The sequence below is a fragment of the Triturus cristatus genome, chromosome 12 (genome assembly GCF_964204655.1).
Source record: "Triturus cristatus chromosome 12, aTriCri1.1, whole genome shotgun sequence".
NCBI lineage: Eukaryota > Metazoa > Chordata > Amphibia > Caudata > Salamandridae > Triturus > Triturus cristatus.
The window spans coordinates 175,270,802-175,414,980 of record NC_140595.1 but is presented as its reverse complement, the minus strand read 5'-3'; the positions used below and the strand labels follow the sequence as shown (position 1 = coordinate 175,414,980).

Genomic DNA, 144,179 nt, shown 5'->3' with positions numbered 1-144,179 from the left:
TTTGCGTCTCAAGAAAAGGATGGGTCGGTGGAGGGAGTGATTCTCTCCCCATCTCTAACTCCTGAACAGCAGGAGGACTGTCGCCAGGCCCTGGGGCAGTACTCTTCGTTGTTCTCCCTTGTCCCGGGTAGGACTCACCTGTGCGTCCATGACGTGGACACAGGAGACAGCCCACCTGTGAAGTCCAAGATCTACCGGATGTCAGACAAGGTGAAGGCCAGCATTCATAGTGAAGTCACTAAGATGCTGGAGCTAGGAGTGATTGAACCTTCTAGCAGCCCCTGGTCCAGTCCGGTGGTGTTAGTACCGAAAGCTGCACCACCGGGTGCCCAACCAGAACTGAGGTTCTGTGTGGACTACCGGGGACTGAATTCAGTGACAAAGACTGATGCACATCCGATCCCTAGGGCGGATGAATTAATTGACCGGCTGGGAGCTGCCCAATATCTAAGTACCTTTGACCTTACTTCAGGGTACTGGCAGATCTCTTTGACTGATGGAGCAAGGGAAAGGTCAGCCTTCTCCACGCCCAATGGCCACTACCAGTTCTGTGTGATGCCCTTTGGGCTCAAGAATGCACCTGCCACGTTTCAGCGCCTGGTAAACCAGATCCTCACCGGAATGGAGAGTTTCTCTGCTGCTTATCTGGATGACATAGCCGTCTTCAGTAACAGCTGGGAGGATCACTTGCGTCACCTGCAAGCTGTTCTCCAGGCCCTGAGACAAGCTGGATTGACGATCAAGGCCAGCAAGTGCCAGATCGGGCAGGGGTCGGTAGTGTACCTTGGACACTTGGTGGGTAGGGGAACGGTGCAGCCCCTCCAGGCGAAGATCGAGGCCATCATGGCCTGGGAACCCCCCAAGACACAGACTGAGGTCCGAGCATTTTTGGGCCTCACGGGATACTATCGCCGCTTCGTGAAGGGGTACGGTACCATCGTAGCCCCTCTCACGGAGCTCACGTCCAAGAAACAACCTCGACGGGTAGTCTGGACGGAGGCTTGTCAGCAAGCCTTTGAGAAATTGAAGAAAGCCATGTGCGAGGCCCCGGTCTTAAGGGCCCCAGACTTTTCCAAGAAGTTCATTGTCCAGACAGATGCATCAGAACATGGCATTGGGGCAGTGTTATCGCAACTCAACGAAGAGGGTCTGGATCAACCCGTGGTCTTCCTATCCAGGAGACTACTTCCCAGGGAACAGAAGTGGAGTGCAATAGAGCGTGAAGCCTTTGCAGTGGTATGGGCTCTGAAGAAGTTGCGGCCATACCTGTTTGGCTCGCACTTCCTAGTTCAGACCGACCACCGACCCCTTCGTTGGCTGATGCAAATGAAGGGGGAGAATCCCAAGTTGTTGAGGTGGTCTATTTCCCTACAGGGGATGGACTTTCAGGTGGAACATCGGCCTGGAGTGGACCACGCCAATGCAGACGGTCTCTCAAGGTATTTCCGCCTTAGTGATGAGAACTCCCAAGGGGTTGGGTAGCTCTCCCCACTTTCAGCTGGGGGGGACGCGTGTTAGACCTGTCAGCCCTTTGGGTGGTCCCTCCTCATCATTATTTATTTTGTCCCACTTTTGCCTCAAACCCTGTTTGAATTTTTCCTTTTTGGGAACCACCAGACTTTTTCGTGTTGCTGCAGATTCAGGGAGCCATTTTAGCTACCCCTGAAACTTCTGTCTGAGGGCCTGAAGCACAAAATGGTGGCCACCTGTGACATCACCAGCATCCACTGGAACCTACCAGCACCTTCCAGAACATTCCAGGAGCTTCCAGAACCCTGTGACAGTTGGAAACCGTTTAGAATGTTGGGAGGATAAGAGAGGCAGTTGGCAGTTGGAGCTGGCAGTTGGCACCTGACTGGTGAAGAGAGAGGAGCACAGCAGAGAAGGAGGAAGGAGTGAAGCAGCAGGGGTGGAAACTTGTGCCTGGAGTGGGGTCCATAAACCCACCCTTGATACTTGTCCCTACTGATGGATCCCAGCCTATAGCCCTGTGTGGGAAAAAGACAGAAAAACTCAACCTAAGGACCTGGACAGCAGGAACAGGCCTTAGAAGCAGAAAGCAGCAAGATCCTGACCTGGAAACTGGTTTCCCTGGAGTCTGGCGTCGAGTAGCCGAAGACCTGGAGCCCGAGGTGGAGAAGCGGCGCTGACTGAAGTAGCAGACGTCGTACCCGGAGCCGCCTGAGGTCGTAATAGGGCGCCGACGGAGGTCGAGAGGAATACCAGAGGTCGAGGAGGAAGTGAACCGAGGTCGAGTGAGCGGCGTCATCGGAAGGGTGAAGTCCGCCCTCCGGAGTCGTCGGAGACCGAGGTCGAGGAGCACCGGAGGTCGGGAGTGAGGATCGCACTCCGGAGTCGCCCGGAACCTGTAAGGAGGAACGCCGGAGGTCGGGGGTGAGGATCGCACCCCGGAGTCGCCGGAAGTCGACAGCGAGGCCAGGCCGGCCGACGTCATCGGAGCCGAGAGCGCCATCGGACCGGAGCCGCCCGAAGTCGACATCGTGTGAAGAGACTGCCCGACGCCGTCGAATCGGAGGTCGAGTTCGAACCGAGGCCACCGACATCGGACCGGAACCGCCTACCGGCGTCGTCAAAGAACTGACACTGTGCCGAGGCCGCCGAGACCGAACCGGAACCGCCTCACGGCGTCGACACGACTCCAGCGGCGTCGGAACATCAGAAAAGGGCAGTAAGTGGAGTAGAGGGCGCCTAAGGCCCTGTGGAGACCTGAGAGACTACTCTAAGGGGCTAGGGAGGTGCTGAAACCCACCTGACTGTGCCTGGGGTGAACTGGGACTAACCTAGAGAGGTTGTGTGAAGAGGGAAGCCAGGGCATTGGAATTTCCCCCCTTTTGATCTACCTCAGTTTAGGCCTCAGCCTTTGCCTCAGCCAGGGAGTAGAACCCCCCAAGCCTTCCACACCCTACAAGCTGTGCCTGGGCCAAATCAGCCCTTAAGTATTGGAGTGTCATCTGATTCATGAGTGTTACTGTATACTTCCAATTATTTATTGAGGAAACTGTATTTATTAAGTTCTTATCTATTTAATGCTGCACTGTATTTATAGGTCCACAGGACTTGTTGGTGTACAGTATTTATTGGGACAGTATTTATTGGTACAGTATTTATTACCTCAAAGTATTTAATTGTCTGTATATATTGCACTTGTATTTATGCCCTGTTATTTATGATCACCCCTATTTATTTCATCAAACAGCAAATATTTATTTGACCTGCTCTATTTAAAATGTATATACTGTGATTGTTATTTATTTTCCCAATCAGCAACTAAGAGAAGAAAGATAAAGAGGAATATTTTCATAATTTTTACGGTGTAGAGTCGTTTTTGGAACGGATGCACGCATGGTTATTGTCTGGGTATATTGTATGCTTAGCACTGCGCCTGTTTCCTGACCACTCGAGCCAAGCTACCCCGTTGTGTCGGGAAGGTCCACCACCACCCTGCGGAGTGGGAGTGGGCTGTTTCCAACAGTGGCCATCTGGCACATCATCGAGGAGAGAACACGAGGGGCCGTGGGCCCTCATTGTCAGAAATCAGAGCTAATGAAGGAGCACCCTGGTCCTCCCAGGATTGCCAGCTGCCATCAGTCAGGTAAGGTGTCCAGGCAACCAGGCCTTCTCGGGAATTGCATGAACTTAACACATAAACACTGCTAGCATTAACTCTTAGGGTGAGAAATAGACTTTGTTGCTTGGGGACTAGTGTGGACCGTTTCTGAGAGTCATCTTCCGTATAGAATGGGGAATAACGAACTCAACTAGACAGGACAAAGAGACTAGGGTACTTCGCCCTGATCAGTGGTAGCACTCTGACCCTAGAAGCCTGTGGGAAGTTTGTGTGTCCATTCTATCCTTTGTGTGGTCACATTAAAATACTCCCTTTTTCATAAAAGCAAATATTTTGCTGGACAATCACCTTATTGCAGTTACTGTGTGTACTTTACGTCTTAAGCCTGTGTATTTTCTCACACATATCTCCCCCTTGAACAGCCATGGACTGTTCAACCCGTGCTACCATTGACAGTCAACTGATAAAAGGGGCACTACTTGACCGAGTTACTCAGGACCAATAATAGGTTGGGTTCCAGGACATCAGAGTTAAAGGCTCCAACCACCATAGTTGGGCCCAGTTACCTCCTGCTTGCCCTGTGTCCCTCTGAATGGGGTTTGACACACCAAAATTGAACAGGCAAATGCTGAACATCTTCAACTGTTTTGAAAAATGGTAGAATTTGTAAAAAGAAACAGTGGCCCTCTGAAAACTTTTGTTAATTTGTTTAATAGAGTGGAAGAAGAAACAAATTTAAAGGAACAGTCTGAATGGGTAAAAAGATATGGCGAGGTATTGATTATACCTGATGAATGCAGTGTAAATATGATCTACACTTCCAAAGTGAAAGAAGAATATTGCCAAAATATGCAGAGTGAGCAGTAAGATCCAACATTTAAAAAACAAGAGATATGAAAATACAGGCGGAAGGTTTCCTGATTCAGTGTCTACCTTTACGTCTGCAGCAAATATAAAATATGTGACAGTTAATGATGCAAGAAAGAGAGTCCCAATGCTGAATGCTCTATCTTTTCAACCATTAGCCAGGGTTACATTAGTATAAACATGTCAATTGTTGATTGTTAAAAAAGATGGCATAAACATGGAAGGCAGCTTGAGATATTCAAATGATTATTCATATTTTTGTAATTCCATTCTGATTGTGAATTTTTTATTTGTCACCTTAAGGAAAAACCATGTTACAAGGTGATCGAAAATCAATGTTGTTTCAGTCTTCAATACATATCCATGAAGTTTGGAAGGCATCTTTATGTTGCAGTAAAGCAGTTGCCAATAGGTGAAACACGGGTCTGACGTCCTCATTTGCATGCTGTGGTTGATTTTTTACATAATTCTGCACTTCATCAGTATCCCCTCGCAGAATGTCTATATCTGGTGGTAGAAGAACTTAACGTTTACTTGTGACATTAAGTAGCATGCAATCTAAAAGTATTATGCGGCACACTTTTGCAGGGGAGGAGAATAAATCTCCGCCTGAACACATGTAGTCATCAAATCTACTTTTAGTAAGTCAAAGGCTCTTTCTGTGTTATTTTGTGCATGAATATGTGCTGTCTTGTAATGTTTATCTGATGGCCCTTTAGGATGCAGTATGGGTTTGAGTACATTTTAAAGGGTAAGCACAGTCACCTAAAAAGTTTTAAAAAGGTAGGCATTCATAAAAAAATGTTTGCTACTCTGAACATTCCTATAAAATACAATTACATTTTTTAAGTAAATGTAGATCTGTCTATGACTATGTACCTATATATTTATGTATGCATGTATAAGTATATAAATATGTTTGCATATTTATACATTTATATAATATCAATAATATATATTTTACATTTTTCTTAAAATAGGTATAGATATAAATAAATGTATAAATGTATATATTCAGTGTGTGAATATCGCATTTTTAGGAACAATGAAAATAATTGTGGACCTAAACAATGTTTATCATAAACATATACATGCAACCTCTGTTCAGTAGTATCAAAAATATTTGTATTGTCATTATTTCTATCAATAAATTAGATTGAATACGTAAACAAGGAATAAAACATAGAGTCCTCTATGTATGTGTTCACATTGGGGTCAAGGAGTCAAATTACAAAGATACATTTCTTATATTGACCAAATATCAAATGCAGTATATACAGTGTCAATCATTGATATATGAAATCCTATTTAGCATGATACAATTAATATCAAAAACATACACACAAAATAATCATATCAATGTATACAGAGGACAATCATTTCTGGCATGGCTCTTGAAAATCTGTGTCCTACGCACGTTTCGGCTATGTGCCTTCATCAGGAAGCCATGTACAAAATAACTGAAACCTAGAGAGAGGGTGCATGTACAAACAAAACATGAATCAATATTGAGAAAACAATTTTGTGTGTATGTTTTTGGCCTCCAATACATTTCCGTGGTGGACCAGGTGATCCTGCCTGGTGGAACTAAAGACAGCAATATCATCTAGATAAGCTGAGCAATAAGTTTCCATACCAGTCAGAACTTTATTCACCAACCTCTGAAAAGTGGCAGGTGCATTTTTCAAACCAAAGGGCATTACCACAAAGTGATAGTGCCCACCAGGGGTTGAAAATGCTGTTTTGGCCTTGGCATCATCAGCTAACTTGATTTGCCAGTAGCCAGCTGTTAGGTCAAATGTACTGAGGTACTTGGCTGAGGCCAAAGTATCTATTAGTTCATCTGCCCTGGGAATTTGATAGGCATCAGTCCTGGTGACTGCATTGAGGCCTCTGTAGTCAACACAAAACCTAATTTCTTTCTTACCACCCTGGGTATGAGGTTTAGGCACAAGGACTACTGGACTAGCCCAAGGGCTATCTGAAGGCTCAATAACACCTAGTTCCAACATTTTCTGGACTTCATTCCTGATACAGTCCCTGACATGGTCAGGTTGCCTGTAGATTTTATTCTTGACAAGCAGACTGTCTCCAGTGTCCACCTCATGGGTGCACCAGGAAGTCTGACTAGTGGTCAGGCTAAACATATGTCTGAACTGTTGCAGAACTTGTCTGCATTCAGTTTGCTGATGATCAGTGAGGCTGCTTGCCAAAGCAACACCATCAACTGACCCATCATCAGGGTTCTGTGAGAGCAGGTCAGGGAGAGGGTCACTCTCCCCCTCCTGGTCATCATCAGTTGCCATGAGCAAGCCAATGTCAGCCCTGTCCACATATGGCTTTAATCTGTTGACATGGAGCACCCTAAGGGGGCTCCTGGGAATTCCAAGATCCACCAAGTAGGTGACTTCTCCCTTTTTCTCAAAAATTGTATGGGGGCCACTCCATTTGTCCTGGAGAGTTGATGGGGCCACAGGCTCCAACACCCACACTTTCTGGCCTGACTGATAAACAGTCAGGACAGCCTTTTGGTCATACCAAGCTTTTTGTAATTCTTGGCTAGCCTCAAGGTTTTTAGTTGCCTTCTTCATGTACTCTGCCATCCGGGAGCGGAGACCAAGTACATAGTCCATCACATCCTGTTTGGGAGGTTTGTGGGGTAACCCCCAGCCCTCCTTCACCAAACATAATGGGCCTCTGACAGGATGTCCAAACAGAAGTTCAAAAGGGCTGTAGCCAACCCCCTTCTGTGGGACCTCCCTGTATGCAAACAGAATGCAGGGAAGTAAAAGGTCTCATTTTCGCCTAAGCTTTTCTGGGAGGCCTTTAATCATTCCCTTTAGGGTTTTGTTGAACCTTTCAACTAACCCATTGCATTGTGGGTGATAGGGAGTAGTGAACTTGTAGTTGACACCACACTCCTTCCACAGTGCCTTTAGATACCCTGACATAAAGTTTGTATCTCTGTCAGAAATAACCTCCTTAGGGAAACCCACTCTGGAGAAGACTCCAATGAGGGCTCTTGCCACAACAGGGGCTGTAGTGGTCCTGAGGGGAATTGCTTCTGGGTACCTGGTGGCATGATCCACTACCACCAGGATAGACCTGTGCCCAGATGCTGTTGGAGGGTCAAGGGGACCAACAATGTCAATCCCTGCCCTTTCAAAGGGAACCCCCACCACAGGTAGTGGTATCAGGGGGGCCTTTGTTGTGCCACCTGACTTGCCACTGGCTTGGCAAGTGACACAGGAGCGACAAAACTCCTTGGTGTCCTCTGACATGTGTGGCCAATGAAAATGAGGGGCAAGCCTGTCCCAGGTTTTGTTTTGGCCCAAGTGTCCTGCTAATGGGATGTCATGTGCTGGGGTCAAGAGGAACCCCCTAAACTTCTGAGGTATTACCAACCTCCTGGTGGCTACAGGGGTAGTATCTCTAGCCCCAGAATATAGGAGTCCCTCATCCCAATAACCTTTATGGGACACACTAGCACTCCCAGCAGTCAGCAGCAGCTTGCTGTCTGAGGGGTTCAAGAGAGGGGCAGCACTGTTGCTCCTTGCTCAGATCTTCCCTGGAAGGTCCCCTGCCCCAAGAACTCAACCTGACCAGGCTCAAGTTCCTCTAGGGCAGTTCCTTCTTCAGGCTCTGCTTCTCCTCCCTCAGGAGGGAAATCTGAGATCTGTGACAGATCGGAAGGCACTGCCTTAACCCTACTGCTCCTCCTCTTGGGTAGCATCTGGTCCATAGTTTCAGGATCCAGAGCTGGTTCAGCTTTATGCATTTTGGCCTGTGACCTGGTCACAGCAAATACCTCTGCAGGTATGCCCAACATCTCAGCATGAGTCCATAATTCCACTTCACTTCAGACCAGGCTGAAGTCTCCGGATCATTGCCCAACAAACATTCGACAGGGAGGTCTGCACTGACTACTGCCTTTTTGAGGCCAGTTACCCCTCCCCAGGAGAAATTCACAACTGCCAGACTATGGTTGGTCCTGACATTGCTTGCATTGGTTACCTGGTACATTTCACCCAGGATGATTTGTGCAGGGTCCACTAGATCCTCTGCCACCATGGTGACACTAGCACCTGGGTCCCTGAATGCCAAAGCCTGTTTGCCATTTATTATAGGCTGCTGTTTGTACTTGCCCAGATTACTGGGGCTCACTAGGAAGGACATAGCAAGGTCTCCCTCACAAACTAGCGATGCCTGTGTTGGTACTCTGACTAGGCCAGAGTCCACATCAGAACCCAGGGTCAACCCTACTACACCCTTATTCTGGTTACCACCTCCACCAATAACTGCACTAGGGGGAACAGGTGCCTTAGGGGCTGGAGTGGTGGTGGTTTGGTCTTTGGACTTCGTACAATCAGAAGTCCAGTGCCCTTTCTGTTTACAGAACTTGCACCAGGGCTTCTTTGGGCCTTTTCCCTTTGTAGACTGTGAATCCTCACCAGATGCAGATTTTTGGGGCCCTTGTGAAGACTTCTGGTCTTTTGCCTTATCCCCACCTTTATCTGAGCCTTTAGGATCCTGCTTCTTAGTGTCACCCCCTTGGTTCTGGGTTTTCTGCCTCACCCTGGTTCTGACCCATTTGTCTGCCTTCTTTCCCAATTCTTGGGGAGAGGTCAGATCAGAGTCCACCAGGTACTGATGCAACAACTGGTTTTTGCAATTATTAAGGATCTGTTCTCTAATGATAAGATTATACAATCCCTTAAAATCAGTAACTCTACTACCAACCAGCCAACCTTCTAGAGCCTTGGTTGCACAATCAACAAAGTCAGTCCAATCCTGAGTCTGTGCTTTCTGGGTATCTCTGAACTTCAACCTGTACTGTTCAGTGGTTAAGCCAAACTCATCTATTAATGCACTCTTCAGGGCTTCATAATCATTAGCATCCTCTTCTCTAACAGTGAGGAGCTTGTCTCTACCTTTATCAGAAAAGGAGAGCCACAAGATTGCTGCCCACTGTTTCTGGGGGACATGTTGAACTTTACAGGCCCTCTCCATAGCAGTTATCCATTTGTGGATATCATCCCCACTCTGGTAGGGAGGAACAACCTTGGACAGGTTCCTATGGTCTGGAATGTAATCGCTGCCTCTAGGGACACTGTTGCTGCCACCAGGGGTCTCTAACCCCTCTTTTCTAGAAGCTGTCTGGAGCTCAAAGGCTTCTCTATCTAAGGCCAATTGCTTGGTTTTGAGGGCAAGCTTAGCTTCCTCATAATGGAGCATCTTGTACCTTCTTTCAGAGGAGGTCTCTCTATGGACGTATGAGTTCCTCTGATGGACGGAATCCTTCTCCGAGTGATATGAGTGGTTAGATTCCCTTGAAGGGGACCTAGGCCTCTCTCCCACTCTGTCAACTCTCTTAGGGAGAATTCCTCTGTTCTTTTCAGGCCCTTCTGGGCCTGGCCCTTCAATCACAGACTCCAGGTCATCTTGATTTTTATCATCAGACCCAGAGACTATGGCTGACCCACCCCCTGATCCATATCCACCAGCTTCTAGAGCCAGTCTAAGATCATCTGCTACTAGTAGATTTATCAGGTGTTGTGTGGAGGAACTCTGTCCTAATCCCAGGTGTCTTGCAACACACATGGCCTTCAAGTCAAAGAAGGCCATGTCCTTATACTGGGGTTGGGTGGATCCACTGGGTCCATCCCTTGAGGACATTCTAGTGTTGTGCAGTGTTGTACTACCTACACTAGTTTGTGGCCTACTGATCCTAGCTTGAGCTGTAGCAAGGGTGTGCTATCCCTTCACAAACAACTCTAAGTTCAGTAGAACTTATTGATACTAAGCTTGACTTTATATGTACCTTGAGTACCTTAAGTGGTTTTCAGTTAGTAATTCAAATAGAGATTTTCTGGTAAAACAATGGCAAGCTGGAATCCCTCACGCTGCCCCCCAATGTGAGAAGTTGGCCTGGCATATGCTGGTCACTAGTTATAGTGGCCACCTTGCACCAGTTAAAATCGACTCTTATGGTAGATAGGTTTAAGACAACCTTTTAAAGAAAGCTATCCTAGTGGTAGCTGTGGAGAGCAGCCTTCAGGCTAAGTCTCAGAGGAATGTAAAGCAGCTTGTTTTACCTTATAGTCTCTTGAATTACCAAATGAAAGGACACCACACAGGTATATATATCAAATATATATGTATTTATTTCTAGACACACTCTACTAATCTCTTTATGAGATCAGAAGCCAGGAACACATTCAAATATCAACGTTTCACAGTAAGTTAAGCATAAATATGGCTGGGGCCCTAGGGGTGTACCAGACCATATACTAAAAGAATGGGTTAGGAAAGTCGACTTGCAGAATGACAAGGCCTAGGGCCTGTAGAATCGCTGGGGCTTCACTACTGCAGTGAAAGCAGGTAAGTAACAGACCCACGGGAGACGCATGCAGTGTGTCAACACAGCCGCGGGTTCCCTATTGATTACAATGGCGCAAGTCGCGGTTTGATTTTTAAAGTTTTAGGGTACTTCGAGGAAGTCTACAAGCAAGCCACTTACAAGGTAAGTAATTTGAGGGCCAACACACACTAGGGCACCGGAGTGCACGAGTTACCTCACCCAGGGAAGCTGGGTGCATAGGTGTCTTTTGGTGTCGTGTCGCGTCGCTGTTTTCTATGGAGACCAAAGAAGACTTGCTGCTTGCGGTGACTGAAGAAGTGTCCAGTGGAATCCAAGGGGTGATTCGAGATGCTGAAGACCTGAAAATTGAAGGGACAGTGTTCACCGTCACTTGCCAGTGACCCGGGGCCAGGAAGATGGATGCCCACGTATGTCGGGTGATTTTAGGTGATCAAGGGTGTTTTGACTCTTCGCTCACGAGGTCCAGGAGAGATCGACGATGACCAGCAGCTGGATTTGGAGTGTCCCACGACGTCTGCAGCTGATGGCGGTGTCAGCAACCAGATTGGAGCCAACAAGCCTTGGCAACAGCAAGTCTTGTGTAGAGTGAAGAAAGTCGAAGGTGCAGACCAGCAAGGTCTGAGGGACTCACCCCGTGAGGCTGAGTGAGGGCAGGACTGGAGCAACCAGGGGAACCCTTTTAGTCGATAAGAAAGTCTTCGGAGGTCCCGCAAGCCAATGGGCAAGGGATCGCAAAGACGCCTCTTGAGAAAATGCTTCACAGGAGCCCACAATCACTCGGGACGGGGTAGACCTCTGATTTTCACTGCACAACCTGCTGGAGGCTTGGGCCACAAGTGGTCCAAAGCACAAGTTCGTTGAACGTCGTGCACGGTATCCGGGTGTTGCTGTTCCCTGTTACTCGTGGGGTCCACTCGCCTCAGCTCTGCTAGGGACTCACAATGGCTGTCGAAAAGTCAGGAAATCCACTTCCGGGGGCTGCAGTGACTTCGGACTCCGGCGGGAGCAGGAAAGTTTGTGACCGTTGATTACAGGGCTGCTTTTAAACTGACCTCAGGCTTCAGCAGTGCACACATTCAAGTGCAGAAAAAGCTGCTGGCCTCTAAACTGCCATGCCCTATTGTGGGCTAAGGACTCCTAGGTACTTTTAATCTCCCTGCCCTATAATTTGATGGGGTCTGATAGGGTAGGTCATGCCAATAACAGGGGTACCCCATACCATAGTGTACCCTTGTAGGTGTTTTCACTCTATTCTAAATGTGTCTCTTTCAGCATAGCACTGGCCCTGGGACTGGTTAGTCAGAGTCAGTTACCACTAGTACCATTCAGCAAAAAAGTTGGGGGGTGCCCAGGGCACAGGATAACTTTGCAAAACAGCCCCCCCCCCAAACAAAAGATGATGGGTTACTAACCTACACCCTGGTAGTCCTCATCAGCTAAGTGGAAAAACCTGAAAAGTCAATCCACATTTGCATAGGCAACCCCAGGTCTGTGTTCCACTGTAAGGTCCATTCCCTGTAGGGAAATGGACCACCTTAACAGCTTAGGATTCTCCCCTCTCATCTGCATGAGCCATCTGAGAGACCTGTGGACAGTTTGAACACGAAAGTGAGCCCCAAACAAATATGGTCTCAACTTTTTCAGGGACCAAGCCACAGCAAAAGCCTCTCTCTCAATGGCACTCCGCCTCTGCTTTCTGGGAAGAAGCCTCCTGCTAATAAAGGTAAAAGGCTGATCAAAGCCCTCTTCATTTAGCTGTGACAACACTGCCCCAATCCCTTGTTCTGAAACATCTGTCTGAACCACAAATTCTTTTGTGTAGTCAGGGGCCAGCGGCACTGGTGCTGAACACTTAGCAGCTTTCAGAGTGTCAAAAGCTTTCTGGCACTCTGGGGTCCAATCCACCTTCTTTGGCCTCTTCCTAGAAGTGAGTTCTGTTAGGGGCCCCACAATGCTCCCATCATTTTGAAAAAACCTTCTATAATACCCTGTCAGTCCAAGGAATGCCCTGACCTGAGTCTGGATAACAGGAGCTGTCCAATCCAAAATAGTTTGGATTTTAGCTTGGAGAGGCTGTACATGGCCCCCACCTACCAGGTGGCCCAGGTACACCGCAGGACTCTGCCCTATTTGACACTTACTTGCCTTAATAGTCAGGCCTGCCTGCCGCATGGCCTGAAGCACTTCCCTTAGGGGGCTTAAGTGATCCCCCTGGTAGAACTTTATACAGCTATATCATCCAGGTAAGCTGCACTGAACTGTTCCAACCCAGACAAGACCCTGTTCATCAACCTTTGGAAGGTGGCAGGTGCATTCTTTAAGTCATAGGGCATTACCTTGAACTGATAATGGGTGAAAGAGGTGTGGTGCCGTTTCCAGGGCGACTGACTCTGGAATCTGGGGATCACGGTTCGATCCCCGGCGGCAGATTAGCCCAGCACCATGTGACTCTGGGCAATAGCTTGCTTAATCTTCCCGACGGCCCCCAGCACCTAGAGACCCTTACGGGTGATTGTTCGCGCTTTACAAATGTAGATTATTATTATTATAATGACCCTCTGGTGTGGAGAATGCTGACCTCTCCTTTGCTCCATCAGTGAGGGCAATTTGCCAGTAACCTGAAGTCAAATCAAAAGTACTCAGGTACTTAGCAGCCCCTAACCTGTCAATGAGCTCATCAGCGCTGGGTGTAGGGTAAGCGTCAGTCTTTGTGACTGCATTCAATCCTCTGTAGCCCACACAGAACCTTAACTCCTTGGGTCCCCCCTGAGTATTAGGTTTGGGTACCAGCACCACTGGACTGTCCCTTGGACTCTCAGATGGTTCAATTACCCCCAATTCCAGCATCTTAGCAACGCCAGCTTTAATGCTGGCTCTGGCATGGTCAGACAATACCTGTACAGTTTATTTCTGACAGGTAGGCTGTCACCAGTGTCAATGTGGTGCACACACCACTCAGTGATGCCTGGGGTCAAAGAGAACAGGCCAGCAAACTGCTCCAGCATTAGCTTACAGTCTCTGTGCTGCTGATCTGTCAACTTTGTTCGATCCAGCTGAATCTACTGTACAGACTGGAATCTTAATGCTCATGTAAAGCGCTCTGCTACCCCCGGGTCTTGAAGTGCTATATAAAACTTTTCAAATAAATAAATAAACTTGGGAGACAGCACATTTCCCTCCACTGACCCATCTTCCTCATTAGTGGAGAGGAGGTCGGGCACAGGCTCCGTTTCCTCATCCATACCCTCATCAGTGACCAGTAACATGGTCATGTCTGCCCTTTCATGGTGGGGTTTCAATCTATTCCCATGCAGGACCCTATGAGGGTTCCTGGGGGTGCCAAGGTCAACCAAATAGGTAACCTCACGCTTCTTTTCTAAGATTGGATAGTGCCCACTCCACTTGTCATGGAGGGCCCCGGGAGCCACAGGCTCCAACACCCACACCAATTGTCCTGAAGTATACTCAGACATAGTAGCATTTTGATCATACCAGTGCTTCATAAGCTCCTGGCTGGCCTCCAGTTTCCTGTTTGCCTTGTACATGTACTCTGCCATTCTAGATCTCAGGCCTAGCACATAGTCAAGCACATTGTCCTTTGCTTCTTTAAGAGGCTTCTCCAAAGACTCTCTCAGCAGGCTTAATGGCCCCCTCACAGGGTTTCCATACAACAACTCAAAGGGACTGAAACCAACCCCTTTCTGTGGCACCTCCCTGTAGGCAAACAATAAGCATGGGAGGGGAACATCCCATCTCCTCCTGAGTTTCTCTGACAACCCATTTATCATGCCCTTCAGGTTTTTGCTGAATCTCTCAACAAGACCATTTGCTTGTGGGTGATAGGGGGTGGTGAACTTGTAGTTGACACCACACTCATCCCACATAGCAGTCAGATAGCTGGACAGGAAGTTGTTACCCCTATCTGATAACACCTCTTTCAGAAACCCCACTCTGGTGAACACACCAAGCAGTGCTCTATCCACTGCAGGGGCATCAATGGTTCTAAGAGGGATTGCTTCAGGGTACCTAGTGGCATGGTCCACTACCACTAAGATATACCTATTCCCTGATGCAGTAGGTGGGTCCAGGGGCCCAACAATGTCCATCCCCACCCTTTCAAAAGGAACCCCAACCATTGGCAGGGGTATTAATGGAGCCTTTGTCTTGCCCCCTGCCTTGCCACTGGCCTGACAGGTGACACAGGAGCTGCAAAACTCCTTTACCTTTTCAGACATTTGGGGCCCGTAGAAATGGTTCACCAACCGGTTCCATGTATTTGTTTGTCCCAAATGTCCTGCCAAGGGAATATCATGACCCAAAGTCAGGATGAACTCTCTGTACTTCTGGGGCACCACCAACCTCATGGTGGCCCCCTCCTTGACGTTTCTGGCCTCAGTATAAAGCTGTCCATCTTCCCAGTAGAGTTTGGGAAACCCACTGTCATCCCCCACCTCTTGCTTAGAAGCAATCCGCCTCAAGCTCTCAAGGGTGGGACATTCACGCTGTCCCTTACTGAACTCCTCTCTGGAGGGTCCACCTGCTCCTGTCAGTTCTGCCAAATCTGACAGCTCTGGCAGGGATGGAGTCCCTCTCTCAGAGGCCAGATCCTCCCCATCAGGGTTAGATTCTTCCTGTACCCCTGGAGTTCCCTGGGCTGGCTCACCAGGCCCAGTACCCTTGTCCTTGGATGCTTGGCCCTTTGTTCCAGGGTCCAAGTGTCCAGCCCCTCCCTTCTGGCTAGTCTGTGACCAAGTCACAGACATACCCACTCAGGGAGCTCCAATATTTTCATATGTAGTCCTGTCTCCACCTCTGACCACACAGAGGCTTCAAGATCATTGCCCAGTAAACACTGGACTGGGAGCACCTTTGACACAGATATCTTCATAGGGCCTGTCACACCTCCCCATTCCAAATGCACCACAGCCACAGGTTGGAGTTTGGTAGTGCTGTCTGCATAAGTCACCTGGTGAAACTCACTAGGTAGCAACCTTTCTGTAGGCACCAGCTCATCCAGGACCATAGTTACACTAGCCAGTGTCTCTGATAGCCTCAGAATCAGTCCCATTCACTTTAGGCCTCTGCCTATACTTGTCCATGTTTGGAGGTAAGGCAGCAAGGGCTGCAATATTCACCCCACCCAGGGACACTAAGGTTGCTTCCACCATCTGAATATCCCTCTCTGGGGCACCTCTCTCCAACCCCACACTTACACTGGCAATCCCAGGGGATGGCCCCTTAGGGGGAGCTTCCCGGTGCAGACAGCAACTCCCTGCTTATGCCCTGGCTGGTTCGAGTCAAAGCACTTACCCACCTTTGAGGGATCAAAGAACCTACCATTCCTTCCCTGATATCCCCTCCCTTTGAATTTGGGTTGGCTCAGCCCCCCCTTGTGCTGGTTTGTGTGGGTCTTTGGAGGACTCCTTAGGTTTTTTACCTTCTAGTCCCTGGGCTTTTCCTTGGGAAGGGGCCTGTCCCCCTTTCTTCTGGTCCCCCCTGGTGCTGAATGGAAACCCGGGTTCTTACCCACTCATTAGCTGCTTCCCCCAGCTCGCTGGGGTCTGTCAGCTTAGAGTCCACTAAATACTGGTGTAACTTCTCTTCTGCACAATGAGTCAAAATATGTTCTTTCAAAAACAGATTATACAATCCCACATATGGGTCAACTTTGTTACCAAAAATCCAGCCTTCCAGTGCCTTCACTGAAATGTCCACAAAGTCTACCCAAGACTTTGAACTCAATTTCTGGGTGCCTCTAAACTTCACCCTGTACTGCTCTGGAGTCAGACCAAATCTCTTGACTAAGCATGCCTTAATCTGCTGGTATGATTCTGCATCCTCTCCCTTCAGGGTCATAAGCCTATCCCTCCCAGCTACTGGAACCAAGTCCCACAGGAGTGTACCCCAATATCTAGAGTGGACCCTACTCATTCTAAGGGGCCCTCTCAAAAGCTGCTAGCCACCTGTCAATGTCACCCCCCTCTGTGCACTATACCCTTGGGAAGTTTGGGATCAAATCTACCACCCCTGGACATTTCACAATCTTCATAATTTTCACTGCCACCATTTATTTTGAACGCCTCTTCCCTGTCCCATTTCTTCTTAGCCAATTCCATTTTTTCCTTCTCCAAGGCAATCAAAGCCTCAAGCTGTCTCTCTGCAAGGGACAGCGGTGGTTCCTGAGTAAGGTACCCTTCCCCACCATCTGGAATCATAGGGCTAACAATAGAGATAATGGAAGAGGCACCATCCTCACCCTGCTCTTGGGTGAGGTTGGGGGGAACACCCTCCATCCCCCCTTGAATCTCCTCAGCTACCCCAGCACAGGCCTGTAAGGACTTAAGCAACCCTGCCTTCCTAATCTTGTTGGAAGCAGGCAGCCCCCTAAGCCTACACTGTACCCTAAGATCAGCCATCCTGAACTGGGACAGTTTAGCCAGGTCCAGCTCCATGGTTCCCTAGTTTTGGGTCACAACAACTAGTCACAAAAGACTTAGAACAAATTGGAAAAATCAAAACAATGGATTAAAAACAGTTTAGTCTAAATTCCAAAAATCAAGCTAAAAAGTTTTGTCTAAGGCAATTTAGAGGATTTGTATAATCTCAAATCACTTTACTGAGAGGTGTACTTTTTAAACACAAGTCCTCATCAACACGGCTGAGCACCAAATGTTGGAAAGTGGCTTACTGGTAGGGGCAAATGTAGTTCTGCCACTGGCAATAAGGCCACTAATACAGTATAGGGCTCAGAATAGGTTTTAGAAAATGATTCCCATGCTCAACCCTTGGTAGCTTGGCTGCGAGCAGGCAGGCTTAACTTCAAAGACAGGTATGTAAAGCATTTTAAAAAAACAATTCAGTAAATAATTAAGACACAATGCATAATAAAAATTCAACACCAATTTATAAACATAGGAGATGTTTTTATCTTTAAAATGACACTAAAACGACAAAAATCCAATGTAGGGAACCGGTGAAATGAATTTTCAAAGAATTAGCATTATATAGCACTTAGAAACTATAGCACCATATTGGGATATCTGGTCGCGATAGACCGGCTCAAAGTCAAAGTTTAGGCCGAACGCGATGGAGCCCTGAGCGGCTACCACTCGCGGTAGGTCCCAGTCACAGTTTTTACCTTCGGAGGTAAAAACTTTTCTGGAGCTTTTTCTCGCGGGGTCCCTCGATGCGCTTCACCAGGCCGGATTCGGTGAGGGTTCGCCAGCCTTGGAATTCTTCTACTCCCGGTCAAACTCTGGAAGTCGGAACTACGGAGCTTTTAGCGGGAGGAACCTGGATGGCTTGGCCAGCTCGCGGTTGAAGGTAGGCGGCTTGGCTGGCCAGTTTGAGTCAGTCCCCCATGGATCTTTTTTCCAAAGTTGCTCCACAGTTCTCCAAACTTCTGGAACTTCTTCCTGAAGTTCCCCAAGGGGTCCCAAAGTGTCTCAAACTCACTCCAAGGATCCGGAAGCTCCAAGATGGTCCTTGAAAGTTGAGGACTTCAGTTCCCACAATCCACTTGGACAAAACCCTTACAAATCCACTGGTGATTCTCTAGGTTGAGGATTCTTCATGGTGATGATCAAGGTGAGCTCTGTTAACTTGTAGCTTGCAGGAAGTCCACTCTTTAGTTCTTTTACAGCAAGGTAGTCCACGTAGTTTCAGCTGGTGCAGTCTTCAGAGGGCAGGCCTTAGAATTTGCACCCCAACTTCTCAGCATGGCAATGTCTTGCATTCTTAAGTTTCAAGCAGCAGATCTGAGAGACTTTACCCCTCTCAGGTACTTATTCCAAGTTTTCTGGGTCAAGCAGGAGGTCACTCCTGACCAATGGGAGCAGTGTAACCTTCCCAATGGTATGACCACATCCAGTAGAGTGTGACATTATTTTGTTCCAGAGTGCACCAAATCCTCTGAATTCATAATGGATGATTTTCCAGCAGGGAGGTAAGAGCTGGATAAACACACCCCTAGGATGGCTACTTTCCATAGACTCTCCCACCTGCATCTGCTCATTCCTTACATAAGCCTAGCTCTGGCTTGGGGTCAAAAGAGTAGAGTTGTAAATGACACTGAGGCCTCCCCTTTCCTTTGGAGACCATGGTGTGTGACTCCTCCCCCTGCTCTGACATTCCTGTGTAGCAGCACACTGCCCTCCCAACAGAGCTGGTTAACCCCAAGGCCTCTTTGTCACCTCTTCAAAGCAGCCTGGCTAATCCACTTAGCTCTGACCAATCAGGACAGACCACTGGATGGCTGAATCTGGACCTATAAACGAGAAAGTCTTATAACTTCTTGTCTGTACATTTTGAGAGAAATTCAACAATATCATATTGTTGGATTTATCACTACCATTCTGGGAAGTCTTTGAATGGAAGTTCTATCATTCTCCTATTAGTTAATAACCTCTTGCCATGTTAACCTATGTGGCATGGGATTTGCAATGGGAAAAATGACTTGGGCCATTTTTCCAGCACTAGGGCTTATACAAACATATTTTATAAGTACTCCGCTTACATCTACAGGACCCTCATCCCATGGGACAACTAGGGGAGACTTTAGGGGTTCTGAATCTGTAGAAATATTGCAGATCCTCCCTCCAGAGTGCTCCTAGCATTAACATCGAATTTGAACAGCACTTTATAACAATGTGGGGTGTGAAATGTGAAATTTCACTTAACCCAGGGCATATAAAACTCATTTAATAAGGGTCCACCTTATAAATACCTGACCCCCACCCTTGGGACACCCAGGGGAGACCCTGGGGGTTCCTAATATGCCACAACATTGTAGGTTATCCATTTGCAAGTGCCCCAAACACCAAAGTCAAGTTTGGGCACAATTTACTTTTTAAAAGCAGTCCTGCCACCCAGGGCTGCTTTTAAACTGACCTCAGGCTTCAGCAGTGCACACATGCAAGTGCAGGAAAAGCTGCTGGCCTCTAAATGACCATGCCCTATTGTGGGCTAAGGACTTCTAGGTAGTTTTAATCCCCCAGCCCTATTATTTAATGGGGTCTGATAGGGTAGGTCATGCCAATCACAGAGGTACCCCAACCATAGTGTACCCTTGTGTATGTAGGTGTTTTCACTATATTCTAAATGTGTCTCTTTTGGCACAGCACTGGCCCTGGGCCTGGTTAGGCAGAGCCCAGGGTCAGTAAGAGTCAGTTGCCACCAGTACCATTCAGCAAAACGTTGGGGAGTGCCCAGGGCACAGGATGACTTTGCAACACCCACACAGCTACTCAAACACCCAGTTATACATCTATGCAGCCACTCACACACCCATACATACAAGGGTACATACACTCACACAGCCACTCACATAATATATGTTAGAAGTAGTATCACTCAGTAGTAGTGCACCTAGTATACTAATTTAACTTTTGTAGTAGGTTAGTATATATCTTTAACACCCATAAACTCTTAAAAAACACCTACTCTCTCTGGATGATGTCATCAGTGATATAATTTGAAGTGATGTCACTGACCATGTCATGAGTGAAGTAATAGGTGAGGTCAGCGGGTCTGGTGGCTTAGTAGGCTAATATGTCCACTGCAGGGGCCTGTGTTCGACCTCATGGGCAGAGGTTCAAATCCCGGCGGGTCCACTCAGAATTTCATCCATCTGAGGCTGATAAAATGACAACCATTGAGTTGGGTAACAATAAACATCTGTTATTCAGTGCCAAGATACATATGGGTGAACATGTGCTTTAAAAATGCACATATTATGTAATAGGCAGTGCATTGCGGGGGCGTAAGTTATAGTTAGCTCTGGCAACTATAACTGCTGAATTTCACTGGGTTTGTACGAGTAAAATCTGAGCCTAACTATAATGTCCCTGCTACCTTTGTCTTTTTCAGTGAATATATATGTATATATTACCTACTGGCATTCACCAGTAGGTAATTATAGTTAGAATCTAGTTTACATAGGAAGAGTGTTTTTTGTTTTGCTAATATCTTTGGCGCTCATTGACGAATCTTCAAGAAATTTTCAAAACTATTACGATGCTCACTTCAGCTACCGTCTTGAAAGTTTCAGGGTGATCCGTCAAGCGGGAGCCAGAATAAGGGGTGGTCAAAAAATTGATTTTCCCCATGTTCATTTCCATAGGAAAATTAAACAGCGATCACACAAAAGCTGCTGACCGTATTTACACCAAATTTGGTAGAAAGCTAGCTCTTGGCCCAGAAAGAGGTCTTTTTGTAATTTGGTGTAAATTTGCTCAGTAGTTTTAGGAACATTAACCGAAATCCAAATTTGGATATCTAGGGGGCACCGATCCTCGGCGGTTCCGACTGTCCTCGTGGTGAAATCTGATTGGCTGCTAACACTTCAACCAGGAAGTGTTGGCAGTCATTTTGGGACTCGGGTTCAGCCGAGTCCCAACAGCAAGTTTTAAAAAAACAGGATAGGGGGAAGGGCAGGAATACCCTGACCCTGTAGCCCAGGTTCTGGGGTTCAGGTGGAACCCCACCACGGCAAAAAACAATCTTATTTTAAAATGTTTTGGTGGGAATCATAGCCAGATCCGCGAATCAAGCAAAAAAAAAAGAAAACAAGTGCTTGCACTCGTGCTTGTTTTCATAAGAGCCTCTGGGAGGGCCGGAACCAGGGGACATTTTTTTTTTAAAAAAAGAGGGGGCGCACGTAGCCCTTCTCCTAAGGCTCTTTGATCCCTGGGGACCACCACCTCCCAGGGGCTTTATTTTTGTAGAAGGGGGGTGCACATTTCCCCTCCTGGGCTGTGTAGACGCCGTGGGGACCACCACCACCTACCTGGGCAGTTAAATAACATATTAAAGGGGGCTGCGTGGGCTCCGAGACCACCACCTCCCCAGGGCTTATCAAATATCTTAAACTGGGATGGGCTGCCCGGCCCCCCTCTCTGGCCTTATATGGCCCTGGGTACCTCCAACTCCCCGGGACAGCCCCATGAAAGTACTCTGACTTGGCTGGAGCTGTGACAGCTCCCTCTAAGTAAGAGCAAACACTAACTTTGTTCCCGCTTGCTGGGAGTGGCATTTTTGTCTGTTTCACAGCGGGCAGAGAAACAGACAAAACGATTGCTCTCACACAGTGGGAGCTGCATGTTTAGCGCCTCCCTGTGTGTGAGAGCAATGCCGGCTCCCACTGGAGATGGTGAGCTGGCACGGACTACGGGGGCATTCAGGCTCCCCCCATGGTCCCCAATGGTGCTTAATGGGTACCGTTAGTGGGTTTCAGGGCACCCAGCATTTGAAGGCCAAACTCCAGGGGATGGGCCCCCGGAAGATGGTGGCCACGCGGCCCCTCTCCCCCACTGTATTGTGGTCAGGCACCGGGGGATGGGATCCCTGGGGCTAAAATTGGCCCAGGAAGTAGGGAAACATGGCCCCCCTCCCCTTCTGATGATTGGGCAGGCCTTCCTGCCCACCTTTATAGTATGCAAAGGTCTTCCCACTTTTTGCCAGCATTATGGACAGCTTACCAAAAGACCCCCAGTTTCCCACGATTTTGGTGAAGCGTTCTTCATGACGAGGAATATGAAGACATCTCCACCAAATAAAGAAGTACTTCATATAGCTAAGAAGAAGTACCCTTGTTTGGTGGAGATTTACCACTTTGTGGTCTCTTTGTCCTGTGCATAGAAGGATACATATTATCATATTTCTGGCGAAAGACGCAGAAGAAACAATCGCACTGCCCGAAATGCACACAAGATCACTGGAGACATTTTCTTGTGGTCCATTACACAGATGTAGTGTAGAATACGTACTGGACATTTACCCAACGAGATAACAGTTACTAATTAACCAAAAGAAAGTACCCAAATTGAGTAGATAATTTGTGCAAAACTGTGTGCACTTGTTGGTTAAAGGGGCATGTGAGTTTCTGTTGTGGCCTGGTCACTGACACAGCTACTGACAACCCACACAGACACTTAGACACCCACTTTCATACTCAGGCACTCACACACCCACTGACAGACCCGCTCAGACACTGATACACCCATTCACCGTCCCACTTAAACACTCACAGACCCACTCACACACCCACTTACAGACCTATTCAGACACTCATACACACACATAGGTCTACAGAACCACTCATACTCTCTCATAGCCATGCACAGACGTACTCAGAGACTCATGCACTGTGTCAGAGGTCCACTCAGAGACTCACAGACCAACTCAGAGGCTCACATACCCACTCTTTCTGGGCCAAGAGCTAGCTTTCTACCAAATTTGGTGTAAATACAGTCAGCAGTTTTTGTGTGATCCCTGTTTAATTTTCCTATGGAAATGAACATGGGGAAAATCAATTTTTTGACCACCCCTTTTTCTGGCTCCCGCTTGATGGATCACCCTGAAGCTTTCAAGTCAGTAGTTGAAGTGTGCGTTGTAATAGTTTTAAAAATGTCATGAAGATTCGTCAATCAGCACCAAAGATATTAGCAAAACAAAAAACACTCTTCCTATGGAAACTAGATTCTAACTATAACTACCTGCTGGCAAATGCCTGTAGGTAATATATACATATATATTCACTGAAGAAGACAAAGGTTGCAGGGACATGATAGGTAGACTCAGATTTTACTCATACAAACCCAGTGAAATTCAGCAGTTATAGTTACCAGAGCTAACTATAACTTATGCCCTCGCAATGCACTGCTTATAACATAATATGTGTATTTGTAAAGCACACGTTCACCCATAGGTATCTTGGCGCTGAATAACAGATGTTTATTGATCCCCAACTCAATGGTTCTCCTTTTACCAACCTCAGATGGATGAAGTTCTCAAATTACATCACTGATGACATCATCCAGAGAGAGTAAGTGTTAAAGATATATATTAACCTACTACAAAAGTTTAATTAGTATACTAGGTGCACTACTACTGAGTGATACTACTTCTAACATATATTATGTGAGTGGCTGTGTGAGTGTATGTACCCGTGTATGTATGGGTATGTGAGTGGCTGCATCGACCCACTCAGAGACTCACAGACTCATTCAGACACTCATGCACTCCCTCACTCACAGACTGACTGACACACACTCATAGAGGCACTCATAAACCCACAAAGACACTCTCTCACCCACTCACAGCCCCAATCAGACAATTACACACCCACTCAGACACTCATGCACTAATTTAAAGACCAAATCATATACTCACAGACCTACTCACAGACCCATACAGCCACTCACACACCCACTCACCAACCTATACAGCCACTCACACACAAACTCTCAAAAGTTACAGGTTATAGTTAGGCAATAAAATTGAAAAAAATCTCCGAAATTCACTAAGAAAACAAAGGTTAGAGGGATATTATAGTTGGAATTAACATTAAAAAACCTTAGAACTTCACTGAAAAAGCAAAGGTTACTAGGATATTATGGTTAGGCTCATATTTCACTAGCACAAAATCATAGAAATTCAGCAGTTGTAGTTAACTGAGCTGACTATAATTTATGCCCTGCAATGCACTGCTTATGACTTCACATATTACATCACTCATGACATGCTCAGTAATATTACTCATGACATCACTGATGACATCTCAAATGACATCACTGATGACATCATCCACAGAACCACTCACACACCCATACAGTCACTAACACCCACAGAACCATTCACATATCTATTCACATATTCATACAAGTTGCCACAAACCCACTCACTCATATATGCAATCACTCACATACCCAGTCACTCACTCATACAGCCATTCACACAACCACTCACTCACTCATACAGCTACTCATACGACCACTCACTCACCTATATAACAACTTACACAGTCATACAATCACTGATACAGCTACTCACACACCCATTTAATCAATCAGACAATCACTCAGACAGCCGGTCAGTCACCCATACAGCATCTCAACAGACCTATTGACATGCTGATACAACTACTCACACACCCAGTCAAATACTCTCACAACCACTTATATACCCATTCACTCATCCCTACAAGCACTCAGACAACCACTCACCCATACAGCCACTCACATAGACACTCACTCTCCAATACAACCACTCACATACCCACTCAGTTAACCAAACACCTACTCAAACAGCCACTCACTCACCCATACAGCCACTTACACATCCACCCACCCACCCATATAGCCACTGACACAGTGACTCAGTCACCCCTACAGCTGCTCACATACCTGCTCACCCACCCATACAGCCACTCACACAGTGATTCACTCACCCATGCAGCACTCACTCACACACCCAGTCACTGACCGATACAGCCACTCACACAGCCACTCACTCACCCATACAGATACAACCCCATTTATTCACCCATACAGCTACTTATACCCTCACTTATTCACCCATACAGCCACTCACACACACTCATAAGGTCATAAGCAGTGCATTGCAGGAGGTGTGCATTATAGTTAGCTCAGGTAACTATAACTGCTAAATTTCTATGGTTTTGCATGAGTGAAATCTGAGCCTAACTATACATTGCAAACACAAGGAGATGATGGAGTGAGTGCTGAAACTTTTCAGACACTCACTCCAGTCACAGATCTGGGTTGAATCCATCATCATTCTTTAGCTCACTTTGCCATCTCTGTTCAGACCCAGCTATATGCAAATCAGTCTTGACGCTGTGCCTCATGGGAACAGTCCAGCCGGAAACTGCCAAGCCAGGTCTTGCCTGAACCGGAAACAAGCATCCTGTAACCTTTGTTTTTCAGTGACTTTCTAAGGTTTTTTAAATTCCATTTCCTAACCTGTAACCTTTGGGGGTTTTCAGTGAATTTCTACGGTTGTTTTTATTCCATTTCCTAACTATAACGTCTGTGTAACCTTTGGTTTTTAAGTGAATTTCTAAGTTTTTTTTTATATTCTATTTCCTAGCTATAAGATTCCTTTAACTATTGTTTTTTTAAGTGGATTTCTAAGGTTTTTTAAATTTTATTTTCTAACTGTAACCTGTATGAGTGGGTGCATCAGTATGTGAGTGGGTGCGTGAGTCTCTGAGTGGGTCAGTGAGTGGATGTGTGAGTGTCTGAGTGGGTCTGAGAGTGTCTGAGTGGGTTTGTGAGTGCCTCTATGAGTGTGCCAGTCAGTCTGTGAGTGACTGCATGATTGTCTGAGTGGGTCTGCGAGTGGGTGCATGCATCTCTGAGTGGGTCTGTGAGTCTCTGAGTGGGTCTGTAAGTTACTCATGAGTCTCTGAGTAGATCTGTGAGTGGGTGAGCGAGAGTATACGTGTTTCTGTAACTGGGTGCATGGGTGTCTGACTGGGTCTGTGCCTGGGTGTGAGAGTGTTTGAGTTGTTCTGTGAGTGGGTGCATGTGTGCCTGCGTGGGTTCTGCTTGTTCTTTTCTCATTTTATGCCTGTTTCTGCTCACTTCTGACCTTTATTTTGCCTCTTTCTGCTTGTTTCTGACTTTTATTCCGCCTCTTTCTGCATGTTGCTGGCCTTTATTTTGCCTCTTTCTCCTAATATCTGACCTTTATTCTGCCTCTATTTGCTTGTTTCTGGGCTCTATTTCGCCTCATTCTGCTAATTTCTGAACTCTGTTTTGCCTCATTCTGCTCATTTCTGTTCTCTGTTTTGCCTCTTTCTGCTCATTGCGGTCTTTTCTTTTGCCTCTTTCTGCTCATTGCTAACTACTATTTTCCCTCTTTCTGCTTGTTTCTGACCTCTATTTTGACTCTTTCTGCTAGTTCCTGATCTCTATTTTGCCTCGTTCTGCTCATTGCTGGCCTTTATTTTGCCTCTTTCTGGTCATTGCTGACCTTTATTTTGTCTCTTCCTGCTTATTTCTCACCTCTATTTTCCTCTCTGCTCTTTCTGATCTCTATTTTGCATCTTTCTGCTTGTTGCAGGCCTCTAGTTTTAATAACAATGATAAAATATAGTCTCTAAGCCATCCTTGTTTACCTAAATATTTTCAATCACCCATAGATTTCCTTGATCTCAGTGCACCTTAAAAAAATCTAGCAACATTAAAAATTATATCACCGGTAAGCAGTTGTAAAAACAGGAGGGTAGTTTGAGCTTGTTTAAATTTACGGGTCTCCAAAAAAGGAACAATATAGGCTTAAGTATCTGCAAAACATAACAAAATGCATAGTATCTTATGGAGACACGTGTTCGCAGCCACAGGGTGCTATTAAGTGTACATCCTGCTTGTCCTATGCAGATGCTAGGAGCTGAGGTAACAAGTTTAGCCTAAACTTGCTAACCAGATACTGATCATAATTAGAATTTACAATAGCGAGGTAAGCCTCTGTGAATTGGGTGGTTTTCAACTACACATATCTGGGTCCCAACATCTTTTGAAGAGCTGCGTGCTCTCTTTCTAATGTTCTCTGTTTCAAGACAATTTCATTGACTCAGTTTTGATCAGCCTTGACAATCCCACCGGACTGGTAAACAACAAGCCCCTTCCAAAGCTCTGCAATGTTACCCTGATATATTCGAATCAGGGGTTACATTGAGCATGGTCACCTCTTTGTTTAGCTGAGAGGCTCGTTTGATCCTAATATCAACCCAACATCACAGGGGCGAATGGCTATTGTATCCATAAGATAGTTAACCCTAAGTTTTTCGTGGACTCTACAGGAGGGGATCCATTGGGGGGGGACACAAAAAGCCACCTGTAGAGAATCATGCTTGGTGTATCCCCCAAATGTCATTCCTATACGAGACTTTTGAGAAACATTTTGCCAAACAAACTTGTATTAATGCCCTTATCAGCTTCCAGCCCAGTCTGGAAGCAAACCTCCACACATTGGTTCTAATGAGGTCAGACTTTTTCTCATTTAGCATGGGGCTCCAACGCAGCTCGGCGTCAAACATGACACTCAGATATGAGAAGGCTTTAACCCTCAATAAGGTCTGGGTCCCAACTTAGAAGGTTTTTCTTTTTGTAGAGCTGGGTCCTACCACCATCATGTGGGATTTACGAGTATTGATGCTAAGAACTAGGTCCTCCATAAAGCCTGCAATGGCATTTAGAAGGACTTGGAGGCCCCTAGCGGTTTTGCCATTAACATTGCGTCACCCGCTTAAAGCATGACTAGTATCGGCCGTGCTCTTATCTGTAGGCACTATGCCCTTGCAGCCACCAGAACATGTTTGAGCTTATTAATGTACAATATGAACAGGATAGGGGCCAGAATGCACCCATGTCTGACTCCTGTTTGGTTTTAAAGCTGTGTGTACTGTGTGAGTCATTGGTGTATCTGACAGTTGCTACAGTTTGGCTTAGAGTCCCTCAAGAAATAGACTATGTCCAGGTCAACCCCCATGTCTAAGATGATCCTTCACAGTTTGTCTCGGTTTACACGGTCAAAGGCTGAAGTGTGGTCAATAAAGCAAGTTGGGTAGAACTTTTACGAGCCACTGTCAATTTAGTCAAGACTATAAGTTCAGGCACTGGTCAATAGTCAATCTGCCAGGCCTGAATCCATACTGGAGCTCGGATATGATGTTGTGTTCGGCAGCCCAGGACCATAACCTATCCAAGAGGACACGTCCTGCAACCTTAACAACAGAGTTGATCAGAGAGATTGGCCTGTAACACTGGGGTTTATCCCTGTCACCTTTTTTAAAGACCGAGACAACAATGGAAGTAGCCCAGGAGGCCCCACACTAATGTCAGTGTTTAATGTGTGTGCCAAAACCAGAGCCCAAGTATCAATATCAGTCAGATAGAGATCAGGTGGAATCCCATTAGGCCCTGGGGCCTTGATTTTAGTCAGCCCTAGTATTCCCTTCTTCATTTCATCCAACTTGAACAAGAGGAGTGAGGTCTCTACCACAGGCTGCAAACCCGTTAAAAAATGAGACCCATCACTCAGCAGCAATATGAAACATTAGGAAAGGTGCGTTGTATGGGGCAAATCATTTAATGCACAAATTAGTTTCCTCAAAGGACCACAAAGAAAGAGTAGGTAAAAAAACAGATATAATGTAAAATCAATTGTAGCCATGTGCTTATTGAGAAATCAGCTGATTCTGGCAGGGAAAATACTAATGGAGACCTTACCATGCTGAAAGAAAAGATGTATTGAATTTCATGACATCATCTGTTTTGAGAAAAAGTTGTTAAAAAGCTCAAATCGCGAGCTGGGACAATACAAGCCACACTTGAATTGCAATCTTCTCCACAGATGCTGAAATCACAGAGAGTGCCATGGAATGTCATCATTGTTTCCATAACAGTTGAATCTTATGGTGGGAATAATCAACAAACAATACTGAATGTATATGGGATTCAACATATAGTCTGATCTCACTACAGAAAGTTATTCCCGTTTACCCAATTTGAAAAGAGGACTATTACAGGGTTGATCATCATTATGACGCCAATAAATGATTTATATTTTAATGGCTATTCAATAAAGAAGAACATTTCTGGATCCCCCACATGCACTTGAGAACTGGTCTGACACGGGGCATTACTGTGCATTCAAGTGAAATTGAAGAGCTGCTTATTATCCTTTCATGCGCATGGCCTTAGCTCCAGACCATCTTCTTCCATATCCACCAAAGCAGCATAATGTGTGGATTGGAAAGAGAAAAGCCTTATTTTGCTCATGTTTCCTGGTTATAAGCAGTAGAATAGTAATTTCTCATGCCACCTAATACTGAGACTATTGCCTGCTTCTAAGTATGGTCACCATTTGTAGGCTAGAGAACCGATGCACAGCCTTCAAACCGAGCCAACAACATTGGAATACACCCACATGCCATCTGGGACTGGGCCCTGGCTACGGGAAGAATACCTTTTCCTGCAGCCTGCACAACATTTGCTTGGAGGGCTTCTGCTCTGAATTATCCACAAAATGACCATTAGAGCTCTTGAAAGCTCCCATAAAATACATTCATAATAAGAATTTTGTTGAATGAGGTTTTATTTAATAAACAATGAACATCTGTGATCTGAAGTGAGCGTGTCTGGTGATGAAGATGGACTAAAGCCTCAGTGACGGTGAGCGATGGCAAGAGTGAAATCCTGGAGGATGTTCAAAATATGGCTTTCGGATCAGAGATTTATATATCAGGGTAGGAAGCGTAAAGTTTTTAATGCTTTAAAAGAAATGTGCCTGCTTCATGGTTTAATCGATGGGTGGGCCACTAAATATCCTACAGATCCTGGATATACTTTTTTCTCATTCCCTCATTTAAAACAAGTACGTCTTGATTATATGCTTATGTCCAATTCTCTGAGATCAAATTATTATATCGACAAATTAGCTAGGGTTCTGTCGGACCATAATCCTTTAATGCTTAGCCTCATGATTTCACCAACGAGATCCAAAATTAATATATGGACATTTGAAAGAGCATTACTCTATAATGAAGCATATTGTCAACAAATGTGTACATGGATCCCGGTTTTCCTTGAAGAAAATGTTGGATCTACTTCAATCGATGTAGTATGGGATACCTTGAAGGCTTGTGTCAGGGGTGAAACTTTGAAATTCTCCTTAAAAAATAATAAAAGGGAAAAACAAAACATGGCATTATTAGAGCAAGATCTACGAAGAGCTGAAGAGGATCTAACTAAAGCAATACAGGAAGGCAGGACGATAGATAATGAGATGGGTAAAGTGACAATAGCTAAAAATGATATCTCCGAAATATTTGTCGGAAAAGCTATTGCTCGGGCTAACGCCAATATGAAAAAAATATACGAGTTTAACGAAACAGTGGGGCATCAGCTAGCTGTTAGAACTCGAGAAGAAACTTCATCCGCTTTAATCAAAGAAATTAGAGATCCAGATATGGGCCTAAGATCTGAACCCGCGGAAATAAGAATGGCTTTTCAGAAGTTTTATAGGGAACTATACCATGAAGATAATAACGATAGCGGGGACCCCAAAACTTATTTAGATCTGTCAATCCCTGAACGCTTGCAATCTGATGACCAGGAATTCCTAGATAGCCCAATTTCCTGGGAAGAAATATTAATGGCAATTACTGGCCTATCTAAGGGAAAAGCTTCGGGCACGGACGGAATCCCTACTGAATTTTATGCTAAATTTGCCCCTCAACTAAAAAACATTCTAACACTACTTTTTCAACATATTTTTCATGGAGGGAACCCACCGAAATCTTGGTCAAATGCTAAAATTATTGTCTTCCCGAAGAAAAATAAAGACGCTAAAGAAATGGGCTCTTATCGTCCGATTACTTTGATTAATGGGGATTCAAAAATTTACTCTAAAATCTTAGCAGCCCGATTGGCACCCATTATTCATAAAATTGTCTTGGAAGAACAACACGGCTTTATTCCTGGGAGATCTACAACCGATCATATACAAAGAGTCATTTCCCTTTTTGACTACACAGGAGTGACAGGTGACCCTATGTCGCTTATACTGTTGGATGCAGAAAAAGCATTTGACAGGGTATCCTGGAAATTTTTATGGGCAGCAATGGCAAACTGCGGGATTGGAGCAAAATATATACAGGCAATTAAACAACTCTATATAAACCCCACTGCCCGAGTCTTGATAAATGGCATTTTGTCTGACAGCTTTACCATTCATAGGGGTACAAGACAGGGATGCCCTTGTTCACCCCTCTTGTTTGCCATCTATATTGATGTATTTATACAAAGATTAAAATTTAAAACTTCAATACTTCCCATTAAAATTCGCGATTTAGAAATAAAATGCTTGGGCTACGCAGATGACATAGCTATTGTTACAAGTGATCCTATCGAAGCGATGACACATATAGAGCTAGAGGCATTAGATTTCGGCCAAATCTCTGGATATAAATTGAATTCCGGCAAAACCCAGATAGTAGTAAATAACAAAATCATTATGAATGATATGAGGATTGTGGATAAAGCAATATATCTCGGGGTAAGCATTAGTGCTAAAGTCGAAAACATTGTGGAAGATAACATTCAACCCCTAATAATTCAAACTAAAAAAGAATTATCTCGGCTACACAATCTACATTTAACTATTGGTGGAAGATGTAATGTGGTTAAAATGTTATTTTTTCCTAAATTCTTATATTTTTTCAGAGCCATCTGTCTTGAATTTTCCCCACTAATTTTTAAAAACATTGATTCTATGTTTTCACATTTTATTTGGGGATATAATAAATCACGTAGAGCACTTAGATGGATCACTTTACCTAGAGAACGTGGGGGATGGTCACTACCAAACTTTAAACTATACTATTGGGCCACTGTACTAAAATATAGCAATAGTCTCTTAATGGAGAACCCAATGGGTCATATTACACCCACCCCGCAAGAACTAATCTTGGGTGAAGACAGTATTGGTTGTCTGTGGCGCCATATGAACGATGACTACTTCAAAAAAGTCAAATTTAAAACTATTTCCAGCATTTTCAAAGTATGGCGTAATATAAAAAAACTAATCGGTCTAGGTCGATATTCATATTATACCCCCGTACTTCAGAACGTGGATCTTCCAGAAATATTACATGATATATATATACAAAGATGGGCTGAACTAGGTGTTAAACGACTAGGTTGTTTTTTTTCTGATAGGGGAATAAAATCATTCAATGAATTAAAAATTGAGTTCCACCTGACAAATCAGGATTTTTTTAAATTTCTCCAGGTGAGAGATTTTTTAAATAGGAAAACGGGTGGCCCTATCAAATTTCATCGGTGTGATATTATAGAAAAATTGAGACTAGATAAGACCCCTAGAATTGGAGAGTTATATGCTGGATTAAATGCTCTATCACCCGATGATATGAACAAACATCTGACGACATGGCAGACCAGACTGGGGGTTATATCTCAAATCCCTTGCGAGGCCTATGATATGTCATTAACTCATTTAATGTCTATGAAACTTCAGGCACAATTTTTCAAAACATTTTTCTCACTCTATTACACTCCTGAAAGACTCGCAAAATGGGGGACGGGGAATGGAACGCTTTGTCCAAGATGTGCTCTTCCGACAGCCGATTTAACGCACATGTTTGCTTCATGCCCTGTTTTAACTAAAGTTCTATCTGAAATCTCCGACTTTCTATCAAGGATTCTACATTGTAAGATTAATATTGCAAATACAGAAGTATTGTTGGGGGTTTCCAACAACGGCCGTCCAAGCGAGCAACAGGGGCTAATATTTGTTGGTATGGCCATCTTCAGGATGTGTATCGCCTCTGCCTGGATAGATCCAATACCCCCATCATTCTTTGAATGGAGAGCTCGACTATTGGCGACCTGCAGCCTAGAGGTTGCCATTTATAAGAACAAAGGGAGGGACAAGAGGAAGAGGGGTATGAAGATCTGGGCACCATTGATTGACTGGACGCAAGAAAATTGATTGCGAAAAATGGAAATTGATATGTCGTATATCGCAAAATTCTGTTTGCCTTCCATGTCTTGTGTTTTTTTTTCTCTTCTTTTCTCTTATGTACAAATTTGCTCTCTGTTGGTTAAATATATGAATTACTTGTTCCCCGAGTGAGGGTCTGGGGGGGGGGGGGAGGATACTGTGTTGTTTTGAAAAAAAAAATGGAAAAAAAAAATAGAATATGGTGAGCGACAGGGAGACTGTGAGCAATGGTGAAAGTTTGAGACATGATGGTGAAAGTTGGAGTCGATGAGTACAGTACATTGAGCGATGAGGAAAACGCTGCAAGTGGTTTCAGAGTGTGGTGAGGTAAAGTTGATAATGTTGGTGACAGTATCACAAAAAATGGAAGCTTTGCATGTCCCTTTGTGGTATTTCTTATGGTCGCAGTCTATTAAGCTGCTTAACGCTCATGGTTGTAAAGTCCTAGATTTTTTGTTTATGTTCATGATCCTGAACCAGCAAAGGCTAGAGAAGGTCTGGAAATCTGCTGTGATGGAATTTGTTGCAATCATCTCTTCCATGATGTCATTGTGAGATGTCAAGAAGCAGTCATAACATGTATTTAGTTGTAACCAGCAGTGGTCCACTAAATTAGAGTCTTCCAGTGGCTTGCGGTATGTACGGATCTCCTCAGTTAATACACACCTGTTCGGATGGTGATGGGTGCTTTGATGCTGTGGAGTGGCACAGTACTGAGTGAAACCAAACATGTAGCAGTACAGCCTTATGTTAGTGAAAATGGCCAAGCAGTTTTAAGGAATTATAAACAGGGCCACTGGGATTATGCGTATCTGCAGTTGCAGTGTTTTACACATAATTATGGATATGCCACATTTGCCACATAATCCATCACCTGCTGCATAATCTGCAGTTATTTACAACAAAAAAAAAATGTCTAACTCAAACAGATCAAAAGTGACTAAAAGATCAGCGACTTATGTCTCTGTGTAGTGGAAAGCCACCCGCAAAATGTTGACGGACCATCTTTCAACTGTTATTGCTGTATTCGGGAACTGGTATTAATATGGTGAAATAGTTGCCCAGACAGTGTTACGGTAATGAGTACATGTACCAACCGATTATAGTCCTCCTTTTATGTTGTGTATATATTTGCTAATGTCATATAGAATTGCTATTGCTTAACATGCATACCATAGAATTGTTAGTGCTTAACTAATCTTACCACGTTCATCTACCTCTCCTATGAGTTCCAAGCGCTTCTGCGGGGCAGTTGCGGCTGGAAGTCATTGGACGAGGATCCTCTGAAAGTGGGCTCCTACATTAATCTTAAACAAACTCTTTCAAAAAAGAGACGCTTCTGGTTTTAGACCCTTACTCTACAAGACCCCTTCTTGAAGCCCACTACTGTGTTTCTCATTTTTAAGTACACTGGCATGCATCGGCAGGAGCTTTGGCTATCTTGGAGATCCCCAGGGCACATTCCTGATTTGGAAGGCAGCCAACGATTTCACTGCAGGGCATGTGTTCTGGTTCTGCCCCACGTATCCACTGAGGTTTTTACACTCCTTGGAGGATTCCTGAATTTGCCAACACCCTCTAGCACCGGCGTATGCAGTGCCGTGCGGTATCCAGCGCATACACATCACACGCACACTATCCTGAGGCATTGCACAATTTGAATGCAGCCAGAATTCTATTGGTTAGTTTGACACATGATTTAGGGCCAGATGTATCAAGCTTTTTCCCGTTCGGAAACCGGCCGACTCGCAGAATCAGCCCGTTTGTGAATGGGAAAAAAACCTTTTGGGATGTATCATCCCAAAAGGCATTCGCAAAATAGGGAATCGCAAATTTTGCAATAACCTATTTTGCGAATGCATTTAAGGAATTGCAATTTGGAATTCCTTAAATTCTAAGCAGGAAGCAAAAAACATTGCGACTTGGCTTTGAGGAATCGCAAATTACCACCAACTCCAAGTTGGTGGAAATTTGCGAATTCCAAGAAAAATGCACTTTTTTGCATTTTTCTAGGTGTCAAGTGGCGTACATGTATGTGAACCACATGTGCACACATGCATATTTTGGGGGTGCCACAGGGTGTCCATTTGGCACACTTACACGCTTGCAATTGCATGTGCAATTTGCAAGTACTTATTGGGTACTCGCAAATTGCGCACGAAATTCCCATTCATTCCTATGGGCCCATAGGAATGAATTTGAATGGGAAGCCATTCCCTATTTGCGACTCGCAATTTGCGAGCCGCAAATAAGGAATATGTAGGAATTGCAATTTATTATTGCGAAACCTATATACATTGCATTTTGTGATTCCATAATAGCGAATCGATAAAATTCGCTATTATGGAATCGCAAAATCCAATATTGATACATCTGACCCTTAGTGACATAATCATGCTACGCGTGGTGGCCATCTTGGATTGGTCCCAGTTCATGTCTATTGGATTTCCTTCTTTTTAAGGTGTTTTGTTTTAGGAAAAAATGTTCAAAGGTTTACAATCTGATTATTTTCTCGATTGTGATATTACTTGCTTGCTTCGCTTGCTTTAAGGATCCTTTAAAGCACTACTACCCCCAGAAACTAGAAATCTGGGTATGGTAATTATTTTTTATCTAATATTTTCTGGCTACATCATTCAAAAAGACTTAATGGCAACTTCACAACAATTAGTTCACTTGACACTCATTTTGACATTTCCTGCTAACCCCTTAGTACCAAGAAAAGAGTGGTTTTGTTCTTTTGAAACCCTTCTTATTTGAACTGATGCAGAAAAGTTTGCTCCCAAGAGAAAGCTTGCCTTACTCTTGTCACTTGGCCCAAGTAGGGCAACAGATATTTGACCATCTACTGCTAGTACATTCCCATTCTGGTGAATTTGATGAGTGGGATGTTTATACTGAAGCTGTCAAGAGGTTGTGTAACAAATTTATGGAACAACCTAGTGTTTTGTTGGAAGGTACAATTTCTCCAGATGAAAACAGTACCATGATGAAACAGTGGAAGAATACATTTTGGCTTTACGAAATTTGGCATCAATTTGCAATTTTGGTATGTCCCTGGATACATATATACAAACCAATTTGTTTATAGTTGTTCTACTAAAAAGATACAAGAATGACTGCTTAGCTGAGGAGATCCATCACTCCCTGAAGTGGTGGACATAGCGAAAAGCATTGAACGTGCTATCATTTCAAGCAAGTGCATTGCTAGTGATACTCCTAACTTCGCTTGTTAATTTGGTGCACAATACAGAATCCATTAATGCAGTTTCTTTTAGGAGCAAACACGCAAAGAATTTAAAAAAAGGTTTGGTACTCCTTGCTCCATGTGTGGTTCGAAAACACACTTGAGCAATAGTCCTGCATGTCCTGCAGATGTAACAAGTGCCAAAAGATAGGACATTTTCAAACTGTATGTAGAGCTAAAAAGAATATAGTTCAAGTTAGCAATGTAGATAATAATGAAGATGGGGTGCAAGATTGCAAGTATGGTGTATTGAAAATAGTATTAACTATTGAGGTGGATTCTCAAATGACTAAGAAGTTGAAAGATCGATTTTGTGGGAGTCAAGGTTGGCAATTTAACTCTGAACGTGAGGGGGTATTCTGGAGCGCCTGTTACTATAATTCCAGACAAGTTATACTCTTAACATTGGTCAAACAACACACCCCTTTAACCGACAGATATCCTATCCAAAGCATACGGGGATCAGGAAATTGAAATGTTAGGCTACTTTTGGGATGGGCTGACATGTTTAGGAAGGCACATAAAAACGAAAGCATATGTAGCAATAAAAGGGAAAAATATGGTTGGCTGGCAAGATCTGGTAAGAATGGGACTAAAACTAGTCCATGGGTCAAACAATCCAGTGCAACTGAATTATATATTTATTGCGCTCATAGATGAAGAAATTGACATTGGTTTTGATATGATTGTAGACAAATACTCAGAAGTATTTAACTCTAGGATTGAGATCATCAACAAAATTGAACACTTGATCAAACTTAAACAGAATGCCATTCCCATAGTACATAAGGTCAGGCCAGTTCCACTTAGTGTTTGAGATGATCTTAAGAAATTATTAGACAAACTAGTGGAGGAAGGGATAATCACTACCACATATTCATTAGAGTGGGTCAGCCCCATTGTTATCATACAAAAAAAGGCTGGCGATATCTGTTTATGCGCTGATTTATGCACCGTTAACAAAAACATAATTGTTGATTGCCATTCCCTGCCACAAATTCAAGATCTGTTGGCCAATATTGGAAATGCAAAGATTTTCAGCCTCATAGATCTAAGGTCAGCGTTCCACCAGATTCCCCTTGCTGCAGGATCCCAAGATCTTACCACCTTCGTGGCACCATTTGGGGCTTATATGTTTTGAGATTGCCTGTTGAGCTGGCCTCAGGGGCAAGTGTATTTCAAAAACTTATGGATAAAATGTTGGCAGTAATTGATGGAATCCACACATGCCAGGAGGATGTCCTAATATTTTCAGACAGTAAATGAGCACAGTATAATTTTGACTAAAGGTTTAGACAATTTTAGAGACATTGGAATCACACTCAAGCATGAAAAATGTCAGTTGTTAGTGAATTGGATTACTTGGGTCATACAATTACCTCATCAGGCATCAAATCAAAGTTCTCACCTATACAGGCCATTTCTGAGGTTACACTTCCTAAGACAAATATGCTGTCAGGTAATTTCTGGGTATGAGTATTACTCTAGATTTATTTTAGGTTATCCCCAAGTCGTCCAACCCCTATGCAATATTTTTTAAAAAGGGAGCAAAATTTGGTTGGGATACAGCACCCAAAGATTCGTTTGATAAAGTAAAGCAGTTGATTGTTACTGCACCTGCTCTTTCACTCTACTCAGCTGGTCAGAAATGTGTTCTTACTGTGGATGGGAGCCAGTATGTCTTAGGTGCAGTCTTGTCTCAGTGGGTTTCTGGTAAAGAAAATACCATAGCTTTTGCGTATAGGTCCTTGAAGCAGGCTGAAGTTCACTATACAACAATAGAGGGAGAGATGCTCTTGTGTATTTGTGGGCGATAGAGAAATGTAAAACTTTTATTATGTGGGACCAAATTTGAAATTTTCATTCACCATAAGCCAGTCACACCGACTTAATCGTAATGTGACTGGCAAAGCCCCTGCGAGGCTGGTAAGCTTTTGTCACATTTACAAGAATTTACCATCAAGTACATTTCTGGGCTGCAAAATGTTAGAGCTGATTGCCTTTCTAGGATGCCCATACAAGCACTCACTCAGGATGAAGACTCAGATAGTGTAGTGCATAGTGGCCACAGTAGAAGATGTGATAGAATCCATTGGCATTATACAGTACAAAAATCGGCTGACAGCGATGGAAAAAGATGAAATATTATGCGCAGTCATGGATTTAATTACAAAAGGTTGGCCCAAAGAGAGGTCCTTACTTTCACCTCTCAAACCATATGCTCAGGTAGGCAATGAGTTGTCTATTGTTAAAGGCATCCTTATGCATAGTGATGTTTGCACATCACCCGGGTCTCTTTGAGAAATACTAATTGAAGTCACTCAAGAAGGTCACCATAGAGTGGGTGGAACTTCAAAAAACATAAAACATAATTTTTGTGGCTGTCAACGGATGCTCAGGTATCTAAATGGATACACAATTGTAACCCTTGTCTTTTAGCTGAAAATCATAGGAAGACAGTCACATCACTCTGCATGTTGTGCCATTGCCAATAGATGCTTGGTGTAGGTAGCTTTAGATTTCACAGGGCCATTTGAGCTACTTCATGCTGATAAAAAAAGACCTTATAGTACTGATTGACGACTATTCCAGATGGGTATATTTTGAGTCTACCTTAGCCCCAACCACGGTGGTTGTAATAAAATTCCTAAACAAAATTTTTAACATTGCAGGCTCTCCCAAAGAGCTGGTGACAGACAGCAGCACACACTTCGCTTCAGCTCTAATGAAAACGTTATTCAGTCACATCACATAAAACACTTAAAAGTAGCTCTTTATTCACCATCTTCTAATAGTCTTGTAGAACGAATGAACAAGTTTTTGAAGGAGGTAACTCAGACCGCTTTGGAAATAAGAACTCCTGTAGAAGATCTGAGAGAAAAGGTGTGGTCATAGCTAATCACACTACACAACACTACAGGCATTTCTCCATTTTGCCTACTACTTAGGGCCCGATTCCAATGCCGTTTGTAAGGCCTCCAAATCGGATTTGGCTTTCCTGGATCCGATTCGTAGCCCTTGTTTCTGACCAAAACGTACACAGGTCCGAACAACCAAGTACGATGTGAAGATCGCGTACACGTTGACCGAATCGTTTCTGGGACCTGAACCTGTCCGTACGACTCGTTCGTAGCCACACAATGGAGCCAAATTCTGACCGAGCGAGTACGTTGCACGATTCAGACAGCCTCTTCGCCTCGGTCACTGCAAGACAAAACCACAGTCAAAATCGTAATTTGGGGGTGGGGGGAGTAGCAGGCCCCCCTTCACCCGGGGCCCTCCAAATCTAGCACGGGTGTGCCCATGGGTCCCCTGATCCGGGCATGCATAGTGTGGAGGGTGTAGGCTTTTCCGAACCTACCCCTTTTTGCTATGGGAGGCTGTGTATGCGTCTGTTCACAGGCTCCCATAGAGTTCAATGGGAGTCCGAACGAACCGAGTCCATAAGCATACGGCATCATCATAGTCGCTCGTACGGACTCCGGGAGCACGTTTCGCTAGGAAAGCACTCCAGATCCGAGTCGTATGGAGGTTTTTCCTAGTGAGATCAGAATCGGGCCCTTAAAAGGGATCCCATATCCAAAGTGAGTCCCAATTTGGTTTAACTGAGTCCTAAGAATGTTTGTTATGCATGTACAGAAAAAACGAAAGCTGTAAACACTACCTCACACGGCAACAATCACTACAAAAATGTATTATGACAACAAACATAAGGTAAGAGAATAAGATTTGAAAGCTGGGGATTCGGTAATGATAAAAAGTCATGTCAAGGTTCAAAACAAGCATTTGCAATGCAGTCGGTCTCGCCTTTGGGACCATATTAGTATTTAGCCATGCAGCACATTATTCTGGGTGCTGAAACGTCTACTGTTCTTTAACATGGAGGATTTGACGCTAATAGTCACATTATCGCACTATACATTATCGCACATTACAGCAGCGTAGCCTCACTTATATGTATCTTCAGCACAATGACATCCCCGAGTCACAGTAATCACCACAACACATGGACAACCCAACGACTTCCGGTTAATATTCTATATATATTTTCCTTTTTAATCGCAGAACTGATGCATTGGAGTGATTATTTTAACAAAAAAGTGCACACTATACCATATTATACGCTTTTATAGCAACTGTACAGTAAAGCTATGGCTATTTTAACATAAAGGGGTGTGAATGGATGAATACAAATAAAGGATCTTAAAATGTATGATAGAATGTATAGCAGGTGACAGGCACTACCGATCACAACACATGTTCTTGTAGTGATTGTGGATATTATATGCAATTTTAAAAACGGTAGTATGGGGTGTCAACGACGCTTGTGCAATAGATGTTCAGCTGGTGAAGTGGTCAGCTCTGTTTACAGATGCAAAGTGGTGAATGGTGAAATATTGAGCTCTGTTTGCAGGCACAAAGGGATGAATGCTGGAGTGGTCACTCTCTTCAGCGATGAACATGCTCTTTAATGCTGCTCATGGGTATCAAGGGAACCTGACAGGTCTGAGACATTTCAGAAACCTTATGTGATGGATGGGGCTTGTAAACCTACATTAACCACCACTAAGGGATAAAGCGATTTCTGCAACATCAAGTGATTTTTCTCCAAAATGTTTTTTTCAGTTTCACTTTTTGGTTTCCCGGGGTGCTTTGGCATAAGATTCCCAACTCCAACGGGTTTCATTTTGTGCAGTAAGAAAACACAGCTAAAAATACTCTCAAACTACAGTTTAACAGAGACACATTTTTCAGTGTAACAGAGAAACACCAGAACATGGACCCAACAGGGGCACGTGCCACCTAATCCAGAGCAGTATTGAGACACTTTTCTGACAGTAGTTTTGTCAACCCAGCTGCAGCCAAAGCCATGTGTCATGGGAATTACCACAATACAGTGCAGTGACCTTACCATTCAGTTTGCCTATTTTTTTTTATTTCATTAGAGCATAAATAGTGAATGAATGTCTGCTATTTTTCAAACAATAAAGATCAAACCAGGGACTAAGATTTCCTAGTTTGGCATGTAGAATGACTTAAAAGTAATGGATGTATTTTATATGTTTAGCAAATATTTCGCAATAAATGTACACCATTTTGCTCTGGAGGAAAATAATTTTTGAAATACGGATTACAGAAAATGTTTTTTTCTAGATTCCTTTGCATAAAGTCTAAAACAAGGTGCAAAAGGATGTTCCATGTGTTTTTGCAGCATGGAAAAAGTTTAGTTAAATAACTGTTAGAAAGGCAGTTATTAAGTTGAAAAAGCTTACAAGGAAGTGAGTAAGTGGCAACTTTTCCCACAGGATTTATTTTAATAAATAACCTGTCTGTATTGCTGTGAGACTTCACCTTGCAATTGCATAGTATGCCCAACAAATGCATTCACTTGGAAATTCGCTCCTGAATATCATCAGTATAAGCATTCTTGAAATCTACCTTCTTGTTTTCTCCCGGTCATTATGTGCCTCTGGAGCAGATAGCATTTAATGTAATGGGTAACTCCTACGAGAATTATGACGACATAGACGCCAGAGGTTTAAAAAAAAAAAAACTTGAGCTGTAAAAAGGGCTCCTAGATGGCCAGTGGTAAACGCTTCCTACCTGTGCCATCATGTGGCAAGAGAGTTGTTAATATCATCCTATGACTGGGGGACGTAGCATAGCCATACACCCTCTTCAAAAAAGCAGTGGGACGCCCTGTCAGCCGAAGGCCCAAATAAAACAGAATAAGGGAAAGAAACAGATCTTGAACCTGTGCCCAACTAGCTCCAAACATGTAACAGACACTAATAAATCTTCACAAAGCGAACTCTCGATTTCTCATTCAATAACTCATGATCTCAGCTCAGTTGCTCTTATTGGGCCATGGTAAACCTGGCGATGCATCCACATCCCCGATCTTACAGTTTTTGATAAAAGGTTTCTGTTTGGTTTCACAATTTAGTGCAAACCATACAGAATATTTTGCCACTGAGTGTGTCAGGCGATAGGGGGACATCTTTAAAATACAGGAAATATATTCCCCCCTTTGTGATCACCCCTCTGAATTCGAGCCTGTGCCCGTGGGATTAAATGCAACAGGCATAATGTAGCCCAGTGATCCCAAACTTACATCTGCAACTATTGTTTGAGGCAATAAAACAGAGGGTGCCACATTGAGGTTAAGAAACTCCACCTGGAGCGAGGAAAGAGTGAACTGAAGGCCTGCAAGACAGTGCTTAAGAAACCACTTCACTTTTTAGAGCAAGACAACCCTTTTGCAACCAGTGATGTTAATGAGAAAATACTGGATTTGAGTGCTTAATGAATGACTTCAGCTGAAGACTCACAGTTCGCTGACTCATTGTCTTGAAAGTTTGAAAAAGAGACGAAATTAGACTCACATCAGACAAAAGACGGACACGCTTCATTATGGATACTCCGTGAGACGATGGGGAAATCAACGCAACTTGTAGAACAAGGTCTCGGTAAGGGGATGTGGACTGCCTAACGCGATTCTGCCCGCATCAGCTGCCTGCTAAACTACAGCCAAACTGCATACTAACCATGTCTGCTGGTGCAGTGAGGATGATTCGGAAGTTCTCGACTGTATTCTGCCACCATCTGTATCATGCAGCTGCCACAGGCTGGTTGACCCTCCCGATGTGCCGAAATGTATTTGATGAGGGTGAGGAAACACAGTCTCCTACCATTTCTGTGTTTTAGCCAGGTTATCTCTGTTCCACCATGCCTCGATGCGCCAATGTATAAAGAGAATATGTTGCGCAGTAAGTGTTTGCATAAAGCATTCACGACTACGTTCCTGGTAGTCCCCTCCCTCGCGCCCCTCCATTACCATGCTCACCTTGTATCATCTCCCGCTGGGATATTGTTGCGCCCATGTTGGTACTCGAACCTGGTTCCCAGTTCCATAGTAGGCCACGCTGGCCATTAGCACCAAGCAGCACTGAGGTGCGTCCAGATGATGTCACCAGTTCAGCCCGTCTTCATGGTGAAACAGCTGAAGGACTCCCTGCCTTGACTCGCTCCTGCCCGTGGAGCGACTAAGACGCGCCCTACTTCTATTTGCAGGGGGGTCTGGTTAGGAGCGGCAACCGAAGAGCAGCTTGACTCTGCCCACTGAGGCATCATGAATAAATTCTCTGCGCGCCTTCCAAAAATGTATGTGTCCTACTGTAATGTATATGGCTTCTATGTTAACTGCTCCAATACCTACAGACCAAGTTTGCGCTATATAAAAAAACATAAATAAATGCAAACAACTGACAGGTGTTTTACTGGGCGGCGGGTTCATAGAGCAGTATTCACCCAGTCCTTGTGTAGGCACAGCATGGGCCCCTGATAACCAGCAGGGCGAGACGGCTATAAAAGCAAGCGGTCGCGATTGTCCCGGCAGCTTCGAAAGTGAAATCGCGCACAGCGAGCCAGATCTAAACAAAGCACGTGGTCGTGCCTCAAGTTGGAGAAACTCAATAAAGAATACAGTGCTTACAACACTAAAATAACAAGTACTGTGTAAGAACCGAAGTAAAGGAGCCAGTAGCCATGGGAGGATACAAATTACGACATGGCCGTACCAAGGAGGGACTAACAAGCCTATTAAGGACTCAGACGCCAGCATTTACAAAGGACAAAGACACAAGCCAATGAAAAATATGGGCGGGTAGTGGGTAGGGCTTCTCCTCCATACTCTATCTACAACAGATCGCCAGAGCTAAGCCACAACCTAAAAAGGTGCTTCTATATTTTCTTCACCTGTTCAGGGTGCAAAAGTCTCTAAAGGTTCTCTTTTGCTAAATAAAAAGGGATGGTAGAGGAAAAGAAGTCTTCTCAAACTCACTCCTAAACAGGACAGAAGAGTCGTGTAAGGTAAAAGCTTACAACAGGAGGAAATACTGGATTCTACACATTGGCTTTGTGAGGATCCAAATTCCATAAGTATGAACATTACAAACCCTGGTACAACAAATTGTAATTCGATTGACTTTGATAGTTGTGGTAGTTTGTATATACTCAACGAGGGAATCTACGCAGCAAATAAGGGGGCAACTAAGTACCTCATACTAAAGGAAGGCTATACTTTGTATGGACCGCCTCCTGAAAAAGAAATAGAAACAGTGTTCAGGGGAATGCGTATTTCGTTGGCAATGAGCGCGATAAATTGCCAATTACTGTTATAAAAGAAAATGGCATATTGTGGAGTAAAATCCTTCGCCTGGTTTTTAAGCACTGTTATGAAAGAAAAATGATGCATCCCAAATGCAAAAATACCGGTCGCAAAGGGGCAGATTCTGAGAATCTTCCCGTTTGTGACCGGTTTTTCTTTTGGTGCATGTGCCTGTATGACCTTCCACAAAACTATCGTTAGATTGCGCTTCTTGATGCGGTGAGTAAAGTTTTCACTAAATGCCTCTTGACCCAAATTAGCGACTGGGCCGATGCCAATAAAATCATACCTATGGAGCAAACTGGGTTTAGGGAGAAACATGCAACGATCGAAAATTGGACTGCCCTGCAGGTAATAAAAGAAAAATATGTTAAAATTAGAGGGGGAACGGAATATATACAGCTTTTATTGACTTCTCCACAGCATTTGACAAAGTACATCGTCTTTTGCTGTGGAGTAAGCTTTTAAACTTGGGTATGCCAGGCACCCTTCAAAAAATTGGGTGTTCGAAACGCGTTAACCTTGTGTTGTTTTGCCAAACAATCGTTTAATGTTCTTGCTGAAATGTGCACTAATGATGTTCATTGAATTCTGAAGAAATTTTTATTTTTTCGGATATTGGTGCACTAAAGGACGTGGAAAAAGTTCGATGTTTGGTTGTGTCCCTTGATTTAAAAATTGATAGGGACAGTTTAATACCAGGCAGGGCCTATTTTGTGGTGTAGTAAGATTTGGAAGTGGTGAATGTGGAATGTAAGATGAGTGGGTAGAGAGAGATTGTGGGTAGTGATGTATGAGATGAGTATGGAGTTGTAAAATGTGTATATATTTTTGTATTTGAATGTTTGTAATTGTCTCCAAGAATCAAAAAGAGATATAGTTTTGAAAAAAGAAAGAAGTCAAAAATGGCTTTCGAGAAATAAAAGGCTAAATGGTTATTTCAGGCTGACATAGATTTTTTCATGCGCCGCAGTTAAAACTTTCACAAAGGAGTATCAGTACTGGCAACTGTATTGTTTTGTTGTTCAAGGGCTCAGCCTTACTGATTGGGGCCAAGACCCATTGTTGTTCTTTGGTTTAATAGCGGGGACTGACCCGCAAGGTCTTTCTAGGTTACACAGAAGTGGATTCTTAGATCGTGAAAGTAGTAAAAAGGTGGTATCCGGCTGGAACCACCGTGGTGGATAGTGGTGATTTTTTTGTTTGTACGTGCCGATCTGTGTTTTTCTTTATAATGTTCTTTGACTATGACTGAACAAGATACATTTGCTTACAGCGAAGATCATATACAGAAACTTCTTAGTGCACCTCCATTGCTTGCATCAGCTTCCTTAAGTATATCGGCTAAAACACAAAATGAATAGGAGAAACTTATTAGATTGAGGAAAAATCAAATTAGAACGGATCTACATGGGCATTTTCTAATAGAACACCTCAAGGCAGGTACGATCCCTGGAGGTCTACAGATAAGAAATATTCCTGTCATATTTACTGATGACAAAACACACAAGATGATGGACGGAATGTTGCACAACGGCAAAACATTCACCCCCAGTCACAGATCTGGGTTTAATCCATCGTTATTTTGCTCACCACGCCACCCCAGTTCAGACATGGCCATATGCAAATCAGTCTTGACCCTGTGCCTCATGGGAACAGTCCAGCCCGAACTGCCAAGCCATGTAATCCCTGGATCGGAATCAAGCATCCTAGGACCGGTTTCTGGCTATCAGCCGTCATCAGCCAGGATAGCTTGACTCCAGTGGCGTAGTGAGCACGGGACCCACGTCTGGGCATACCCTTCCCACATAGGGTGAACAGCAAAACACACAAGATGATGGACGGAATGTTGCACAATGGCAAAACATTCACCCCCAGTCACAGATCTGGGTTTAATCCATCGTTATTTTGCTCACCACACCACCCCAGTTCAGATATGGCCATATGCAAATCAGTCTTGACCCTGTGCCTCATGGGAACAGTCCAGCCTGAACTGCCAAGCCATATCTTCCCTGGACAATAATATTATGGTCACCTTAGACGTGGTATTATTGTATACTCAAATACCACAGGACGATGGCATAGCAGTTCTAACTACCTTTTTGAGAACAAGAACTCAACCAGTTAGAGTCCCCACAGATTTTATCATCGAACTGGCTAGTTTCACATTAAAAAATAATTATTTCAGCTTTGGAGGTGATTTCTTTTTTCAAATAAAGGGCAATGCATGAAGAGAAATGTATCTACAACAACAACCCTTTCCATCAGTATATTACATATTGGGCACGCTTCATTGATGATATTTTCATGGTGTGGACAGGAGGAATAGAACAGCTACTTGATTTACATGTTTGGCTCAATGCAAGGACGGAGAACGTTAAGTTTAGTCTAAGTTATTCACATCAGCGAATGGCTTTTCTGGATGTGGAAGTGTATCCAGCAGATGGGGGCCTTGCCACAACCCTTTTTAAAAAACCTACTGATAGGAACAAGGCCCTCCATTATACAAGCAATCATCCAAGAAGTCTAAAAGAAAATTTGCCTTATGGCCAATTTTTAAGGATTAGACGAAATTGCTTCTTTAAAGACGAGTATACCCTGCATGTCAACATTTTAAAAAACAGGCTATTGGACAGGGGAAACTCCCCAAAACTTTTAAAGATTGCAATGAAAAGAGCATGGTGGACCCCTCGTGAATCTCTCCTCAAAAGAAAGAAAGATCAACTATGGACAGGCTAGTATTTGTGACTACATTTTGTCCAAACTCCAACCAGTTGAAATAAATTGTTCATCAAAATTGGCATTTGATTCAGGATTTGGATCCAACTTTAGCTAATGATCCTCTTTTTGCTTTTAAAAAAGAGAAGAGCATTTCCAATCATGTAGTCCGAGCCGCGCTACCAAAACCTCCAAGACCAACATTGAGAGACTACTTGGGCTTAACTCCAGTGAAAGGACATCATAAGTGTGGAACTTGTGTCTGTTGTGACCAGACCATGGAAGGTTCATTGTTTTCATTTATTGGAATTCATTGGAAGCACAACACCTTCACAAACTGTAAATCCAAAGGGGTAGTCTACGGGATACTATGTCCATGCCCGCAACTATATATTGGTAAAACCAGTCAGGAAGTCCGCCAGAGAATTTCGCAACATAAATCCAGAATCAGGAGAAATGTTGAAACAGCACCTTTGGTACACCATTGGAAAGAAAAAGACCATATGGAAAAAGACTTACAATGGACAGTGATCTCTAAAGTGGAACATGATCCAAGGGGTGGAAGTTTTGATTTGAAACTCACGCAACGTGAGGCAATGCTCATTGTGAAATACAATACGACTGTCAATGGGCTCAATGAAATCTCAGAATTGTTTAAGTTATAAGAATCATCCTCCTGTTGATCGAGTACTATTTTCATTTCTGCCTATGGCAGTCTTGCTAATAATATAATAGCAACATCCATTAGGGTACAAAATGTTCGGAATGTCCCTGGTTGAATTCTTTTTCGTAATTCTAGTTCTTCAATAAACTTTATTGAAAGGGTTTTATAGCAACCGGTCGAGCAATACATAAAAAAAAAACATTTTGTTTGGGAGTAGAAGTAATGACGATCTGCAATACTGGACTGCAGATCCCATGATTCTCGTGAATATATTCCCAGAATTCCTAGAGTTGAACCACTTTTGGATTAAAAACACGCCGTAGTCAGTGTTCCCCAGCCGTTGGGTCCAAACCGATACGTAATTGACACGGAGATTCGCTCGAAGGAAGAAATACGAAAGTTTCTATGGTACACGACAACAAACAGGGCATTTCCGTTTAAAGCGCGAGGCAATTATTAGGCGCAAATACGGCGTGGTTAACAAATGCTTGTTTGATCATTCTTGCTCACATAGACGCTGCGAAGCAAAATTGAACGTATTAGAAAAGAAAAAAGATTACACAGACGCTGCAGGCAGCAGGATCTGTCTACATTTCTAAACAGGTGAATTTAGTGAATGGCTTGTACAGCAGACATGAATGGGGTTATATTGACAGTTTTCAAAAACCAAATATAGAAGAATTCATTAATTCTTCTATTCTTAACAGACGCAGTGCTGCAAAAGAAGATGGCTTGATAAACGGGCTATCGAGGTTCCCAGTGGGTGGACTCATAAGGTGATTTGGTGCACACACTTGACAAGAGAAGTAAGGAAAAGCGCAAAGGGGACTTTTTACTATAAGCCCCCCTTCTTCTTCTACCCCTGCAGGTATCTCAAGAAAAATTGAATCACAAGCGGAGACAACACAATGTGGATACCACAATCCTGTAAGTCCATTCCCCAACGTTTTCTCCTAGCTAGTGGCGCTTTTATTTAAATTTATTTTTGGGACGAACTTTCTCATTTGTTGTCCTTGGATGTTTTTGTGTTTTATAGACAAACTTGGAATTCAGTCAACCAGAAATTGGCTGGTTGTATTTCTAATAAGAAAAGGTAAGCAGACAGACAATGGTGGTGTATGGTGAATAACACAGCTTTTTCTGTGTGTAGTAAGAGTATGTATTTTTTCTTTTTTTCAGCTGTTGTGGTCCTGAGGAGAACACCTTCAAAAAATTGGGTGTTTGAAACGCGTCGACCTTGCGTTGTTTTGCCAATCAATCGTTTAGTGTTCTTGCTGAAATGTGCACTAATGATGTTCATTGAATTTTGGAGAAATTTGTATTTTTCAGATATTGGTGCACTAAAGGACGTGGAAAAAGTTCGATGTTTGGTTGTGCCCCTTGGTTTAAAAATTGATAGGGTGAGTTTAATACCAGGCAGGGCCTATTTTGTTGTGTAGTATGATTTGGAAGTGGTGAATGTGGAGTGTAAGATGAGTGGGTAGAGAGAGATTGTGGGTAGTGATGTATGAGATGAGTATGGAGTTGTAAAATTTGTATATATTTTTGTATTTGAATGTTTTGTAATTGTCTCCAAGAATCAAAAAGAGATATAGTTTTGAAAAAAGAAAGACGTCAAAAATTGCTTTTGAGAAATAAAAGGCTAAATGGTTATTTCAGGCTGACATAGATTTTTTCATGCGCCGCAGTTAAAAATTTCACAAAGGAGGATCAGTACTGGCAACTGTATTGTTCCACAGTTAAAAGGCATATGGCACGCTACTAAGAAAAGGAGTGAAGCAACTCTGTTAAGTTAAAGGGCATATGGCACGCTACTAAGAAAAAGAGCGAAGCAACTCGGTTAAGGTAGCTCTTTCATAGCCCACGGGCCCCCAAAAATCAGGAGGGGCTTCTCCCAGCATGCAACAGAACCATGATCCCGGAGTGGAGCTGGATGGGAGCGTAGGGCTCCAAAAAGGGAAGATGGCAGAAAATCCAAGCTTCTCCTCCCTGCTCTACACCTTCCTTGACACTGGAGTCAGGAGGACTTGAAAACGGTTTATTCCTCCTCCTCCTCGTCCCCTTTAACTTGGAAACCAAAAAGCCTTTTTTTCTCCACTTCCCCGGGAAAGCTTGATGCTGTTTTGGAGGTGGGAAAGGTGTTTTCTGTAGGAAAGCATACGGGCGCCGTAGTAAATAAAAAAATAAAGGATACAGCGATCGCTGCTTGATGCTGTTTGGGAGGTGGAAGGGGTGTTCTCTGTAGAAAAGCATACGGGCGCCGTAGTAAATAAATAAACATGCGATTGGTTTTGGTAAGTAGAAAAAAATAATTAGAAAATAGGACCGAAGAGGAGAAATGCGGCATTGAGACAGCTGCTTGCTGCCATTTTGCATTCATGCTCCTCTCTCGATTACTCACTCTAGGTGCGCCGCACCCCCCCCCCCACCCCCCCCAAGTTGTTGCACAATTTGCGTGTGTCCTGGCAAGTATCCGCCATAGGCTTACAGAAACAGCCTTGGCAATTACGAAGATACTCCTTTTGCTTGCGCTTCCTAGAAGAATTGAGACAGCGTGATGATGATTTTATGTATAGAGAAAGTGAGCGCGGTGTCCCTAGCGGGCGCTGCGCTCATTTAAGAGATTTTTAAAAACAAGCTGTCGCTATTACGCCAACGAAAGCTGCTTGCTTAAATTTGCATCGCGCTTTCACTTTAAGTGAAAGCGCGATGCAAAAATAAACACGCGCTAATATGTAGTGATACGAGACAAAGCTGTGGAACCACGTATCAACTCATGCAGTTGTCTCTGCCTGATCACCATCTGCTTGTGGAGAGAGACAGAGGGAAGGGGAAACAAAAAGTGCTTACCCAGTAATTAAAGGCCACAGTATCATGCCGCAAGTAAAAGATTCAGTCCGGGTGGGCGGGGCCAAAAGTGGACAGATCGGCAACAAGGAGGGACTAAAAAGCCTCCTTAACAATAGAATTCCAGCGTTTAGCCTAAGCTATGACGCAAGCCAATGGGAAGAGGGGGCGGGGATTCAAGTCCCCTTCTGAAACCGTATTGATTACCAGAAGCCCTCGCATGGTGAGCGCCGCGCTTGCGCGCTGCTAACGCCAGGCGAAACCTAAAAATGACAAAATAATGAGGTAAAGTTATCATAAAATGTCCCAAATTACACAGCATAACTTGCCTTTTCTTGCTGCATACTTTACTCAACCATGCTGCATGAATTGGCCCTCCCAGCCACCCGTTAGTCCATCAAATGCACAGCCACAGAGTGTTACAATATTGGTGAGGGTCAGATGCAGTTATGTATATAACATTACTATATATGAGGCAGACTGGAAACAGATTAGCCCTTCATGAATTACCAGCACATACAAAGTTCTTACAGTGTTTGCCAGCAGGAGGGAAGTTTGGTGGTTGGGCTGTTGCACTTCTGCAGACTGTAGATTGTACTTGTGGAGGTTATTAGGGATGATGGGAGTGTGAGGAGTGCTGGGCTACAATGGGGAGTGATTGATTGAGCAATAACGGGAGTGGGTAGCAATTGATATAAAGAGTGACTAAATAATATACATCCATTCATCTACCGGACAGTACAAGGAGATACACTGCCTTGAAATCTATTCAGATCATTATCAAAAAGGGTTTTATTTCAAAAGCTCACTTTAAAGTTTACTACACAAAATAACGTTTGGCGCAGACTTCACAAAGTGGAACTTTAAAAACTTTCTTTTAAAGAACTATAACGAAGATGCAATCTTGTGTGCATATTCTCGAGTTACATTTCTTTTAGCAAATAAATGCATGCGTAATGTGATACTTCAAAGGTAAAGCACCCACAATCACCTTCTGGAAATGTCCCAGATATATAAATTTGCACGGACCAGGGGTATGTGTGTTTTTTTCGGGGAGTTGAGTTTTCCAGTTCAGTTACCGACCATAGACACCCCACCCAATACTGACAGCCCGCAGGTTAATTTGACCACGCCCTGTCAATCTTGTAAATGCTCCTCTTTTCTTTCGAGCAGAAAACCAACCCTCTGTATCAAGAGCAGAAAATCCTCTGTATCAAGAGCAGAAAATCCTCTGTATCAAGGGACTCCTGTCTAGCAGCAGACCCCGTAATTTAGCATCACATATGATCGGGATCGTACACTAGCTGCACCACTAGCACGGCCTGCCAAAGCAGGACTGAGTAAGCGGATGAGACAGACGGCGAGGCACCCGTGACGTACTGTACCGCCTGGGTGGCTCCAATCACGGCAGTCTCCTGTTCTATGGGAGCGGAGTGCGCTCGGGTGTACAGGAAGCAACGCACTCGTGACGTCGGGTACAGCCCGGATGGCTTCCGTCGACGGAAGTATACCGTCCAGCACCGGTCCTGCTCGGATGGGTCATAGGGGGCTACAAGCTGCCTTGGGCCCGGACTCTTTTCACCCAACGGGAGAGGCACAAGTCATCTAGTGAGCATCCGGGAGCCCGTGAAGGCAGGACTCAAAGCAGGTACCGTCTGTGCCAGGAGTACCCCACTGTCAGGAAGGGAGGACCCGGGCGTCCTGGAAGGGGTCTCGGACACATACACATCACTGCCACTTGGGCCTGTCTCTCCGACCAACTCTAAGTGCCGGTCTGAGGCTTCTGCGGTGTGCCGGAGTGCGCTGCCATTCCCCATCTGGTATACTTTCCGGGGCTGGAGGGGTGCTAGGGGGCTGAGCCTCGGTGTCACAGAGGATCCGCAGAACACAGGCCCCGACTAGTGTCTCACCCTCCCAGGTGTGAAAACGTTTGTAATTTAGGGAGCGATTAGAACAGTCTCTTTTCTAAGCTCTTAACTCCCATCACACTCTCCGCCAGCTGGCACGCTCTAACTGGATATATTAACCATAAACAGTAAAGGGGCATTTTCGATAGGCTATTTCCGCGTGACAGCTGTTGGCTTTAGTGTCACGCTGGATGCTTGAGACTCAGTGTCTCTGTTCACAAAGTGTCGTTGCCAAATAGCTGGCCCCTCCCCAAACTCCGAAACAAGAAAAGCCAGATTAGGGGGATGTCTATGGGAACACTGAAAAAGCCACATTTTTAAACTGTAATTATGTGTAAGCACAGATGTAATAGTTGTGGATGTTTCCAGGCATTTATATTTTTAATTCTGTTTGTGGTAGCATAGTATTCCTTTTGGGAAGTGCTTAATATGTATTCCAGTGATCCACAGGGTACCTAAATGCCACCTCCAATGAAATTGCGATTTATAAAGTGACATGGTCTTGCAAAAATTAATTTGCACAGGCCTTAACTCGTTTGCACCTATCACAGTATAGACATATCATTTAAACCCCCGTGAAACCACTTGACTTAAACTATTGTAATTTATGTTTCAGTTTTTTACCTTGGATTTAGCTATCAATTAAAAACATGCAGGGAGTAACACACAGTGGAGGTTGGTGGTGGTATTATAGCACAAATCTTTCCATATGTTTGCGGTGTGATTGCTTGGGTACTGCCATCGTTTTGACATTGCTACCCTGTTGTAGCCTCAGATAAAGTAAACAAAAACGTAAGAGGTCTTGCCATGTGTTTACTTTTGTGTGATTGCATATGCTTCCAAAATAGTGTTTGTTTTTCTTTTCAGCATTTTAAGGCAGACAAAAGTAATATTTGATTAATTAAAATCATACACTGTACAATCATAAAAAAACCACTTGTATTAAAAATTGATTTGCTTTAAGACTAATATATTTGGCACGTTAAAATGTTTTCAAACTGCAAATCTAAAACTCCTCATTAAAATGCCTTTAGGTGGCCACGTCTGATTTCTAAAAGTATTAGAATACTCAGCTTTGACTTCAATGCAATCGTATAGTGCAATTTAACTTGTCTATGTGTGCAATTTAAGGCACTCCTAGTGAATACTTCTGAGTAAAAGCAACATATTTATGATAATATCAAATTACAAGAGCCTAATTTTCCTTCTTGTCAGAATCAGATTTAAAAAGTGCTTGTATTTTGTACTGGAAGTCATGTTGTGCAAATGAGCTTTTATGTATAGATAGCTGGGCGCTCTTTAACAATGGTTCTACAAGTTCAATCCGCAAGGTTTACTAAAGTCGATTCACAAGAGTCTAGTTTCCTTTTGAGCAGTATCAACAGTTCTGCAAGGATAGTTTGAGCAGTATCAACAGTTCTGCAAGGATAGAGTTGAAGACTATCTCTGTTGGTTTAAAACATAATATCAGTGCTTGTCTGCAGGAGTGATTTCCCTGAGAATTAAAATGTTTCTTTCATCAGTTAGGGCATACACAGAGCAAATGGATAATGTTTTCTTCTCCTTTTTTGCATAGTCCGCAGAACATGGGTTTTGTTGTGTGCAGCCAAGGCATCACATGAGAGAATCCTGGGAGAAGGCCAAATAGTTGTCTAATAAAAGTATTTTTTAGTTTTATAGACCAAGTTGTTTCTTAGTAAAATTGTGATTTAGAAGTTTTGTACTTGTTCAACATCATCCAAGCGTGTGCTCTTTTCGAAAAGGAGTCTTTGTCTTTCAGCGTCGAAGATCATTTTGATATTCCGTTAATGACTTTTTTGAAAGATACTGGCGTAATCGACATGTCCCAAATCGAATGTTCTGAGAACTCGTCTAGAGCTATTTATAGGTACTTCCAGAACTGCAAATTTTGTTTTACCTGAATTGCAAGAGCGATTGACACATTGGGTTGGAAATGTTTGTTTTTATTCTTTTCCATACCTTTATGTATTGACATTTCCTTGCAAGGAGCTGATTGGGTAACCCACATTCTAACCTAATAGGTTATAGAATCCCTACCACAAAGTGCCTTTCTTCCGTAGGTAACGCTAGGCAGTACTTTTGCATTTCTTACCGTTAATAGCAGAAATAGGTCCTCGCAAGGACCTCTGCAAGGTCTGGAATGCAATGAGTAAGGTGTTACGTCTTATTTCCAGGTCCATCTTGGGTTGCTGAAATGAGCCCTTATCAAATAGTACTTCTAGTTACCTGTAAGCTTTTACTTGCTGCAGTTCTCGGTTTTGTAGATACCATTTGTATTTTTTCGTCTTATTATTGACTTCCATCACTTTTGTTTTTGCCTCATTTATTGCCATGCTATTTGCCAGAGAGCTGTTTGGTATTCTGTTTATAAGGCCTTGTAACCCTATCTTTGTTTGGCTTAGTAGAATGGTATCGTCAGCATATGGTAAATTTTATATACGTCTTTCTTCTAATTTAGGGGGATGAGCGTTCTCGGTGTCCAGGGTGTGTGTTAGATCAGATAAAAACAAGTTAAATAGATATGGAGCAAGAACACACCTTTGCTTTAGCCCCAAAGAAGTATACATTTTTTTGATAGATGTCAACCATCACCTATTTGCACTCTAATCTAAGTGTCGGAGTACGGTAATTGAATTGCTTTTAGGAGGCTAGCTGGTATTCGTTGTTTCTCCATCTTTTCCCCAAAGAGTTAACCGGTGTACACAGTCAAAAGCGGATTTAAAATTCACAAAGCATAGGTATATGGTTGCTTCCTGGATTTATATTTGTCAATTAGAATTAAGTGCTAAGATATTAGTCGCGGTACTCAGCCCTTGCATAGAGCCCGATTGATTTTACGGAATTATCTGCTTCTTAGTTGCCCATTTTGATAGCTTTATCAGTAGAATTCCTGCGAAGAGTTTCACCTCTGTATCTTGCAATGTAATTAAATGATAATTGGTTGATTGTGCCCAGTCGCCATTTTTATAGATGGATGATATTATAGAGCCTTTCCATGACTCCGGTATAGTTAATGACGGAACTGCTTTATTAAATACTCTTGTCGGGTATCCTGCCCAAACAATGAGGTTATCTTTATATAGGGCAAATGGAATTCCGTTTGGGCCAGGAGCTCCATCTTGTCTATGTTTTCTGATGAGTTTGCAAACTTGATATTCTGTTAAATTTAGTTCAATTTCAAAGCTCGTTTGTTCTTCTGTTCTTTTTGTAACAATCTGACCTGATGCATTGGTTAACTTCTGGGTTGTGATTTAAGTGTGTTGTTAAAACCCTATCCAGTTGGCTTCCATTAGTGTAGATGTAATCATTGTGTTAGCTCTATTTAAGCTGTGGATCATTTTCCAGAAGTCTCTTGAATTTTTCTTTTTACCAGTATGTAGTGCTTTTGCCCAGTGTTTTTGCTTGAGATTTTGCATCCCAGATTAGCCTTCGCAAGTCTGTGTTTGTCCTCTTTAGTTTGGAGCGGAGGTCTTGATTATCAGGCCACTTCTTTATCTGTCTCGGTATTCTATTGCTGTTTCTTTTAAGTATACTACTTGTAAGTGATAGTTCAATCCTACTTAATGCTTGAGTTTGACAGTTAGGCATCCGAAAATTAAAACAAACCACAACCTAAGTGGCCATTAATTTCTTTGTAAAAAGTACCCATTTCGCTGTTACTGTGAGGGAATCTGCTAAAAAGCAGTGCTCAACTAGTGTAAGTGCTGTATACATGAGTGAGGCTTGGAACCTTCTGACCAGTAAAGCCTCCTGTAGTTTACCGTTTTCAACTCCCCAGGATGTGTCTTCAACTTCTGATGTCTTAAACATTGGAGCATAAACTCCATAATTTGTTGGCCTGATAACTTTGATTTGTTGTTGCAATCCTATAGGAGGATATCATTTGGAATAAGCTCAGGGATAATATTGAACAGTCATTTTGCGATTTCTGACCACATTCTTGGTAGGTCCTAATATTGTAAATCTTCAGGCAACTTATTTCTTTACACTCCAAACATAATATCTCATAAAACACAGAGCTCATGACCACAAAATTATAGAAAATATCAAAACAAATTTAATTCTTGATCAAATAATCAACAAACATATATACATACATACACAGAGAGAGAGAGAGAGAGGAAATGACTTCAAAATAGTGTCCACATCCAATTCATACCCCTCATAACTCATCCACAATTCACTCACGATTTCGGCATACAAAATTACTGTATAGCAATTACATTTCAAACCTTTTTCCTTTTCTGTGTCTTATTGATGCACAGTTGCTTCTATAGGTCATTCCTGTATTGCAGGGCTCTTACATCATCTGATATTTTATTTTTTTAACCATCTATCGCCCTAATGAAATTTGAGTCTCCCGAGGAAGGCCTTGGTGACGAAATGCATGTAAATAGTATTTGAGTGACCCAATCTCTCTAACCACTGGATATTTTCATGTAATTGGACTTCTGAAGTTGGGTTGTTTCATATCGTGCTTTATGATTAATTACAGAATTTCATTGACAAAATATTGTGCATCTTCACAAGTCATGCTCTATGTCTAGAAGTAAGTGTGTATCAATAAGACACAGACTAGGAAAACAATTTAGAATGTAATTGCTATAAAGTTCTTTTGTTTGGTGAAATCATGAGTGAAGTGTGCACCAGTATAAGTTATGAGTGGTATGAAGGAGAAGATGGCACTATTTTAAAGTCTTTTTCTATGTATATATATTTTGTATTGTTGATTCTATTATCGAGAAAATATTTTTTGATATTTTTCTGTAATTCTGTGGTGATGAGCTCTGTGTATTAAGAAATATTATGTTTGGATAGAAAATAAATAAGTTGCCTGAGGATTTACAATATTAGTTTCTTTCCCTGCCCCTGGAGCTACTATTCGTTACAGGAGTTCCCTTCTTTATGTAGAAGTCCTTGGTAGGTCCATGGTGGAGGTGTGTCTTGTAGGAACCGTCCATTTAAGACCCTTAGACCAAGGGATACCTGGTCTTTAACTAGATTCTTTCCCACTACGCCCCTGATCCTTTAGACTCCAGGATTAGTGACTGCTTTGTGATAGCCCATAGATGGTCCTGTTGTAATATGGTGTCTCCCCTGGTGTATGACCACAGCAGGTTAATGTTAAAGTCACCCAACATAATAATTTAAGGGTGTTCTTCTTCGCTTAATTGTTGTAGTAAGATGTTTATAAGGTTTCTGGCCACTGATTTCCTATTACTGGCATCAGGATGTATGTAAACATTTATTAATAGCAGAAATGATGTGTTGTTTTGTTAATGCAGTTTTACTATGATAATGTTGGTGCCATTTGTGTACACCTGTTCACTTTCCATTTTTTGGTCTATTGCTATGCGCGTTGCTAGGTCCCCCGCCCGGTCACCCATGTTTACTTAATTTAATAGCCGGGGCGAAATACCCAGTGAAACCTTCCAACATAAGTGGTTGAGTTGCCCAGGTTTGATGAAGTAATATCATATGTAAATTACTGGCAGTAGAAGTCAGGTATACATTTTGAATCGTGGATTGTACACCATTTATATTCCAAGAGCATATTTTTATAATTTCCCTTTGGACCAATGGTGGTTGTTGCCGGACACACTGGGTTTTGTCCTGTCAGCCTGAGATACCCCATGTAGGGCTGCTTTCAATTAATCTTGATTAAGTTTCATAACCTTCTTTACTTGATGTTAAGTATTAAATGTTGGTGGTAGGCTAGTTGTTTTGCCAATAGGACTTTTCAGTATTAAAAATACTTGACTGTTTTCAGTTCGGTTGATAGTCAAGTTTCTCTAGTGAATTAAATGGCCTTGGATAAAAAAAGATTGTTGGAGCTTGCTGATTTGTATTCCCCAGTTTAGGAAAGTTTTGTATTCTTGGAGGATTTGTTCTGCTAGATGAGTAGAGTTCCACGTCACCAGTGTGAGTTCTTGGTTATCTTCTTTGTTGGCTAAGAATTCAATAGATTTAAAATTTTCGCATCTCATTGTTTTCATGCAATGGAATTACTTTAAAGAGTCTTAAGATATTTCCCCGATTTAAAATATCGTGCTAACCCCAAGACTGGTATTCTCGTTTAAAGGTAAGTTGACTCCTTCCTTCTTTATCAACATGGGTTGTAATTTTTTAATCCCCTAGTGCAAGCGTTGTGTAAGCTTTTTTGACAGTCACCAAATGATTTGATGACTAACCTTTGACATGGCTCTCCATAGGTGAGAGATGTGTTTTCTTGAGATCGTTGTTTAGGTGACTGTTGGATCGTAATTGTCCTGTAAATTAAGTTGTCTATATTGTATCCTTTTTGGGCCTCCTGCTGTCTCTTTTGCTGGTGTTTCAGTCTTCCTGTTTTTTCTAGTCAAATAGAGGTATTGTGATTTGTAGGAGTTTTCCTTTCTATTGTTGTTTTAATATCTTCAGGAGGCAGGATTTTCTGCTTAGTTTCCCTAAATTTTTTTCCATCTGATTCAGTCTTGACACTTTGCCATTGTGTATCAATTTTTTAGAATCAATCTTTTTATTAAGTAATACACTTGCCAAATACACAGCTCGACTGCCTACATCCGTGGGCAGGCAGAGCGACACAATATATGCCATACACAGCACCCAGGTCTACAGCCGCAAACAGGGATGGAACACAGGACAGGCTAGCCAGGCATGCACTTGGAGATCACAACATTTTTAAAGGAAGAGTCCAAAACAAAATGAAACAGACAATTCCCCACCCCCCCCCCATCCCTCTCCGCATCAGCCTCTACCCACTACCCCGAAACCCTACGATCCGACAGTCTCGATCAACAGGGAATCAAACCTCCCCAGCGCCCCTTGCTGGTTCTAGCGGGATAAGCTGAAGAATTTGCAGATATTTAGGGCACGTAACTTCCCGCACCTCTTTGGATAGAAGCCGCACAAAGGGGGTCCAAAGCTTCACATAATCCGATCCCTTCCCATCGACTCTAAGCGATAGGCGCTCCATCCCGCAGCCGGAGAGCCCCACTGCGCCAACAGCACCTGCCGCGCCGTCTGCAGCGCCAGAGCCAGCTGCCTGCCCCGCTACGAGCACAGGGGGAAGCACTTGGGATGCGGGAGACCTAACAACGTGCGGACAGGTTCCCGCGGTAGTTTAATTTGAAACGCCTCATCAAGGTCATCCAAGATCGTCGCCCAGTACCACACCAATTTCGGGCAGCGCCACAGCAAGTGCAACTGAGTGCCAGATTGCCCACACCCCCGCCAGCAATGACCGGATTTACAGGGTCCCAAGAGTGAATGCGCGCTGGTGTATAGTACCAGTATGACGCCACTTTATAAGCAGATTCAGCCCCCGCCGTGTCAGACGCCGTATGATGGGCGCGATAGAAGACTTGCTCCCACTCCTTGGCCATCAACGGGCGACCCAGCTCAGTCTCCCAGCGTACCTGCTCCCTCGACATCTGCCGAGTAGGACGCGCCATTAGTAGGGCATAGAGTTCCGAGATGAGCTTCCGATCATCTTTCTTGTAAATCAACAAGCGGTCAAGGGACGGGACACCAAGGCGAAGTTATGAGGAAGGGACACCCAATGTGCAAGCTGTGCGTGATGATAGGCTTCGGTGGGCAGTAGGTCAAAATAGTCTTTGCGCAGGTGGGCGAAAGGGATCACGCCATCCGGCTCCAATAGGGAACCCACTCCCTTACAACCTTCCTCACGCCAACGCTGAAACACAGGTGATGCGCAACCCGGCGGAAAATCGGGATTTTCCACAATAGGCGTCATAGGGGAGGGAAACGTAGTCCACCCCGAGCGCTCACTAGTTGATCCCACGCCTTAAGAGTCGGAGAAGTCACAGGGGAGGAGTAAAGACCCCAGGCCCTGTGCTTCCGCGGAAGCCAGTGCTCGCGCCAGATATTACAGCCCGCAACCGTCTGATCCATAAAAATCCAATGCTTGCTAGAGGAAGGCCGATTCCACTCCTTGATATAGCGGAGGCAAGAGGCCAGATAATATGCCCGCAACAACGGAAAACCCAACCCACCGGCAGCCTTCGGCGCAGTAGCGATCGAGAAGGTGAACCGTGGCCTCTTATTGTGCCACAAAAACCTATTGAGCAGATCTTGCGGATGGAACCAGGAGGCGGCTGCGCAGGAAGCATCTGAAACCGGTAAAGGACCCTCGGCAACACTGTCATCTTGACCACCGCGAGTCGCCCAAACCAGGCCAGACCAAGGCGAGACCAATCAGCGAGCGCTTTAGTGGTGTGTTCCACCAATAATCTATCATTAAGATGAGCGGTTTTGACAACTGACGAAGCCAAGTGAATCCCCAGGTAGGAGATATCAGAATGCCCCCATTGGAAGGCGAAATCTCTCCGCAAATCATCGACTTCCTCTTCAGGGATAGAAAGGTTAAGCACCATCGATTTTGAGAAATTAACTTTAAATCCCGCAACCGATCCAAAATCGCAGAGTTCTCGCGTCCAGCACCGCAAAGAGGTGCGCAGGTGAGTAAGAGAGAGAGAATAACATCGTCCGCGGAAAGACTGATTTTGTGAATGTCCGCGCATATTTAAGGCCCTCAACCCCCGGATTCGACCGTATGTGCTGGGCAAAGGGCTCCATATAAAGCGCGAATAATAGTGGAGACAGGGGACACCCCTGCCTCGTCCCTCTAGTGATGGGAAAGGGTGAAGACCGACACCCATTCACCCTCACGGACGCCCTAGGAGCGACATAGAGACAGTGCACCCAGCAAAGGAAATGCTGCTTGAAGCCAAAAGTACGCAGGACCGCGAACATGTAGTCCCAGTCAACCCGGTCAAAGGCCTTCTCAGCGTCCATGGAAAGGAGACAAGCCGGGGTCCGAGACCGATGGACCAAGTCAATAAGATGGAGAAGACGTTTGGTGTTGTCCCCTCCCTGACGCGTAGGAATGAACCCCGACTGATCTGGGTCTATAATGCCATCCATCAGTGGACTGAGACGCGCCGCCAGGATGCCCACGAACAATTTAGCATCAATATTTAAGAGGGAAATTGGCCTATACGAGCCGCATTCCCGCGGGTCCTTCCCGGGATAACCGTAATCGCAGCTTCTGACATAGTGGGGGTCACCTCTCCCGTCTCCAGAAAAGAATTAAAAAGACGCGTCAAAAGTGGAGCCAGCTCAGCACAAAAGGGCGGAAAAACCGTCAGGGCCAGGCGACTTGGCGACCTTGAGGCGATATGGCTTCCTCAATACGGATGGCAGACTCCAATGCATCAGCAGAGGTCGCAGACAGCGGCGTGACTCGACCGGAGGCAAGGTAGGCCTCCCGGTCCGCCGGATCGGTCACCTCCCTGGAGTACAAGCGCTGATAAAACTGGTGGAAAGACTCCACAATAAGGGCGTCAGTAGTTTGCTCCACCGCCCGAGCGTCCCGAATGGACTGGACCGCCGCGCGCTGCATGCTCGCTCGGAGCCTATGGGACAATAATCGCCCGCCTTTATCCCCGCTAAGTTCAAATTTATGCCGCAGGCACAACAGCGCATATTCGGCCCTGTCAAGATCCAGATGCTTCAGCATACGCCGCTTCGCCTCTAATTCTGGCCACACCAGAGGCGCTCCGGTGCGCTTATGGATGGACTAGGGCCCCCACCTCACACTCCAACTCCGCACGCTTATCCCTACGAAGACGCGCAAATGCAGCCGCCAGCGCAATGAACTCCCCCGCACCACCAGCTTGAGGGCTTCCCAAACCGCCGCCACCGACGTAGTGCCCTGATCATTACCCGCCAAATAAGCAATGATCGCATCGCGAATCCGAGCAACCGTGAAGTCGGAGTTGAGCAAAGAATCGTGCAGGCGCCAGCCAGACGGAGAGGGACGGGTCGACGGAGAACTAAGCTGCACAGAGAGGAGAGCAGAAGGGAGCAGGGAGTGATGGTCGAATCCGAAAGGGATGGCAAAAGGGAGGTGGAGGCAAAGAAATGATCAAGGCGGGCATAAGTTTTGTGCGCCGCCGAGTAAAAGGTATAATCGCGCTCAGTAGGGTGTTGTATGCGCCGCCATCACTCAACCATTGTCTGGGAGAGGGCGCCTACCTGGTGCGACCGCTGACCTATCGAGACCCGCATCCATCACCACATTCAGGTCCCCCCATCAGTATCAGGGCATCAGGAGAGGCCAGCACCTCAGAAAAGGCCCTCTTTAGGAAAGACTCTTGGTGGTCATTCGGGGCGTAGATGGGCCCTACAGTGAAGCACATTGTCCCCCCCACTGCACACGAAGCGCCAAAAACTTCCCTTTCAAGTCAGCAACCCGGGCGAGAACCTTACAATGAGCACGCACACTAAAAAGAATAGCCACCCCATGCTTCTTAGCCGCCCCGGAAGAACACACTTGCAGGGGGAAACGCCGATCTCTCATCCGCTTAACGTCCTTAGAGAGAAGATGAGTCTCCTGTAGCAAACACACATCACCCTCCGCACCCTCCAAGAGGGATGGAATAGCTGAGCGCTTAACTGGATTATTTAAGCCCCGAACATTCAAGCTCACCACTTTAAGACTCTTGCTCATAGAAGACAAGGGAGAGATAGGCAATGATCAAGCGCAAGAACCCAGAGCCAGTAGGGAGACTCACCAACAAGGACTCTGGGACAAACAAACCCCCACCCCTAAGAGGACTGATGCGGAGCCCCAACACATTCCCAAAAACACCCCGTACCCCCCACCCCCAACCCCAAAAGCAATAAACACAGCAGACATAGAAAAGTAATTGCAAAACCCAGAACCCAAAGACCCCGAAAGGGGACGACAGTCTGACATATAGAACAAACGATGTGGGGAACGTGGAATCCAGGAGGACGACACCTCGGCACAAAGGAACATTAGTTTATGGTGTATTATTCCTCTACCCTATAGCTATCCTACTGAGATTCCACTAAATAGGAAAACGTGGCTACATTAAGCGGAGCTGTTAAATGGAAGATTGAGCATTACAGCATTAGCAACAACCCCTATATATAATCGATAAGCCAGCGCTCCATCTCGTGAGGTACTTTTATTATTCGTATGAAACACTATGACTTATGTGCTGTGTAATTCAATCAATGCCATGATTCATTTACGTGGCAAATTATTCCTTTTCTTTCCTTGAACATGTTAACTAGGAACCCGGCTGGGTCCTCACGCGAGTCCTTTTCTTCTTTTTTCACTTTCACTAAGGCACCACATCATCACTAAGAGTAGTTCTCCTTTACAACCCAGGTAACTAGTGTGGAAGTGAGACCCTTTTCACAGTTTCTTGCACTAGTGCCGGTATATGGGCCTTTTGCTAATCTTATTACTTTATTCTAGATGTCCCTACATTGATAGTCCTGAAGAGACCCTACATTCGCAGAAGGGTTGAAACGCCGTCGACCAGTACATAGGACGGACTATTATCCAGTTTGCATCATTGTATATGTGGACTGGTGTTAAATTGTACCCAAGTGGCCGTTCTACTCAAAATAATGGAAACCCTGCACTAAGAAATGTTTGTTTCACAATGTATAGTCACTTTATGGTTCTATGTTTCACTTGGGGACACTATGCACAAGCTTTGCGCTTTTGATTCAAAGAAGTGTATACACCAATTGTTGTTTTTTCCATATAAAAAGCCATTTTGAATATACTGTGTAGAGAATTCCTTTTGCCCCCTGATATTATAGTCCTTACATATTTATTGCGATTGTGCTGGATTATTGGTTTTATTAATTTTGTATTATCCACTGGAACCCTTGTCTTTTTCTATATAACGTAATACCCTGGTTCTTTGTGAGTAGGGTTCCCCTGTTGCTAGTAGTGACTTTGAGCGGTGGCTGCACCGCGAGGGAATTATCATTTAACTAGATTTTTCCTTCACACCCTATTGTAAATAGGGTTTTATTCTAATTATGGCTATAATGTCAGAGGACGAGGCTCCTCTCTACACAGAAGACTATATTGCTAAGATAACCAGTGGACCTTCCCTTTTTTCCACATACTCTAGCAAAAATACTAACCCCAGGCAACAGTTGTTGGAGAAACTAGAAAAGGCAAAAAAGAAGCATGTTAGAACAGAAATTCATGCTCGGATATTAACAGAATATCTGAAAGCAGGTATAATTCCGCAGGGGCTACAAATTAGAAACGTTCCAGGAATATTTAGAGAGGATCCTAAATTCAAAGGGAAGTTCAGTAATATTTCCACCACCTGCTCACGCCATTGGATGGTGCTAGGCGTTGAGACAGCGTTGGAACACGCAAAGGCAGAACTAAAAGAGGTAGAAGATCTTGAGAAAGAACTCGTAAGTGGCGACTCTATTACTGAAGCTAAAGCACTGCTGGACAAACTTAACAAAACCATTGAGGAATTAAATTCCTTTGAACTCAAGAAAAAAGCAGATACGGTGTCCAAGGACATAAAGAATTATTCAAAAGAAAGGGCATATCCTTATCTCAGAGAGGATTATTACTTAACTGTGGGTAACCAAAACAGACAGAACACCTGGGGCAGATTTCGAAGGAACCAACCAGTGACATTTTCTGAATCTTCAGGAGGTTCAGAAGATTCTGACGCCCAAGCGGGCCCTAGTCGCACTGATAATCACCCTGGTCAGCCTTTTTTAGATCGAGGAGGCAAAGCAAAAACCAAAACATGGTATCAACATCCAGGAGAGAGACAGACACGCAGGAAATATTATCAATGGGGCCCACAGCCATACTAACACCCAACTGTAATCACTCGGAAACAATCTCCATCTTCAATCTATCCCAACATATATTGTCATCAGCAGAGGTTTCGTTGCTCAGCAAGGGGCTTTCTTTTGTCATCACAGAAAATACAAATGACTTTGCATTAAAAACAGAGATATTTCAATTCTTTAGGAAAATAAGATTGAAATTATTTTTCAAAGACAAGGCACCTTAAGTACAAGATTCATGTACAGGACTTAGACCCCCCTCTAATTTCTATCCTACCAACGGTATGATGCCATCAGAATGATTAACTTTTGAAAAATTGGTCATGCAAGGGATTGACAATATGAAAACTAAGAAATCCTACATTCCATACAACATCACATTACTTGAGCGCCAAGCCCTTCAGGCATTAAAAAGTGATGATTCTATCATTTTGAAACCGGCGGATAAGGGGGGTGGCATTGTTGTGCAAAATCGTGAAGATTACGAGGCAGGAATTCGCAAACAAATAAATGAAGAAAAACATTACAGAAAGTTGAGTAATAACCCTCTCCCGCAAATAAGTGAAGATATTTTGCAAATCACGACAATGGCAAAAGAAGAGGGGTATATCACTAAGAAAGAATTTGAGTTTCTTAATGCTGAGAATCCTAGGACCCCGGTCCTCTATACTATACCAAAAATACACGAGCACCACCAATCCCCCAGGGCGACCAATATTATCAGGTTGCGGCTCTGTGCTGGAACCCCTAGGCTCTTATATAAATCACTTCATCAGAGATTTTGTCCCATTACAGGATACTTATGTCAAAGACACCATGTACATGATAAATCTAGTAGACGGTATGCCATTTAATCTAGGCACCGATCTACTAGCTACTTTAGACATAACTTCATTGTACACGAATATACCTCAAAAAGAAAGTATAGAGATAATAGAGAGCCTTCTAGAACAAAGACCTAGGCCAATACAAGTACCTACTAACTTTATCATCAGTCTCTTGCGTATAGCTCTACAGAGCAACTATTTTGTCTCAGATGGTCACTATTACCAACAGTGTTCCGGTACCAGTATGGGAGCAATTTTCGCTCCAAATCTAGCGAATATCTACATGGATCATATAGAGCATAAATTTGCCCTTAATAATAACATGTATTGCTCCAACATTAAATGTTGGAAGCGATACATTGATGACATTTTTGTTATTTGGACAGGCACGGTAACAGATTTCAACAATTTTGTTACCAGTTTGAACACAGTTCAAACCCATCTCACATTTACATCTACTGTTCATTCATCTTCTATAGCATTCCTAGATCTGAATATCAATCATGAAAATGGGGCACTTTACACTTCCCTTCATAGAAAGATCACGGAAAGGAACACGCTCTTATCATATCGCAGTCAACATCCACGAGCTCTGAGAGACGGTCTGCCATTTGGGCAGTTTCTCAGAATCCGCCGTAACTGTACTCACAAAGCAGATTACATGAGTGAAGCGGAGATACTCAGAACAAAGCTAGTTAATAGAGGTTACCCAAACAGACTCGTGAAAAGATCACTCAAACGAGCCTGGTATTGTCCAAGGGAAGAACTACTAAAGACTAAAGAGAAATCCGACATGGACAAAATAGTATGTGTTACCACTTTTGGAACACATACAAATCAGGTTCGAAACCTCATAGTAAGCAATTAGAATATCATTAGAAGTATAGATCCGACTCTTGATACCCCACTTTTTGCTTATAAGACAGGGAAAAATATAAAAGACTATCTTGTAAGATCTGCGAATGATAAAGCGAATTCACCTAATACGCTGACTGCGGCATGGGGCCTACCCAAAATTATAGGACACCATAAGTGCGGCAGTTGCTTGTCCTGTGAATTCACATTCAAGTCTGCTACTTTTGAGCATGGCAATTTCAAATACGTGTTAAAAGAATTTTCCAATTGCAATACAAAAAATGTGGTATATTGTATCTGGTGCCCCTGTAACCTTCCATATATTGGCCAGACTCAACAACCTATCAAAGCAAGGATTGGCCAACATCGTAGCCGCATTCGAAGATCTGTTCCCAATGCTCCTCTGGTCTCCCATTATATGGAGAAAAATCACTCTGCCAATGACTTGAAATGGCAGGTGATTGAAATTGCAAGCATTCCAGTGAGAGGAGGAGACATTGCAAATATACTGCAAGGTATTGAATGCAGATGGATAGACCGAATTAATTCAATTGAACAGGGCCTCAATTCCGCTGAGGAATGTGTGACTACTTTAAACTAAGATTATGAGTGAAAAGAGTACCATTGGCCCAGTCACTCACTTTGAACGTTTCTATGAATAATGCCCCCACCATCTGTCATATATTAACATCATGATCATGTTGAAATGATAATAGCACAGACGCTACAGTTGTGTGACTGATGGGAGAGGAACCAGTGTTGATCCAAATATGGGTCACATCGATGTAATATCATTTTACAGTGTTTGCCTATTGCAGTGAAGATGGTTACACAATACGATTTCATATGATGGTGGATAACAGATATTGTGCGGGTAACTGAAATGCAATGCATGTATTTAGGAGCACATGGTCGCTGATTGGTGCCCCTACTATTAGGCACAGATCACCACTTATGTATGTTTTAAGGATAATGGTACAGATGGTACGCTTCTGTAGCCATTGGTAGAGAAACCAGTTTTTATTCTGTATCTTGCATAATTATGTAAAAATATTTTATTATTGTGTGGCTACTACAGTAATGATGGCTATAGACTATGAATTCCTATAAGAGGGTGGATGACAGACAGTATTTGGTAAATAGAAATGTGATGTACCTATTAAGGAGCACAATACTATTCTTTAGTTAGACAGAGCTATTTAATGCTTTTCTTCCTCACTGTATGCAAAGAGCAATATAAGTACTCTATTCCAAGTCAGAAAATATAACTAGAGCATCGCGAGCGTGATCGCCGTCTATGCACTAGTCTGTCCTTTGTTTTCATTCTCACGGTACTCAGAGCAATGGATCGCTCACAACTTCGGCGCTCCATTAGTCACACTGCCGACGGGAAGGCGGAACTGACTGCATATTAACGCAGCGTAGCATTCGTTCGTGGTCATTGCACCAGGAACGTACTTGGATCCAGGAAGTACAAGCGATATACGTGGAGATCTGTCCGCCCGCATCACACCGAGTAAGTGACAGCGTGATGCAGGCTTTGCAACACTCTTAATCCCTCCCGGCACTCTTTGTCTTTCCTTATAAGGAACATTCGTTTATGGTGTATTATTCCTCTACCCTATAGCTATCCTACTGAGATTCCACTAAATAGGAAAACGTGGCTACATTAAACGGAGCTGTTAAATGGAAGATTGAGCATTACAGCATTAGCAACAACCCCTATATATCATTGATAAGCCAGCGCTCCATCTCGTGAGGTACTTTTATTATTCGTATGTAACACTATGACTTATGTGCTGTGTAATTCAATCAATGCCATGATTCATTTACGCGGCAAATTATTCCTTTTCTTTCCTTGAACATGTTAACTAGGAACCCGGCTGGGTCCTCACGTGAGTCCTTTTCTTCTTTTTTCACTTTCACTAAGGCACCACATCATCACTAAGAGTAGTTCTCCTTTACAACCCAGGTAACTAGTGTGGAAGTGAGACCCTTTTCACAGTTTCTTGCACTAGTGCCGGTATACGGGCCTTTTGCTAATCTTATTACTTTATTCTAGATGTCCCTACATTGATAGTCCTGAAGAGACCCTACATTCGCAGAAGGGTTGAAACGCCGTCGACCAGTACATAGGACGGACCATTATCCAGTTTGCATCATTGTATATGTGGACTGGTGTTAAATTGTACTCAAGTGGCCGTTCTACACAAAATAATGGAAACCCTGTACTAAGAAATGTTTGTTTCACAATGTATAGTCACTTTATGGTTCCATGTTTCACTTGGGGACACTATGCACAAGCTTTGCGCTTTTGATTCAAAGAAGTGTATACACCAATTGTTGTTTTTTCCATATAAAAAGCCATTTTGAATATACTGTGTAGAGAATTCCTTTTGCCCCCAGATATTATAGTCCTTACATATTTATTGCGATTGTGCTGGATAATTGGTTTTATTAATTTCGTATTATCCACTGGAACCCTTGTCTTTTTCTATATAACGTAATACCCTGGTTCTTTGTGAGTAGGGTTCCCCTGTTGCTAGTAGTGATCCAACCCCACAGGGCAGTTGACGACCAGCACCCCCCAACAAGGACCTCCGGCGCCGCAAGAGAAAAAACACCTGATGCTAGCTCTAGAGGGTTCATGGAGCACCGTTGCTGTCCATCACTTGCACTACCTAAGTGACCGCTGCTTCCCGCTCCAGAAGACTAGTGGACACATCGGGCCCGAGGGTCGGGGGAAAGGCCTACCCGCTGCCAGCCATCCGAGCGCCTACGCCGCCGCGCAGGTGCGTCAGCTACCCCAGTCAGGAAGGAGGGCCGTTTCAGTCCCAGAGCTTCATAAGCTGCTGACAACAAGCGTAGCTGATGCAGTTTGCCTTGGTGCTTAAAAATAAGACGGAAAGGATGGCCCCACGAGTGCGGAATGTTATTCTCGTGCAGGTGAGTAGTGATGGGCCTGAACTCCCTACGCTTCACCAGGGTGGAAGCAGCGAAGTCCTGGAAGAGGGTTGGTTGGTGACCACGGAACTGGAGCGGGCTATGTTCACGGGCCTTGCGGAGAATCTGCTCCTTAAGCTGAAAATCGTGCATGCACACCAAGATGTCCGGAGGGGGGCCCTTGGGCCCCTCGGCAAGCCAACGCGGTGCACGCGATCCATCTGAATGGCCCTCTCCGTCTCCTCCCCGAGAATCTGACGGAAAAGCTGAAGCGCATATTCCCGGAGATCATCCCCCCTCGCCCTTCCACAGCACTGCACGGATTCTAATGTTGTTCCGTCTGGACCGGTTTTCAAGGTCCTCGACGTGGGCCTGCAAGTCAAGGTTTTGCTCTCTGAGACGAAGGACATCCTGCTGAAGTTGGTGCATATCGTCCTCACGCCCTAAGTCATGTTCTTCCACAGTGGCGACACGGTCCCCGAGAGCATCTACGTCGCACCGCACCTCGCGAGGATCAGATGAGAGCTGGGAGCGGAGCTCCACGATGTCCTCCTTGATGGCAGAGAAGAGGTCAAGCATAAATGCTTTAGTAGCCGGCTGGTCGTTGTCCTCAGATGTTTGCGAAGGGGGAGCCAGCTGAGAGGGGGTCTGCCCCCCAGACCGCTGCAGAGCATCCTTCAGGGTTTTATCTCGCCGAGCTTTAGTGGAAGACATGGCAGCTACCCGGGTTCTCCACCAACCAACGCAGGCAGTCCGGCCCTCGGAATCGAATGAGTAGGCCACTCACCAATACCACCCTGGCCCAGCATCAAAACGCCGACGGGTCACCAGCCCCTTCGACCACCGCCGACGTGCGGCCTAAGCACCACCCCTGCTCAAGCCACTAAGGCCCCCCAATCGTGTGACAGCACGTGGCACACCAGCAACTGCAGCAAGAGGCTTCCACCCTCCGGGCCCAACAGGCCTCCCACTGGCCCTCTGCCGAACAGTACCAGCCACCGAGCGCCGCCCGCCGACCCACGGGCCGAGAAGCGGGCCCAGGAGCCTGAGACACCGGCCCCTCGAACCCCCAGCCAGTCTCTCTGACACTCCGACGAGGCCCGTGAGCCCCTGCGCGATTTCTGCTCTCCACCACAAAAGGATGCCGCTAACCTCGAGGCCACGTGGAGCACGACCTCAGCAGTCAACCATAGGGGCCCCAGCCAGGACCCCGGCATACCCCGGTCCCTCCGCTCACACCGTCCGCCAAAATGCGGACCGAGCAGGCCGCACCGCCGGCCCCTCACTGAAGTACACTGGGCCAAAAGCACCGCCCGCCGGACCACGGGCCGAAATGCAGGTCCTCGGCCAACGTCAACGACCTCCAAGGCAGCGCACAAACGGCTCCCTCACTCCGGTAGCCAACTTCGTTTCACACACAGGCCATGTGGAGCGTCGCTGCCAGGGGCCGGCCCCAAGACCCAGCTAGGCTCCCGCGCACCCCAGCAGCGCCCGGCCCCCCGTCTGCCGAAATGCGGACCGAGCAGTGCCCCCTAAAAGTCAGCACTCACCGGGGCGAAGAGAAGCGCAGTCCACAAAGGGCGCGAAGCCCCGCCAGGCAGAATTCGCCAGAACCAACAGCAGAGGGGTCCTCCAGTAGAGCCTCGCACCACTCGGCAGCAGGCCGGCCGCGACCCTCGCCGCCTCCAGCCATCGCGAGGAGGGCCCGCACCAGCTCTCGCCGCCGGCCCAGGTCCAGTGTCGGAGGCCGCCGGGTCGCAGCTATGCCGGGACCGGAAGGCCCCGCTGGAACCACCAAGCAACGTCCCGACTCAAAGTAGAGCATCCAGGTATCGGGGTCCGCCAGCCATGTCACCGCCAGCCGCAGGCCCACAAGAGCGGCAACCGCCGCATCAGCATACCCAGGCCGTAGATGGCGGCTAGCGCAGCCCAATCGCCACTCTCCTCGGGTATCCACCAGCACACCCGCCTCCACCGGGGACGAGTCAGACAGCACTAGGCGGCCCGGGGGTCCGATCCCCACCCAAGTCGTCTCAGGTGCCGCACTTGCACAGCGGGCCGCCGGGCCGCAGCGAGGCTGGGGCCGGTCAGGCCCGCACTGCGCACTGGAGCTCCGTCATTCCCCGAAATGGGGGTCTCCGGGATCAACAGGTAAGTGGGTCACTCTTGCGAGTGACAGAACAGGAGCAGATGGGCATCGGGGGACAAGATACGCAAGGCGATGGGTGGCGGCGCCGGAGAGACGGAGAAACGCGTCGCACTCGGCCGCCATCTTAGCCACGCCCCTGTGTATCAATTTTAAAGTGTTATGGGGAATCACAAATTTGTTGTTCAGTTGGATCAATTGTTTCTTCACACTCCTCAGCGGGGGTGATGTCCCCAGAGTTTTGTTGAATAGAGAATAATACCTTTTCCTTTTTTCCTACAGCCTTGCTAGACTGGGTTTGAGATGTTCTTGGGTCATGGTTGATCCTATTTGTTTTGTGTCCTGTTGTTGTTGTTCTTTGGGGCAAAATTGCTATTATACTATTTTTTTAACTTGTTTCTTGCTTTTTTGTTTTTCACGGTTTGTTCGTCATTGTGTAGGGAGTTGAAGTTGGTTGCATTTCTGCGGGCAGTTCAGTTTTTTTAACCCAAAGGGTCAATTCTATTTTTATGAAGTGTGCTGTTACTCATGCTTCTTTCCTCCATCACTTGGTTTCTGCAATTCTTGTCACTCCCCACAATTTGTAAGTACCATTTTAAGTCCTCAAGTGTAGTGTTCAGGGTTCATGGCCAATTTGTTGAGCAGTGGTGCACAGGTAGAATCTATATATGAGGCTGTTAGTTGTGTTTGTGCACATATTATCAAGTTGTTTAGGGTGGCCAGTTTCTGGTTATGCCCGCCAGTGAGTATGCCATGGCGTTGAGGGGGTCAATATGAACTTCCATTTTATTTGATTGTTACATGAAAGCTTCTAGTTTCAGATGGGAGGTTCCAAAGAAAATGTCCCAAATTGCCCATGAGTCAGGGTTTGGAGGTGCCGGAGAACCTTGGTCTTGCACGCACTCAGGATTCCATTGTGTTAGTCTTCTAGTCACGAATGAAGGGCTTGGGCGTTCTCCCTCTTTCATTTTTGACTGAGAATCCAGAAAGCAGGTGTTCGTTATTATTTTGGCAAGGTGTACTTCAGAGTTACAAATTGTCAGATATTAATGAGGATTCGTCCATTTGCTCTTGATTTACCTTCTCCTGCATAGGGTTCTCATAGACCAGTATCTTGTCCGGCTTTGCATCAGAGCTTGATTGTGAATGATTCGTGGTTCCAATAATGGCCAAATTACGATCTTATAGCAGAGCGGTGGGGCGGAGGTACAATACGTTGCGCCACCGCTCCGGCAAAGGTCACCGCCGCCCACCTGCAATATTACTACTTTACATTGGGCAGGCAGCGTCGCGGTTCCCTTTGTGGTGCCCTTTAAAAGGCAGCGCAATGGGAATCCCTCACAAGGTTCCTGCATGGCATGGACTCGTAAGTCCATGCAGTGCAGGAACCTATGTGCATTCACTCAGGGGGGCACATGTTATGCCTCCCGCTGTGTGCATCCACATATGTATGAGTCACAGGGGAGTCCTGCAGGACTCCCTTTGTTTCCGCTCTGCTGCAACCTAGAGCTCCCACAGCACCAACCCTCTCGCTCCACACTCCCTCGGTGTCCACTGTTACCAGTAAGGCGGACCCCCGGTTTAGATTTTGCTTACTGCTGGACTTGGCGGGCGGGTGGAGGCAGGAAACCTGGTGTCCTCTTCCAAGTGTAATGCGGTGGAAGGCAGGTGCCAAGTTCGTCTCTTCCCGTTGGCCCCCACGGACTCACTGCTCATGCGGTTGTCTCTGTCAATGCCTGTTCCAGGCTCCAGACCCCAGCCTCTCCGCAGCTGCCTTTCAATGCTCCAGTGCTCCCACTTCAATGCCAGTGCAACCTCCTGCAGCATTTTAAGGCAGAGCGTGGGCAAGGACCTGTGTATTTATAGTAGCATATTTATCTTTAACTCTCCTCTAAAAACAATAAATTCAAATTATTGGGGTCAGAGTTAATGGGTTCAGCTGCCCTCTTGGACGTCTACTTTGTAAAGTATATCCTTTTGGGTAGAACACCTTAATATATCATAGATGCCCCTATTATAAACTCATCATCCTATAAAAGGGATTTGTTTCACCTAGTTCATATTTAGTAAATTGGATAATAAGTTAATGTACTATGATGTGTTCTAGTAGTCTTGCACACTAAGGGGTGTGTGTGTATATATAAATATATATATGTGTTGAATTACATATAAGCATTCAAATTGAATCGTATAAGGAAGTCTGTTGTACCAGTTAGCACAATCATTACATTTTAACTGGGAAGGATGCTTTTATTGGGAACACAGTTCTCGTTAAAGTTTGATTTTTGTTAAAATAAATATATATTTAGAAGCCGCAAAAAAACGAGTCCAATGACATTAAAATTGTATTAATATTTGAACTGGCTACACTGTGATACAGTTAGGATTTTCTTCAAAGTTTTAAACCTGTCTGTGTGGTCAGGTTACAGTTAAATTGAAAAGATGTCTTTTGATTTGCTGACAACTTTGGCACTGTGTGGCAAATTTGTGTGATGTTTTGCAGTCAATTAGCTTGGTCAGTCTAGTGTGCAATACCATGCCACATTTATTCGCTTATCCTTCAGAGGGAGCAAAGCTTTGATTTGCCAACAACTTTGGCGTCCTTTGACAAATCGGCCCAACATTTTATTGGAAACTGACTATTTGTAGTATTTTCCAATTATGGTCTTAGGGGAACATCACGCTCGGCTACCTCAAAAACTGACTACCAATGGGGATTGTACCACATTTGGAATTAAGCAAGATATTTACTCAGAATAGGTCTTTTTTTTAAAAATCTAATTTGGTATAGGTTTGTTACATATCATTGAGATAATTGCCTTGCAAAAAAGGCGTAATGTTGCCTTTAGATGGTCAATTGTATGTACGTGATCGTCTGTTTCACATCTGAGGGTGGAGAAGCAAACCTGAAGGTATCATAGAGCTATTGTGTTGAGCCTTTTTAGGATCAGCAGATCCTAACTGGTACTGGGTGATCTAAATGACTGGCAGAAACTGCACCTTTTTGTGGCAGTCCCAATTTTGCAATTATGAGGGATCTGCGAATGATTGCAGAGCATTCTCTCTGCTGTTCCAAGGGTGACATCCATATCCCATAGGAACTTGAGATAACATCTTGTTTTGGAATTACAGATCCAGTTTAAGACACTAGCAGGTCTGAAAGAAAATGTGCTGTTGTATAACGCCAGAGTACATGTGTAGTTGGTACTGACAATGGAGCGTGTGCCCGAAGGGTTTTTCTTATACTGTTCCTGAATGCCCATGGCCAAGCGTCTGATGCAGTGTGTGCTCTGTTAACAAATGGTTTGGTGGAGAACTTAAGTGAGAGAGTCTGGATTAATGTCCAATATAGAAAGAAACTCTCCGGACAAAGACAATCTCGCTTTTCTGATGCTGTCAAATCTTACAGTGGCTTTTTCCTCCACTCTGTTATTCTTTGTAGACTAGGAGAGGTGGTGACATGGCTGGTAAATGGCTGAAATCAGGTCGATGAGAAGGACCAGAAACCAGCATTTTTAAAAAGCCTTTTTTTAGGTAGTACATCAACAGCTTAGACAGTAAAACATATAGCAAGAGTTGTGAAGATTAACATTGTAATATCTATCAGTTTAACAGATTATATCATAACAAGATGATGTTGTAACAAATTATAATTTAAAAATATTAATCAGTTTAATAGATTATATTGTTACAAGTTATATCATAACAGATTATACTGTAACAGTATCTCAGTGTTAGTTGCATCATAATTCCCTTTGAACTGTTCCAGTGTTATAAACAGTTGGCTAAAGTCACTGTTGAAGTATACTTGCATGACACGAGAAGCTGTCGAAGACCGACAATTTATTGAGGGCTTCATGACGAGTTCAAAGCGTGTATCCAGCCTCATGGTAAAAAATGTATTGTCCAAGTGGTTTTGTCCAGCAGCTTCACTGTTGGACTGCAGCTCCTTTATGAGAGATTTGAAATTCATGGAGAGATCCAGCGTTTCCGTGGACCCCAGGTTTTAGGAGTAGCAGGTTGGCATTTGTTTCAACAGTCAGATTATACAAAGCCGCCACTTATTTAATACGGTCTCTTGCCTTAGGATAAGAGACCTTGTGTACATAACCTTGCAAGTAATAACAGCGTAGTTAGTTTCCTGACCAAGTTAAATAAATCTTTCACAAAACCAAATACCATCATCATGGCAGTCATTATCTGGTTTCGAATGAGTTTCATTACTATATCTCTTATTTGCTCCTAATATTTCCTTATGTCAGGACATTTCCAAGCCAGGGGAGAAAACAAACACAGAAGAGGGCCACCTGCATCGTCCACAGGATGGGCTCACCTCCGAGTCATATTTCCATGTAGATTCTCTAATATAATATACTTTGAGAATTTAAAATGTATGGTTTTGGTCTAAAATGAACAGAAAACAGCCTTATCTATTTTCTGCAGTACTGCCTCTGGTTATCATCTATTTCACTAGCTAGGTCCCTTTCCTGTTTTCTTCGAGCTCAGCAAATCACTTTGGTACAATATTTTATTACCCCAAATATTTTTATTTGATTTTTGGTTTCAGACATACAAGCATGACCTTGAGAAAGCCAGACAGTAAGTGTTCAAATATAATGTAGAGTCCTGGTAAGGCATGTGACAATAAGATGCACCTTTTTTGCTTTTTAACAATAAAATAGATATAAAGTCATAGCACTGTATCATCACGGGAGACAGATCCAAGGTAGCATCATCATCAAGTCCCTAATAGTCCATCCACCATACCCATATTTTTAGAAATTTATGCGGGCGACCCAAACACTTGTATGTCACTCTCTCCGCATCTCTGAATAAATCCATGCCTCTCCTCCATTCCGTGAGAGTTGTTGTAATGCGAGCCCCCGCCTTTTGACCAAATCGCGTTTAGCTACCACCAATCCCAAATTGCATAACAGTTTCAAACGTGGTAAGTCTACATCTTTAGGTAATCCCAATAGGATATATTTGGGATCATCAGGGATTGGAGATTCTAGGATCACACTCGACTGTCGGTATCGTCCCCAAAATCTCTGTATGCTTGGGCATGACCATACAGCGAAGGCATTTAGATGAGGGCACTCTGCCTATTTTGAAACGAGATCATGGTATGTCCCGTGAAGAATTATAGGTTATTTAAGGGTTGCCAGAACTTAATTGCCACTTCCCTTGGGAACATTAGTGCTACCTCCCAATCAGTGTCTTCAGGTTTGCTCACCTCTGTTTCCCATGTTATAATTAATTTCCAGAAAGCATCCGGCATGTTGTTGTTGATTGTTTTGTAAGTGTATGATAGTGCTTTTTCTTACAGTTCACTCATTAGGAGTCTGCCTTCCGAAGGGCCATATTCAGGGAGGTCTTGGGGAACATTCTCAGCCTTCCACGCATCTGCTTACTGTAAACATTTATGCAGTTGGTGATCTTGGCGCAGTAAGTCACATTGTAAGGAGGTAAAGGGCATGAGGACACTGCCCTCCAATAAGTCACCCACCCTGGAAATACCTATACTGTCCCAGGAAGCATGCCCTTGAGTTTGGCGACTTTTAAGGCCTTGCCTAACCATAGTGGTGTTTCCCGTGTGATTTTTACATTTCCAACCAGTATAGGAATTCGCCTTGTCGATGTATCTAAAGCAAGTTGAGCAGCTGCAATGAGGTTGGATTTTCCTTCCTCGCCATAAAGGAAGAGGTGGAATGAGTGCATCTGGAACAGGGTCTGTTTTAGGGCCTAGGTAGGGTGGCTTCTGTCAGCGTACCCCCAGTCGTGGGTATGTTGATTAAGTGAGCTGCCCAGTAGTGGGCCCTGGAGTCGGGGAGGCCAATGCCGCCATTATATGGGCCGCATTGAAGTTTACGGAGGCTAATCTCGGCTGTCTGTCATTCCACAAGAGCTTTCTCAGCTCGTTCTCCATACGGGTAAATATCTCTTCTGGGAGTCTGTAATATGTGTTTTGGAAAGTATATATGAGTTTGGGCAGGTTATTCATCTGAAACATTTAAGCTTTCACTAAAAGTGTCAGGGGGAGATGCTTCTATCAGGCAGCATCTCATTGAAAGTCACTGATAATTGTCTTAATATTATGTTGTATACTACATTCAGTTTCGACGTAGCGTAAATCCCTAGCTATCTGAAGCCTTCCTCTGTAATGTTGAGCTGCTGCTGGAGGTCCATCGGGTCAAAGGAGTCTCCTAAGGGGTAGAGCATAGATTTATCCCAGTTTATGGTTTATCCAGAGTGAGAGCGGTAGTTTTTAAACACCTGGAAAACCGTCTGGACCGAGATTATGGGTTTAGTGAGATAAAGCAGAATGTCATCTGCATATCTGTTCTCCTCTGGAATAAGGAATCCCTCTGTTGCAAAGCCTATCACTTCTAGGTAGGCTCAAATCAGGTAGGCCAGTGGCTCACACGTCAGGACAAAGCGGACTGGGCAGAGTGGGCAACCTTGACGGGTTCCCCTCTTAATGGGGAAATCCAGAGTTAGTAAGGTATTTACTCTGACTGCGGCCATCGGTTTCGTGTACAGTAGATTAACACATCCCCGGAACCGGGTCCCAAATCCCATCATCTGCAAGGTCTGCATCATAAAAGGTCACTGGATCCCATCAAAGGCCTTTTTTGCATCCAAGGGGAAGAAAAAGGTGGGTGTCAGGCCTATGCTGAACTTGTGCTGTCTAGTTGTGAAGCCTGTGCAGGTTCCCCCTAGTTGAACGTTTCGGCATAAAGCCTGTTGATTGTTGTGTATCGGGGTAGTGATTACGCTTAGGAGCCGGGTAGCAAGAATGGTGGCTAAGAGCTTAGTTTCATCATTTATAAGGGAGATAGGGTGATATGAGGTGCAGAAGGTGGAAGTCTTCCCCGGTTTGTGGATAACAATAATGATGGCCCTGCGAAGATCTAGCCAAGGGGTACAATCCTCACTTTGGTACAATATTTAGCAAATTGTTTCCAGAGCTGGAGAACCAGCGTCTTAGAAATATTATCTGAGTCAGGGGGTTGGAATTCCAGTGATTTGTATTGGAAAAGGGGAAATGTAACTCCTACTGCTTGGCAAAATCCATAGTATGCCAAATTGTCTTGTGTAGTTGCATCTCTATCCTATTTGAAATGTTCTAGTGTTACAAATGTGTTGTTTTCCAAAAGATGTCTCATGCGTGTTAGACCATGCGTAAATAAGATACCTATTACATATTTGTCAAATGTTAGAAGCAAGGGCGGCTGTTTGAAATGGTTATCGCTGGAGAATGTTTGCTCATGTCCCACAGCTCTCATCATTGTCCAGATTGCCCTGTAAGAGCATCAGCCCCTGTCTGTATAAGTGTGGCTGGTCTGTGCCACATAGCAATGAAGCAGTATGCAGTGAACCATGTCTAGCCTGGTCTCTCTCCTTTGTTAGGTTAGTGAAGGTTTCCTCCTGCTGAAAGTGTAGGCAATAAAATCCAGCTGTGCTGCAAAGTAGTAGTCCAGCCACCCTCAGCAATCTGGAAAGCAATGAGCGAAGCCTTTCGAAAATTACTTCAAGGGAATGGGTATATTGGTGAATACATATAAAAAATAGTCCGTTAGCATTTTGAATAGCTCCATCGCGTCTGCCTTGGAAGTGCCAGATTGATCAACCACTCTCTGCCTGTAAGTTTGTCGAGCGCTGTCTCAAAGTTTTCTCTAAGCACGTTTTCTCTATTTTTGTTTATATAACTGCCTACATATTTGACTGAATCTCCCCACCAACGTAAAAGGAATGCTGTTATTGGTTCTTTAGTATTGTTTGTACGTAGGGATATGTCAGGTTTTTCCTCATTGATTTTCATGTTAGAAAAGTCTCTTTATCTCCCTAACTCTTTTATTACGGGTTAATAGGTGTTACTTAGTTGCTATATGAATAGTACGTTATTTGCATATTGCAATATAAAAAATATTTTGTTATGAACACATTGAAGAAAAGTCTATAGTACTGAATCAAATTCCTTCTCTGTATCAAGTAACACAATCTATCGCTGGTCTGGTGTGATGCCAGATGGTGAAAGCAGTTCTAAGTACTGTGGGAAGTAGCTCTATCTGGCACAAATCCAGACTGCTCTGGTAGAACCAGTTTGTGCATGTGGCGCTAGGCTGTATGCAACCACATGGGCTATAATTTTAATGTGTAGATTTGATAAGGATACGAGACTATAGGATTGTCATGTTTTAGCATTTTTACCAGGGTTCAAGTTTGCAGTAATCGGTTTCACTCTTTTTTTTTTTTTTGTTTTTTTTGTTTGGCATGGAAGGCAGCCAGGACAGACAGATTCATTTTACTTTTAGTATCTGAGTGTCTAAGTGCCTTATTTAGAGTTGGGCTACAGGTACTTTGTCACAAACGTGACTGATATCCTGTTCACCCTATTGCAAGTAAATTAGTATATAATGCTCTTGTAATAAGGTGGGTGGGATATTGGTAGGCTCCAAATCAAGCCCTCCATCTTTTTTACTTTCTTTGTAGAAAACAGCTCTTAGGCTGTAAGTGCCAGGTGCTTTTCCTTTAGGAAGACTGTAATAGCTGCTGTTATTTATTCCATGCTTAATGGTTCAAGTAGAGGTTACCTAAGGTCATTCTCCACACATGCCAGAACTATTCCATGCTGGTATTTCTTAATGTGATCAGTGTCATGTACACTGAGTGATGTTATTTTTGAAGTTTGTATAATAGTTGAGAAATTCTTGTGAAATTGCACCATTAAGTAAACTGTTTTGCCATCCTCTGAAGATAAGGTCATAACTTTGGTTTTGTAGTGTGTTGTCAAAGTAGTCCTGCTAGTGAGCAGCTGGGACTCTCTACCTCGCCATATCTGCAGGCTACAGCATATTTTCCCAAATATTTAATTTCTCTGTCTGGCTCCTCTATAAAGTTACAGCCTGTTACTCAGTAATTCCAATATAGATAGGGACTTATCTGATGCAATTTGTCTTTCTAGCCAGGATCATATCATCTCAACTTGTGTAAGTTTGGTTTGAATTGCTTTAAGCATATTCACCTGCTTATACATGGCTACCCCCCTCTTATACACCTTAAAATGTGCTATCTCGTGGAAAACTCACAAATTGATATAGCATTTATATCAAAGAATTCCATAATACTTGAGTGAATTTCAGTCCTAAAGAGAGGGTTCCACAAGTCTTCAGACAGTAAGTGTCAATTGTGGCCCCATTCATTAAATTTCAGGAGCTGGAACTCCACGGGAGAATAATTTGGAGATCAGTGACCTAGGGAGCTATAATATTAAATATAAACTCAATCAGTTTGAGAGATTGAAACATTTACAAAGGTGTAGAAAGAAAATACATTTTCATCACTGTTGCGTAACCTCCATTCATCCAGCCAGTGGAGTGGTTGCAGCACTGTAGTCATGCATTCACTTATGTGAAAGAGCAGAAGTCTTGAGTCAGCACTTTGAATGAGTTGTGTTTTACATATGATGAAGGTGGTGTGTGTGTAGGTATAGGCTGCTGGCAAAGTCTCACTTGGGGATTACAAGTGTGAGGATGTCTTGCAATTTCGGTTAGTATCTAAGGAATGAGAAGATGCAACAGTGTTTTAATTGTGTTGAAGGCATTATTTGTGACGTTAACATTTGTTATCAAGGTTAGGTCTGAATCCATGGTTACCCCCAGGTTTCTGACTTCTCTGAATATTGTTTAGAGGCCTTGATTTCATATGGCAGTAGACTGGCATTTTTGCCATTGTCCACAGATCATGATCTCTGTCTTTGCGATTTTGGTCTTCTGGGTCATCCATTTACTACAGTGATTTGGGTTCCATATGGTACATGTAATATGTGACATTCAACGATTGAATCCGGTCTAGTAGGGCGGATCAGTAGATGCTGACTAATGAAGTGTTGTGAGTGACCCTTGAGGGGACAACTCAGTGTGAAGTGAAAACCACACTTTGTCGTTGAGATAGGAAGCAATCCCTTTTAGAGCATCTTCTCATACTCCAGAACGATAAAGTCTTTGTAGTAGTTTGTGGTGGTGGATAGTTAGCCATCCAGAAGCTATATGGCAGCCACTCCATTCCTATCCACTGTGAGTTGTAGGACATCCCAAATGAATATGATGGCTCACTGATCCTCTGCCTGGTGTGAAGCTAACTGTTGTTCCAACATTGTCATTATCTTTCATAAAATGTGAAAGCTAGATAAGCACGGCTTTTTCAATATTCACATTGCATCTTGCTTTTGGTTAGACTACAGCCAAAATGATACTCACTTGCCTAATCCGCAATCTTTTCTCTCAGAGCACAGAGAGGAATAATATATCACCCCTACACATAACTCCATGTTCCATACAAAACTCGCACCTAACTTCCCAGTACTTAGGCAAACAACAAGGAAGATCCCAACATGTTTTAAACCAACCCTCCTGAATGCTGGTTGCTAGTAATTCAATTGTATTATCTTAAATGCACTCTTCCCACTCCTCTGCTCGCACCTGTGAGCTTGACTGCAAGACTTGGTTAAGTGCCCTACCCAACTGGCACTGAATATAAAACACATTACGAAGGGGCACCTTGACTGCAAGAACCATTTCATCAACCATATACTCCTCATCAGCAGAATTTACTCCCATTTGCATATGTGACAGACAATGCACCATGAGATATTTTTCTTTACCATCTAACTAGTGCGTCCTAAAGTTATTCCCTTCCAAGCCTAGAAGCAAACAAGATTCTCTGTGTAGTCTGTTCAGACCATATTGTAGTGTAAAAAGAACAGAAGATAGATGGAATGCTAAACATATCAAATATTTTTCCCTAGTCACAGATCTGGGTTAAATCAGTTGTGTTTTTTGCTAGCCAAGCAATTCAAGTTTGGACCCAGCCATATCCAAATCAGTCTTGACTCTGCTCAGCATAGGAACAGTCCAGCCTGAACTGCCAGGTCTGGTCCTCTCCGGACCGGAAACAAGTTTCCTGGGAATGGTTTTGGGGTATCACCCCTCATCAGCCAGACTAGCTTGAATCCAGTTAGATTATTAAAATATAAAGGCAACGCTACTTGGAGAGAACCAGGGCTATAAATCATTATTTATAAACAATCGGTTCCTTTTGGAAAAAATATTAGTGTACTGAAACATATAAAGCACAATCTCATAAATCAAAGCACTGGAGATGCAAACAAAGTAGTGAATGTTAATTTATAAACTGCAATCAGTACTAATATGTGTTTATTTTGGAAAAAGCATTGATGCATTTATTGAACATTAAGTGATAGTAAGTTGTTTATGCCTCTGATTTTGAATTTGTGGCACTGGCACTTTAAATAGGGTGAGTTGTGATCTCAGCGTTGTCATGTGATCAAGGCCGGTAATCGTCCAAAACGCGTCATGGCGGACCTTGCTGTGAGGGATAAATAATTGTATGCACGAAATCTGAGTCTACGCTCATTTTTCTCCATGGAGGAGATTCAAACAGATGAGGATTCCTGATCATTTAGACCTTTTCCTGCTGTTTTGCGTGGAGATATACAGTTAGTGGCAGAGTTTGAAGTCTGATGGAGAATATTAGTTGCTAGTTCAACTTTGCTTTAACTTCTTAAAATGTTTCCAGCACAGATATTACTAGTTTAAACAGAAGTGTTTTTTTATTGCTTTATTTATCTATTTAGCAGCACCAAAATTAATATCTGTCTTCTTTTTATTTCCTAGTTTCACAGTGCCCTGAAGGGTTATTGTTATTCTCTTGATTATTTGGAGGCTAGGAGAACCAGCGCAGGGGGGAGTACATCTTCGGGTGAGATGGCCTCCTTGAAACGGAGTCGTTCACAAGCATGGCCAGAGGAGTCTGGTGACCGGGAGCATGGACTCTACAGCTTGCACCGAATGTTTGACATTGTAGGCACTCATTTAACGCATCGAGATGTGAGAGTGTTGTCTTTCCTTTTTGTTGATGTAATTGATGACTATGAGCGAGGAATGATCCGCAGCGGCCGGGACTTTCTGCTGGCACTAGAAAGGCAGGGCCGCTGCGATGAGACCAACTTTCGGCAGGTGCTTCAGTTGCTGAGGATTATTACCCGCCATGACTTACTACCCTATGTCACGTTAAAAAAGAGACAAGCTGGTAAGTGATTCATTCCTCTTTTCTTCTGATTCATTGCAAAGATAAAGAACTAAATAAATCTTTTTATATGGTTGAAAAGTGAATAAAGTGTGGGCCTATTCGTTATTAAAGGAGGCCAAAATATCAAGTGATTGTGCAGTTTTCATTTTGTTTGTTTGCATTATTGCTAGAGATCAGTGCAAGCACCTAAATATTATCAAATATTTCTGAAGATCAGAAAATTGTCTTCAACTGAAGACCTATTATGCAAATTGTTCGGATGACCAAGGCGTCCGTCCCTGTTCCCCTTTTTAATGCTAAGTTGTATAAAATGTACAGGGTCAGCAGAAATGGATAGGAAAATAGCATCTTGTGTTTGAAAAGATTGGTTAAAGGAGTCAGTGTGGCCAGTGTAGCTGAGCTGCAAATAATGGAGGACCTTTGCTTGAGGTTTGGAGTGCTTGTTTTGGAAATCAGAACTGCTACTAACCGATACTGAAAGTACTCAGATGGCAGGCTAACAAAATTGTACCACTATTAAACTCCCATCTCATCTATATAATGCAGTTGCTGCAATTGCGAAAGAAATTTCACTTTCAATGGGTAATTCATATATGTAAAGATCATGTAGCCAAAAACCTTATGAAAATAAGACTTCACTGAAGGAAAAATTGTTTTAAGAATGTAGTTGAACTTAAATTTAAGACAAAATGACTGGTGTTGCTTGCGACAAAAGAACTACTAACTTTGAAAAATGAAATGTTTGTTTGGATACACAAGAAAGCATACATGTTACAGGATCATTTTTAGTCTAATCAGCAGATTTCGCTTAGAAATGAGACCGAAAATGTAATTTTTCAGGTTGACGGCTTCTTCGTGATTTCCCTACATATTGTTTTTACATGACCGTTTTTATACTAAAATAATGTTCAAACCAGTATAATTTTCCTTCTTTATCATGGGCTCTTCGTGAATGGTCAAGAACTATCAGTGATGGTGACCATCTTGAGGTTCCTTGAGTTTTTAACAAAAGATACTATTACTTCTTAGTATGTGTTCTGCCACAAGCGAAAAAGAGAAAGGATCCTTTGGGCCAAACTGTATTATCCGAACATACTTCGATTTATACACTTCACTCAAACCTACTCCCTTACCTTTCTAACTCACTCATTCATACTAGGGAAGTTTGGACCATATATAATCAACAGATAAACAGAGTAAAATAAAATTCTCTATATAAAAACGTGTAAATTAGTTTATTAACAAAATCACAAATGGAATAGGACAGAAAATTCATTGACATTATACCTTGCAATAATCATAGAAAACAATCATTTATACAATCCAGTTGCAAAAGACAAACAGTAAAAACGGAAGAGAGAGATTGTAAGACAAACAAAATATGTCTTTAAAATTTACATATCCGTGATGTAACAATGCATGAGGCTTGGAACTTGGTACTTTATAATTTCTACTCGTTCACCACCGCCCGTGTTCATGGATTATGTAGTTAATAGGGCGTCGACGCGTTTCGATGGATGTAAAATATTTCCATCTTTTTCAAGACCAAACGATAAACTCTCTTAAATTGTTTAAAAAGACTTGTAAAACGGCCAATAGAAATCTGTGCAATGAAACACAAACATCAGTCCATTATTCCTGGTCTATACAAAATTAAAACTGATATACAGTTGCAATGCTAACACTTGTGTTTGGTGGATATAAAAACTCACCATTACGTAGGGAACATTAATACATTTTAAAAGTACTTGATAAAACATGCTTCATTCACAAAGTACATTCTAACCGTAATTTGATATAGATATTCCAACTATATGAACGCCTATTTCAACATAGAAGAGACATAGAATTAAGTCCTTGATAGGGCAATTAATAAAAGGTTATCTCTAGATATATATAGTGCAATCTTCTCACCAATTGTACAAATCGGCATATAGTGCCAAGTAGAGGAAACGCTCTACTACCAAACAGGATATTACTCATACCTTCATACTTCCAAAGGGCCCTAAGTGGCACCAATATTAACATGCACTCCAATCACAAATAAATGGTATTCATACCCACATCTAATCATGTAAAACCCTCTAGGTAACCCTGACCTAATATTGGTGATGTATGCTGCACTCTATATTCGGGTCGGGTGATTATCCCATGACTTCCCCAAGGGTCTCTATATCAATTTTAAATGGCCACGCAGTAGGTCTGTAGGCATAGAGGTATAATCATAGTAGTGTTAACCTCAGAAGAATTTCCAAAACTGGCCTGACTATAGGCAAGAAAGGAGAAAACCTCACCTTCTATATGTTTGACCTTGTCTCTTCAGATAAAGTTCTCAGGGCCAGTATATGTAGTAACGGTCCCATTCAAGGTTAAAATAATAAATTCTGTAAAGCACAAAATGTCAAAATAAAGATTCACTAGCTCAATGGTCCAATATCTAAAAGAAAAACGATAAACTTCTGGTATTTACCATAAGTACGGGCAGCTATAACTTGGATATGGACTAAGGAGTTCCTTAAGGCGTACCGTAATTACTGTGGAGGCTGTTCAAATGATCCTAGCCTTCAAGTGCTCCCGTACATATTAAAGAGGATCTGTGGATCAAGAAAAAGTGGAATAAAGAGTACGAGTATAGGCTTTTAAGTGCCTTTGATTGCTCTAGAAAACCGGCATATTATAGCTGTAAAGTACAAGACTTTTCCTAGATAGTAAAAAACCTCCTACCAAGGCACTCATAGATATTAAATAAAGCGCGGTAAAAAGAAAGCCTGTGTTTCTGCGGAATCTTCACGCAGATACAACCCCCATCCGGCGGTCGCTCTACAGTTGTCATATGAGCCACTTTAAAAACTACTACGGCTCATACGTTACGTACACCATTTCGGCCGATGTAACTGCCCTTCTATATTCAAACAAGCTCATGTTAGATATACCGCCACTAGTTTAGGTTATTGCGTTAGGTACCCCAATACGGCTCGTAGTACTGAACCTTCTATAAAGAGACGCTTTTGTTAGATGTACCAACACTTACTTTAATGGATGCACGCTCCCGCGTGGAATCAGTCGGGGAATGGTAAAGGAATAGTGCTTACCTGGTGTATTTATACTTATATATAGTATCACTCCCACTAGTATGACGCCATGACCTAATGGGTACAAACGATTCTGGGTACAACTTAGCCATAGAGTCTAGGCTGTGAGTGATAGTACACGATTATCGCTATCGGGTACCATCTTTTCCTGTGTTGGGTTTGTTACCAACAGACTACTCGCGATAGGTGATTTAAAATAAATATTCATATGTCTGAATCAACCTCGAGATGAAGTTCTATATATTATTCTTAAGCGGCATTGACATCATAAATCTCTAGGTGGAAGGCGATTGTATCTTCTCCAAAGGGAGTTACTAATCTACAAGAAAACGGAGAATCGATAACGCCATCTTGGAATGGACTGAATTTGATTGTTATATATAATAATAAGTAAAATATTCTGTTTAGGGTCTTCCCTATGGTTTATTAACCCTTTATTATTCATAGAAAGGCAGCCTATTGAACAAAACCTTGCACTTAGAAAATATTTTTCCTTTTTTTTATATATAATCCTCTAATTGTGTATTAAACTTCGCAGTAATGGGTTAGAGGGCTAAGAAGTCCAAAACTGGAGATGAATCCTTCTCACTTCATAATATGTTCTGGACACAGAAACCTATTCCTTCTCTCCCTACACACAGTGGATTATCTACGTAATAAATGCCATCCAGTCTTCCCTAGAGTTGAGACCCTTGGTGATCATGTCCAATTTGCACATAAACCATTGTTCCTTCATTTTTCTCAGCTTAACTACATTACCACCACGTCTGTGATATTAAATTTTTTCCAGTATAAACCACTTAAAATCCTCGCACTTGTGCTTATTCTGGAGAAAATGTACTGTCAGCGGTGCATTTTCCTTTAGGGTCCGTATAGCAGACTTATGTTCTGTTATTCTAAACTGTAGTTCACGTCCTCTCTCTCCCATGTAGCCTAGGCCACATGGGCAAACCACGAGGTAAACCACGTTTTTGGTTCTGCAGTTGGTCAAGTCTTTGGATAAGTAGATATTACCTCTATATTCTACCTTCTTATCAACTATGCATTGTTCACAAACTGAACAAGTTCCACATTTGTTGTTTCCTATTGCTCTGGTTTGGATCACAGTGGTTTGGATGTTCTGTTCTTTATCAATATAGGTATGAACTAAGGAATTGCGAAGGTTTGTGTTACGCCTGAAGGTGAACAGAGGTTTTTCAAAAGGTTCTTCTCTATCATCATTGATGATCTTCCAATTCCTGTTGATTATGTTTTTTATTTGATTGCTCGCTTGTGAGAACTTACTAACGAACACAATCTTTTCAGTGGTTTTGTTCTTCTCTCTTTCTATTCATATCAAGCATGGCCTCCCTATCATAGAACCTAGCTCTTTTAAAATCATTTTTAATCAGTTTTTTAGGATATCCCCTGTCTGCCACAAGCTACATTAATTTTAATCTATTTTTCATTTAACAGTGGAGCTGTATAATTAAGAAAACTCTGAAAGTGGATCCTTGCGTCTCCTCTTTTATTAGTGGTATAGCTCCGCAGAACTAAGGGAAAAGGGCCTTGATAGCAGCCTGACTAGGTTCAAAATAAAAACACCAACGATTTTTAAGCAGTTGCAATTCACTGTCACAGTGATCTGCACCAACTTTTTTATTCCTCCTGTATTATTCGATGACTGTTATCTGCCCTCTACCTTTTTTATCCGACGGGCTATTTCACCTTGTTTTTGATTTGTGTATTTTCTTTTTTAAATACTTTTTTTCCTACTGTTATTTGTGCTGACATTTAACCGAAGATTTTGCAGGTTTCCTTCATTTTTACTTTTTTTGCTGTAGAGTGCCCAGATATTACTTTTGTGAATTGCTCAGCTATTACTTTTTGTGAAATGCCTCACCTGTGGATGATAAAATTCATAAATGATCCTTATGGACTTTGACGTTTGCCATATCTCACCCATCACTGATGTGTTCGTATTGTACCAAAGCCTGTCAGGAGGACACTGACAGACACTTCTGAGGGTGGGGGAATTCTGCTAATGGGATGTTTGAAAAATACCAGAAAATGTACCAAATCTTAGCTGAGTCTGTAAGAGCCGTCCATGGGATGATGCCTCTCTTCACCACAGTGGATTCTATTCCATGTAAGGACATATCAGGGCAGGGCAAATCTAGTCACAATTGCAAGTACATTTTTTCTTTTCTAAAGGGAAATTTAACCTATAGTTTTGGTGGATGCTGTTTGTTTTTCCCTTCAAGATGCTGGGGCAAGTGTAATTGCCAGACTTTACCTAATCAATTACTTCTGTTAGGCCTCTCCCAATGTGGAACCCTCATTTTATTTATTTTAGCTTTGCACAACCGTAAGCCATCGGCTACTAGTCACATTAAACTGATGGCCAAGGAGGCAGTTCTTAAGGTAGGTGTCTCCATGTTGAAACCCATGATTGTCTGTGATGCAGGTTGGGTAGAGCTTGTAGTTATCTCTCTAGAGGCCTCAAATTCAGCTAGACTACGTTATATTGTGTATTCTACAGACAAGTGTTCTACAGAAAACATAAGAACTTGAGGGATCTATTACAATTTGAGTGTTTGCTGATATAAGCTTTCATGTCTCAGCCCATAAAGAGCACTGGGAGTGGGTATGTCCTCCATTACTTGCCATCACGTGCCACATCCCTAGGACATTTATCTGCTTGATCATCACATGGTATACACTGCATGCTTTGTTGTCAAAGAGTAGACCATTATTGTGATCTCCAGGGCCAAACATTAATTTGAGCAGGGTTTGAAATATGTTTGGCTGGACTAGATGCAAAATCTCTGCAGGAAAGGAAGGTGGACATAGCAGTATGTTGTAGAAAAATACTAATGTTTAGAGCATGCAGATCTCTGATGTGTGCATGAAACTACTTCCCATCCAAATTAATAACTCTGTTCTGCTTCCTTGATTAAGAACTAAATAAGACCAGTAACTTCTACTTTTTATAACCGACCAGGATACCTTTCCGCATCTAAAGACTCATCTTTTTGACACCAATCAGACTTTGCCCATCCTCTGAAGTGCTTTGCATTCTGTCTGTTACTATTCATTGGCCATTTTAAGGTCTCGGCTAGACCGCGCACGCACGGTCTCAAAGACGTGCGTTTAGTCAGAGGACTTCAGTCCACCCACAAGCTTCCCGTTTACTAGCTCCATAGTCGGTCTCCTATTCTTTGTCACCATTTGTCCCTGGCATGCACAGTCATGCCTCTCTTCTTGTGCTTAGCCCTCCTCCGGAGCATGGACCAAGTACTGTAAACATCCACTGCACTGCTCCCGTTTTTAGGTCTCGGCTGCGAAGGCTGCGCTTGCGCAGTCTAGCTCCAAGATTTAATGACTTGGAGAAGAGGGGCTTGAACCCGCCCCTCTTCTCCCCTGTTCTCCATTGGCTGGCCTCTTGAATGCTGGCCAGCCATTGGAGAAGAGGTCAGTCATTCCGATTAGGCCCCGTCCTTTTCGGATCGAGGGGCGTGTTTTTTGCAAGAAGTCTCATTCTCTCCTCCAGCCAATGGCTGGAGGAGAGAAAAGACAAACACGCCCCCGAATCCGAAAATGCCGCTGCCTTTCTCCGAGGCATTTATTCTTGACCTCGGAGAAAGGCAGTGGTGTGCCTTTTGCTCTGCCTTGTTTTTCCTGAAATGTGTTTTCAAAACGGCCTGGTTTCTTTTTGTCACGAATAACTGTGTAACCGAAACTCGTGTGTGACAAAACCGATTCAATTAACTGCAAACGCGAATCAGTTAAAAGTGACCGTAGAGAATCCTTTAGTAAATCCCAAATTAAGGAGTGATCCACAGTTCGGAGTGCGGCTCGGTCGCAGAATCAAGCATCGTCAGTTGCTCCCAGCAGATAAATAACATGCACTCTTCCTGCTTCTGACACCATTGCCTCTCGGAGGTAACCAAGTGAGTCATCATGGTAAACGTGTTGGGAGTGTGGGCGCCTGGCGTGAGGTTTTACGGCCAATAGAGTGTTCGGAACGACAGAGAGCCCATTTTAAACCACCGGAACCCGGAGACCCCCGTGCATGACTCACGCAGTACAGGAGGCGGCCACTTGGGTACAGTCATTTGTATTGCAATGTGTATGTAGCCTTCTCTCTCTCTCTCTCTTACCAGGCCCCACCACAATAAAACCCGGCTTCCCTGTTGCGCGATCTCGACCAAAAGGTATTGGAGCGCTTTACACGAGCACCAGTGACATGAAACATGGAGACATTCGTTTTTTTATAGGCATGGGGAGATTAAGTGATTTGCCCTCGCAGAGATGCCAACCTAGCTCCCCAGTTCCAGAGACGGCAGCTCTGGCCATTACGCCACAACGTCTCACCCCTTGAGCGCCATTTTGCCCCCGCGGTTCCCCATTTGAATTGTCTCTTTGGTGGACTGAGAAAGCTCTCACCCGTGCTACCCCTATCCTTGCGAGTAGCAGTTTTCATTTCCTCAGCTGTCAGTAGTACTCCAGTCGATCCCGGAGCCTGGCATGGTTTGTGCAAAGGATCCCCCGCCCCCCTCGGCCCGCCGGTGGCGTTGGAAGGATGCAGGGGCCATGATTAATTCGACAACGGTCGCTTCGCTGCCCTTTACGTCTTGGCGCCAGCCGTCTCCGGCGCGCGGCACTTTGGAGACCTCCTTCTAGGGTCCCGCAAGGCCCGCCCTGGTTAAGAAAAGGCAGGCGGAAGAATGACGCAACCTGCACATGGCATTGAATATTGCAGGAGCGGAAACAATACTGGAAGACCAAACAATCCAGGAAAACGCGCCTCGGCGATGCGGGGAAGGGATGGTGGCCGGGCAGGGGCGTTGAAGTCTACTCACCGTTTAAGGAACAGAACTAAAGTATCGCCTGGGTATCTTATTTTTCTGATAGCTTTATTTTGATATGTAGGTATATCGCTGATTTATATCTTATCTATGCACACAAGTTCTACTTCATGGTTCCTATTCCAGGGTGGTAGCAGAAAATACAGACCTTGGTATCTTAATAACAGATATGTATTGGATCCCGCAGTTTTAGGTTTGGTGAGCCAGAATCTTAAATGAAAGGCATTGTCTTCTACAATTTTTTTAATTTGTTTGTGAATTTCAATCTACTCTTTCCACGACACTCAATGCCACTCCACTCTAGAACACACCACTGTACTCCACGCCACTCCATATCATGCCAAATAATTCCACTCCAGTCTACGAGACGCAATTCCACTCTTCACCTCTCCACTCCATGTCACTCTACGACACAGTGTTCCACTCTACTCCAATGTACTCTACTCCATGCCACTCTGGCACTCCACCCTACGTCACTCCACTCTGCCCCACTCTACTACATGCCACTCCACTTTACGACATGCCACTCCAGTCTATGCCAATTCACTCCACACCCCTCCACTCTGACACTCCTCTCCAGTCTAAAACATGCTTCTCTATTACACACTACTCCACTCTACGCCAATCCACTCTATTTATTATTTGGGAATCTTGTATAGTGCACAGATACCCCAACGGGGTGTCCCGGCGCTTATGTGAGAGCAGAAGCTGTGTCAGACTCTACGCCACTCCAAGCCATGCCACTCCATGGCAGGCCACTCCACTGCCCTCCCTTCTACACCCCTTCACTCTGTGCCCCTCCTCTCTATGTCACAAAACTCAACGGCGCTCTACAACACTCCACTCTACGCCATATCAGTCTACACCGCTCCATGACACTTTACTCACAGTACGCCCCTCCATTGTTCGCCCCTACACCACTCCACTCTGTGCCACTTCACTCACACTCCCTCCACTATATTACACTCCAATTTATGACATTCCATACCACTCTAATCTTTTCTTTTTTTTTTTTTTGTAAAAGTGCCCCATGCTGATATTTCACTTTTTTTATTTTTGGTGAAAGCACCCCATTCCGTGCTTTCACTTTAATGGTGGCTGTGGCCCTTTCTTTAGCTGCAGCTCGCTGTAAGCTGAATACGGCGAGCAGCGTCTAAAGAAAAGGGCGCAGCCACCATTAAAGTGAAAGCACGGAATGGGGCGCTTTCACCAAAAAGAAACAAGCATTTACAATGCAACGGTCTCGGCATTGTTAAAGTTGGAGCTATTGGCATTGCTCATGACATTATTTTTGTTTGTTTTTGTTTTTAACAATGCCGTTTATTTAAATGTTTTGAAAGCTAAAGCATAAACAAAAATAATGTCGTAAGCAATGCCAATAGCTCTAACTTTACCAATGCCGAGACCATTGCATTGTAAATGCTTGTTACAACCATTTTATGACCTACTTTTTTTTTTCTTTCAGCACACTACACAGTGCTTCTGCTTTTACCAGCTCAGTCTCCTCCCACCCGCATGCCCCTTCCACAACCACCCCCTCTCCATCACTGCTTCTCTCTTCATTGCTGCTTTCCATTTCTCCACCTCCTTCCTCCCGTATCTTTCTTCCTCGCACTTTTCAATGCTTGCCCCGTCCACAAATCTCCCCTGACCTAGTCACTGCTTTAAACTACTAGTGTAGTTTGTTTCGTTCTAGTGAGTGGTGGTGATTTGCCTCTTAATGTCCTATTAGTGTATAGTTGGTGTGCTGATTGGAGGATGTATGCCTGGATGCTATTACTTGGCACGCTTATAGTCTGTTTTTATTCTGTGCATGTGGGTACTAGGTGTGTTTCCACCATATGTGGTGGTCCGGCAATGGTGTTTATAGCTGGAAAATCAGACCTAAAGTAAATTAGGTATGTGTTATCATGGGTATGTCAGAGCTTCTAAAGTACCTGTGTCTTCTGCTGTAATTGCATAGCCACTTTTCTCCTGTGTGACATGATTGAACTGTTCAAGTCTCTCATTGTTGCTTCTCATTTCATAGGGTGGGACTCTAGTTCTTCAAATCTCTCGCTTTGGGACACTTTCTTACGTTTTCTGTATTCACCGATGAAGTTGCTTAACACCGTTGTTGCTTAACTTGAGTCTTAAATTGCGCCACCACCACCGAGGGTAGTAGAGCCCTTTATATTAGCACCAGTTACTTTTTTTTGTGCAGTTTTATGTAGCCCAAATCCACCTAAGGTATTGGAGTGCTTTACATTAGCAACAGTTTCTTTACACAAGGACACATTAATTTTTGTTGGCATGGGGAGATTAAGTGATTTGTCCAGAATCAAGGATGTTAAGTCAACTCTGAAATGCGACCCAGCTCCCTAGTCTGCATCTGTGGCCCTGGCGCCATATCCTCTCCCAAGAGAGCGCAACATTGTCTCCCCAGCCTCAACCTCCTTTCCACATTTTGTGATTATGGCCAAATCACTTAATCCCCTCATGGCAGCTCGCATTTGCTGTTGGTTGCCCGTCCACCTCCTTCCTGTCACTGCATGCCCACACTGAGCAACCGTTGCACAGATTCCCTCTTCTCCTAGATCTCCCTCCTCTGCTGACTCTGCTTTTGACTTTTTTGGGCAGTTTTATGTAGTGCCAACACTACCCAAAGGTATTGGAGCTCTTTACATGAGCACCAATTACTTTACACAGACACATTTATGTTTGTAGACCTGGTGGGATTAAGTGATTTGCCCAATATCAAGGATGTTAAGCTGACGCCAAAACTTGACCCTTGTTTCCCAGCTCCATAGTCGGTGGCCTGGGTCCTTACCCCACATCTTCTCCCAAAAGGATGCCATACCTCCCTAGCCTCTGCCGCAGTTCCATATTTTATGATTATGGATAAATCACTTAATCTCCCTGTTTCTAAGCACAACAAGCATTCGTAATGCCAGTAGGTTTCACTTGTGCGAAATCTATTGCTTTTAGGACTTGCTAGACAGTGCATGCGCTACTCGGGTAGACAGCACATGCTCCAACTCGAAGAGACGCGTTGCTACCTGTGGGCTTACAGGCTTCCTATTTCTTACCATTGGTAAATTTCAACGCCGCTATCATTTTCTTTGATGCCATTTGTCCTGGCCTGTGGGAGTCATGCCCTCTTCTTGTTTTGCCCTCCCATAGCGCATGGACCAAGTACATGTCTCCTTGCACTGCTCCTGGTTTGCGCAGCTATTTGCTAGCCGTCTCCCTTATACATACATACCTCTAAAGTGCATGCATGTGTACATAAACCAATGCATTTCTTAAAAAGTTGTTAAAATACAAAGAGCACTTGTTTATTTATTTGCATTTTTGCATGATCCGTTGGTTTAGAGTGCTTGCGCCGCCCTCTGTCTTGCCATAACACAAGCCGATGGTATTGGAGGCTTTAAGTGATCAATAGATACATTCCACAACGACACATTCATTGTGTTGATGATCCTGCTTTAATTAGGGTAACCCCCCCCCCTTCATTGTTGTCTCCTCCCGCCCTCTCCCGTCATTGCTTGTCCATCTCCCCATCCCCTCCGGCATCTCCCCCACTATATATCTTATTTGTTTTGTACCATGCAATGGTATTGGAGCGCTCTTTTCGTCTTCCGTCTTGCCATAGTCTCCCTTGTACACATTAACATACCACTAAAATGCATGCACGTGTACATAAATGCGTTTCTTTAAAAGTTGTTAAACGTGAAAAGTACTAGTTTATTTTATTTTTCGCATGATTCAATGCTATTGGAGCGCTGTTTTCGTCCTCTCTTGCCATAGCGTGAACACTAGCCAATGGTATTGAAATGCTCGCAGTGCTCACCAGTTACATTCCACAGTGACACATACATTTTTGGTGCTGATCCTGCTTCAGTTATGGAATTTTTCCCCTTCATTGTTTCCTCCTGCCCTTTTCGGTTGTTTCTTGCCCACCTCCCCATCCCCTCCTGCTTGACCTATCCCCACTACCTCCCTCGTCGCTGCTGCTTTTAATATATATATTGTTTTGCACGATCTGATGGTATTGGATTGCTTGTTCCGTCCTATATCTTGCCATAGTGCTCACCTGTTACATTACACAATGACGCAATCATTGTTGGTCGCAGGGGGAACCGTAATTTGCCCAGAATCCCAAACTGTCCAGAGATTCGAACATAGTTCCCCAGTCAGCATCTCTGGCCATTACGCCACATCCCCACTTCACTTCAAAACTCAACAGTTTCTCAATATCACTTCCACATTTGCTCAGAAAAACCCCGCCAACTTCAAACAAGCATTGGCAAAGCCAATCAATCTCTGCAATGGCTTAGCTATTGGTCTTGTCAATGTGAATGTTTTAGCTATGTTGTCTAGCAGCACATTTGCTATTAAGCATCCCTTTACTAATTCATCCAGCTTAACGCCAATGGCTCAGATTTGTGGCGAGTAGCAGGCATCACCCGTTCAAAGTACTATCCTTCAGCATACGGTTTGCACCTATAGTGTGACCGCTTATGTGCACTAGCATCGGAGACTGCATGACTACCACACCTGGACCACTGGCTGGTGAAGCGTATAACAACTCTGAATCCAAATCTGTACAGAAGAAAGCACAATGTTGTACAATTCAAGATTCTAATCTTTGTAGGATACACTCTTCATTACTAGATAGGCGTTCGCTACCACTGACTTGATTCAGAATTTCTGAAATGTTTCCTTGTTAGTAGACATCTCAAGATCTAGCAGTGAGAACAGTAATGAAACTGTTCAGGATTATGGCTTCATGTGTTTGCCTTGTACCAAATGCATATTTACACATGCACCATCTTCACACACATTTGCATTGGCAATGGTCACATAAAAGGGTCGTCATTGGATCTATTTTTGTCACCTAGAGTACAGCTCAACTACTGTGGTGGAACAGACAAGCTATTCCTGGCCTGATCCCTTGCAGTCTTTTCCCTCAAGTGAACATTGCCACACTGTTATCCTTGGAGGTTGGGAGGAACACATTCCTGCATTTGCCATTCAAGTAAAGTGGCTGACTGAACTGGCCTTCAGTACTTCAAATTGATTGAACTTCCAGCAGTGGAACTGGAGCTCCAGGTGTTATAGAATATGCTACTCAAGAAAGTAATGTTGGTATGTGCAGATACAATGAAAATACCATGACAACCATGAACTTCAGACAAAAACGGAAAACTGTTTTCTTCAGTTGTCCATCAAGGCATGGCTGATTTGGCATTTTGCTGATAAAGGTAGCTTTCACTTCTGGCTGAGCATCTGTCCGGTAGACAGTGATTTTAAAGATTTGTTGAACAGAAATCAGGAAAAACTGGAAGTGATAATTGCGACTAGTAGTCCTCAAAATCTCTTTTACATTTAAGGTATTGCACATTCAAGTTAGTTTTCAACAAAAACTAACGAGGTGCCAGAATTAAACTTCCGTTTATCTACTACCACAATTCCAAGGGTCTAATCTTCTGGCTTAGTTGGGCACGGTCATGTGTTTGCACCACGCTCCCTTTTCCTCCTTGACTAAATGTCGCCAATTACTGATTCACATTGCACTCGCAAAGTCTCGTCAGCCATGCATCTGTTCCACTCCTACCAGACTTTTTACGATAACGAATATACAGACTGGTGTTATGTAATGTTAATTTGTACAGCACACTAATCACCCGCGAGGGTATCCAGGCGCTTGGTCAGGGAGTGTAGGTGTTTTGTCCCCAAGGTGCTTAAATGAAGAGCCAGGTCTTCAGCTCCTTGTGGAACTCAAGAAGAGAGGAGGCTCTGATGTGTTGAGGGAGGGCTTTCCATGTTTTGGGTGCAATGTTTGAGAATGAGCGACTTCCAGTTTTGCTTTTGAGAATGCGGGGAGTGTATGAAAGTGAGCTAGAGCATAGGTGTCTGATGGGTTGGTGAAAGTGTATGCGGCTGTTAAGGTATTCTGATCCTGTGTTGTGTAGGGGTTTGTATGTGTGCGTGATGAGGTCGAAGTCTTCTTCCTCCCAGTAGAAGTCATTGTGGTCCGGTAAGAAGTTCCATAAAAAGCACAAAAAGCCAAAGCGTGCTCGACTTCCCACCCCATCTGTCCCTTGACAAGCCAGCGGAGTCTCTGCATCCAAGGCCTCTCTCCGCGGAGCCAGAGCCTGGGTCGGCTCCGTGTTTCCCTCCCTTTCTGGGGCTGGTAGCAACCCCCACCCAATTAAGACATTTATGATGGCATGTGCGCCATATTTGAGCAGCCTGACCCTGCTGGCGTGCCTTCGGGCCCCACAGGCTCGGCAGAAGGAGATCTTGTGGGTTCCGCGCCTGTGGCTCTAGCGCCACAACCTCCTCTTGGATTCTCCCCTGGATCCGGACTGGCGCCGGTCATACCTCTTCGACCTTCCCCAGCGCCACGTCTGACGTAGAGACCCTCTGCATCGGCAGTGCCTTCCCCCATCGTCATTCATGATGACATGGAGCCGGTTGGGCGCGGACCAGAGACGATGGAGCCATGCGGCTCCATGCTATTCACTCTGCCCTATTCTGAAGCATTAGGAATGGATGATGACGATGATTGGGAGGGACAGCAGGATCCCTTAGAGATACTGCATCCAAATCAAGACCTGGACTGCTATGAGGACCTGGGTGATGCCAGAAGCCTCGCATGCTATCTCCCCCTAACCTGGCTACGGAGGAGGGGGCTTCTTTTGCAGTGGTGGTGCATAGGGCTGTGTTGGTCTTTGCCTTGCAGCTTCCCACAGTGGCTGTCAAGACTAACATCTTGCCGGATGTCCTGCAGCCTGGTGTGTCCACTTCTGAACCCTTGCAGGAGCAGCGATGGGCAGGCAGGACGCTATGGAGATATGGAAATAAGTCTCTTGCAAGTCCAACACTACCATCCATCCAGAACATATGCGCCTGGGTTTAGGACCTCTAAAGTGAATACCGGCGATCGGATAATCAATATGCTGGAGAGTTCAACCCAGGATTCAAAGTATTAGGCACAGCTGCAGTAAAGTCAGGTATATACGTCCCGTAGATCCGAGTGTTGAATAAATAAAATGTGAAGAGGTAGAGATAATCCACGCTTCACAGAACCAGCACTGTGATGTATGATTTCAATGGGGTTTAAGGTTCATCCGATGTGCTGTAAGATCCGCGACAGCCATGGCCATCCGGCGGCGTGTGCGTGGGAAGAGGATCCCGCCGATAACAAAATCAGCTGAGCGTTTTGAGTGCTTTACAAAAAATGTTCAGGCAGCTTGGGTCTTTTCAGATTGTATTTCACCTTACCGCCCATATCACTCCTGCTCCGAGTGCTCAAGAAAATCAGGAGTGACCTGGCCCAAGTCATTCTTGTGGCTCTGGACCGGGCATGAAGAGTGTGGTATCCTAAGCTTCTGCAAGTGAGCATCGATCCTCCGATCAGGCTGCCACTTTGGGAGGATCTTATGTCACAGCAGTAGGGGAGGGTTCTCTACCCAAACCATTCTATTCTCCGCCTCCTCGCATGGCAATTGAGCGACAACAGGTGACAGCTATTGACCTGCCTCCCAAAGTCTGTGAAGTTAATCTGCCAGCCAGACGTTACTCCACAAAGTCAGTATATGCCTGCCTATGGCAAAGATTTTGTAAATACTGTACAGAATTGTCTGTTGTCCCTTGTCTGCCTCCCTCTCAAATATTCTTATTTTCATTCTCTTTGGCCCAGCAGGGCTCTGTTCTGGGCACACTGAGGGCCTACCTTTTGGCCCTGTCTGATTTTCTTCGGTTGCCCAAACAGCCATCACTATTTAAATCACCTCTTGTAAGGAGATTTTTGAAGGGGATTACCCATTTGTTTCCCCCTTCACTTTTTATCATGCCCCAGTGGGATGTTAATTTGGTTCTCACCTTCTTGGTGTGCACCATTTGAGCCTTTGCACAACTGTCCCCTCAGGCTGCTCACTATCAAAACATCCTTTTTAGTGGGAATAACTTCTGCCAGAAAGGTGAATGAACTGCAGGCTCTATCATTTCAGCCTCCTTACCCGATAGTGTTTACGGGCAAAGTAGTGCTCAGCTCTAGATTGTATTCCTCCTTTCTAGCTGTGACAGTCTGTTACCCTGCCCTCCTTCTATGCACCTCCGCATCCTTCTAAGGAAAAGGAGCGTCGCCACCGTCTGAACCCAAAAAGAGCATTATCGTTCTACCTTGATCGCAATAAAGAGTTCCGGGTGGATGACCAACTCTTTCTAGGGTACTTTAGAGCAAAGAAGGGGCGTAGTTCAAGTTGGGTCATCCTTCGCATAAAGATTTGTTACACTTTGGCAAAAAAAACACCTCTTGAAGGCCTTGGGGCCCATTTGATCAGAGCGAAGGCAGCCACCACGGCTCTTCAGCGTGGTGTTCTGATTCATGACATCTGCCAGGCGGCCACATGGGCATCTCTGCACAAGTTCACCAGACATTACTGCCGGGTCAATCAAGTACGCAGGGAGGGGCTTTTTGGCCGTTCTGACTTGCAGGGGTTTTTCGGTTTTAAGCTTTTCTGCAGTCCTACCTCCAGGAGAGGTATTGCTTGAGTATCTGTTCAAAGGTAAGGAATCTGCGGCTAGATGTCTCTATCAGATGGACAAGTTACTTACCTTCGGTAACTTCTTATCTGGTGGAGACATGATCTAGCTGCAACCCACCCATCCTCCCCGCACTGCGGATTAGTTTGTGTCAGCGCTGTTCCTCTTCAGGGCCCTAGTTGTGTTTTTTAACATGCCATGGTCAGTCACTTAATGGCTCTGCGCCTTTGGCGTGGAAAGTCACAAAAAGTACTGTCTGCGCGCCAGGGTAATGCCTGTATTGACAACATGGATGTCATGACGACAAACCAGACTCCTGCGACGTGACACGCAGTCAACCAACGCTACCTATCGGCACGCAAGGGTACTACTATCAAAAATCTTCTGGATCTATCCTGACGGCTGGGAGTTCAAAGGTAAGGAATCTGCGGTTAGATCATGTCTCTACCAGACAAGGTGTTACCGAAGGTAAGTAACTTGTCCATCCAAACTATTTAGTTAATTGAGGTGCTGAATTTTTTTAATTCTCAAAAAGAAAGGCACTGCACACACTTCATGTAGAAAGGGCACTAGTGTAAGAAAAGATTATCTAGAAAGACATCACAATTATTTGCTGCTTTGCAAAGTTACAGCCGTTTCTAGAGAGGTGCTAAATGTATTGGGCGATATACACATTTGGTAAGCCAGAGCAAAACAAACGCCGACATACTCCTTCATGCAAGAAAGGAGTTACAGTATTTCCTTGGTAACATTCCATTAGTTGAGATTTGTAAGCACAAGTACGTTTTATTTCACTGAAAACTCTTCTAAAATGTTCAGCATTTACTGCTTTTTTTTCGGGGGGGGGGGGAGATTCAGCTGTCTTTGTTCGATTTGTGCTCTTCCACAACACATGCTGCAAAACAGAGTCTTATAGTAGAGTAGGAGTATGTTTGCTGCTTGGGTTGCTGTATATTCACTGGTGACTCTCCCACTTGGAGCAAGAAAGAAGCAGAGTTTGACCTTTCGGCCCTGTGAAATATGGATGATTTGATAATCTTCTGTGTTTAAATGATGCCTAACTGGAATGGGCCATGTCTTAAATCTGACATAAAAACCTCTATTTTCCAGTGTGTCCGGACCTCGTAGACAAGTATCTTGAGGAGACGTCTATCCGCTATGTGACACCACGAGCACACACCGTAACAGATGAATCCTCTCACACACACAAAACAGGTAACAATTTAGAAACTGCACTTGCCAATTTTTTCAATTTAACATGGCCTCTCCTATTGTTGGCATGATTAGAAAATACGTACTTTTCAGAAGCTGTAGTAATGTTTTCTGACCCTGCATATTTATTTTTCTCTTAATTTAATCTGTTTCTAATTGTTGAATTTCTCAAATTCCTCTCGTCTTGGGCATGTTTACATTTGATTGAGCCAGCACTACCATTGTTCTGTGCACTGGCATGTTCTAGTAAAAAAAACCCTAACAGTATAGACTGTGTAAGCACAGGGGTGGATTCTGATTTTGAATTTTAGTCTGTGGAAAAAGAATCATAGATGTTCTATAGTGGACTTAATACAAAAGGCACCAGAAGTCTTTATTATACCTTATTAAAGTGTGTCCTTTTTTTAAAGAGAAATACGGGTCCAACATATAGATTAAACTTGGTGGAGTGTAATCACAAGTTTGTGGTAAATTTTAGGAATATCTTTATTCTTGCATCTTTGACTTCTCCAGAATCTTTCTTAATCATTATAGAATTGCTTTTAATCGTCTTGCATGTTCGTCCTATCTTGCGGAGCTGGGTTACTCAAAAGGTTATTATTATGGATGTTAAACGTTACCCTATGCGATACCCTTCCTACAAAGCAGTTATCTCATATGTTACAACAAACAAGTTCGTTTTTTTGATTTCTAAATCTCTATTTGGTTTGTGAGTAAAGAAAAAGGCAGTCATGATACAGCAGTACACGTCACTTATTGTTATAAGCTGGTACAGTGTATCATTCTTTGTAAAAAAAAAAAAAAATGGATACTATATTCCAAAACAAGTCAAAAAATAAAATCATAATACATAGTAACTGATGTAACTTTGTAACCATGTTCTGAAACAATGTTTCTTCCTCATGTAAACGCTCTGATACCTCCAGGTCTAGCCAGCGCTATATAAAACTCAGTATATAAAATAAATAAATAAGATGGAAGATAAAAGTACGGAGAGATAAGTAGAATTGCTATAGATGGAATGACATTACTGTAGGCAAACGTGTCCATATGCACCACCTCGGGTAACAGACACTATGGTGACCAGGGCATATGAAAATACAAAGGCTAATCGGTGATAATCAGAGGGGCGAAGTATTGAAAGTCTAGTAAAACAGGCAGTATGTAACTTCTGATGGAATATCAGTGTTTTGTGGCAACCAGGCCCGTCTCTCTATTATACAGATATTAGTATGAAGAAAAGGAAATACGGGTACCTTTCTGTCAAGCGGTCTGTAATAAGTGGTATATAGAGGTGCTCAGTGGGTTTACTGCTGGCAAAATAGTTGTCCAGCGTCTTCCATACGGGTCTGAACTGCAGTCTCCAGGAACAATGTTGAAGAGCAATGTTATCAGCAATTCAACCAAGATTTGAAGGAGGGGGCAGCAGTGTTTTTCTAGTTAAAGTACAGATTTACAGGCCGCAGTCAGTAAGATATCTATCAGTAGGCTATCATTACTTGACCGTATTTGTGGGTCCAGTATCCTCTGGATAAGTGAGATAGTCTCTTTTCAATTGGATCCCAAATAGGGACCAGATAAAATCAAATACCTGGTCCCAGAAATGAGATGCAGCACCACAGTATAAGAGTAGGTGTGGTAGGTCTCTGCTGTTTCAATTCCAGCACATTGGATCGTCTGTAAGTGACATTTTATGGAGACGCGAGGGATTCCAAATCAGACCACAATCGTCCGGGGACTTTTTATCAGATGTTTACCATTTTTTAATAAAATGGAGGTCAAGAATGTAGTTTTAGGTTTTAGGGGGTGATGAAATCTGAATAATTGGTGGCCCAAATTTGTGGCTAGTCGCTGTTTTTTTAATGGCAATTCTGGGTTGCTTATTTTGCCATATGAATTTTCCTAGCATCTTATCTATTTTGTGATGGAAGTCTTCAGGCAGAAAAAGCGGCAGCATACTTATGAGATAGTTGACTACTGGGGTCACCATCATTTTAATTGTTTCTATGCGACCCCACCTTGGGGTTCCATTCATCCAGCAGGTCTTTTATTCATTTTTTTTGTGCTATAAGGTTTCTATGAGATCTGATCCAAAATCTATACCTAGATGTTTTAAAAACTGAGGTGGTCACGCCTGCCCTGAGTTGTCTAAGATGTCACTAGTACAGATATTATTTAGCCCCTTTACTTCAGATTGATCCGTTGTTAGGGATATATCCTGCAACTAGCCCATAAGCATAAATCTTTTGTATTAATGCAGTAAGGGAATGGCGTGCCTTCCCAGTCGTAATCAAGATATCATCGGCATAGGCAGACTCCTTCATGGTAGTTGTATTAAAGGTAATGCCAGTGATCCAGTCGTTCGATTGGCTATTATGCAGTAAGGGTTTGAGGGCCAGGGTGAATGAAGAAAGGGAGAATAGACAACCCGGCCTTGTTCCCCTCTCTAAAAAATTAGAAGGGGACAAGAGCCCACACTCTAGTGCAAGAGCCACTATAGAGAGCCATTAGCATCCTTGTGCAAGTCTCACCTAGGTTAGATTTTAGAAGAGTTTCACGACAGGATGTCCGTGAGACTCTGTCATAAGCCTTTTCATCATCTAATGCGATTGCCTCGGTGGCGATTATCTTGGCCTTTTCAAGGATATGGCATAAGATGCAAGCGTTCTCATTGGACATACGGTTCTTCAAAAAGCTAATCTGTGTCCCCCTAATTAAACATGGTAAAAGGGGTTCCAATATTTTGCATAGAATGTTAGCATATATCTTCGGGTCTAGGTCAGTTAGAGAGATTGGCCTATAATTTTTTGCAAGGGTTGGGTCCTTACCTTCTTTCGGCATCACCACAATGGTGGCTTCACTTGCGGTCCCTGTAGTAGAACCTGAATTTGTAAAGTGGTGGAAGAGGTCTAATAGTGCGGGATTGAGAATGGGGGGTGAATGCCTTATAAAAGGTAGCCGTAAAGTCAATCTGGTGCTTTGTTTGGTTTGAGCGATTTAATAACTGTGGTAATTTCCTCCGAAATGAATGGAGAATCAAGGGAGTTATCTTCCTTGGTGATGGCAGGAATGTGTATGCTCTTTAAGTACTCTGTGTTTATCGGTGTATGACTCGCAGTCATTTTTTTAATAAAGTGGTTCATAAGAGTTTTTTAATATTTCCAGAATCTTTTGTGGGGGTGGTTTGTGTCACATTTGAATTATCTTTGAGTGCAGCGATACCCCTATGACTCTGTTGCAGATATTGATGCTAGCAATTTCTCGGCTTTGTTTGCTTCGCACAATTTCCAGCTCCTGTATTTATTAACACAAACCCCAGCTTTCTCGCTCAGTATACTATTGTTTTTGTATTTTTTGTTTGTTAGGAGGGAGAGCGTATTGTAGTCTAAACTGGAGACCTTCCTGGTTTCTAGGGCCTTGATTTCGTGCACTAGCCCTAACAGTTTCATACTATGTGTGCTTTGTTCAGTTTAGTTTGAGTCTCAAACTGACAGTTGTCTTAAGAGCGTTCCAGTGGGTGGTAGGGGACACATCTACAGCTGAATTATTATGTATGGTATTTTTTGATGGTGTCCCTGGAGGCAGCGTCTTTGATGGACTCATCGTTGAAACGCCGGACTCTGCAAGATGGCGTTGTATTAACCCCCATATGAGACAAGGAGATGCATGAGTGGTCAGAAACTAACCTTGGAAAGATGTCTGTTTGGTCTATGAGGGAGGGGTGGGTGGGTGGGTTTGTGGGTGTATGTTATGAGATGGTAGTCCATACCGGAGTATGATTTGTGGGGGTTTGGAGAAAAGGGTATAGTCCCTGGTGTCCGGATGTTGCAGTCTCCAAGAATCACATAGTTTGAATCTTAAGCACAGTTTTAGGAGCGATTTAAGGGATCTTGTGATCTGAAATGTGGAATTTTATTGCTTATCTAGAGTAGTATTTACAGGGAGATTAAGATCACTACCCATGATGACCACTCCATCGTCTGGAACGTGGCTTAGTGGGCTAGATAGGGAATCCAAGAAATCGGAGTCATCCGAATTCGGACCATAGACATTGAGTATTGTCCAGCATATGCGAGTCTATAGTTAATCCTGATTTTCTGGCAATCAAGGTCACCACCCCTTTTTAGGTCGAGCCTAGCGCAGCGCGCATGCGCTGCTTTATGGCAGGCTTCTTGTGAGCACTCCAAACTTCCCCGAGACTTCTCCGTGTGGGTCTGGCAACTCCCATATATTCCATTGACCCTTGCATGTGGCTTTCAATATTGAAAAGCACGCAATTGGCCAAAGACTGGTGCATGTCCCGACTTTTCTCTAAACGTTCACTCCCACGGCGTTTGGGTCTCGGGAGCGAGCAGCGGCGCGCACTGTGGCAGCTGCATTCCTGCCTCGTTGTGGATAATTAAACACATCGCGGTCGCTTTCACTTTAGCGACGGCCCTTTTTTAAAAATGTGCTTATTTGTTTTATTTATTTTATTTGTTTTATTTATGTCTTTCATTTTGCTAGCAGGGAGACTGTTGGTTTGAAATGTGAGAAATACCGCGTGCCGATACACGGTTAATGCCCTTCGGCACATTTAAACGATTTAACGCGCTGTTAACATCTTCTGACTAATCCGCCGTAAAATGCTATAAATGGTAAACCTTTAAAAACAGATCTGGACATTAACACATTTCAGTGATTTTAGAAACAAAATTAACATGTTTTTATTATAGACCATAATATACTGTGGACGGATTTGTTGGGTAGAGCGATACTCCCTGACAAAGAAACAGACACAGCAGCTGACCTCAGCGGCTCTCTGTCGCGCACTAGCATCCCTCAACATTTGAACAGGCGCTGGACAGAAGACATGTGACTGGCTAACAGGAAAAGGGCTTCTAGAATTATTTTCTGTGCCTGTCTTCCAAAAGGCACACAACTTTTTTTCAGAGTGCCCAGTGCATGCCTGTGACACACGTTTTTCAAGGGAAGGCATGGGCAAATTCATAATGCGTATTATGGTTCACGTGAAGACGCACTTACAGTTTATACATCGATGGCTGCGTCTTTATGGTCCGGTATGTTGTTTTTTGTCAGTATGCACAAGTTAAAATGCGTGTCTCCTCAGTCATGTGTATTATAAATATGTATTGGTGTGAGTTACCAGTATCTAATTGGAGAAGCTCGTCTTCGACGTGCTGTCATCACTGTAGGTGTAGGGGTGGGGGTTGGAGTTATTACCTTTTCCCCACACACGTGTGCATAAACATGTACCGAAAAGACACATGCAGGGAAGAAACGTGCAATAATTATTACAGGTCCCAAGGACGCGTGAGGCGCCTTCAATCGCAGTTGCGTGGACTCTCAAAAGTGTCAAGCACATGAACACTCTGAATGATGTCCACATTTCATTTATTACAATTCTTTTTTTATATATAAAAAAAGGCACAAAAGAATATACAGATCTTAATTGAACTATCCGAATTTCTTTTAATATTACTGTTGATTTGTCGGGCAATCGCATGCTCCTGATCATTAATGTCACCTGAGGATGAACGTATGTATAATCTGGTTGTAGCTGGTAAGATTCGCACCCTTTCCTGCCCACTTCCGCCTTGCCCATTCCATCCTGTCCTCTCCACGGTTCGTCGATCGAGTCATTATTTCTGCAAGATGATCAGTCGTCGTGTTATTGGGATAGGCATTGCCTACTCTTCCTGACCCAGTTCTGTTTTTTTGTTGTCTTTTTTTTCTAAATTCCCCGTCATTCAGTATTGCCTGGCTTGTAGTTTCAAGCCTCCCTGTGTAATTGTGGGACTACAAGTCCCATAAAGCAAAGTGGTGTTTGGTGAAAGTCAGGCCTGGTTGGTGTTCTCACACATATTGTGGGTCACTTATCACCTTTACATCTCATCTCTCCCACATGACACTTTCCTTCTCCCACAAACTCTCTCTTCCTTTCTGTTTTCCTCTACCTTTCTCCCTTCTTCCATCCTCCCCACCCCATTAATTGACTCTTTCTTTCTCAATGGATTTTCTCCTATAGCTCTTCAGTCCCTGGTGGCACAGCACCCAGGCTAATATGCTTCATGGCTAAACACTTATAAGGTCCCAGAGGCGAGACCTATTGGCTATGCCAATGCTCGGTTCTTATTTGATGCCGGAGAGCATGAAGTTTCACTGATTCATTTATTCCCAAGTTAAGCTAGCGCTTTTGGGCTGATCTCGGTTTCGTGCAGTAACACTACATTGGCTTTGAGTTTATAGAAGTAGTTTTACATTTTTTTTCACTCAACTGGGTGATTGAGCCCATTAACGTTTAGGGAGATCCCCTGTCGATTCTCAGCAAGGAGGGTGTAAGCCATGGTGTAGGAATACATCAGCATGGGAACAGCCTGGTCTTGCATTGTTTCCAGGCGAACGAATGTCGAGACATAGTAAACAGAGTCAATATCTGTGGGGGCAGCCACCTCGGAAAAAAGTGTATTCCTGTTACCCGTTTGGGGAACTAAGTATCGGTGCATAGCTGCCTTTAAGTTAGAAGTTGTAGGAGCAAAGAAATGATTTGTCATGCAAGTGAAGTCAAGCAATGTGAAAGAAAGAAGAACACTAAAGTAAATTACAACACCATCTCTAAAAGGAAACCCTTTCCACCCACTCATCCCACTCCTAAAACTGAATGTGAGGGAGGCAAGAGCGTAGTAACATTTCAGCCACCACGGAAGTGTGGGAACAGGTCAGAACATGTGTAGAAGTGGTCATGTGAACAATGAACACCGTGCTAAGTGCCATCTAATGCCAATAAAATCAGACACCAGGAACTTGAACAACCAAAGGCTCTCATAGTAATACTTAGAGGATGTACTTATTTCTGCATAAGGAAGGACATCATATCTGGTAGTAGCAAGAACGTCTAACTTAATTGTACAACCTGTGTTCGTAGTCTAGTAATAGGTCTAGCAAATGTAACTAAGGTGGCACGCCTACAACAGTCTTGGATAAAGAGATATCCTTGCTCCAGCAGGCCTTGTGTAAATGACTTGTTATTCCTCTATGTATTACTCATCAAGCATGGAGGTGCAACCTAAGATGTGGACAATTATTGTTCAGCAGGGGCACAAAGTCCCATTGTAATGTATCAAAATACAGTAGGTCATGAAAGGGGGAACATAGATAAGTTGTGATATTGGACTGTGCATAGGGAACCAATGCAGACTATGGCATATGGGATAATATGCTGAAGTAATCTGTAATGGTATCAGGGACACTACTGGTAGTTTGTCTAAGATGTCTTTGGATATGTTAGAGATCAGCGGGGCACTTGCTAGGCACTAAGTTGGAACATGAGGTAACTGCCTAGAGTAGCATTCGAGCAATACTACAAAACCATCAAAGACCGGGGCACTTTTACTTTGTGATAATAACACACCCGTCTAAAGAACTCATTCAGAGATAAAAGGAGTTAAACTACCCCACCAAACCAACATAACTGTGCATGAGTAAGGAAAATAAAAACACTTGTCTGCAGTAGCAGGAGAGCGCTGGTTTAGTTTATATGAGTGGATAAAGAGCAAAGTAATTTCAAGTCTCAAGTTTTCTTCTTCGTGGTAGACGTATGTTGGGTTTCTATTGAGATGCCATCTCTTTCATCCTGGGAAGTATGCAAGTCTTTGTGATCAATGAAGATGTGATGTTTCCTGTTGACGAAGACCTTGAATTTGTCAGGACCAGTAAAGGAGAAGAGGTGGTTTAAGTTCCTGGGTCTGAGTGCCAAGAAGCCTTTTGTAATTTCCACCGTCCATTTTGATTAATCCTGCAATATGAATATTATGTGGCCATTCCAAATAATTTGGTTGTTTTTACGATATAGTTCAGAATTTGCTTAGTGTGCTTATAGCGTAGCGGCCGGCAGACAATCTGACGTGTAATGGCTTTGTTGGTGGGTTTGAATGAGGGAACTCCTTGTGCCCTTTCTAGTTCAAGATTGTTATCGAAGGCCAGGCCCGTCGCTTGCAGAATCCACCTGTCTAAGAAGGCAATGTATGAGTCCGACTAATCGTCTCCTCCTTCAGTTATTCGGAAAATATGTAGGTTTCCTCTATGATTTCTGTCCTCCAATTCCGCCATGTCTCTTTGGAGAAACTTGGATGCTTGCAGCTTCTGATTGTCTTTACTCGGGTTGGCAGTCATGTCTTCCATTGTGCTGAACTGTGTTTCCTCTTTAGCTATTTTGCTATTAATGGCATTGATGTCTGATCTTCGTTCCCAAAGTTCTAGTTGCATCATATGTGTTGGCCTTTGTGGACTTAGCAAGATCATGTACTTCAGCAAGTTTCTTAAGGATCATGTCCATGGGGTTTGTTATATCCACTTTCACCTTAATTGGTGAATCTGGGGCCTAAGGCTCCACTTTTGAACACTGTAGGCCTGTCTTGGTTTATTCTTCGGCCATGATCGGAGCACAGAAGGATCGGACAAAGGCTTACATTGACCTATGTTCTGGTAACGGATAGGGTCTTTCTTGTCACTCCAAGTTCCTTGGCAGATGGCTTGCATATATGGCCTAGTAAGGGCGTAAAGAGAAGGAAAGGTGTGCTGGTGAATGTGGCTTTTCTGCTTCTAAACCAGGTCTCATATGATCGAGATCTTTAACGTCCAAAGTTGTATGAGCCACCTATGTGTTACACAGTGCCCCAAGTTATTAATAGAAATTCAGATGGGCAGCTGCTAAGTAAGTTTCAGTGGGACCGAGAATTGTGGAAGATTATGGACAGGAAGAACATATGCAGGTGGTGCCTTGTTCAGAATTCTGAAGTCCCTCTGAAATGCAGGAGGACATATAGTAGGTGTATTCAGACACACAAATAGTGCAGTGTGCAAGCCCAACCCAACAGTGAGGGTGGTATGCCTTCCTAGAGATTTCAAAGTCTCCAATTACTAGAATCCCTCACGTTCTAAGCCAGGAGTGTGGAAACGTGCTATGAGGTAATGACTGCTGCTGTTGTGGGTGGGGGGTGGTGAGTTCTCTGCATGAGGCTGTGAAGCGCAAAAGCTCAGCAAAGCTCAGAATTGTCCAGATCATTAGAGAGTGCTGCGGATTGTCAAGTTTGATGTATATTTAGTGATGTAAGGAGGAAATTAGATGAAATTGCCCTACAATGCGCTATTTTGAGGTCAGGCAAGATGAGATGAGATGAGATGTGATGTCTGTGGCGCCCTGTACTGTCCCTTATGTTCAGATATAGGTTAGGAATAAGAATCTGGCAACATAGCCTCCAGGAGGCACATCATATGGGGTTAATTAAAGAGGTTGCTTACGGAAGGTGCAGTGGTTCTCTCTGTCAGGAGGACTTCTGTGCCTGTCCTCATTCGTTCTCGGTGGCCGTTTTTCGGTTGAGCCTAGCGCAGCGTGCATGCGGTGCTCTAGGAAATCGACCTCTTGGAATCACTTCAGCTTTTCTACAAGCTTGTGCGTGTGGTTCTCGCACGCTATTGGCCTTTGCGTCTGCCTTTAGCACGCAATTGGCCAAAGGCGTGTAGATGTCCCAGCTTTTCGGGAAATGTTTTCTCCCAGAGCCTTTTGCTCTTGGCAGCCAGCAGCGGTGCACAGGGGCCATCTGTTTTGTGTCCGGTTTCCTTGCCGCTTTCATTAGAAGGCGCTTGTTTATTAAGCTAGCATTGTAGCAGAGGCACCTTGATTCGAGTATGTTAAAGCCTTTTCTTCACTTTAGTTACTGCAATAAATCAATACATTGAACTGTCAGTTCTCTCCGTTCATGATGTTACAGTGAAGCTTTGTAAAACAGATAATTGCCCTTCACTTACTAAAGTGAGCCTTTTGTCTTCAGGGAAAAGCTAACGGGTGCTTATTAAATTCCTGAAAAAAGACATGGTTACTTTGTAGTTAATACGTTTTGAAAGCATTGTTCGCTGTCTAGTATAAAAACTTATGGACTTTCACTCACTGCTTCTCAATTCTGTTGGTTTAATTTTGTGATCAGGCTCTCAGTTTAGTAAATCTTCTTGTTCTTGTAACACAAATACGAATGCAATATAGTCGCTGCTTCTTGAAGTAATGAAAAACTGTTATTTTTTGTGTCTATGCGCGAAGTACGACTCGCATATCTTTACGTGTTTCCTTCAGTGAATCTTCGGGGCTTGGGTTTGGCGGACACACAGCAGCGTGGAACGCTGTTGTCAAATCTGGGCAAATATTTGTGTCTGTCTAAAGTATTGCTTTCAGGGCCTACCAGAAAACTCGGGTGACCTGTAGGAAATGTGTCGATCAATGCATGGGAACAAGGCTGGGTGGATTCCGCGTTTTTGCCCGCTATGCCTCATACTGTGAAGTTATTTTTAAGCAAACATCAATAAAATTTCAACTGGGGTAATGTGTACACGAAGCTTATGGTTACGTGGTTGGGGAGCGCCATTAGCGATGTGTACGTTTTCTTACGATGACCTTGGCGGATGTATCTTTATTGCTCATCTCCCATCTTCTGCATCTTCAGACAGGGAGAGGCTGACTAGGTTTGAAAGGGCCCTTGGCAGGCCAGGGGGGCCGCGCGCAGCCATGAAGTTCATTGTTATGCATCTCGGGCTTGTTACAAACCATGTTTATCTTTCACGCCACAATAATATGCGCGTCTTTTCTAAAGGAAATATGCGCTACAAGATGAGCTGGTGGAAATCTCGGAAAAAAACACAACGTGTCCTGTTTTGTTTTAAAGATAAATATACCAGCCGTCTAATTGTGTTTGGAATTTAAGGCTCTGTTGATTCTTGTTTAATTCACCCATTATACAACATCACATTAACAAGTGTTCTCTGCACGATGCTGGTGAAACTGTACAGGATTAATCAATGGGAAACCTTCCTACCTTGCCAGCTCGCCACATTCCTTCCCCCACTCCTTTTTTCCTACCCCTACGCCTCCACCTCCCACCCCCCCCCTCCCTTCCTTCCCACTCCCAAAATTTGGATTAGAGTGTACAATTCCAACATTTTTTTTTTATTGAAGAAGATATTGCAACAATTCCAATATAAGATGTCGTCCAGCATAGCGAAGGCCTGATGACTCTCCCTGAGAGAAAAAGAGCTTGTTGTTGGAGCCTAATCTTGAGTTATTTTTTGCGGTATATATGTCTAGAGATGTAATGAAAAATACTATTGTAATTGGTGAAAAAAAACGAAGGCAGGCTTTGGAAGGCCATCAGGTTAGTGGGGGGGAGTTGTTTCCAAATTTTATTTATTAATTGAGATTTAAAAATAACATCAAAACCAAATGTGTGACAGTACTTACTAAAATATTATTTTAGTCATATGCATCATCAGTGTCTTACACAGAGAAAACATGATGCAAAGAACGAGGACAGTAAATAAAACGGGCTCCCGGGGCCTCACCGGGTCCGCAGGCTCAGTCCTGGGACTGAATACTGATGCGATCCCCATGCTCACTAACCGTTCTCCCATTACACTCAGGATAACAGTTGTCATGCTTTTTGTATGCCCTACAACTGCTGTCAGTGGGTTTCAGCTTATGTCACTAAGCTTTTGAAAGAGGTGTACTCCCATATAGCAGTCAGGAAAGGGAAATTGAGTGTTTGATCGAAGCATTGAATTTTAAATGTAAAGCTCTCATTCCACTAAGTCAAAAACGAGGAGCTGATGAAACCGAGGCAACAGAAAAAACTGTTCCCGCTATAAAAATGTAATTAATGCTAACAGAGTTACAGCACCCCTAGGTGATTTGGTTTGCATAGTTGCCATGTAGCTTCATGTTGTGTGTGAGGCCTTTAATCATTCCTCCATGTTCTATTCTGGGAATTGCAGTTTTTTTCTGTTCCATTGCACAGGCACAAAAATTGTGCTAAATAACGTACTACTGAGTTAAAAAGAGGGCTCACTGAACATGTTGCACACGAAAACTTGCAATTCTGGCTGACTACATAATCATCAGATTTTAACAAAAAAATGTTGTTTCGAGCTCAACAGAACTAATTTGTCTCACTCCCTCTCATCCCTTTGCTTCTCCCTCCCTCCCCACAACTCATCTGTTGCCCTCTTCTTCCTCCATCACACTTTCCTGGTTTCCTTTTTCATATCCCTTTATGTTAAATTGCATCTTTTACTAAACTTCCAAACACTTCTGGCAATATACTTACAAGGTCCCAGAAGCGAGACCTTTTGGTTATGCCAATGCTTGTTTAAGTGTCGCTGGTCTTGTTTTTGCTGGTTGAGGCAAAGTCAGATCGGGTATTGGCAGCTAGCATCGTTCTTCACAATGTTGCATGTCACTTCAGTTGCCTCCATGTTTGTAGAACGTATCCCGTCACCTGCGACTCAATTGGTGACCTGGGGACCGCTGTTGTTCCGATTTTCGGTCTTTAATAGCGGAAGCAGCACACCCAAGCTCCCATTCATCGCGCCGTCCAAGTCATGCTCCAAACAAGTTAGAAGTTTATACAAACAGATTTTTTTTAGAGCCACATGTTGGGGAAGGAGAGTCCAGGTTGCTGTTTGCCCAGTACAGAATACCACATAGCCTTGAAATGGCACTGAAATTTAGATGTCCGATTAATGGCAGTGACCTGGGTCCTCTCCTGGAAACATTTTAGGATGTGATGTTTTGAAGAAATAGAAATTACAGTTTTGTAATCCGACCATTGTATTAATGTACGATACTGCAAGGCCTTGCAAACTGGGAAAGCAAGAGCAGGGGTTCTCAACAACAATGGCCACCAAGATGGTGCCCTAAAAGAGTCCAACGCCTTAACTTTGACATAAGTCTGGAGGAGATGATCAAGCCTGCATATAATGAAGCGAAGAAAAGGATTGAGTAGGACTTAACCTGATCATGCGATGGATATACTGTAGATAGAGCGCATTTGCAGTCATAGGATCTACCTGAATCGTGGATCATCAGACTGCATTGTAATGTCTTAGAAGGGATGTGTTTCGGAGTGTTTGTATTACTGGTTGGATGAGTAAGGCTGGATTGGTGTCAGTCGTACCTATAAATAAAAGATTTATTTATTTTTTTATTTAGGAGTTTTATATAGCACTAGCCAGACCCGAAGGTATCGGAGCGCTTTACAACATAGGTTCAGGGGAGAACACCAGACAGAAAATAGAGGAATAACTGTGGTATACATGTTGTTTCAATGAGAATCAAAGGTCTCAGAGTGCATTACAGCTATGATAGCAGGAAGTCACATAATAAAGGAGTGAAATACACAATGACTCAGGAGGGGGACCCTTTCCAGGAAGGGGGGTACCAGGAGGTAGAAGTCTTAGTGTTGAAGTGGCTGAGTGCTGCAATGGGCAAGAGTCTGCGGCAGCTGTCCATTCTCAGAAGGATCGGTTGAGGAAAAGGTCTTTAAGCTGCCTTTTGAATTTTAAAAAGGAGGGGGTACTTCGGATATGGACAGGGATGGCATTACAAATTTTGGGCATGTTCCCAGAGAAGGATCGAGATGAGGTTTTTTGTTTGCGAGTTTTCGGGGGTATAAGGAGTAGAGTGTTGGTGCTCCTGAGGCTTCTTGCCTGACCGGCTTTCTTGAGTTTGGCGGCCAGGTAGGCACGCATTTCAGTTGGGAGCCATTTTAGGTCTCTAAGTGCAGGCGAGATATGTTCAAATTTCCTTACTCCGGTGACCATTCTGGCTGCTGCATTCAGAGTTGATTTGAGGGGAGACAAGTGGGACTTTGCTGAAGAAGAAGATGAGACAAAGAATTCAAATGATTGTCACAAAAACATAAGCAGTCATCTGAACTATACGTGTACATAAGCTTGCTTAATGCTTAACGTTCATGGTTAATTGGTGATGCCAGTTTGTCAGATTTATGCTTCAAGTTATGAACCGTTAGTACTTCTAAATTATACGATTGATTGCAGCGTTTTAGGGTTTTCCTGGTAATACATATATGTTGCATACAAACAAGGTCTGATTGTTCACCAACAAGAGAACACACTCTTTCTAGAAAGAGAGATTAATAGTGTGTCTGTGCCTCTGTCAATCTTGGGGCTTAGAAAACTAATATTTTGAAATGTAATGGTAACATTGTGTGGGAGATCCTCCATATTATTTTCAGAGCTTTAAGTCTATAATAGTCGCACGAACAAAGCAGAGGATTGAAATGTTCCATTTGTGAAGGGGTGTGATTCATACTAATAGATCTCATAAGCCCCAAGACGAATTATACTCTGCAGTCTTTAGGGAAAAGGAGACCGGGCTGGTGTTTCGAACTCCTCAGCACGAGTTATGTACATATAGATAATGATTGTTAGGAGTCAGATTGCCCTGTCTGAGTAACTCGTCAGCAGGCTGCGTAGAGTATATAGGTATGGATCTCAACCCTGGCCCATAGAAACAGTAGAGATACACAGTTGTTTATATTTTACAATAAAAGGATATTTATTATGGCCTATTCATACATAACTATTATGTATTGGAATAGTGATAATTATTACTGTGATCTCAGAAGTCCTGACATAGAACACAGTGAATATTGGAAATGCTTAAAACATTTTACATCACACATTCCAACTCTCCCTTTTAGATTAGTCTAGTTCCCACGTAATATTTACATATGTCATTAGTCTCATTGTTATTACATTGGCTGAATGATTATTAGAGTCCTTAGCAATTTATATGCAAGCCATATAAGTATCCTGCATACCGAAGTAAGCCATAGGGCCTGCAGTTAGATAGCGCTAGTTCAGCATGTCCCTTAAAAATCAGTCATCATGCCCAAATCCTTTATTCTCTTTATACCTCCTAAAGAAGCGGTAACCTCTTCGCTTCGGAACACTAGCAATGTCTCTGTTGCAGATGCACTCGGAAGGCTAGTTAATGTTGCCATTTTTATCTCTGAAGCGTGATTTGTGTGAGGCTGATAGACCTAGTCTTGGCCTCCAATGCTCGATGCTCTGGAGACTTATTGCATCAGCTATTTTTTGTCAAACAACTCAAAAATAAATATTGTATTTATGGCAAAAGATTTGAAAAGACTGGCACGTGGTCATTCAAGGGATCTCTGGACTTGGGGCCTCCATTTATAAATTACTTGGAACAAGGTTTCATGTTAAAGGTGGCAATAATCTCTATCTATCCACCCTATAAGCAAAATGAGTCTCTCTCATTTGCACAACTTTAATGGCCCTTCTTCTCTATAATTTTAGAAGTTATTAAAGCAAAAAAATGTAAAGCTACATTTCTAGTACAGGTTTAAAAACAGATTACTTGAGACTAAGATTAGGTGTGTTTGAGTTCAGTTAGCTAAGCAGAGTTGGAAATTTTTTGTAACTGTAATTGTTTGCATTTTGTGCAATGTTAATCGAACGAATGGTCTCATAGTCTCTGTACCGCTTGCAAAAAAGACATTAAAATATGTTCCGATTAAAGTGAGGAGGAGCTCTTGCCAGGCTTTGTAGAGTTCATACTGGCTGCCAAAAGGAGCTGATTGACAGGCTATGCTTCCTTGGTGGTCTGTCTCACAAGTGCAGGATTTCATTGTCTAATCAGCCATTTTGCCTCATTCTATAAAGAAATCTATACTATGTGATTTAAGTATGAGTTTCAATTGTAGGTTGCGGACCACACTATTACATTTTGAACTTGTTGTTTTATTGTTCTACTGTGAGAAGTTGGCCTGGCATATGCTGGTCACTAGTTATAGGGGACACCTTGCACCAGTCCAATTCGACTCTTAAGGTGATAGGTTTAAAAGACAACCTTTAAAGAAAGCTATCCTAGTGGTAGCTGTGGAGAGCAGCCTTCAGGCTTCTTGAAGGAGTGTTAAGCTTATTGTTTTACCAAAGATAACCTCTTGAATGACCAAATGAAAGAGTAGTCCACACAGGTGTATATATATATATATATATATAATATATGTATTTATTCTAAACAGAATCCCACAAGTCTCTTTATGAGGCTAGAGGTAAAGTTACAATTCAAACAAGCATTTATAGATACAATAAATAGCACTGGAATCACAGGGCCCCAGGGGGGGAGCAAACCATATATTAAACAAGCATTTGCAATGCAATAGGTCTCGCATTTATACGAGTTTGAGCTATTGGCATTGTAAATGACAATGCTTTTTATTTAAGTTTGGTTTTTTTAAAACATAAATAAAAGGCACTGTCATTTACAATGCCAATAGCCCTAACTCGTATAGCTGCGAGACCTATTGCATTGCAAATGCTTGTTTTCCTATGTGTTTACTTTTGTAAAAGCCCCTTTAAACATGTTAAAAGCTAATGCGCTGGTCCTACGATTGCTGCAAACGTAAAGAAATCGACAAAAAAAATTATATTTCTTTACTTTTGAAGCAATCACACTACGTTTTAGCTTAACTGCCTTAACATATTTAAAGGTAAAGCGCGGGAGCCCCGAATAATTTTTTCTATTTAATTACTGATCAGAGTTCGAACTAAAATGAAACCTAAGTGCAAAAACGTTTTTTTTAATGAAAACTGGTTTGTAAAGCACCCGCTTTAGCTTACGATGTTTACGCGTAAAGCGCTGGTGCCGCCAATGTAAAAATAAGTTAATAGATGGGGGAAAAAAAGGCATGCGACCGAGTTCAGCAATCGCAAGGAATAAAAGAAAAGCGCGGCCACCATTATTAGTGCTCAGGCGTGCCGTGCTGGTTAAATAAAAAAAAAAGTAAGAGTTGGCATGCTTGGAACTTTTGGCTGAAAGTTGCGAGGCGAGTTGTTGACTGCTACTTGAGTAGTGTCGTTAGTGACAAATGTTTGCCCCCACGTAGCAGGCTCCTCCTTGTCTGTGTGCTTTGGGTTGCACGCTTCGCTTCGCTGCAATGCTCCTTCAAAGGCCTAGACTGCACTTCACACAGCTGTGTGCGTCTCAGTACAAACATCAGAAGTTTCACACCTCCGTGTTTGTCTCCCCACAACATGTGTTCCTCGCCCGTCCCTTTCTTTCTGGAAAACTCTATCACCTTAACAACACTGTACATTAACCCACTTGGAGATGAGAGACCTAGAAACTTGACCCAAGATCCCTCTAGGAAATATTGTCCCGATAGACATGAAATCACCGCCTTGTCAAAAGCAAAGGGATGATTATTATTAGAAAAGATCTCGAACATATTTCCCAGTGTGCATTTTAAGATACATTAGCATGCTGGGTAACCGGAGTCTTGTCGATTTAACACAGCACACTTCACCTAAATATTGTACAGATACAAATAAAAAAAAAGGCTCTTTTTCATGCACAAATGTATGGTTTTTAGTAACAAGCTAGCTAAAGTTTATTTGTGGGATATTTGGTCCAGCAGAGAGTCAGATTTCTGGCCAGGGTGTATTTGAGCCTACACTACTGTTTATCGCTGTGACAGTATTGCTTCGTCCCCAGGCACTCTTTTATGTAAACTTTCAGTAAGTGGAATCAGGCTGAAGTTGCCAGACTTTGTTGAATCCTAACCCATGCATTCAGTATTCTTTGGAGAGGACAATGAGGGTAAACTCCCTGGCCAGAGCAAAGAATGGTGATCATAACACATCAAAGGCCAGATAATCTGATTACCCCCAACAAATCCGCTGAAACATGAAATTGTGGATAAAACTGGCCTGTAGCAACCCTGATGCAGGTCATGGCTCTGGTAAAGGTGGGTATTGTATATTCTCAGAAATCTCGGAGATTGTGGCACCATCCTCTTCAGGTCCCAGACTATACTCTGATTGTTTTGTGTTGATATGCTTATACTACGGAACGATCCCTAAACAAACACCTAGCACTTTTTTGATCTTTTAAATCTTCAGCAAGAGCCCATGTTGTTTAAGTTTGCATCTACTATTTCAACCTATGAGTAAATTGTTAGGCCTGACAATAAATTCTATATGGTGCAAAGATGGACTCTGGTTACGGCTAACCTTTTATTTAAACTCAAGATGATTGCAATATGTTATGGCTGCTTCTTTCCACGTGCATAACGTGTCATTTAGTCATTATGTCCATATTTATGTAATTTGTATCACTAACGATGGAAAAGTCTGAAACGATGAAGGCAATAGTCCGAGATACCGATTTTGAATGGAAATTCGTAAATTAATAATCAAACCACAATTCTTATCCCCATAAGACATAACACAAGATCTTGTCGTTCTGCTTGTATGCCAGAACATCACTTGACTGTTCTCTGCAGCACTTATTAATGTTTTAAATAGCATTAAAGGGACAGTGTGGCAAAATATCACTATGCAGCTGTTTGGAGATCTGGCATGGGAAAATTGGAAGAAGGCAGATTAAAATCCAGTCTAAGTGTCCGGAATGCATGATAGCATTTCGACATTAATGCCCATCGCACACCACACACACACCTGGGTTGATCACGTTCTTCAATACAACTGTAGACAATGGTCCGAACCCTAGACTTACATTTTCCAAACCATTACAATCTGGTACTTTGGTTAATTTTTTTCAATTATCGTGCACCAAGGCAGACCTGCTGTGGAAGGAAGGCACTGCAGGAGTGCTGATATTACTATGTTGAGTACTTGTGTTGCATAGGAGTAGTCTCAGCGTTTGTAAAGACGCTGCTGTCCCACTGGCGGCAGGAAACCTATGCTCTGATTGGCCAGTGGCCACTGTTATTGAAAATAAAATAGGCATAGTTCAAACCTAGACCTGCCCTGCTCGCTCACCATGTGGCTAATGACGGGGTCCTAGTGGAATTTCACCAGTCTCTCAACAACTCTGCAGCCTCGGGATATGTGAATCGGCTCTGGATCCGAGTGACGCTGAATCGAGACAGAGAGTAAATAAGACATAGCCACTTCTCTGAAGTGCTCATTATGCTACTAGGTGTGACCTAGAAATATATACGTGGGGCAAGGGTATTTTGCAACTCATGTAGCGCTTCCAATTAAGGGAAAGAAAGTAATCACTTGGATTCTACATAAGATAATGCTAAAGATCTCAAACTTCCAGAGCAGGATTACAGAGTGTGCACATTTATCTGCAGGGATCAATGCTGTCAATCGCTTTCAATGTTTCAGCATGTAAAATGACTGCGCATTTATAAACTCCATTCCTAGAAAGGGTAAAATAACTCTCGCCGAGCAACATTGACCCATTACGCAGGGTCATTGAACAGCTAGTCCTCAACAAGGTTCCTTGAATTAGACGAATCCCCAGCTGAAAAGCCGCATCTTTATTTATGATGGAGCTGTCCGGGAGCTGCCTTAGGAGATGCGCAGCGCGTGCCTTTTCGGTGGCGCGTGCTGCTCTGAGGAAGGCGTTTCATGGATTCATGGCAGCTGCGCCGGCATCGAGCTCCCTCTCGCCGAGGCAATAAGGCTGGCTTTGCATTGATATTCCGCAGACTCCGAGGTTATTAACAAATGCATGTCGGTGCGGGGGGTGATCTTGTGGAGTTCCGGCTTCTCCCGACCACAGCTAATAAAGCGCGCTGGCCGTAAAATAAGGGACTGCGGGAGTTTTCAAGTCCCCGGACGTGGACATCACTTGCTTGGGGATGGTGAGGATTCAGGGTGGCTTAAAGGCAGTTTGGCATACTTCATTCTGCAGCAGGGGCTCTGAGGTAAATAAATACGGGGCGAAGCGAAAGCTTCAGTGAGATTTAAGCCTTCCAAGAACAAGCGAAAGTGAAAGTGATCGCGATCAAACATCAAAGCGGCCGTGCGGCCGGAAAGTGAAAGCAAATGGTGTGCAGGCCTCCAAATGGTGCGCGCGCCCGGCCGGCGCACATGCACTGTATTTGGAGGCCTGAAAGCACTCGTTTGCACTTCCAGATCCCCCATTTACAAAAGCTCTCGCGAGAGCAGCGCTAAAGCGCTGTCTCAGGCGAGACCTAAAAAGTGGTATAAGAACCACGACAATTCTACAGACAATGCCTAGGGCATTTAGGATCGCTGGCCCCTTAAGAATCCACCCCAGGTTATGAGGAAGGGGACCCACGGGAGGCGCGTGCAGTGGAAATAGCTGCTATCGGGATCTCTATTAAAGCCTATGGAGAATGTCGCGGTTTGATTTAAACAGATTAAAGACACTTCTAGCAGGAGTTCAAAGTTAAAAACTTAGAGTTAAGCTTTTGAGGAGCCCACTACCACGGGAGTACCGAGGTACCACTATTACCTGCCCCAGGGAAGCCGGGTGCATAGGTCGTTTTCAATGTCGGGTCGCGGACTAATTTTCAATGGGAAAATGTACAAAACTGCTGCTAGCCAAAAGCGTCGATGATGCCGTGAAGATTGAAGTTGTAGATCGTGTAGAGGAGAACCTGAAAGCAGAGGGGATAGAGTCTGGGTCACGGCACAGTGACCAAGGAGCTCAAGGAAAAGAGCCCTTCAATGTCGGGTGCTTCAAGTGGAAAAGGTGTAGCTTGGATCTGCAACCACGGGCTCCGGGAGGCTTCAAGGAAGGCCAGTTTCTGGAGGGCGACTGTCCCACGAAGGATGAGGGTCGCTGCGGTGTTAGTGTCCGGATTGGATCCACTAAGCCTTGGCAACCGCAACCCACGCAAGATGAACAAATCAGCTACTGGTGCAGACCCACGAGGTCTGTGAGAGGTCTCCTTCGAGGAGACTGTAGAGCAGGCCTGGAGCAACCAGGGGAACTCTTAAAAGTAAAGATTTTCCTCCGCCAGGGCCCACAAGTCGAGATACAAGGGACCGCGGAAGGCAGCAATTTGGAGTGCGTAAAAGGGTGCCCACGGGCCACCGGAGTGAGCTAAGGTGCTGATCTTTGGCACAGTTGCTGCTGAGAGGTTGGCTCAATATTGGGCCAAAGCACAACTTCCCCACTGGTCAGGGTCGTGTGCTACGCAAGAGGTGGCCGGTGTCCTGGGGTATCGGGGATCTCGGCACCCACGCGGTCCACGGTGCTCAGACTTGCTGGGCACGCTCACTGGCCTCTGGGATGCTAGGAAACCCACCTCAAGGTTGAGAGGAGTCGTCGATGTCCGAAGGAGCAGCAAAGTTCCAACCGGGTCACTTGCAGTGTTTCAGATGCCTGCCAAGCAGGCAGGGGTAACTCCTTTACCCCAAGGGAGATTTCTTCAGTCAGCTGGGCAGCAGCTCGTCGAAGGTCAAGTCTGTGAAGTCCAAGATTAATCTGATTCTCCGGGGACACGTTATTCACCTTTATCCACAAGATTAGGGGAGTGTCCAGATCAGTGTCCACCAATGGTAGTTGATGCGGGAAAGGGTGGCTACACCCTCTCCCCTTTGTGTGTTTCCCGCCTGGGCGAGGGGCAGGATGCCCCTGAACCGGTTCCAGGCGGTGTATGCAGAACGTAGGCGCTGTAGCAGCCTACGTGCAACTCTGAAAGGTATCCTATGGTGCACCCACCCAGTTCCAATCCACATAGCCTGTCTGGGAAGGTGCTGGCACCTCCCTGCAACAGGATCCCTATTGTCCAGCTGCAGAGGCTGGGGTTTTTCCCAGCAACAGGCAGCCAGAGTCGTGTGGGTGGCGAGTCGCATCCATTTTGTGATACGTGTGCACTTTTAAATTGGTGTCTAAATTCTGCCGCTTTTCCCATATCGCCCCTCTAGCAGGGGGGAATCATGCCCTCATGCCCATGACTGGACTGGGGGTATGATTCCTACATGTTTGACAGCAAACACGATATGGTTCTGTGTAGCCATTCTCAAGTTATCACGCTATCGCGATATACTTATAATGCGGTTAAGAGTATATGGTATGACTACACTACAAACAACCCAGCAATGATTTTACGAGGGTTGCAGAGGGTCCCCCTTCACACATCTCCGCACCCTGCCTTGTAGGATTAGCAAGGCCTGCTTGAGGGGTGACCAATGAGAATACATGTGTTGTACATAGGTGGGATACAGGGTACCTGTATCCCTGTAAGGGGGTGCAAGCACCACCTTACCCAGACTACAGTAGTGGTCTGATGGTGTCATTTGGTATGGCTGTCCCAGGGTGGCACAATAAGTGCTGCAGCCCTGGTAGGCCTCTGAGGGACCCATGCCCTGGGTACCTAGGGTACCATCTACAAGGGCTGACAGGGTATTCTCAGTATCCAATTGGGTTGTACCTAGGGTACTCACATCAGTTTAGAGAAGAAGCAGATAGGCTGGGGTCCTGGATAGCAGGGCCACAGCCTGGCTAGAGTCATAAAACAGTCAAAACATCAGCAAAAAAGTTGGGGGCAACTATGCAGTCGATGCCACTCTCCTACATCTACCATTTTAAAGTATAAATATTTTTTGTATTGAGTTCATATTGACTTTATTTTAATGGTTTTAATCGACCACACAATAAAAACATTACTATTACTGCCCTGATGGCATTCCCGGTCATTTATTTAATTTATAGGTGGATTTGTGGGCCCCCTTGCTCACCAGCATTTCTATGCAGACATAGAGGGAGGCCCCCCTCTGGCTGGAAGCGCTCCATCATTGTCCCGATCTTCAAAAAGGGCAACAGGGTTGACCCAGCTTATCGACCCATTTCACTGGTGTACAGTGATATTAAGGTGTTGGGAAGGGTTCTGCTGGTCCACATGGGCAACTGATAATAAGAACATACTTTCAGAAGTCCAGTATGGGTTTAGGGCTGGACAGGAACCCAAGTCTTTTCATGCTAACCACTAAATATACTAGAGCAAGGGACAGGGCAGTCCACTTGGTCTTCATGGACCTAAGCTCACCCTTTGATCGTGTCAACAGAGCTGAGCTCTGGGCTACACTTGGATCCATGAGGGTCGAACCGGGCCTGCTGTCCTTCTGACATTTGTTGCACAAAGGACTTTCCCCTTCGCTCAGATATGGGCTGGAGGGGGAATGCACAATGCTCCTGGAGTTGACAAGAGGGGTGTGCCAGGGGTGCATACTGGCCTCCTTTTTTCTCACTCTTTACATTAATGGCCTGGATATGGCCCTGCTGGACCCATGAGTGGATGTTCCAACGGTAGACGGGCGTCATCTGCCTGTTCTTTTATACCCGGACCACACTGTCCTCCAGTCTAGACTAGCTATGGGTCTGCAATGCCCGTTATATCCTTTTGGTATTTATATGGATGGACTTGATCTCACCACTATTTACCTCAAATCCCACGTCATGGTGGTGTGCCTAAGGAACACTAGATCTAAAGGTTACTCGGTTCAGGGCCACCCAATTCCCAGGGTTGAGCACTTTTCATATTTCGGGATGCTTTTGATTCCATGCTCTCTTTGCAAACTTTGGCGAAGAAAAATACCTTGAGGTTTAAATCGGCCATCAACTGGGTTGGTCTTTTGGCAAGGCGTATGGGTCACACCAACATTTAGGCAATGCGCATAGTTTTTAAGGCCAAATGTGTATTGTTGGCCTGTTAAACCTGTGAAATTTGGGGCAATGTGTCCTGCCCACAGTGCCAGGTTGCAGAAAATGCTTTCCTGAGAAGCCTTCTCAAAGTACCAGCGAGCAGCCCCTCTGAGATGCTTCACAAGGACGTGAGACTAGGGCATATAATCGACTTTGATTGCCTTGTGTCCTCTGTTATATTGGTTGTCTGTCTGGTTGAAAGAGGGTTTGTCTCTTAATTGGCTCATCATTTGCAACTATATGGCCTTGGACAGCATGTTGAGCTTGCTTATAATATGCGCAGCCTGGCTTGCTTATAATATGCGCACTTTTAACTCTCTGGGTTGTCCTGAGCTGTTTTCTGATCCAGGCGGTATAGTTAGGCAGGATACACCATGGCTAAAACGGGCATTTTATGAAAGGGTGGCTACAGCCCTTCACAAACACTCTGTCATTTCATCATGGTGAAAACTACCTGGAATGGAGCCCTATTTGCTCCTGGAGATATCAGCGGAGGTTGTTGACAGATTTTAGGTTCAACATGTTTTATCAGCTTCTGTTACCCAAGGGGTCTTGGCTGAAAGTTTCAGATCTTCCGGCGTGTTCTTGTAATGATGTTTCTCTCCCTGACACTTTCCACATTGTCATGATATGCCCCAGATTTAATCATCTTCGTTATAAATTCATATATCCACTTTTTTTGTCAATTAATTTCAGACCAGTTATGCCGGCCTTTCTTTTTCTTCAAATGCAAAAATCACCTACCATCTGTTTTTATCCGACTTGTTTTTGGTATTAATGGGAAGTGAATGTTAGTATGCGTTTTCTTTTTTCAACATTTGGGCTTTTTCCCTTTTAGCTATTTTTAATGCTGTGACTTAATCAGTTTGTCATATAAGTATTATTCTTTATTTTATCTATTTGTTTATAATTTGAGGGGGAACCATCCTAATGATTTTCTATGCTATGTATTTTATTTGTATACTTTGTGATTTTCGAGAAAAATCGAATAACGTTTTTACAACTATTACTGTGGTGTCTGTTAAAATCTTTGGGCTTCACTTACCTTGCCACCTTACTTGGTTGACCTGTTGATACATACTAATGTTAGTTTCCTAGTAATCCTACTTTCCATGGGCACCATTAATGCCAGGGGTGGACGTAACTCATCTCCTTCTGTGTCATGTAATCAAGTGAAATTACCTAAAAACTATACGAGATTATGCTGCAATTAATTATAGTAGGTGGGGACTTTAATTGTCAGTTTGAGCCGCTAGAAGGGTTACTATCTGATGGTCTGTTTGACGAGGACCACTTTTTAAAAATCCCAGAGTCAGGATGTCCAAGAGTCAAAATATGGTCCCCACTAGTGATTCAGATGAGTTGTCTCACTCTGAGACATTTTCTTCGAGCTTGCAATGGGAGATCTCTAGCCGAAACCTCGAATAGTTATACGTTCCACAGCAAAAATCGGGGGTCTATATTGGACTATATTTTTATTAATTCACAATTTTGGGATAGGATGATGGATTTTAAGATAATCCCACGTCTAGATAGTGACCATTCTGCACTAGTTGTGGAACTTAAAGCATTGAACATGGGGAGTCTGCCAGTTACAGATAACCCCTCTGATTCTAGGGTGGTCGTTACACATTGCAGGAAGAGAGTGAAATGGTCTAATTTTAGCCAATCAGAAGCAAGTTTGGCCAGTCTATATGAAGCTTTGCTTCCGGTTTTTATAGATGCGTCCAACCAGTCTAGCCTGATTAAGGAGGGCATTGACCTTCAGCAGGCCCAATCTAATTATGACAAATTAGGAAAAGTCACCTATGATTTCTTTTCCCAAATAAAAATTTGAAACAAGATAAGTTGCCCTCCCACCCTTGGTATAATACCTCTTGCCGTCAGGCTAAAAAGGCTTTAGTAACATCTATTAAAGCCAAAGATCGCCTCTCAATACGGTCAGCAAGAGTTAATTACAAAGCAGTCATACAAGAGGCTAAGCAAAGGTGGGAAGAAGAAAATTGGGCCACTATGAAAACTGCTTTAGGTGACAGAGATATGAGGACTTTTGGGGGAATTGCTAATTCTGGCACAACCACCCTTTGAAGTGCGGTTGAGCCAAATTTAGACGAACAGGTATGGCGGGGGCACTTTGAAACCTTATATGCTAAGGAGCCCGGTGATGATTCTGTTCTTGGTTGTGTCCCAATAGTTCCTTGTCCTGCAGGTATTTGGGATCCAATGCCCCCGTCTGATGGTGATGTGGGTCTGTGCATAACTATAAAAGAAATAAAGGTCGCATTAGCAAGAATAGCTCTGGGTAAAGCTCCAGGTTTGGATAAGATACCCGGAGACCTCTTTAAGAGTGAACCTGCTATTTGGGCTCCATATCTTTGGATGCTTTTTAATCCAGTTATGCAAGGCATGAAGATTCCTTCAAGCTGGCTTGGCGCGGAAATAATTCCGATTTTTAAAAAGGGCTCCCCACTCCTCCCAACCAACTATAGACCTATAAGTCTAATAGATATTTCTCAAAAAAAATTTGCGCGAGTCTTGCTCCTTAGACTGCAGTCATGGATGGAAGAGAGGCCGGGTTCAGGGAAAAATTGTCGACCCTGGACCAAGTATTAAGATTACAACTGTTGTATTGGAAGACTGTATATGTGCAGGGGGGTAGTCTCTTCTTAATTTTTGTAGATCTGCGTTTGATCTAGTACCAAGGGAGAAATTATGGTCGGTTTTGGCCGAGATGGGGGTCCCAGTTTCTTTAATTCGACTTTTTAAACGTCTACATGAATGTAACTATGCGCAAATTAGGTATGGGAAGGATGGTAATCTTACAGCCCCCATACCCATTAACCGTGGCGTTCGCCAGGGGTGCGTACTTGCGCCAACTCTATTTTGCCTCTATATTAATGGCCTGATTGATGCCTTGCTTGCAGAAAAACACCTTGATGCCCCCAAGCTAGCCTCCCGTTGAATCTCGGCAATGATGTTTGCCGATGATACCCTACTGGTTGCCAAATCGCCTATGGGGATACAAAGGATTTTGGATAAATTTGAGATGTTTTTTAGAGACAGAGGCTTAGAAATTAACCTACAGAAAACCAAATTTATGGCATTTAACTGTCCAAAAAGTACACGTCCTAACCCGTCTTTAAATGGCAAGCCTCTTGAGAGAGTGTCATCCTTTGTGTATTTAGGCATTACAATCACCGAGTCTATGGAATGGGGGGCTCATATTACAAAATCCACACTTAAACTAGCACAATCTTCAGGTGGCATCATGAAGGTTTTTAATAAGTCCAGCAAAAGAACTGTTAGTCCAGCAATTGAAATCTATAGGGCTCAAGCAAGAGGTGGGGCTTTATATGGCGCAGAGCTATGGGGCCACCTAAATTTGAAAAAACTATCACAGGTGGAGAATCAGTACTTAAGACAGTTATTTAGATTACCTCGTAGTACCCCGTTGATTCCGCTACGTCGTGACACAGGTATAATACCAATAGCTGAAGTAGCGAGTCTTAAGCCCATAATGTACTGGCGTCGCCTTTGGACCTCCCCCGAACTTATATCCTATAGGGAGGAATTATTAGAGGTATTGAGGTTACGGGGTGCTGTAAAAATTCCGTGGCTTGACCACATAAAATCCCTGTTAACTAGCATGGGTTTAGGAGATTGCTGGTCTGAACCTGAGTCAGCCTGTTTGCTAATAACTAAGGGTCATATGAAGGCATGCTATAAAGAATACAGATTGACACAACTCCATACCCTTCCTGGGACTGGGAAATGCACTAGTGGTTCTTTAGAAATAAAAGATTTTCCTTGCTTTGAGCCGGCAATAGATCTTATCACGCCACCAGCGGCTAGGAAGCTCTATTTACAGTATAGATATGGGGTGCTTCCACTTCGCTGTTTTACAGCTAAGTGGAGAGACCAACAAACGATTCAGTGCCCGGCATGCGACCACCCCGAGGAAACTGAGCTCCATGTGTTTTTTTAGTTGTTCAGGCTACCAGAAGGCAAGGAGACGTTGGTTGGTTCAGATTTGCAGGAATCTTGGCAGTAGGCGCTGCCTTGAAACATTTAGGATACTGAAATCTGATACAAGCATTTCAATAGTATACTCGGTGGCTGGTTTTCTGTTTTCAATGTGGTGCACTAGTAGGGTTTACCTGAGATCTTGTGATAATGTATCGATTGCCCTATAGCAAATGTGACAGTACAGTAGTTCATAACCTCCCTGATGTTTCATGTATAGTTTTATATATAAGAGCTTTTACTTCTTTTTATACAGAGGTTCTTTTTTATTTCTTTTAGCTAATTTATGTATTTATTGCACCATGCACTTTTCGATGTCATTGTGTAACCTTTGTCCAAATCCTATATCCCAAATGCTATGTATTCCTAAATTGAAAATGTGTGTACAATTATCACTGCTTTTTATCTTTTCTTTTAATCATGACTGATAATACGATGAAATTTTAGATGTAAAATGTTTGCTCTGTGATGTACTTTTTAGGACATTTTGTCCGAAATAAAGTGTTTTTTTAATTGAATTGAATAACGTTTTTACAACTATTACTGTGGTGTCTGTTAAAATGTTTGGGCTTCACTTACCTTGCCACCTTACTTGGTTGACCTGTTGATACATACTAATGTTAGTTTCCTAGTAATCCTACTTTCCATGGGCCCCATTAATGCCAGGGGTGGACGTAACTCATCTCCTTCTGTGTCATGTATTCAAGTGAAATTACCTAAAAACTATACGAGATTATGCTCCGAAATGACCCTTATGTATAAAATGAACACAAGCTTGCCCTATGCTCTAATACATAGTGCAAAGTCTAATAGTAACACGAAAATCAGTTGAGTAGGCGCTCACTGAATGGCACTTGTGGTAGAATTTTCCTCCAATTTACACCAGCATTTAGTAGTAGTTTCTTACAGCCAAATCTACCCATACATCCACAATAGATGCATTTTGCATCTGGAAGATGGAGCTAAATGCAACAGAGCATAAACAGTAGAGCAAGCAGCCTTTCGTGCACCCTAAATGTGCTCTTATGGTAGGATTCACCCTCCCTCCACCCCCCTCCCCCCCCAAATGACTCTTAATAACACAAGCGTAATCGCGGTATCCGTAATTCCACATCCAACAGTAACTCACAATTACTCTGGCATAATTAGAATTTCTCCCAGGCCTAATCAGTGCTTATAGATGCATATACCCCATACACATGTTACCTGGCTGCTTAACTATGCCTGCAGTGGTGGACCCGAGACGGTAAATAGTCTGATTGCTTAACTGATCCACAGACCAGGTTCTGTATGCGGTAGTCGCAACTAGGATTCCAAGAACTCTTAATGTGGTATTCGCACCCTTGTATACATATCTAGCTGTTAAGCAGCACTTTGAATGTGTTGTCTGTCTGCACTCTAAAGGTTAGGAAGCCTTACCGACGTTGGAATATTGATTCTTTGCTGGTTTTGAGTATCTTTTGCTTTCCCTCAAAATGTCTTCCTGTAGTACATTAGCATAATCACGTTCCTCTTCCTGAGTATGTACTTATTAGATGGCTCATAGAATCTTAGTGGTCTTTCACTACCGTGTGCATCTAGAGTTTGTTAGTAAAGCATCCACTTTGGATGCTCGTTGGACATTAGACCATCATCATAAGGTCTGAAAGGTCTTAGTCTGATGCCATCATCAAATGCATACGAATATTTTGGCTAATTCTAGGTGCATGTAAAATTCATCCTGTAATTGAAATATGTGCTGTGAAATCTTCAAACGGTCTAAGCGGAAGGGGTAAAGGATGTGTGCACAACTACAGGGTAGTAATGGTAGTGGCTGTATCCTTGGAGCCCTAGGTTCCCTTCCTCCTACTTTAAATAATTTATTGCTTAAACAGTAAGGCTAGACTCATGAGAGAATTACTGAGCTTGGGAGCGATAACTATTATTCAAAGCAAAAATGTGCCTCACCACTCTGACCCTCCCTCCAGTCTGCAGAAAGGGAATATTGTATCTCATTGCCAGAATCTTTAAGGAGATAAATGACTCTTTCGAAGCTGGAGCACAGCCACTTTATGTATGTTTTTTAAAGGAATGTTAACAATTGAAATATCTTTGATGTCTACTATTTGATTCAGCATAGCCCACTACAGGAGATTCATAGAGTAACCAGCATTAGCAGATGCCAGTATACTGGGATAACTATGCTATGACTGCATTTAGTGAATGGCTACTACAAATGCTTTCAATGTTTCTGTCTTAACGAGTTTCGTTGGTAGAATTACCATTGTTGATGTTGATTCTGCCTACAGTTATTTTTCGCTTGATTAGATTTTTCCTCTAATACATGTCTTCTTTTGTCTTAGTGCCTCACGCCCACCCTATGGTTTGCTGTTCACCGTCTGGACCACAGATCTGTACCAAGAGGCCAGGTCGTGGTAGGAAATCACTTTGCGGCCAACTGAAAAGGAGGAAATCTGCAACGCCAGACCCTAAAGAAAAACAAACTTGTGGTAAGAGTGACTGTATTAGTTGACCAGCAGTATTGTTTGGTTGGAGAAACACACCCTTTACCTTTAGGAAGATTTAAACTGGCGAATGCTATGCTTTGCTTAAAAATTAAATAGTATTGTGGCTAGCACTAGGTAATCGTTTGGATTTTGAAATACTCTTTGCCCACTGCTCTCCTTTTTAAAGTGGATTTCCCACCCTTCTTAGTCAGAGGTCTCCTTCAGTGAAATTTGGCTATCTTGCCCACAGATGATCCCTACTGCTTTTTTGTTTCTTTTGAAATACATAAATGTTAGAAATGGGGGATCTCATGTTGGCAGAGGTAGGTACCTTTGTCCAAATAGGGACCCTTGCTTCTAGTCAGGGTAAGGGGAATACACTTATAAAATAACCCCTGCTCACCCCCTTGGTAGCTTGGCACGAGCAGACAGGCTGTCTCGGAGGCAGTGTGTAAAGTATTTGTGAACACATACAGTAATACAGTGAAAACACTACAAATGGACACCACTCGAGTTTAGAAAAATAAGTAATCTTTATCTGAACCAAACAAGACCAAACCGCCAAAAATCCGCAATACAGTATTTAAAATATGACTTTCAAATGGTAATAATAGTTCAGTTCAAAGCAAATATGAGATGCTAGACTTTTACACAAAGTACCTTGAATGCGTCTCAAAATGCAAGCAAAAAGGGTTGCAGGGAAGGTGATGCGTCGGTTCCTTACACTCAGGGAAGGTGATGAGTCGGTTCTTTGCTCCGGAGGAGGTGATGCATGAGTTTCTTACTGCGTGGGGAGGTGATGCGTTGGTTTCTTACTGCATCCCCCAACGATGCAGCAGACTTGACACTTCGATGCGATGTGTGACGATCCAGTGCAATGGGTCGGTTCTTCTCCAATCGGGCCTGCATCAGAATTGGTGCGGTGATCTCGGACATCGGTGCACAGGATTCGTCGCACAGCATACACTTCAGATGCGAGCACACGCTGCGTAGATTCTTCGGTGGTGGCGATGCGGACATTTTCTTTCGCACCGCTGCGATGTGCTGGAAAAAGGCGATGCGTCTATTTTCACAGCTTTTGCAATTTCCAGTCCCAAAACAATCTCCAGAGGCCCAAAACACTGGCAGGCACCTCTCAGCAGGTAAGAACTCCCAGCAGAGGAGTTCAGGGGGTACTGGGGGTGAAGACTTTGTGTCCCTGAGACTTCAGAACAGGTGGCAAGCTCCATTCAAGCCCTTGGAGTTCTTCCTCAAGCAGGGGACACAGCAAATAGCAAAGTCCTTCTCCTTTCCTTGGCAGCAAGTAGCCCCTGCAGGCCAACCCCAGACAGCAAACAGCACAGGTGCAGTATTCCTCTTCTGTGTCTCTGGCTATTCTCCTTTGCAAAGGTTCCTCTTGATTCCCAGAAGTGATCTAAAGTTCTGGGCCCCAATAATTTATACAGCAAAATACTTTGTTCTCTGGTGGCAGAGAAGCCCTGTGCTCAGTCAAAACCAGTTCTGTCCTCTCTGGTGCAGCTTCCTGGCAGGAGGTGGAGACAGCATAGTGGCAGGCAGACCAGGCCCATTCAGGTAAAAATTAAATCTCCTCCCCCTACTCTAAATGCAGCCCAGGTCTATTCAGCCAAGCCCTGACTCATCCAGACTCTCTGGAGCCACGGCACATCCCCATCCCCAGCCCCTGTCACGCCAAAGCCAGATCGTCGATACACATCCTAGCAGAGGCACACTGGATGACTAAGCAAGAAAATACCTACTTTCTAACAGTGGTATTTTTAAACACAGAATGTAAAAATCACTCTCACTAAAAGATGCATTTTAACATTCTGAGTTCAGGCATACTAAACTTAATTTTCCTACATTGTTCCCAGGGGTAGTTATGTTTGTTATAAGCAAACTCCCCATTCTATCCTATGGGAACAGGTAGCCTTGCAATAGTGAAAACAAAATTGGCATTATTTCACTATCAGAACATGGCACACACATCCGGTCATGTCCTACTTTCGCATACACTGCACCCTGCCTACAGGGGCACCTTTGGCCTACCTAAGGGGTAACTAACATGTAAGAAAAAGGAAGGTTAGGGCCTGGCAAATGGGTGCACTTGCCAGGTCGACATGGCAGTACTAGACTGCACACAGGCTCTGCAATGGCAGTCCTGAGACCTTGTTGCAAGGCTTCTTGTGTACTTGGCACAATCTGTGCTGCAAGCCTACTAGCAGCATTTGATTTACAGGCCCTGGGCACACACAGTGCACTGTACTAGGGACTGACTAATAAATCAAATATGGCAATCATGGAATCACCAATCCATAACAACAGTTGAAAAAGGGAGCACTTGCACTTTGGCACTGAACAGCAGTGGCAAAGTGCCCCAAGCATCTAAACCAGCAAAACGGAGTCCAACACACAGCAAAAACACAGGAGGTAAAGGCAAAAATACAGGGAAAACCCACACCAATTTTGCCAGGTCTAACACATTGGTTTTCAAACTGTATCTAATCCACACACTTCACTTAATGATCAGCCTTGGCCAATCAGATATTGGTGATTTGTATTCATGGTTTTGTATATGACTGAAGACATTGGTGCTTCAGCCAATTGTATCACTTTAAAATATTAAATGTACTTATTTTATGGGTGGTGTTTAGGTTTAATAAAAAAAAAAGTAAAATGGATCTTGAATCCTGACTTCATTGGAGAGTCAGGCAGGCTTTCGGCTACGGTTGCCTTCTGCATGAAAGCTAGCCTTCTAGACCTCAGTTGCTCATTAGTTGTTTCTTGAGTGCTTTTCAACTACTGGTCTCCTTCATGTTCCTGCACAGGAGAGAAGTGCTAAGGCAGCTTCTATCACTTTCAGTTAAGAGTTTATTTCAGACTTCATCTGCAAGGCAGCCATATATGCCCCTCCACTTCTAGATTATTTTGCGTCCTGAAAGTCCGTTCAAAGCTTGATGATCGTTTTAGTTACGTGAGCCTGAAGGATTTGTTTGGCTCGGTTCCTAATTAGGTAGTTGTCCTCCATGTTTGAAACTGATAGTACTCTGGGTAACCAGGAAGTCCAACCTTTTCAGTTCAGTGATTTTCTCTGCAGAATAATGCAGGTATCTTGGCATATTATGTGACAAAGCTCTCTTCACCAGGACAAATGCACATACTCAACATTTTTTGTTGTTCATTGATCTATGTGGATTTGATCTTATTTCTTTGTTACTCACCAAATACAATTCGGCGACAAATTTTCTAGCTTTTTGTGCTGTTTTTCCACAGTCTGCCTATGCTGCAATACTCTAGTTTCAAGATATACAGAACATTTGCCATTCTAATTGGCATTCCTTTTGCATGTCCTGTTCTATGTAGAGCAAACTTGAGCTTAACACTTAAATACGTTCTCTATTTAAGTAGGAGAGATTTTGTACCACAAATGGGTATTACCCCAGGAACAGAGCACTTCTGTGAATGCAAAAGCGAGCTACTGTAACCAAGGATCATCCCACATGGATGTGCTCTCACTAGCTGCCCACAGCCAGAAAACCCAATAAAGCGTAAAGCACTTGATTAAACAGCTTGTGAAGGCTTGTTCTTGATGTGTCCAGTTGTCAAGGGAAAATGTACATCCTTCCTAGGGGAAGGACCTTGTGCTACACCTTCCTCTGGTAATAAGACAACTTTGTTCAATCGAATGGAAAACAGTGCGCCAAATGGGCCTAGTCAGCCGTTGTTCTGACGGTTAATCTTGCCTCTCCCTCTAACAAGGGCTACACTAGCATTTGTCTCCTTACTCCCTGTATGATTTTTGATAACTGAGACTTCCTCCGCCTGAGGGCGTGTTGTTCCTTTGTCCCCTGCCCTGGCTGACTGTTCTGGTGCATGGGATGTTGTACCTCACCTCTCTTGCCCGAGTGAAGAGCACACCTCTTCAGTACCTCTATGACATGCTCTTCCCTAAGAATGAATAATTGTTCTTGAAAACCGATGAAGCACTGCTCGGCTCTCCATCTCTCAGTTGAATGCTGATCCCAGAGCATGGAAATGAATCGAATATCCCTCCTGGACACAACTCCTCATTCCAGGATTTTTTCTCTCTGTGCTGTGCTTCTCCAAATACACCACCTCTGTAGTGCTGGTAATTCAGCGCTTCTCTGATTCACCCACCCACACCCTCCCTACAACTCCACTTTACTTTTGTCAAAGCTGATTTACAGTATGTCCACTAGGGACTACCTGATGTTGTATATCACCACACACTGAGATCTGGAACAACAAAAAAGCTTCCTTGTTTAAACAACTTAATGTCTTCTTCACAGAGCCTCTCTGTAGCTTTTCTGCGAATTCACCGGCATAGCTTGCGTCACATGGTTCTACCCAGCATTTCTCTCCTCCGTGACAGAACACCTACACCACTGCACTTGTCTCTGCAATAATTCTCCCTCAAGTTGAACAAAGCTTTCTAAGCGACTTGGTGTGGAAAGCATTGAGAAGAAATAAAAAGCTCTTACAAGTCTCCAGCACCACCACTACACAGTGTTCTGGTGTGTCCCAGTGCTCCTAAGGAACTACAGTCAAGGTAACCCCTAAATTTCCAATAAACCGGTCCTAGAGTTCACAATTATGGTGATGGTTACTATACATTAAATAAACTTAGCTAGTGGACTTATAACAGAACTAGGCCACACCCTTAATTAATGGGGTGCCCAAAAGAGGATTCTGCCAACAAACATAACCAGTTCTTTGGCAAGTACCTAACACCGGTCTATTATTTTACGTAACCTTTGTTTGTCCCTTCTTTGGATTTGCCTTCTGTGCCATGTTGTTCCTGATTCAGATCACCTCTCCAACCCCAGAGTTCTCTGCTTATGATTTGATTTACTTTCTCCATTTGGGTGTGCCATGCCATCGTTGTCCTCTCTTTAAAGTGCCCTGAAAGCCTTCTCTTTTTATTGGAGATGAAAACTCAGAAAGTTACTCCAGCTTGTGAATGTGTAATCTTATCTTAATTCTTAAGGTGCATGTAATGATTGTGACTTCTAATAAATTAATGTTCGAGGTTTGATGCCTTGATAATTAAAAGAAAAATGCTCCGCACAGTTTTGAATGCATTTTGGTATTTATGGTGCACTCGCCCATCAATAGCCACTGTCCTTTGTTTCCATGTGTCATTGGCTGAAGTGTACAACGTGCTGCTTTGCACCTGAACTTCTCCGTTTTAAATCATGGAATTCTGTATGGCACCATAAACAGTGGATTATTTTCATCCATATGTAGCCCAATCAATGGGAAATGTTTTTACAGTACTTAAAAAAACTAAAAAAACAAAAACAAAAGTACAACGTTTTATATCTTTCTTTTATTTTATTTTTTTTAAATTTAACTAATAAGCCAAATCTGTTTTAAGGTGCTTACAACAAAAAACCTGTTTTTTTAAAAATAATTTTTCTAAAACTTACAAAAATTTAAAAGCATCCTCTACATTGAAGCTATCCAGAATTCGCTGCACCTCCGGTTGTGCCGGAGTTTCAATACGTCATTTCTCACAGCTTGATAAAAACGATCCAATGCCTTTCAACATTAGGTTGATAAAGGTACAATTTCTGTGTTGACTCTTTTCCCGATTGTCTCTGTTTTTTTTCTGCCACCATGCCGTCTCTCTTTATTAAGGGACCACCTTGGTCAGAAAAGTAGACCTGAAATATTGAGCATGACGTGTACGTCTTCAGCCTTATGGATACTTCTGAATAAAGATTTGTAGGAGTTGTCCGGAGGCTGCGTTGTGGTGCAAGTGCATCTAAGAGCTCAGTACGGTATATCGAGCAAACGCCTTCTGAAGTCCATGAGCTCCAGCATTGTGTGAGCAGTCACCCTCTTCATCTGTCCAGGGTGTGACCAGATGTGAAACTGGGGACCTCAGACTGTACGTCTCATCCCCTAGCTTGTTGAGGCATTCACCATTAAAGTTGTTGAATGTTTCTCTTTAGACATCAAAGTATTCTTCACCAGCAAGAGCCATATTATTACTTGGGGGTTTGCTAATGCATCTGTGCTGTCAAGATGTTGTGCCTCCGAAGTCCGGTGTGTTAGTGAGGGCAAGTATCATTCCTTCCTCCCTGGAGCTAGCAGAACCTTTTGCTGAGGAGCAGCTACAGAAGACTGCCCCAAGATTCTACAGCATTCAGTCAGTCCCTCCTGGAAGCAGTGCTACGCCTCTTCTACTGTTGCCTGTATTGTGCCACCTCCCCTACTTGCAGACAGAAGACTGGAGCATAGACAAAGGAAGTATGAAAGTACCATTATGGAAAATCTTTCTAGAAAGCAGCAGCTGGGTGTTGCTCCTTATTGATAGTCTCATAGGAGACAAAAGCAGAAGCCACCAGCAGATGAGTTTCCTAGTCCACCTCGGGAACCTTTCTCTCTAGTCACTGGTGATAACACTGATGATGACAGACAAGAGTAAGTATGCTTCGAGATTTGTCAGTCCACCGTCTTGGACTACCCCGGTGGATGGTGTGGTTACTCTTCTTGAAGTAAGTTGAGCAGCAAAGAAGCTCAACATTTAGGATATTAGTTTGCTGCATGAAGCCTCTAATTCTGCCAAATCTCACCCCAGACGAGTTGTGGCCCTTAATTCACGTTTACTTAAGCAGACCATGCACACTTTTGTGACATCTTTTCCCACTAGACCAGTGGAGAAAAGGATGGAAAAGATACAAAGTTACTGACTTTAATCCTTTTATGTTCCACCAGACTCCCCTTCACCACCAGACTCCCCTTCACCACCAGACTCCCCTTCACCACCAGACTCCCCTTCACCACCAGACTCCCCTTCACCACCAGACTCCCCTTCACCACCAGACTCCCCTTCACCACCAGACTCCCCTTCACCACCAGACTCCCCTTCACCACCAGACTCCCCTTCACCACCAGACTCCCCTTCACCACCAGACTCCCCTTCACCACCAGACTCCCCTTCACCACCAGACTCCCCTTCACCACCAGACTCCCCTTCACCACCAGACTCCCCTTCACCACCAGACTCCCCTTCACCACCAGACTCCCCTTCACCACCAGACTCCCCTTCACCACCAGACTCCCCTTCACCACCAGACTCCCCTTCACCACCAGACTCCCCTTCACCACCAGACTCCCCTTCACCACCAGACTCCCCTTCACCACCAGACTCCCCTTCACCACCAGACTCCCCTTCACCACCAGACTCCCCTTCACCACCAGACTCCCCTTCACCACCAGACTCCCCTTCACCACCAGACTCCCCTTCACCACCAGACTCCCCTTCACCACCAGACTCCCCTTCACCACCAGACTCCCCTTCACCACCAGACTCCCCTTCACCACCAGACTCCCCTTCACCACCAGACTCCCCTTCACCACCAGACTCCCCTTCACCACCAGACTCCCCTTCACCACCAGACTCCCCTTCACCACCAGACTCCCCTTCACCACCAGACTCCCCTTCACCACCAGACTCCCCTTCACCACCAGACTCCCCTTCACCACCAGACTCCCCTTCACCACCAGACTCCCCTTCACCACCAGACTCCCCTTCACCACCAGACTCCATTTTTGACTCTGCTAAAACAGTAAGGCTATTAAGAGTCAGATTTCACTTTCTCTGTTCGCCAGGGAAAAAGTAGGAAAAAAATGGACTTCATGAGCAACATCATGTGGTACAGGTTAGTTAAACCTGAGAGCGCTCAGTTTTTCTTCTCTCTTGGCAGATCAAGTCAAGCTCTTTATCGGTTTAGTGGAGAAATCTATAACAAGAGAAAACAATGTCCCCAAAGTAATGGGAACATTTGAAAACAACACACACATTACTGGATAGTCTGCTATTACAGCAAAAGATTCTGCAAACATGGCAGATCAAGGATATTGCTATCACTTTTTGACAAGATTTTCCACCTAACCGGTATCTAATTTATTTTCAAATGTAGCAAATGACTATGGATTTTCCTTATACTCTCTCCTATTTATTTTTTAACAACATCAGATAGCCATTCAATACCGGAGAAAACGAAAAGCCTGTCCAAACCACCAATTGAGGGATTTTGAGAAAATATCAGAATTCTCAGAGATAGTTTAAAATGTGTAAACGTAGTTCCTTTTTATTGGAAGAAATCCAATACAATGCCATAAAAACAGGAGAAGCCCCTTTGTCAAAGTCCAGAATCTCCCAGACTATGTTTTGCTTAACATCGTATGGAGCCCCAAAAAGGATCTTCTCCAAAAGAATGAGTTACTTTTACGGTCTCAACCGAGATAACTATAATTATAATGGTAGCAAGAATCTTGCCAGCCAATTTCTAACCTCCAGGCCCTTTCAAACTTCTGCTGGACTTGGGACTTTAAACTCTGCCAAGTTCATCCTGTTAGTTCATCAACACTCGTGTATTCCAATGGACTATGACAACATGTGGTCTATAGAAAATAAACGTGATCCTTATTAGGACAGAAATTATTAGACTATTGTCCTTGCAGCTTACTTTCAAATACACTTGTTCCATCGCAGAAAGGGGCATGCATTCAATATAAGGAAGGCGTTGCATGGAAAAGCAGAACATTGCATTCAATCCACACTATCGTTTGTAAATGTATATAGCTCGTCATACAGGTATGGGTTGCACTAAACAGACCATTGTTAGACTGAAAGTATTGTGTCATAGTAAGTGAACAGACTGATAAGACTGTTGCTCAATCTGCCAGAGACAATTGGCTTTTCTCTTACGGAAGGTTCCCATTCTGGACATTTGTATGAAAGCCCCTCCGATGGGAGCTCATAAATTTGCAAAGCACTTCCGCAGTAATTCTGGCTCCAAGGCAGTTACACGTATGGGGCCAAAACTTCCTGCTCCACTTTACTTAATACCTTTGGCTGTTTTTCATTCTTTGGTTTTGGCTCCTCCCTGTGAGGCAGGAGTGTATTTTCGGCTTCCTAGTCTATTCTACTGTTTATGGCTATCCGAGAGATCGAAAATGGGTTGCTCATCTCCAAGCCCAGGTTACCGTCATAGTTCAGCCCACTCAAACCATTAACATCCCATCAATCTTCCCCAAAAAATTAATTGCTTGGTTTCTTCAGATGCTCTCACAGTTTCCTTTTGAAAGCAAACTACCTGGCTAACCCTGCAGTGCATGATGGGAATTTGCTGCTTCAGGAATTCTTAAAGGTACATTTTGCTTTCAGCATTAGTCAGAGCTCCATTTTTTTCCCCGTACCAAAGTGGTGTTTGCAGTCAAATGTACTTGGATTACAGGTTGCATTTTTTTAAACCAAAAAAAGTCAGAAAACGCTGCCTCTAAAGGCAGATTGACTTTATTTTAAATCGTGTTTTAATTTGTATTCTGTGAATCTGACACCTGCGTCGGGGATAATTTATTTATTTTGATTCAAAGTGAGTGCCCCTAATGGAGAATCACAATTATGAGTGAGGAACTGGTTCAAAAAGACTTGGGCACGGTGATACTGGGAATCCCTGGTCCTAAATCATGCCATTGGGAGATGCACTCCTCAGAATAGTGAAAAACTAGCTCGAGGATACTCCGCTCTGAGCAACTGATGCATTTTAGCAGTGTGTGTGCTGGTGTGGCTGGCGGGAGTGGAGGGGGGCAATAGGCAGCAAGGATGTTAGAGGAAAAGGAAGCTGTACTCCCCGTGGTCCTCTGTGGTTGGCAGGATCCAAGCTGTGCTGCTCTCCTGCCTGTAGCAGCTGACCCCTAAAGATGCACTTTTAGTAGTTCAGATCTGCACCCAGTAAATACTGGGTCCAGTATTTTTGGACCTGGTGATTTCTGGACCCCAACACTAGATCACTCATCAGAGAGAAGATGGGCTGGTAAGATGAGGTGATAACTCTAAAATGCTCCTTGAGGAAAGGGAAAAACAAATATATAAGGGCTCATGTTTTGCAATCTGGGTAAAGATGTTTGGCCTACCCAGCTTATAATGTTATAATTGTGGGTATATATTTTATACATCTTGTTTGCTTTTCATTGAATGGAAACAAATATCCAACATGATTCGCTTCTTCATTTTTTTTTTTTTTTTTTTTCTTGTTTTAGATATCCGCCTCCGAGTTCGGGCAGAATACTGCCAGCACGAGACAGCGCTTCAGGGAAATGTCTTCTCCAATAAGCAGGACCCGTTAGAACGACAGTTTGAGCGCTTTAACCAGGCCAACACCATCTTAAAATCTCGGGACTTGGGCTCCATCATCTGTGACATAAAATTTTCAGAACTCACCTACCTCGACGCATTCTGGCGTGACTACATTAACGGATCCTTGTTGGAGGCACTCAAGGGGGTTTTCATCACAGACTCTCTTAAACAGGCAGTGGGCCATGAAGCCATCAAGCTTTTGGTCAACGTGGACGAAGAAGATTATGAAATTGGACGCCAAAAACTGCTTCGGAACTTGATGATGCAGTCTGCACCTTGACATTCACTACCCCCTTTTGTCTGGTTGCTTGTCCGCACTCTGAATTTTGAGAATCTTTTTTTTAAAGATTATTACAAAAACGAAATGCAAGTTCTGTATAACTTACTCTTGCTGAAGGATCTCGAACGGGTGAAGTGGAGAAGGGTCTTTTTGAAATCCTGTCCCCCTCCTTGTTCGCTCCTGTATCCCCCCACAGCCTCTCTCCACTTGATAAGAGCCATTCTTCTTTTCAAAACCACAAATAAAAAAATATATGGGAGAGATGAAGCACTGATATTTCCATCTAGGGGCCAGTTAGAGCATGATTGTTTACCAAGCATAGCACTAAGAGGAAAACACACAAAAGGTGATTCTGTGGAACGATCAAACAATGGAAAGGACCTTGACTTCTCGCTCAGTCTCACCAAGCTCTGCAGCCTTCGTTTCGCTATTTTTTTGTACTGTGTAGTACTAATAAAGAATAATTATGAACATTACTTTGGCAAAAAACCTTGGCAAATGAAAATGGCATATTATTGTGAAAGTTCAATAGAAAGGTTTTTTTTGGAAGTTGGTGGCATGAAAGACAATGAAACACTGTATGACCCTCACAATCTCTTCAACTCCTTCTCTTTAAATAAAAAAAATAAAATTTAAAAAAAAGACCAAGACCGAGAGGATGTGGGGACCCCATGCAGTACATCCTTGTGTTCATGATTTATTTTTTTAGCTGTGATGTTCACTAACGGTTAATTTTTGTTTTCTCTCTGTGGTTCCAATTATTGATTAGATATTTGGATGAAAAATTGTGCAGCGGTCGGTGAATAGGATGACCAATATTAATGTTAAAAGACAAAAAGAAAACAAACCCCCTTCATTGTTGGGGGTGGAACATATGTAGCATTTCCCTGATGGTCTTTAGCCAACGCACAGTGTCATTTCTCACTGTTATTCAGTCTGTTGCCAATATCACTTTTGATGTCTCACCTGTGATCTGTATGACTTAAGTTGGGAGTGTGAGAGGAGAACAATAAACATTTGTCCTATCTGTGAAAGTTTGTCTCGAAGATTGCTCTGAAACACGTGGAATTATTTGTTTCGATGACTAAAGTCCTTAATAAGTTCCGTGAATACACGTATAAAAGCCAGGAGTGTAATGCACATTTTAAGGAATAATATTTATTTAGATTTTTTTTCATCCCAATATGTTTTTAGTGTTCCTTCATCACGGTAAGTATTTGTACATGAAGGTGGACTGGGCTCTGGGCATAGCATAAAATGGTTTAGGATATCAGTGCAGCACATCAGCAACTCCTCCTGGTGCAGCTATAAATTACGAGAAATAAGATTGGAAATATAGAATATTAGATTTCAGAAGAGATTGTCTGTGTATTTGAAGTTTGTGATTTGCCCTTGCCCTTTTTTGTTTGCGCTTTTTTTTCATTCACTCTCACTCACTTTAATGCACTCTTTCACATACACAATCACTCATTCTTTTCTACTATGTTTTTAACAAATGTATATTTATTACTCGGTTAAGGATTGAAATCATTTTGTAAATGAACACTAAAAACCAGAAATGGCAACCTTGTACTTTTATTTGTAAAAATGTTTATTGAAGATACAGTTTCTTGTGCTTTAACACCTGTACATAAAGAAACAGTTTTGGTACCTTTTTTTTTTTAGCTTAATGTGTTCTCGTATCCCAACGCTCTATGAAAATTTGTAAAATCCAGAAGTAGTGCAAAAGTAGGAGAAGTCTAAAGCACATGGAGAACACATTTTCCAATTCTGGTGTAGGCTCTACAGCACTAAAAGTTCTGTTGCCTTTCTTCTTCATGCTATCTTACCTGCAGTCTATATACCTGTGGATATCAATCAACTTCACTACTTCTGTCTTCACTTAAAATTTCAACAAATTATTATTTTTGTTAGACGA

The 144,179-nt window shown here is 43.6% G+C and overlaps 1 protein-coding gene across 2 annotated transcripts; it reads left to right on the top strand.

Annotated features, from left to right (window-relative positions):
* The first annotated feature begins 52,213 nt into the window (after positions 1-52,213).
* On the top strand, positions 52,214-143,295 carry DEDD (death effector domain containing). Of its 2 annotated transcripts, none has more exons than XM_085637435.1 (5): positions 52,214-52,464; positions 83,893-84,307; positions 101,895-101,999; positions 131,667-131,813; positions 141,885-143,295. In XM_085637435.1, exons 2-5 carry the CDS (start codon positions 83,983-83,985, stop codon positions 142,259-142,261), a joined length of 954 nt encoding a protein of 317 aa, XP_085493561.1. In that variant the 5' UTR covers positions 52,214-52,464; positions 83,893-83,982; the 3' UTR covers positions 142,262-143,295. The 2 variants fall into 2 exon arrangements, with proteins under 2 accessions (XP_085493561.1, XP_085493562.1); XM_085637436.1 differs by lacking the exon at positions 52,214-52,464 and adding an exon at positions 52,630-52,734.
* Positions 143,296-144,179: the final 884 nt, after the last annotated feature.

Excerpts from the sequence above, each read along its gene's own strand:
- DEDD (XM_085637435.1), top strand. The coding sequence starts at position 83,983 with ATGGCCTCCTTGAAACGGAGTCGTTCACAAGCATGGCCAGAGGAGTCT. Across the intron at positions 84,308-101,894 it reads GTTAAAAAAGAGACAAGCTG|TGTGTCCGGACCTCGTAGAC; the intron begins GTAAGTGATTCA and ends TCTATTTTCCAG. Across the intron at positions 131,814-141,884 it reads TAAAGAAAAACAAACTTGTG|ATATCCGCCTCCGAGTTCGG; the intron begins GTAAGAGTGACT and ends TTCTTGTTTTAG.